This window comes from Stigmatopora nigra, chromosome 7, assembly GCF_051989575.1.
Source record: "Stigmatopora nigra isolate UIUO_SnigA chromosome 7, RoL_Snig_1.1, whole genome shotgun sequence".
Classification (NCBI taxonomy): Eukaryota; Metazoa; Chordata; class Actinopteri; order Syngnathiformes; family Syngnathidae; genus Stigmatopora; species Stigmatopora nigra.
Genome location: NC_135514.1, coordinates 13,793,003 through 13,922,005, shown reverse-complemented (window position 1 = coordinate 13,922,005; position 129,003 = coordinate 13,793,003). Strand labels below are relative to the sequence as shown.

Sequence of the window (129,003 nt, the reverse complement as noted above, 5' to 3'; positions counted from 1 at the left end):
CCGATGTCATTCATTTGAATCACGGGTGTCAAACTCGTCTTTGTCATGGGGAGGGAATGGAATTATAGTTTCCATCTAGGGAAAGGGTGTCAGTAAGACTCAGGTTGGTTCAACTTGATTTTATGTGGGCTGGACCATTTTAGATATAATATTTAGATTTTTTTTGTATAAATGGATTAAAAGAAGTGGATTAAAAGACCGGAATATTCAGTTATTTATAGATATAAAGTAATGTTGAGTTTAGATTTTTTTAAAATATATTTTTAGATTTTACAAAAATATTTTTGAACTAAAAAGACAGAAAAAATGGATTAAAAAAATGACAATTATTGATTTAAAAGGGGGAAAATTAGGAAATTTAATATACATCTATACTCTTCATTTTAATTTGATCCTAAAACAGAAAACCGGCACTTATTTACTCTCTTGGGCCATACAAAATGATGGGTGGGACCAAATTTGGCCCCCGGGCCGCCACTTTGACACTGGTTCTAGATGTTGGTATGTTTATGGATAGCGAAATTCATTCAGAAAGCTAATGTGGGTTATGCTACTTTATGTATTTTGTTTAAATTGAACAATGGCTTAAAGAGGGCAAAGGTCAGAGGTCATTTTTGAATAATTCACCTACTAAATAACAACAAATCTAATTGTAGTTAGTGAAAAATTACTGTATTTTTTGCACTATAAATTACACCTGAGATTAAAATATATACAATATATTACATTGAAGTAAATAGAGAACAACATTAAAAATAAGGATTTGTTATTATAACATATTAACAACTATATTAACAACATATCAAGCTAATTAAGCTGCCAAAATATGAAAAAAACTGCATTTTATAGTCCATAAAATACAGTAAGATCGATTACGGCATATACAACAAAAACAAACGCCTTCCGAAATTGTCAAAATTCACCACAAAATTCCAAATCCGAACAAATTCCAACATTTGAACTTCTGGCTTGCCGAAATGTGACAGGATGCTAATTAGCAATTAGCATCAGTTTTATTTATCTTGTTTTATGCAGAATCGTGTGTTTTTTTTGGTCTATTTTCCTGGTAGCCACACATATAGCGGCCCCTCCAATTATTTTCATTTTTAACCACCATTTTAGAAGCCCGCTAGGTTCTTTCTTTCAACAATCCGTAATTTTCCATCATCAGCTGTGTTTACGGGGAAACGTTACGGCAATGTGGGAAAGATTTACGACTTATTTACACGCACAAGCTTTTGTTGCCCTGATCACTTTTGCGCCAGACCGCTAACAATCCCCCACAATGCTTTGCGTTGAGGGTGAGTCGGCGTTTAATCATTTTCTTGTTTGTGGAGCACTTTGTTAGCGGAGAAAATGGAGCAATTAGCATTGATCGATGAGCGACAAGCTACGTCTTTGTTGCTTTTGGAAATCAAGATGCAAAAACTTGGTCATTGTTGGGCTCTTTTTTTGTGTTTTGGGGCATTTTGGAGTGTAATGGATTGTATAAACAGATTTTGCGCCAAAATTTTGTCCTGAGGTGACCCTATGCTAGATAATGCTAGCAATATTAGCATTGTGAGAAAAATTCAGCCACTACAAAATATATAATTATTATCTAAAACATTTTTGTGTATAATCAAATTTTGAGGGAAAAAAATCAGTCAGTTGAAGCTGTTTTTGCTGATTATTTTCAAGCTAGCTCATGCTAGTCATTGAAAATCATTTTTTCAAGCTAGCTCATGCTAGTCATTGAAAATCGTTTTTTCTCTTCTAGCCTGATTTTTTTTTGGTCAAAAAAGTACAACAGCTGTAGTTTTATTTGGATATTGTTATATTTTGAGATGTGAAGTGAAGTTTTGTCTTTTTGGAGTATTTTTTATTCATTTAACATCATAAACCAGGCTTTTGACGTCATGGTAGCTAACATAGATATTTATTTAGCAGTCTATAGCCATTTTTATTTTATCATTTCATATTTGGTTTATTCTAGTATACATATTTTTTGCTATTTTTGTTGTTACACTTTTGTTGCTGCAGATTTTTTACAAAATCTAGCTTATTTTTGTTACAAAAACTTCTGGGATGTACATAATGATTATCGCCATGTATATATAATTACACTCTTAGTGTTCAATAATACCCTTATTTATATTTACATGCGTTTTTAAAGACCCAAACAAAAGTGCAAGTGCCGTAAACGCTCTAAAAGCATAGTCCGTTTAGTCGTCTTGTTTCCCAATAGGAAGTCCCGCCCCCTCCCTTTGTTTTAATGAAGCCCACGGGAGGTTCTGGAAAGCCCTGGAACCAAACTCGGCCCATCCCGTCCGTCCAAACCGCCTCCACGTTCCCAAACGGACCCTCCCTGCATACCCGCTTCATTGCGAGTACGGTTGCCGGGGGTGATAGCGTGCGGCTGGAAACCGCCACTTCCGCAACTCGCGATCAAACGGGCCAAAAAACAGATGACCCAACTTTTTAGGGCTTCCATCAACACCAATAGACATCCAATATTTACATACCGTATTTTCACGACTATAATGCGCACCGCATTATAATGCTCACCCTCAATGAATGATTTTTTTTTACATATATAAGGCGCACTGTATTATAAGGCGCACTGTCTATTTTGGAGAAAATTTAAGACTTAAGTGCGCCTTATAGTGGCGAAAATACGGTAATTGCTATTGACTTCCAGGTATGAAGCACTCACTCACTACATCACAGTCACCTCTAGAGCCAGCCATTGTTGATGTTTTGGATTTTTTGGTATCAAATCTTGCCGTGGGGGAGGAGCTATATGATGGAAGATGTTGTAAACTAAGATGGCATCTGCATATTTAACAGTATTGTTTCAGTTCAGGCGTTTGTGTTTTTTTAATATCCAAAAGTGGTGGTTTTTCGTTTTTGGTTTTCCGTTTTTTCCATATATAAGGCGCACTGGATTATAAGGCGCACTGTCAATTTTGGAGAAAATTTAAGACTTTTAAGTGCGCCTTATAGTCGTGAAAATACGGTATTTTAAATACCACACCATGTCTTATTTACCCTTTGGTTGCCATGACGACAGCAGGTTCTCGTATCCTGCCTTTGTTATAGACGTACGTCTGTTAATTGGCCGATGACGTGGATTTTTTTTTGGATGGAAGCTTGATGAGGGAGGCGGGAAATGCTTGGGAAAGACGGCGGTCCCATGTGACTCGGGGGTGTTCCGACAAGTAAATCTGACTGACAACTAACAACAATAACCTTTGACCTTGTCTTCCCAATGGGGTGTGGTACTGTTTATTTGCGAGCGGATAAATGTCAAGCAAACATTTATTCTTGGCAAATCGGGGGGGATTGTGAAGAATGGCGGTTGCTCGGATGTAAAAAAAAATAGAAGATTGTTTTGGAAACAGATTGGGAATTGAATTTGAGGAATAGAAATATACAAGCTACAGGTGTACATGATTTAATGTGATGATGGTAGAAGTACATTTGAAGGGATCAGTGCTAATCTTAGCATAGTTCATTGTCCGTCAAAGTGTTCATGGCTAGCCCAAATTCATTAAAAAAACAACAATTTATAATGACAAATAATATATATTAAATGGAGCCCTTTTTCTCATAAAATTAAAATACTCTTAAAGTACAGAAGCCGATGAAATTTAAGGTTCAGTGCTAATATTAGCATAGCGGCTTGGCCTTGCCATGCTAATTGTCCTCCATATTGAAGTCTGTCAACGTTTTAATGGTTAGCACAAACTAATTCAAAATATACAATTTATTTTAAATAAGGAACATTAAATGGAGACTTTTTTGCCCATAAAATCATAATACTGTTAAAGTATAGATTAATGAATTTTAAGGGGTCAGCGCTAATCTTGGCTTGGCTTTACTATGCTAATTGTCCGCCATTTTGAAGTCTGTCCAAGTGTTAACGACTAGCCAAAATGTATTCAAAAGACACAATTTAATAATGAGAAATATTAAACATTAAATGGAGCCTTTTTCCCCATTAAAATAAAAATGACATCACCTACTAGCAAGCTAGCATAGCACATCGATAGCAAACTCCAGCTAACACTTTATTTTAATTTTTTTGATTTTTAATTTGTCCCCATTGTTAGCATCTGTTCTTGAAAACACAAAAGCTACAAATATAGCAACAAAGCTAAAGGCGCATTACAAAGTTAGCATGTACGGCTAACTTGAAAGCTAACAGTTATTCAGCTGTTCTCTGTTAGACGTATCCATGCCGATTTTATAATTTGAGTGATAGTTGATTTAATCATTTTGTAGGTTAATATTTTGATATTTTCCTTGTTTATTTTGGTCCAAAATACCAACATGGATGGAAAACATTGCTTTTCTTCTAAAAATCTCATATTTTAGAAACACTCTTTGAGCAGAATAGCGCCCTTTTTATGAAAACCTTAATAGAACAAACTTCAAAAGCAAACCAAACCATTAAAAACTGAAAACGATGACATCACTTTAGCTTAGCGGACCTCCGAGGGGACAAAGCGACTTAACGCGGCTCCAATAGGAAGTGCGGCGCTTTCGGTTAGCCCCTTTCAACCACATAAAAGCCACATCGGTCCAATTTCTCTTTTTTTTGGACGTGTCAAGTGTTTCCCCACCTGGCGCTAGCTTGGCGAGACGCCGACCGTTTTAGCCCGGCCGGAAATGGGCTCTACGACGCCGGCACCCCCGCCGTCCTTTCCCCTATTCCCTTGTGGTTTTGGCACTAGCGGACTAGTCCAGTCGGTATTTAAATAAAAGGCGCCATACTTGAGAATATGACCTCATATCTAATAGAAACGAGTCAGCTAGCTCAATGCTAACCTACCGTATTTTCACGACTATAAGGCGCACCGCATTAAAAGGCGCACCCTCAATGAATGACATTTTTCCATATATAAGGCGCACTGTATTATAAGGCGCACTGTCTATTTTGGAGAAAATTTAAGACTTTTAAGTGCGCCTTATAGTGGTGCAAATACGGTAATTGCTATTGACTTCCAGGTATGAAGCACTCACTACTTTACAGTCACCTCTAGAGCCAGCCATTGTTGATGCTTTGGATTTTTTGGTATAAAATCTTGCAGTGTGGGAGGAGCTATATGATGGAAGATTTTGTAAACTAAGATGGCACCTGCATATTTAACAGTATTGTTTCACTTCAGGCGTTTGTGTTTTTTTTAAATATCCGACAGTGGTGGTTTTTCATTTTTGGTTTTCTGTATTTTCCATATATAAGGCGCACTATATTATAAGTCGCACTGTCTATTTTGGAGAAAATTTCAGACTTTTAAGTGCGCATTATAGTGGTGAAAATACGCTACTTTGCACAATTCCATAAAGACGCGGAAATTAGCGGTCGGTAAAACACGGATAAATGAACGCAATGCTAGCATTGACATTGACACATGATTTGTAAATATGCACTAATGTGGGAATGACGGAATGCTAGCTTAAATCTGCGCGATATGGCGGATAATAAATGGCGTGTATGTATTTTGACGATAAAGACCAACATATGGCGTTGAGCTGACAACGATGATAAATTCACTCAGCTGGAGATGAGAAGAAGAAAGAGTTGAGCCATGAATGGCGACATTGAAAACACGTGTGTTGAACCTGTTCCCCCGCTAACTTGCTAATAGCCTCCATTTGTAAGATAAACACTGGAGAATTTTGACATTCGCTCCCACAAGTACAAACGTTGACATTTCAATGGAATTACAGAAAGAAAGACTTTAAATAGGAATTAAAGTGAATGAAAAACATTTCCTGTCCATATTTTAGTTGGAAACTGCTTAATAATGAACAATGAAAAGTCATTGTTGCTAGCATAGCATGAGCTATGTTGTTTTTGTTTATGTATAGGCTGTTTAATCATAAACATTTAGTTGTAATTGCAGTTTTAAGAGCATTCTATGTCACATAAATGGATTTAATGTATTTTATATGTTAAAAGTTGACTTCATTTTGAAAGAAAATGAGAAAAAGTAAAGAAAAGTATGTTACTGTTTAGTGTCGAGGCAGGTGGAAAGTTTTCCTTTGATAGAAATATCATCGTTGCTTGCTTAGCATATTTTACATGTGAAAAGTTGATTTTTAAGAAAGAAATTAGAAAAAATAGAAAAGTAAGTCACAAAGTATGTCAATGTTTAGCTTTGGTAATTGGAAAATGTATCAATGTGGATGGAAAGTTTTCATTTGACAGAAATGTCATTGTTGCTAGCTTAGCATAAGCTAAGTTGATGTTTTCCTTTATGTATATGCGATATAATCATGAATATTTACTTGTATGTGCAGTTTTAAGGGCATTTTATATCAGATAATACATGTGCTGTATTTTACATGTGAAAATTTGACTTTATTTTGACAGAAAATTTGAAAAAATGGAAAAAGAAATCACCAAAGTATGTAAATGTTTAAATCGTTGCTAGCTTAGCATAAGCTAAGTTATTTTTATTTATTTATAGGCTACATAATCATTAATATTTAATTTTAATTGCAATTTTAAGAGCATTTTATGTCCCATAAACACACTTGCTGTGAAAAGTTGACTTTATTTTGAAAGAAAATGAGAAAAAATAGAAAATATAATCACAATAGCATGTCAATGTTTAGCTTTATGACTTTAAAAAGTATTAATGCGGATGGAAAGTTTTCATTTGACAGAAATGACATCATTGCTACCTTAGCATAAGCTACATTGTTTTTTATTTATTTATAGACTATATAATGCTTACTATTTACTTGTAATTGCAGTTTTAAGGGCATTCTTTATCATATAAACATGTGTCCAGTATTTTACATGTGAAAAAATGACTATTTAGAAAGAAAATGAGAAAAAAATAGAAAAGAAAATCACACAAATACGTCAATGTTTAGCTTTGGTACTTGAAAAAGTATCAATGCAGGTGAATAGTTTTCATTTGACAGGAATAAAATGCAGATAGTATGATTTTTTTAAGGAATTAATAGTAAATATTTGCCATTTTCTTCTTGGAAAAATGACTTTATAGTATAAAAAGCTTTCTATTAAAGCAACCCCTTACCTGAGTTACCTTCTTGTGGTTCCTCTTTGACATTCTAGCTCTTGTGGCGTTCGAGGCTTTGGCTTGTTTCCACCCACTCGCTGCCTTCTGCAAAAGTCATTTTCTTGCTCAAAAAGAGGAATTAATTTCCTCTCTCTGCCCCCCCCCCCATCCCAAAGAGCGCAGACATTAGCAGTTACCGTGACGACCAAAAAAAAGTCCACATTAGTTTTATTGTTGTTGTGGTCATGCCAAACATATCTAAACAGGAAAAACTACATTTTTATTTTTTCTAATGTTTTGGACGTCTATTGGAGTCAATGGGATGGAATTTTTTAGTGTTTTGATGGCATCTAATGAGAGAATTGAAAGCAGATTGCCCTTTGTTTGTCAACAGAGGACGTTGGGACCAATCGCTCCACAGGAAGAAACCAGAATGACGTCAAGGGTCTTCCTGTGGGGAGATCGCGGATGAAGCACCCCCCCCAGCCCCCGTCATGAGTTATTACACGTGGAAATATCAAAAATGTACTGGTGAGTCAATTTTATATATTTTTTTCAAAATTACGTTGAAAAATGAGCTTAAAATGGCAGTTTCAAACTCAAGAGAAAGCCTTGATAGGCCTTTTTGTGGGCGGGGCTTCTTATGAATGTTGTGGGTGTGGCTTTGCAAGATTTTTTTGACTTGCTATTAGAGACATGCCAACAAAAAGTTTATGGTGATTTTCTTAGGCATTTTAAGGTTGCCTGGAAATTACCTGGAATAGTTTTGGAAATTATACTCATGAGAGAGAGTTTAATATCTAAGAGAGAGAGTTTAATATCTAAGTACTGGTTCATATCTAAGTACATTTGACCAGCGACCAAACGTCCGACGACCAAACGTCTGGCGACCAAACGACCGACGACCAAACGTCCGGGGCGACCAAACGTCCGGGGCGACCAAACGTCCGGGGCGACCAAACGTCCGGGGCGACCAAACGTCCGGGGCGACCAAACGTCCGGGGCGACCAAACGTCCGGGGCGACCAAACGTCCCGGGACGACCAAACGTCCGGTCACAGCCTCCTTCTTTATTGATCTCCCTGTCCAAGCTAACTTGCTAAATTCCCCAAATGTTCCTCTCTTGCACTCATCACCTGCGACAACGTGTTGACTTTCTTGACGGATTCAACTTGGGGTGTAATAACCATGAAGCAAAGCGAGCGCCCCCCCAACCACACCCCCCCCCCCCCCCAAAAATCCCTCCTTCCTTTCCCCTCGGCTGCCGGCAGATTTACGGCAGCGTTCCCTTTTCACATTGCACCCCCCCCCTCCCATTCCCCCTCCAACGAGCCCGGCCTCCCCTCTCACATTACAGCCTATTTATAACGGCCCCTGGCCAGGCTCCCTGACTTCCCCGAGACCTCCTACCAGCCCGCACGCTCCCCCCCTCCCACCACCACCACCACCACCACCCCGACAGTCCCGGACCCGGCCCCCTTCACCCCGGCACTTCATCCCGAGCGGATTACCCCGAGAACGGACGTCGGAAACGACCACGGTGGAACTTTTCGGAACTTTTCGGAACTCCCGGATATGCGTCGCCGTTGGTTTTAAGGAGTTTCTTCCCCCCTCGGCCCCCCAAATTTTCTGGCCATGGACCCCACGCTTTTCGGCTGCCTGCGGAGCCCCCACGCCCCGACCCAGGGTCTCCACCCGGCCGCCTTCGCCCCGTCCCCGTTGACCCTCCACGGACGCTCGGACCACGTCTCCTACCCGGAGTTGGCCTCGCCCCCGGCCGGCGTTGTGTCCAACTACGCATCCGAGGACGGGCTCTATCACCCCCGGCAGCAGCACCCGCATCTGCAACAGGCTCACCATCACCGGGGGGTTCCAAACCACCACCATCATCATCATCATCCTCATCAGCAGCAACAACATGCGGCATGGCACGTCCAGCAGATGTCGCCCGGGGGGGCCCGTGCCCCTCTTTGCCACCCTCATGCCCGCCTGTCCCACGACGGGGGGCCGACACCACCCCAGGACTCGGCTCACGTTGCCGCCCCGCCGGGGGGGTCCTCGGACTTTGCCATGTCGCCCGCCGAGGCGGAAAAGCGGAACGCCAAGAGGAAGAGTGACAGCTCAGGTACAAATTGAACATTTTATTGTGAAAAGTTGTCAGGATTGGCCTACAAAAAATGTCTAAAATATGGATATAATATGCGTGTAGGATGGTAGATTTGAGTTATTTAAATGGGAAATAGGAACAAATCATGAGTAACAAGAAAATGGAAGCAAATAAATGGATTTTATTGTTCAGATCACGATTTTCGCATTAAAAATGTGTTAAAATTTGACTTAAATTCTATAATCATACAAGTTGACACATAGTTCAGTAAAATTACAAAAATGTAATTGTTATATATTTGGCAGCAGTCTTTTTTAAATATATATATTTTTTGGGGACCAATTTTAGAGAGTAAATTGAGTAAAATACAAATTGAAAAATGTATACATTTTGACACAGAAAACGAAACAAAACCCGTTGTTTTCAGGGAAAGTTTTTGAGTCAAAGAAACTATTTTTTGGCTAAAATTTAAATTCAGGGGTAACATGTAAATATAAAATTTAATTTTTAAAAAAAATGGCTGGACATACATTTTTATTTTTTTGGTCAAATTTGGCTGAAAAATTTAGGATGAAAACTGACTTTACCCCAAAAATGCTTTTTTTTAAAGTCCAAAATTAAAAGCATACACATTTCAATATGGTCTTGAAAAAAATACATAAAAAACAAAAAAAAATATTATATATAAAAAATATTAGCTGTTTTTGGCAAAAATCAGTTAAATTACCTTAAATAATTGGTAATTTTTTCTTCAAGACAATTCCATTTATTTTTTCTTTTATAAGCATTTTTTGTGAAAAAATATACAAAATTAGGATGAACGGAATTAATTTTGAATGGATACCTGCCAACCCTCCAAATGCAAACAGATTGGTCGCCTCCTTCTGCCATTGACAGCGATAGATGTCCAATCTGTTTAAACTAAAAGGGCAGGCAGTAGATTATCGTGTCTGGATTGGACATCTATTTGCAAAAAAACTCATTTAAAGTCGCAGCAGAAGGTTTTTAAAGAGCCACCTGATTGGACGTCTGTGAGGGTCAATGGCAGCTATTAAATGTAACGTGGCCACAAATGAACTGATCTGAATGTTCCGCTTTAAAAAACCTGACTGCGCGCCATTGGAGATCTTTTCCCGGCGGCCATCCATCAGCAGCGTCGTCGCCGGCAACGTGATCTGTCCAAGCAATTTTTTTTTTTGTCGCGCTGGCCCTTTAAAGGAGCACTAATGGGCTCTGCTGTCTTTTGGGTTGGACACCATTATACTATAAATATCATTAAATGAGTTGACCGAATTGATTTAAAATTCAAATTTTTAATTTTTTTAAGGTGACATTTAAATTTGAACTATGGAATTTCCCGAATATGAGATGAATAAAGTTATCCATCCATCAAAAAAATAATAATAATAATAATTGAGGCTTGATTTTCTTGAATAATTTGCGGTTGCTATAAAAAATGTTGTCTTTTTTAAAAAAGGAAGTTGATAAGGAGGTTTAATAAGGGAAGAAAAAGAGGCGTTTAGATGACATTTTATAGTGGAGTGGTGTATTTGTATTTGGTCTTTCTTGAATATTTTGTGGTTGCTATAAAAAATGTCGTCTCTTTTTAAAAAAGGAAGTCGATATGGAGGTTTAATAAGGAAGAAAAAGAGGCGTTTGGATGACATTTTATAGTGGAGTGGGGTATTTGTATTTGGTTTTAGTGGGATTAAGAAAATTAATAAAAGTAAACAGAAAAGGGCAACCAATTTTTAGCGTTTTAAGTTTTTATTAGGGAAGACATTGTGTAACAGAGCTGAGTTAATGGAGAGGACGTCTATTGCCGTCAATGGCACTGAAACGTGATCATTTTTTTTGGAAGTCCCACATAACTCCTGTTAGCACACTGATTAGCACTTAGCCTGCTGACTCAATCAGCTGTCCAAATAGCAGATGGACTATGGCTCCAGTTTCACCATTTGGTTGAAATCCCTTAAAAAAACAACAAAAAAGCCAGCGACACCTTGTGAAAAAACAATATCACGTCTCAATGGTCCTTTTTCAATTTTTTAATAATAAAAATCTCAATTCACGTTTTACTTGCAAAATCTTATTTAAAAAAAATATATAATTATGTAAAAACCTTATTTGAAAGTTTATAAGTGTGCAGTATATTCATATTTGGAAGGATTTATGTGAAATTAAAAGTATATAACATATTTTGAAAGATTTTGATTAAATCCATAATTCATTTTAAATGAACAAAATAAATGTATTGCATCCTTTCATATTAAAGCATATTTTTATGCCGCTTATAGATATTCTTAACTATTAATATAACTACTTATTTACATATTTATCTGTGTGTATATGTGGGCATGTGTATATATAAATTACATGTCCATATACATGTGTATGTGTATATATATACACGTGTATCAGTGTATGTGTATACATGTATATAAATGTGTATACGTGTGTATATAAATGTGTATATGTGTGTATATACATGTGTATATACGTGTGTATATACATGTGTATATACGTGTGTATATACATGTGTATATACGTGTGTATACATATGTATGTGTGTGTGTATATACATGTGTATATATAAACGTGAGTTTGTCTGTGTATGATTAAAAAACAAAAAAAAAATCGGCGCGGTGGAGTAAGTGGTTAGCATGTCCGCCTCGCAGTATTTCGATCTAGGGTTCAAACCCCAAATGCCTTCCAACGTTGCTCTGTGAAGTTTGCATGTAAGACCAATTTAAAAACAAAGTTAACAATAAATCATGTGATTGTTTGAGATGGGATTTATTTTATTTTATGATTGTATTTTAAAAATAACGTTTTGGATTGTTTCAGAGTCAACGGATGTTTTGAGTGGCAAAGCACGTAAAGAGAGGACGGCGTTCACCAAGGAACAAATCCGAGAGCTGGAAGCCGAGTTTGCGCACCACAACTACTTGACCCGACTTCGCCGCTACGAGATCGCCGTCAACCTCGACCTCACCGAGAGACAAGTAAGGCCCACAACCACCAAAATATACACTTTAGATATATTTGACACTGAAAATCACACATTTTAAAATGCTAACATCATCGTAATTTACTACTGTGATTGGATGTCAATTGGCGTAGTGTTTAGCGTGTGTGCCTCGCAGTTCTGGGTTCGAACCCAATTCGGTCCTCAATGTGTGGAGCTAGCATGTTCTCCTGGGTTTATGTGGGTTTTCTTCGGGTACTCCGATTTCCCCAAAAACATGCATGTTAAGCTAGCTGGCTAACAAGTTTGAAAAAAAAAATTTTTTAAAAAGGTTTTTTTTTGCGTTTTTTTGTTTATTGGGGCCATGTTTGTTCTTATTTTTGATTCATTTTCTCTCCCAAAAAATCTAAAATGTTAATCTGTGTAAAGAATTATTTTACCCTGTCAAACTCCAACTTTATTCCCATGATATTAGCTTTTTATAAAAAAATAAAAATAAAAAAAATCTTTAAAAAAAATAAAAAAATGAACAAAAACTTCACAAATCAAAATGTTAATTTGTAAAAATAATAATTTTATCTTGTCAAACTCCAACTTTATTCCCACCATATTAGCCTTTTATAAAAAAAAATCAATAAAAAAATCAAATCTTTAAAAAAGAAAAATTTAACAAAAACTTCACAAATCAAAATGTTAATTTGTAAAAATAATAATTTTACCCTGTCAAACTCCAACTTTATCCCCACCATATCAGCCTTTTATAAAAAATCAATAAAAAAAATCTAATCTTTAAAAAAAAAATCACCAAAAACTTTGCGAAACATCCTAATTTTTTCCAAATAATCCCATTTCTTTTGCGCAATTAACCCGAATAACATCCCATCCCCTCCGCTCACTAAACTCCGCCTCTTGGCTGCGTTTGTGCAGGTGAAGGTTTGGTTCCAGAACCGGCGAATGAAGTGGAAGCGCGTAAAGGGCGGCCAGCAGGGGGCGGCGGCTCGGGAAAAAGAACTGGTCAACGTGAAAAAGGGAACTCTGCTACCGTCCGATTTGGCCGTCATGGCGCCCTCGCGCCGTTCCGCGGACTCGTTGGCAAACGACGACAGTCATGACAGCGACCAGAGTGACGAGCACGCCATTTTATGACCTTTTTACTTCCTGAAAAAAACAAACGCCGGTACAGCGAAACCCCCTTTTAAACTTTTCAGTTAGCTTTAGCATTAGCATCAACCAAAGTGCCAAATCTGGCGCTCAATTCGACGTAAACATTCCACGTTTAATTTGCACTGTTGGACTCGGCGGACCTTTTTTGACGCAAAAAAAACATTTTGACGGACGTCCTAAGCGGACAGAGTTGTTGCAGTACCGCTTGGAAACTGAGGGGGCAGCAATGAGCAAATTTAGCAAAATCCTGGAGGAATTTATCGTCATTGCTTTTCGTTCTTTTTCTTCATTTTTAATGCATTAGCGCTCCAATGCAAACGCGTTAGCGCCGGCCTCTGTATTTTGTCATCAGTCTCCCTTTTTAAAAAGAATTGGTGGGAGGACTTTAAATTTTGAAGCAAATGAAGATACTCGATGATGTGTAGATAAATAAACAGCATTCTTATACGTTTGTACCCGCAGTTGTCGGCTTGTACCCTAATAAACAATGACTGACAACCTTTGGGACTTTTTTGTATTGTTCCTCATATAACTATATATATAACTACTACTACTGCTACTACTACCACTACTACTACTACTACCACTACTACTACTACTACCACCACTACTACTACTACTACAACCACCACTACTACTACTACTACTACCACTACTACTACTACTACTAAGAGATGTCTCGTTATAGATAACTACTACTACTACAACTTCTTCTACTACTAAGAGATGACTCGTAGATAACTACTACTACCATTACTACTACTACTGAGAGATCATTCATTATAGATTACTAAGACCACTACTACTACTACTACTACTACTACTAAAAGATGACTTGTTATAGATTACTACTTCTAAAATATGACTTGTTATAGATTACTACTACTTAAATATGACTTGTTATAGATTACTACTACTAAAATATGACTTGTTATAGATTACTACTACTAAAATATGACTTGTTATAGATTACTACTACTACTACTAAAAGATGACTTGTTATAGATTACTACTACTACTAGGAGATGACTCGTTATAGTTTACTACTACTACTACTACTAAGAGATGACTTGTTATAGATAACTACTACTACTACTACCAAGATTACTCGTTATATACTAGTACTACTATTAAGAGGACTCGTTATAGATTACTACTACTAACATATAAATAGCTTCACTGCAATAGTTCTCATTGAAATTGTTGTAAATCATAACAGGACTTCTAGATAAAAATCATGATATAATGTGCTATTTATTTCCCATTGAATTCTAACTTTTCTAACAATTTAATTTTCAGGTAAAAAAAATCTTACATCAGCTTGCAAATTCCCGCGTGTCGAGTCCCGCCTCTTGGCAGCGGCCATTGAAAGATCATTAACGTGAAAATGATGATGATTTCCCAGCGTGACCGCGGTCGCGGTCGCGAGCAACTGACCTATTTTCCCAGCCCATAAGAAGACACGGTGTCCTGCCGTCCGGATCTTCTCGTTTTGACCGCTAACCCCTTAGCGAGTGGACATCATGGCGGACGGGGGCCTTTTGGGAGCGCTTCCATCCAGGTTCCGGGCCATGCTGTACTTGCTCAGCCCCAACGAGTCGTCCTTCCCACGGGTAGAAGACGTCCCCGCTTATGTCCACCAGGTTAGTTCTCAAATTGCATGCTAACTGTTTACATTGGACGCTATTGACATTGATGGATTACTGATACATCTGTTATTATTATTGTTATTATTATTACTTTTTAATGATTGTTTGAAAGAAGAGAAGCTTGTAAAGTGACATATTTTTACTTTTGGTTTTGGTTGGATTAGAATGTTTAAGTACTATAGTAAAAATACATATTTGAGTGAAAAGTTAGTTACTTTATAACAACAGTAGTTCAATATTAATGTTGGTTAGTGATATTTTCCATTTTCTCAGTAACTGATACCCGCAAAAAAATATTTCTTGGGCAAAAAACTTTACTTGCAAAAAATATTTTTCTGCAAAAAAAAAAAAAATTCTGCAAAAAAAAATTTTTGGGCAAAAAAAAAATACTTTTCATACAATACATTATAAAGTTTTCTGGGATAGGCTCCAGCACCCCCGCTCTGGCCAAAAACATACACAAAAAGTCTCACTGGTGTAGAAGTTGCATTTTTGTAAGGGAATCATTTTTTATTTGATCAAAAACCAAGAACAAACATATGTTAAAGTAAAAATCGTAAAATGGAGAACAACAGGCTAAATAAGCATCTGTTAAGAATTTTCCAGATAAAAATATTGTAAAAAAAACAAATTAATAAAAACCATAACAGGCTGTCGGTGACCAGTCAGAAAAATAACAAGTCACAATTGAATAGTATTCGCAAATTATGTAAAAAAATGCAGTTTATAGTCCATAAAATGCAGTACATTTTCTGAACTCTTCCATTTTATTTGTCAAAAAAATCAAAATCACGAATCATAACTTTTAACAACAGCACAACTTTTTTGCTGTTTTGGATAGCGATAGACGTCCAATCCTTTTTTACAAAAGCCTTTCCCAGTCCAACTGGATTGGACGTCTATCGCCGTGAATATCAGCGATTAGTAAACAGCATTGTGATGACGTAGGAGCGTTTCTTGATTAGTTTTTCTGATTTTGCGCTTGTGCTCTTCTCGTGGTACGTTTTGGCCTCCATTGTTGTTCTCAAACAATAAGAGTACTGTTGTGAGTCTGCGTCATGTGAAGGCTGCAATCTTTATTTTTTTCATGCTTGCATTACCTTCCGATCTTTGGCCGATTGCCGTGAGAAAACCGAATCGGATGGTAAAGATGGACCGGGAGAGAGATACTCGATTGGTTCTCATTCGGGGAAATTTGTCGATTTGAGATTGGGGCGATTCACAGTCAGGAAGAGGACAAATCGCTATGTTGAAACAAAATGGAGGAATTCTTGAGCAGTTTTTTGGGTTTGAGGGGGAATTTTTGGAAGGTTTTTTTCTAAAAATTGAGTGAATGGAAAGTTATGTTTTTAGAGGAAAAGTCATAATTTAGGAAAGGATTGAGTGTATATCTATTTTTTAATAAAGAAGGTAAGACTAAAGTGTCAAATTGGACCAAGACAAGTTAAATTACAAGAAAATGTCAAAAAATGTAAAAAAAAATCGAATGTATTGGGTATTTGGGTATTTGGGTTTTTGGGTATTTGGGTTTTTGGGTTTTGGGTATTTGGGATTTTGGGTATTGGGTTCTGGGTCTTGGGTATTTGGGTATTTGGGTATTTGGGTATTTGGGTATTTGGGTATTTGGGTATTTGGGTATTTGGGTATTTGGGTATTTGGGTATTTGGAAATTTGGGTATTGTGTATTTGGGTATTTGGGTATTTGATTATTTGGGTATTTGATTATTTGGGTATTTGGGTATTTGGGTATTGGGTATTGGGTATTTGGGTATTGGGTATTTGGGTATTGGGTATTGGGTCTAGGTATTGGGTCTAGGTATTGGGTCTAGGTATTGGGTCTAGGTATAGGGTTCTGGGTCTTGGATCTTGGGTCTTGGGTATTGGGTATTGGGTCTTGGATCTTGGGTCTTGGATCTTGGGTATTGGGTCTTGGGTCTTGGGTCTTGGGTTGTGGGTTGTGGGTTGTGGGTCTTGGGTATTGGGTCTTGGGTATTGGGTCTTGGGTCTTGGGTCTTGGGTCTTGGGTCTAGGTATTGGGTCCTGGGTCTAGGTATTGAGTCTAGGTATTGGGTCTAGGTATTGGGTCTTGGTATTGGGTCTTGGTATTGGGTCTTGGTATTGGGTTCTGGGTCCTGGGAATATTCAAATATAGTTAGTCAATTAAATTACACGACATTTAGGTAATTTTAAAAGAATACAAAAACATAAAATGACAGGTATTTAAAAAAATATTCTATTTTGAGAGAAAATCAATGTTTCATAACATAGAGCAGCAATTAACCAGAATGTCAGTTGTGAGCGTGAACATAAATTGTAATTATCTCATCCTCGAAAGACTCCATAAAATAGCCAATGTGATTTAATACATTTGTTGGCTGTGCAGCTCAATTAGTGACTCAGCGATGTTTATGTGTTTTTTAAATGAGTTTACACACCAAAAAAAAAGGGCCCTCCTTTTAACAAGCCGACCGCTTTGGATTTACGGCCTTTTAGCCACAGTGAAAGCGAGGATAAAAGTGTCTTGTCAGCCGCCATGTTTTATGTCAAGCGTGACCTCGGCCAGACGTATGAATGAAGGCAAAACGCGCCCACATCTGCTCCACAAATGTTGCACGCCAAAAAACAAATTAGCCCTGACAAAAACCCGGCGGAAAGGTTATAGAAGTGCAACCCGTGTGGATAGCCTCAAGTTGAAAACGCCATTATCTCACTTTAGCTTAGCGTTTATCCCATGATTTCATCTTTTGTTTCATTATATTTTTGCGGTTAAAATGGCTTTTTTAGCATTATACTCTTTTTTTTTTTTTTTGTATCTAAAATTATCTTAGTTATTTGTTAGCGTATTTTGTTCTTTTTGACTTTAGCTTGGCTTTTCCTGTGGACTTTAGCTTATCAGTTAGCATGGATTTTGTTATCATTACCATTTAGCTTTGCATTTTCGATTATACAGTACAGGTTTCTCTTGGGTTTAGCATTTAGCATCTATCAAATAATATCTTTAAATTAGTAGTTAGCAATTTAGCTTAGCTTTTACCGCATGTTTCTTTTTGCCCTAGCAGTTAAATGGCTTTTTTAGCATTATACTCTTTTTTTTTTTGTATCTAAAATTATCTTAGTTATTTGTTAGCGTATTTTGTTCTTTTTGACTTTAGCTTGACTTTTCCTGTTTACATTAGCTTAGCAGTTAGCATGGATTTTGTTACCATTACCATTTTTAGCATAGCATTCCTGCTTATATAATACGACTTTCTCTTGGGTTTACCATTTAGCATAGTTTCTCCATTTTATGTAATATATAAACAATATCTTTAAATTAGTAGTTAGCACTTTAGCTTAGCCTTTACTTCATGTTTCTCTGTCTTTTGTTTCATTATATTTTAGCGGCTAACATGGCTTTTTAGCATTATACATTTGTTGTAGCTCAAATTCTCTTAGTTATTTGTTAGCATATTTTGTTCTTTGACTTTTCTGTTTACTCTAACTTTAGCTTAGCAGTTAGCATGTTTAGCATTTATCTTGGTTTCTCCATTTTATGATATCTATCAAACAATATCTTTAAATTAGTAGTTAGCACTTTAGCTTAGCTTTTACCTCATGTTTCTGTCTTTTGTTTCATTATATCTTAGCGGCTAACATGGCTTTTTAGCTTTATACTCTTTTTTTGTAGCTCAAATTATCTGAGTTATTTGTTAGCGTATTTTGTTTTATTTGACATTAGCTTGACTTTTCCTGTTTACTTTAACTTTAGCTTAGCTTTTAGCATGTCTTCTGTTCTCATTACCATTTAGCTTAGCATTTTCACTTATACAATACGACTTTGTTTTTGCGGTTAGCATGGTTTCTCCATCTTATGAGATCTATCAAACAATATCTTTAAATTAGCAGTCAACATAACTTTTCCACCCTAAGGACCAGATTTGGCCCTTGGGCCGCCACTTTGACAGCAGTCCGTTAAAACATTGTGAAGTGAATTTTACTACTCGGGAGGAAACGGGACTTTTGCATACCTGTCAACTGGTACGTTCTCGCCGTAATTGGTACAACTGAAAGCCCATTTTTATATTGGTACGCTGTACACATGAAAATGGTACGCTAAACGGTGATTTTGAGAAAAAAAAATAAATTAAGGCACTTTCTAGCCATTTTTCACCATCCGCCATTGTTTCTTCCCGGAAACGCATGTCTGCCAAGTGATATATGTACCGGCGCCTCTGATTGGCTAAAAAAAAAAGATCATGATAAACATTTCGTTTTGTAACACTTTCACCATGTGATTTCCGTTTCCTGTTCCCTTGTTTATGTTTACTTTCATTTTCACTTGTTGTTCGTGATTTTTTACAAAAAAGTAAAGTGGTAAGATTTTCCATGTATTTATACATATATGTAAGGGCGAAAACAAAAATTGGTAAGATCACAAATGGTTCGAGGTTGACAGGTATGCTTTTGACTTTGACGTGTTGGTAGCAGTCGACGAGCAGATGTTGGAATTTTAGCGAGCACTTTCTCCAGATAAAGTTGAGCGGCAGTAATGAGATCCATGTTGGACTGCCGTTAAAATTCTTTTTTAGTACAAAAACACGCTACATATACATGAAATAACACAATTTGTAACTTTTTAGCTAAATGCAGATTTTTTTACACATTAAATTTGAACTAAATGATCTATTTGTGAAGTATATCTTGTGTATTAGGCTAAAAATGTTGTTGTTGATTAATCCAATGCAGATAAATCCGAGGTTTTCATATTTTTCTTCCATAATCAAGTTAATATTTCAAAATATGCACTTAATTATTATTACACACACATTTATTTATTAACTTAATTATTACCTATTTATTTATGTTTAAAATGTATTTTGCTGTGTCTGTATTCTCATTTTCTTGCTAATGTGACAATGAAATTTCCCGAATATGAGATTAATAACATTATCTGATCTAATCTAATCTAAACTAATTAGTTTTGGCAATTTCTGATATTTTTTTCAAAATTAAACCTGTTTAAAATAATACTTCCAATACATTAAAATGAATTGGAATGTGCTTAGCTATTAGCTTGCTATTTTAGCCAATACAGGATGAATAAAGTTACCTAATCTAATATAATCTAACCTAATTAGACAAATTATTCTTTAGCCATTTCTATTAATAGATTTTTTTTCCAAAATTTAACCTGTTTAAAATAATGCTGCTAATTCATAAACAAATTGAATGGGAATATGCTAACATATTAGCTTGCTAGCATAGCCTAATAAGTTTAACTTGGAAAAAAACATTTGATACCTTTTTAACAAGATTAAGAATATAATATATTACAATTACATGTGTAAGGACCAATAAATGTACATGCTGTATTTCTGTAACAAAAATCACATATAGGAGATAAAAGTTTAAATTACTATGTAAATATAGTAATAGTTTTTATTGTCTGGTGATGTGCTAAATGTTGATGTGGTATATTTTTTGGCTCGGTTTCCTCCGGCAAACATCACGGATGAGCACACTTGAAAGTCGTCTTTTTTAGCCAAAGTAAATAGTCCCGCTAAAAAATAAAAGCAAGACATGTCCATGTCCTTTTTTAAGGGATGCTGACATGGTGCTGAGTCATGATTTTGTGTATTTGTGTGTGTGTTTTTGTAGGCTAATCCATGGTTCTTAGGTCTGGTGGTTCTGGAGATGCTGCTAGCCTCGCTAATGTCCGACGCCAAATTTTACAACGTTGCGGACAGCGTGGTCTCCGTGTCCCTCGGAATGATGTCACGACTGCCACTGTGAGTCTTTCTTAATGTCAAATGAGTTTGTGAACTCCAGAAAATATAACATAATAATATAGTATAATATATATAATATTTCCAAGATCTCAAGGGAGATGCAGCTCGTATCTCAAGACAAATATTTGCTCGGAATTTTACTCTTATCTTAAATCGCTCGCTGTTGGTACTCATATGTCAAGGTATTACTCTACTTATTTCTATTAAAACTGTTTGTGTACAATAATCCTTCAAGGCAAATATTTGCTTCAAATTTGACTCTTATCTCAAATCACTCGCTGTTGGAGCACTCATATGTCAAGGTATTATTATACTTATTTTTACTGCAACTGTTTAAAGTGTACAGTAATACCTCAAGGCAAATATTTGCTTGGAATTTTGCTCTTATCTCAAATCGCTTGTCTGTTGGGGCACTCATATGTCAAGGTATTATTATACTTATTTTTATTGCGACTGTTTAAGTGTACAGTAATTCCTCAAGGCATATATTTGCTCGGAATTTTACTCTTATCTCAAATTGCTCATCTGTTGGCACTCATATGTCAAGGTGTTACTGTACTTATTTTTATTGCAACAGTTTAAGTGTACAGTAATCCCTCAAGGCAAATATCTGCATGGAATTTTACTCTTATCTCAAATCGCTCATCTGTTGGCACTCGTATGTCAAGGTATTACTGTACTTATTTCTTTTAAAACTGTTTAAGTGTACTATAATCCTCCATTATCGGGGTCAATTGAAAAATCGCAAAGTAGGGTCACCCCGATTTTAAAAAAAAATAAATAAATAAATAAAATACACTTCAGTGCTGATATATAGTACATTTCCAAGATCCAAAGTGCACCTCAATTGGCATGTACAGTAATGGCGAATGTGGAGTTTATTAGGTGAAAGTTCTCCCTCTAAACTGTATGCCGGATCTCCCTTCAAGGCTGCTGATGCGAGGTCTGGAACTGTCGGCCTACGTGTTGGTGTGGGAGCGCTACCGCCTGCTGGAGCTGCCGTGGGATTCGGCCTGGACCTGGTGGTTCTCCTTCCTGGCCGTGGACTTTTGCTACTACTGGTTCCATCGTTTCGCTCACGGTCAGTGCTTGGATTTTTCAAAAATACATTCAAAACAATGTTTCAAAGAAGTGAAATTAGTTGAAATTTATATAGGAATCGCACCATTCATTGAAATTTCTTATAAGGAATTTCTACAAATGTACATTGAATACAGCACAGGTGTCAAAGTGGCGGTCCGGGGGCCAAATCTGGCCCAACCCATCATTTTGTGTGGCCCGGGAAAGTAAATCCTCAATTAAATAATTTTTTTATATGATTTCATCACGTGGCATTCCAAATTTTGCAAACGTGACTTTGCTAACAACAAAGCACAAATTCGCATACTTGGAAAAACCGAAGATTTGCCTTTTACGTCAAAGACGTAAACGAGTGCATTTAGTCAAACCGCCGCCGCCCGCTAAAAGCGGCGTAGACGAGCCGATTGTCTCCCCGGTAATCAAAGGCGGGGTCGCATTTGGACGGAGAGCTGCCATTAGTGGCGCTGCAGAGTAAACAACGGACGCGGCTGTCAACAACGATGGCGCCCAAAAGCGTCCGTGGCCTTCGCTATTCTGCCGACGGCATCGGATGACTTAGTGGATGCGGTGGCGACTTAAGTAAAGGTCACGTCTCCTTTCTGTCAAATACGTCTAATTTAGGCTCTGTCCCAACAAAATCAGCACGTTTTTTTTCTACCTTTAATTTTCCCTCTTTCAAAAATATTCGTTTTTTTGTATATTATATTGTTTTTTTAGTCATTATGACCTTTGCACAAAGGTCAAAATAATGAATTATGTACAGACACTCCCCTAATTATGACGAGTTATGTTCCGAGTGCTTGTTCATAAGTTGAAAAGGTTCATAAATTGAAAAGGTTCATAAGTTGAAAAGGTTCATAAGTTGAAATGGTTCATAAGTTGAAATTGTTCATAAGTTGAAATTGTTCATAAGTTGAAATTGTTCATAAGTTGAAGTTGTTCATAAGTTGAGATTGTTCACAAGTTGAAATTCTTTATAAGTGGAAATTGTTCATAAGTGGAAATTGTTCATAAGTGGAAATTGTTCATAAGTGGAAATTGTTCATAAGTGGAAATTGTTCATAAGTGGAAATTGTTCATAAGTGGAAATTGTTCATAAGTTGAAATTGTTCATAAGTGGGAAGTTTTCATAAGTGGGAAGTTTTCATAAGTGGGAAGTTTTCATAAGTGGGAAGTTTTCATAAGTGGGAAGTTTTCATAAGTGGGAAGTTTTCATAAGTGGGAAGTTTTCATAAGTGGGAAGTGTTCATAAGTTGAAAGTGTTCATAAGTTGAAAGTGTTCATAAGTTGAAAGTGTTCATAAGTGGAAAGTGTTCATAAGTGGAAATGGTTCATAAATTGAGATTGTTCATAAATTGAGATTGTTCATAAGTTGAGATTGTTCATAGGTGGAAATAGTTCATTAGTTGAAATAGTTCACAAGTTGAAATTGTTCACAAGTTGAAATTGTTCACTAGTTGAAATTGTTCACTAGTTGAAATTGTTCACTAGTTGAAATTGTTCACTAGTTGAAATTGTTCACTAGTTGAAATTGTTCACTAGTTGAAATTGTTCACTAGTTGAAATTGTTCACAAGTTGAAATAGTTCACAAGTTGAAATAGTTCACAAGTTGAAATTGTCCATAAATTGAAATTGTCCATAAGTTGAAATTGTCCATAAGTTGAAATTGTTCAAATTGAAGTTGATTCAGTGCTATATTTTGCAGACTTGTTCGTATGTACCGCTTGTTCGTAAGTTGAATGTTTGTAAGTAGGGGAGCCTCTGTACAAGTTACAAAAAAGGCAATAATATCTGGCTGGGCACTTTTCCGTCAAGGGAGAATCCTAATGCTGCAAAGTCTCCGGAGTAATGAAGACATCAGCGTCTGCGCGTTTCCACGCAATGACGCTGCGGTGGCGCTTTCATGTGGTTTTTAGTCGACTTTTTACACGCCGCCTAATAGCAGCCTCGCGTCGTCTCAATTGGAGTCTCTCCAAAATGCAAAATACTAACATTTATCACCCCCATCTTTCCACATGGCCAACTATAGAATGATACATTTCTCATTTGAATCATTCAAATTTAATCCAAAAAAGGAATGTTTATATAATGTACCGCCTTTCAATGTACAGTAATCCCTCGAATACCGTGGCTTCATGACATCACGTTTTTTTTTTCCGGGGGAATTTTTGAGGGTATTTTTTTTGCAAGTTCATAAATAAAAAAAATACATATATAGCATTCAAACATGATTGTTAAATGGGATAGGCTCCAGCACCCCTGCAAACCTCCATACAATGCAGTAGTTGAATGAATATATCTTAAAGAAAAAACTGCATTACAATGATTTTAACATATTATACATTAAGAAAACAAATATAAAACGATTTTATTAATTAAAAAATGACTTTTTCATCTAAAATAAAAAATTTTAGTTCATATTTTTTAAAGTTTTTAAAAAGAAATATATATATATATATATTTCTGCAATTTGGATTTTAAAAAACTATAATCTATATTTAAACTCTTGCTATTCTTATTTTCTAAATTGATTATACATATTTTTCCATTTAAGACTGTTAAATTGGATCAGCTCCAGCACCCCCGCAAACCTCCATGTATTGCAGTAGTTGAATGAATATATCTGAAAGAAAAAACTGCATTTCCTGAACTGACAATTGAATGATTTTAATGATCCACATTTCTTGTTTTAGAATAATAGCTTTTTTAGCCTATTTCTAATTTCCTGTTTGTTTTCTTTCAAAAAAACGCAAATAGCTATCAAGGGTGAGCCCCAAAAAACACTCCTATAACATCCCCCATAAAAATCACGGCAAATATTCCGAAGATATTTGCGTGGAGGCGGCTAGGGTCTACTTTATTCATCAAAAAAACACAAAAAAAACATTTTTTTCAGCGTTTTTTAAGCTTGTTCTTCCCAAACGCCGCCGGCCAAACTATGTGGCGTCCCGTAGCGATCACAGACGAAAACGTGGGTTTTTTTCAGTCAAGCTTAGCGCTTCCCACTTCCTAGCGGTGACAAGGCGCATCAATCTTCGTTACCGTTGCGTAAAAAGGAAAAAAAAGGGGGTAACGGAAGAGAAGTTAGCGTCAAAGTAAACACTTTTTTGCTTTATTCCTTAGTAATGAGCACTTGGCTAGAAATCAACACTTGCTAGCACTTAGCCGCTATGCTAAGCGTGAATTGGGTTTTTTTGGGTCGTGGGTAGGAAGACTTGACGGAGTTTACGTTGTGGGAGTGGAATTTAAACGTGTCTGGGGAGCAAGATATGAAAGAAAAGGAAAATAATAGTGAAAATAAATGTTATGTTGTGAGAGAAAATGTTTAAAAAGTGATTACAGTAATACCTCACCACTTCACTACATTGCGGTTTAGCTGCACTGAATCAATACGAAAGGTTTGTAGTGGAGGAATAATAATAGTACAGCAATGAAATGTGTGTGTGTGTGGGTGTTTGGACGTTTGGTCGCCGGTCTTTTGGTCGCCAGTCAAATGGTGACAAGGAGTTTATATTTGAAACCAGCTCTCAAAATTATATTCATGAGAGAGAGTTTAATATCTAAGTACTGTTTCATATCTAAGTACTGTTTCATAGCTAAGTACTGTTGAATATTTAAGTACTGTTTAATATCTAAGTACTGTTGAAAACAGTATATTTAGATATATTAAACTCTCTCTCATGGATATTATTTTGAGAGATGGTTTCAACAGTACTTAGATATTAAACAGTACTTAGATATTAAACAGTACTTGGATATTAAACAGTACTTGGATATTAAACAGTGCTCAGATATTAAACAGTACTTAGATATTAAACAGTACTTAGATTTTAAACAGTACATAGATATTAAACCGTACATAGATATTAAACAGTACTTAGATATTAAATAGTACTTAGATATTAAACAGTACATAGATATTAAACCGTACATAGATATTAAACAGTACTTAGATATGAAACAGTACTTAGATATGAAACAGTACTTGGATATTAAACAGTACTTGGATATTAAACAGTACTTGGATATTAAACCATACTTAGATATTAAACAGTACTTAGATATTAAACAGTATTTAGATATTAAACAGTACTTGGATATTAAACAGTACTTGGATATTAAACAGTACTTTGATATTAAACAGTACTTAGAAATTAAACAGTACTTACATATTAAACGCTACTAAGATATTTAACAGTACTTAGATATTAAGCAGTACTTAGATATTAAACAGTATTTAATATCTTATATCATAGAAATTGTCAAATTCAACCATTTTAAGGGCGCGGCTTATATACAGAGGCGGCTAATATGCAAAAAAATACGGTACCCCTAAAAAGGATGTCAGTCCATTAAAAAAAGATATAAAATTTGACATTATCATGCTCTCTAGACAGGATTTAAATTGACCATTCGGATGGTGATTCCTTTTTTTTAATGAGTTATGGCCATTTTCTGAACAAAATGTTAGACAAATTGCCATAATGTAAGCACATATTTATAGTATTGATTACAAAATGTCCCCGGAGTCCACCACAGCTGTCTTGTCCACAATTGGAGGCTTCAAGACGCTGGTTGAAATCCTTCTGGTTTCTGGTCCTAATCCCCAAAGCCGTCATTTGTACTTGGAGCGTGTCATTTCCTTCAAACTCCTCGGGAATTCTTCGGGGGTTTCCCCCTTTTTTTCTCGGCTGATTGGAGTTTGGAACGCTCTGGCGCTTCCCAACAACGTGTTTGTTCAGGTGTGAGAGGATTAATTTCGCTTTATGATATTATTGGATGGTGTCAAAGTGGTTGAGGTGGTCCGGAAACATCTAGTTGATGCTGTAAAAGTTAACTAGCTTGTTAAAATGAAGTTTAATGTTGCTAAACGCTAGAAGAATCATAACTAAATCCCCTAATTTATTAAAAAAAAATAAAACTGAGGTACAAGAATTCTTTTATTGTCAGGAAAAAAACATGTTTTTGACATTGATGCTAATATAATGTAGCATGAACATCGCTGTTGATATGTAGATAAATGATAGCTACCAAAACAATTAGCTTGATTGCTACATTTATAATTTAAACGTAAAATAAAAACTGAGGTACAACGATTCTTTTATTTTCAGAAAAAAACATGTTTTTGATGTTACTAATCCATGATGCTAATATAATGTAGCATGAGCATAGCCGTAGATATGTAGATAAATAATAGCTACCAAAATAGTTAGCTTGATTGCTACATTTGTAATACACAACATTGAATACCCTGAATAAAAATTGGCTTATTTTTAACAAACTGACTATTTAAAATCCACACAATAAAGTGAGCCTGGTACAATAACCCTCAAAAAGTATCCTTTATCTTGACTCCTTAGCTAACACTGGTTAGCCCCTGGTTAAATCACTCAAAGCTAGCATTAGCCTGTTATTTTCTAGTGGCTATTCAAGGCTAGCAAGGTGCTAGCATAAATTTTTCGTCAAAATAAACTATTTCCAGTAATCCCTCGATTATTGCGGTCAATGAAACGATACACGTAATAAACAAAAAAAAACGACAACATGCTTGTAACATAACATAAACAAATTGAAATGAACTTGGATTCCGATTACAAAACTTGAACATATAGTCAGGCTTTTTTTGTTCGTAAAATTGTATAGCTTTTTTTGTTCAAAAGATGGTATAATGTTTTTGTTCCAAAAAAAATGTATAGCTTTTTTTGTTCAAAAATTGGATGGCTTTTTTCTTCTAAAAAATTGTATAGCTCCGCACTTCGCACTGACTAACAAGAAAAAAACACTCAAAAAATACAATACTCCGCCCAGTGCTCTAAAAATCGTCATTTAACTGAATTGCTTTTGACTTCTTCTGTCTTTTTGTGTTTTCCGTTTGTGTAGAAGTAGCCTTCTTATGGGCGTCTCACCAGGTCCATCACAGTTCCGAGTACTACAACTTCAGTACGGCCCTGCGACAACCACTCACGCAGCAGCTAACTTCATGGGTGTGTTCCTACGGGCCCCCCAGTCGTCCTAAAAGACCATCACCAGTTGTATTTTTTTGTCTTTTGCAGATTTTCTACGTTCCCATGGCCTTGGCCGTGCCTCCGTCAAACTTCGCCGTCCACATCCAGCTCAATTTACTCTTCCAGTTTTGGTTGCACACCGAGGTAAATATCCGGTTCCTCTTTTTGTCCATTTGCAGTGAATTCCCCTGATTTGGTCAATATCAGTTTTTTAAATATAATTCAGTATTTTTTTGCATATAGGCCGTATTTGTCGCTAAAAAAAAGATGACTGAATCGAGAGTACGGCTTATATGCGCATAAATTAGACTTGACATGCCCGAAACGACCTAAACCCAAAATAATGTGGCCGATACGGTGATTTATTTCAAAATAAAAGAAAAAATAACCGTCTATGAATGAAATTCAAGAAAAAAATTAACTGTATTTTGCAAAAAACATGAAAAAACTTGTTCAGAGTGCCGCCATCTTACCTAGGGATGACAAACTTCACCACTATGGACATACTTCCTAGTTGTACTGCTCTCATGACTTACTTTTTGAATATGTACAATCCACCAATCGATACAGAATCTCAAAAATACCACGTGCGATGATTTTTCTTAAATTTTTTCTTCAAAGTAACACATTTGTACTTCCAATTAAAACCATGAATCTGGAGGTGAAAATTGTGAATCGGGGGGCGGCTTATACGAGAGAAATTGTGAAATTCAATGATTTTCAAGGCAATTTTAAGGCTTATACGCGAATGCGGCTAATATGCGAGAAAATACGGGAATATTGATTCTTGGCAAGGGCGTATTGGGATACATAGTATTGTGATATATCGTAACACCCGTTTTTTACACGTTTAATGGCTTTTCTCATCATTTTTTGTAGATAATCCGAGATTTAGGACCCCTGGAATGGATCTTCAACACTCCAAAGCACCATCGAGTTCATCACGGTGACGATTGTAGTTGTTTTTACATTAAATCGAAACAGAGTTTCATGATAAACCGTCCCAATAGGAAGAAACCAGTACTGCATTGACAAGAATTACGGAGGCATTTTCATTGTCTGGGATCGATTGTTTGGTAAGCAAGTTTTTTGCAGGCCATTTGCGGACTCGAAGGTCGCAAACACCATTAATGTTTGCTGTTTTTTTTAGGTACGTTCTCCCCAGAAAAGGACAAAGTGGTTTACGGTTTAGTTTACCCCAGCAACTCTTTTGAAATCATGACAAGTCAAGTGAGTACTATATATAAAAATGGAAATACTTGAAATATGTACACACTGAAAATAGGACCTCTCCACTTTATAGAAATTTCCCCCAAAACAGGTTAATGGGAATTTTAGTGTGTATATTTGTAATTGTGTAGTACGTGTGTAGTATGTGTATATTGTATATATGTGTATATTGTGTATATGTATATTGTGGAAATGTATATGTGTATATGTGTATATGTGTAATTGTGTAGTATGTGTTTATTGTGTAGTATGTGTGTAGTATGTGTAGAATGTGTGTAGAATGTGTGTAGTATGTGTGTGTAGTATGTGTAGTATGTGTAGAATGTGTGTAGTATGTGTTTATTGTGTAGTGTGTGTAGTATGTGTTTATTGTGTATATGTGTATAAATTATCTGTTTATATATATGTATATCTGTATATGTATATATGTATATCTGTATCTGTTTATATATATGTATATCTGTATATATATGTCTATATATGTCTATATATGTATATGTGTATATGTGTATATGTGTATATGTGTATATGTGTATATGTGTATATGTGTATATGTGTATATGTGTATATGTGTATATGTGTATATGTGTATATGTGTATATGTGTATATGTGTATATGTGTATATGTGTATATGTGTATATGTGTATATGTGTATATGTGTATATGTGTATATGTGTATGTGTAATGTGTATGTGTTAATGTGTATATGTAAAAAAAACACAGAAGTCCTTGCCTTTTATTTTGAAATGACCCTTTCAGAGCCCTAGAAGTTTTCTACAAAAGCTACCAAATCAAAACGGGCAACCTTAAATTATAATAATTGACGTCATGGTGTGCGGGTGAGGTTTGACGACTCACCATTAAAAAAAAAAAAAAACTCATTCTAACTCTGTTTATCCATTTAGTTCCACTATTATTCGTCTTTATGGAGAAAATCAACCACCTACTCCAGCCTGACCGACAAACTATCGACCTTTATCAAAGGTCCCAGCTGGACCCCCGGAGCCCCTCGATTGGGCAACTACGATCACGTTCCCAAGGTGGGTTCGAGTCAACCTGCCCGAAACATTTAAAAACTGAATTTATCACTTGAACCACATCAAAAAAGCCTTTGTAGACTAAGTACAATGCCGTATTTTCATGACTATAAGGCGCACCGCATTATAAGGCGCACCCTCAATGAATGACATTTTTTCCATATATATGGCGCACTGTATTATAAGGCGCACTGTCTATTTTGGAGAAAATGTAAGACTTTTAAGTGTGCCGTATAGTTGTGAAAATATGGTAATTGCTATTGACTTCGAGGTATGAAGCACTCACTCACTACTTTACAGTCACCTCTAGAGCCAGCCATTGTTGATGTTTTGAATTTTTTGTATAAAATCTTGCAATGGGGGAGGAGCTATATAATGGAAGATGTTGTAAACTAAGATGGCATCTGCATATTTAACAGTATTGTTTCAGTTCAGGCGTTTGTGTTTTTTTTTTATATCCGACAGTGGTGGTTTTTCGTTTTTGGTTTTCTGTTTTTTCCATATATAAGGCGCACTGGATTATAAGGCGATCTGTCTATTTTGGAGAAAATTTAAGACTTTTAAGTGCGCCTTATAGTCGTGAAAATACGGTAAATCCATTTTCACCGTCTTTGGGATTAAAACCGCATGTGGCTACACAGTGGAAATATGTGTGTGTGTGTGTATGTGTGCATAAATGTGTGTCTGTGTGTTTAAAAATCTCCAAATGGAAGGAGCCGGTGGTTAGCTTTGAAATAACGTTGATGGTGGCACTTTTTTAGTTCCCTCATGCGTGACTTTTGGGGGAAAAAAATGTTTACGATTGAGTCGGCGTCTTAAAGGCAGTTTTGAAAGAGCCAAAATGGCGGCGTTCGCTAGTTTAAGCGCCAAACAACGGTGGTGGGGAGGGTCGGCGTGGATAGGTAGGGAAACCCTGCTTGTTTTTGATTGGTTGGTTTTTATTTTTAGGGTTTTTGTTGAATTTTTTTTAATGACAAAAAAGAGGTCGGATGAGTCAGCAAATTCCAGAACAACGACTCATGGGTTCCAGTAAAAAAAATCCCAGATGACTTAATGAGCTCATTTTAAAAAAAAATCTCGGTGGAATGGTTAAAAAATAAATCGATTCCGGAAATTAGTTGAGTTGAAAATAATTTGGGAGGGTTTGACCAAGTCTTAACCACAAATTGTAAAAATTAATAACCATATTAAAGTGATTGTAATTGAGTTGAATGTAAGAAATGTTGGTTAAGACGGCTATTTTTGTATGAATGGAGTTCTAAAATTCATTCAAATTTTGTTTTAAGATGCCACAAGGAAGAAAAATTGCTAGAAATGGAAAAAAATATATATTAAAAAAAATTGTGTTGTGGATCGTATGTTAGAGGGCAAATTGTTAAAGATACACACAACTTAATAATAAAAAAAAGATTTAAAAAAGTATTTTTTATCCTTATGTTAGTAAAAAAATGCAATGTGTCAAAAAAAAAATCATAAAAATATTTAAAAGTGAAAAATACGAAATGCGCAACCCAGATTAGTGGGACATTTTTTTATATTTTAACTTTTTTTTAAATACATTTTTAGATTTTACAAAAGGATTTTTTAAACTAAAAACACAGAAAAATGGATTAAAAAATGACAATTATTGATTTAAAACTGGAAAATGAGGAAATTTAATATAAATCTATAGCCTTCACTTGAATTTGATCCTAAAACAGAAAGTCAGCACTCATCATTTACTTTCCCGGGCCACACAAAATGATTTGACGGGCCAGATTTGGCCCGCGGGCCGCCACTTTGACACCTGTGCTCTAAATGGTCCAGTTTCTGGGTCAATCTGCCCAGTTCCATTTGGCAACGACAATCCTTATGCGGTTGCGGCTTGGTGGTTTCATACCTTGCCTTTTTCCCTTCTTTTTTTTTTAGTTTTTTTTTCTTCATTTTTTTATTTTTTTGTTAATTTTTTTGTTCCTTTTCCACTGGCAGGTGACCGGAGAAGAGAAGCCTCACAATCCCAGCTGTTCTCAACCCTTACAAATTTACGTGGTGACACATTTCCTGCTTCTGCTGTACACATACCACCAACTTTTTGAAAACCAGCCGGTACGTATTTAATCCCCCCAAAAAATCCAATTTCTTCACAATTTACAACTTTCATTTTGAAAAACAACCACTTCAAATGTACCCTAACCCTAATTAAAGACCCTAACCCAGTAAACTCATTGCAAAATGACATAGAACTAACAATAAGCCCACTTTTTTCCTTTGTATTAGTCACTAATACTAATAATTAGTGCAAAAAATGAGTCAAATATCAAAATATTTATTAACAGAATTTTCCGTTTACATTATGAACAATATATTATGAACAAGAGAATAACATAACAACATAAATAAATGTCTATTCATGTTGTCTGCACGTACTAAAACACTGCGCCCCTAGCGGAAAATACAAGAACTACACATTTTAAAGAAAATTCATATTTTTTTTATACAATACAGCTTTCTTCCCCGGGCCGTACCAAACCACCAGATGGGCCGGATCCAGCCCGCGGGCCGTATGTTTGACACCCCTGGCCTAACCCTTCCACTAACATGATTGAACTAATGACAGTTTTTTTTTTTTTGCGGTATCGGTTATTTTTCAACTTTTCCTCCAAAAAAACAACGAAAAACGATCCGAGTCTTGCACGGTGACAGAATGACTGATGGGCCTTCCCCTTCGGAGGAACTTTTGTCTATTATTTTCCACTCTCCGGAGCCAAAAAAGACCCCCTTTCCCTTCCTCCTCCGTCAAAAAAAATAAAGCATCGGGTCTCCTCGGCAGTTATCTTTGGACGGCTTTTTTTTTTCCCCCTCGGGCATAGTTTTGGTTAGCCTAGAAGTGCCGTCACGCCCAAACTCCTTCCAAACTCCCCAAATAAAATTGCCCGTCTTTTTCTTAGTTGTGGCATCGCACGCAAAGCACACCTCCGGGTCTCCAAAATGGCAGCCGGTGGTCACAAATTGTGTATTGGAGTCTTTCCCAAGAAAAATAGCCTTCAGGATGCGGCAATCAAGACTTTGGCGAAGGAAAATAACAACGGGAGCGTCAATGCCTCTCGCAATAAATCATGGAGAGCGTTTGTGTTGATGGATTCGGCGGCTAATGGGATGCTATGGCTAGTAATAATGCTAACTTACGGCTAATGGGAGTGATTGATTCACTGACTTAGCAGGTCTAGGAATGTGTAAATGACTAAAAATTACAAAGCAATAGACTGGTTCATACAGTGTGTTTGTGATCGTGACCGGACGTTTGGTCGCCCGGACGTTTGGTCGCCCGGATGTTTGGTCGCCCGGATGTTTGGTCGCCCGGACGTTTGGTCGCCCGGACGTTTGGTCGCCCGGACGTTTGGTTGCCCCGACGTTTGGTTGCCCCGACGTTTGGTTGCCCGGACGTTTGGTCGCTCGTCTTTTGGTCGCCGGTCAAATGGTGACAAAGGTTTTACTGTTGAAACCAGCTCTCCAAATTATATTCATGAGAGAGAGTTTTTATATCTAAGTACTGTTTAATATATAGGTACTGTTTAATATATTAAACAGTACTTAGATATTGAACAGTACTTAGATATTAGACAGTACTTGGATATTAAACAGTACTTGGACATTAAACAGTACTTACATATTAAACAGTACTTAGATATTAAACAGTACTTAGATATTAAACAGTACTTGGATATTAAACTCCCTCTCTTAGATATTATACCAGCGACCAAAAGACCGGCGACCAAAAGACCGGCGACCAAAAGACTGGCGACCAAAAGACCGGCGACCATGATTGACAGACTCATCATCTGACTATTTAAACATGTGACTAGTTGAAACCAATTCATCGGAAGTGTTGCCATATTTGATGCCGTATTTGTCTCCTAGATGCTGAGCCAGATGTCCATGCTGGGGATGAGCGCCTACATTCTCCTCACGCTAACCTCGCTGGGATTCATCATCGACTGCAGGTAACTCACTCTCATTGGCCGACAGCGACAGACATCGTCCGTTTCTCCTCACAGCTCTTGACTTCTGTTTTTTTTTCACCCAGGCCAAAAGCTTCCATTTTAGAGATGCTACGTTGCATCGCTATGGCAACCTTGCTGGAGTACCATTACCTGAGCGCCCCCAATTCAGCTTTGACTGCACCCACACAAGTAAGACGTTTTTTTATGTTATTATCAAAACCAAGGGTGTAAAGGGGAAAATCAGGAAATTTAACATACATCTATACTCTTCATTTGAATTTGATCCTAAAACAGAAAGTCGGCACTCATGATTGACTTTCCCGGGCCACACAAAATGATTCAGCGGGCCAGATTTGGCCCCCGAGCCGCCATTTTGACACATGATCTAAACACACAGTTTTTGGTTGCTGATCGTAGTCGCTAAAGTAGGCTCCAGCACCCTTGACTATTGTGAGAATAAATGGGTAATGCATGATGACAATAACAATAATATATATTTCTATATATTTTTAAATACACACCTAAAAAATGATTCGCGTCCCAGAAACTGAAATTCCGTTCCCGTTAAATAATGAAGTCAGACTTTTTCTCGGCGAATGCGGCGTCTTTCGCGTGAAAAGTCCGCAAATTGGCGAGCCTGGCTGGCGCTGGATTGTACGTGGCGGTTGACCCCTCATTACGAGCACCCCCTCTCCACAACCGCCCCCTTTGTCAAGTGTCTGGAAACAATTAGCGGCGTCTGCCGCTAATTTGAACCGGCTGAGGGGATTTGCACGTGTCCCCTCCGCAAACTTCACATCTGGGGCGCTCAGGTGCGATCCATCGAGAGAAAATACACAATTTTTTCCCCCATTTTGAAAATTTTAAATACAGTACATCAACAAGCTTTCAGACGGATAAATTATGGTGTTTAGCTAGCATGCTAACGGCTAATCCACTCTTGAAAAGGTTGTATTAAAGTGACCGTTGGTTGAATTTGTTTTTTTCTTTTGTTTTTAACTTAGTTTATCTAAAAATTATTTGAAATTATTTTATTATTTAAAAAAAAACATTTTTATTTGATCAGGCGGACAAATGATTGTGGTTAGCTAGCATGCTAACGGCTAATCCACTCTTGAAAAGGTTCTTTTAAGATAACAGTTTGTTGAATTTGTTTTCTTCTTTTCTTTTTCTTAGTTTATTTAAAAATATAATTGAAATTATTTATATAAATAAAACAACTTTTTATTTGGTGTATTAAATCTCATAATTTAGCAACATCAAATCTAGTGGATTTCATACATGTATGTATACGTGTATACATGTATATATGTATACGTGTATATGTGTATACGTGTATACGTGTATACGTGTATACGTGTATACGTGTATACGTGTATATGTGTATATATATGTATGTGTATGTACAAAAATGTTAACTCATTGGACGACTAAAGAACAAAAACTAAAGCTTTATTGCGCCTATCCTTGTATATTGCCATATATTTATCCCTTATATTAAAAAATAAGAACTTAAAAGTTTGTTTTTGATATTTACCATAATCGGCAACCCCCCCCTCCAATACTTTTAAAATGACGGTTACACCCAAATGTAACCACAAGCACTTTTTTTTACACGCCATTAGAGCCGCCAGTGGTGGCAGGTGCTCAAACGCCACAAAATGGCGGCTAACGCGAACTTTTAACGATGCGGCGCTGACGTGTTTGCGGGCGGCGCTCCATCAATGAAGTCAATTGATATTTAATTGGGCCGGGGCCCCCGCCGACTGGACGTTTGGGCACAAAAAAGGCCCGCCGCGTGATATATGGCGCCCTTGAGCGCTCGCCGCTATTTTACGGCCTTCAACGTCGAATGGCTGGCCAGACAGGAAGGGGGCGGGGCTTGTACCGACACGAAACGCTAGAAATGCTTCATAAGGCGGACAATTAGCGTTTCGGCATCGTTGATGTTGTCACTATTGATTTGTTTCATTCTTAATGTTTATTTATAATGACTATTTTTATTGACTCTGTGACGTGTACATGTATACATGTATACATATATACATGTATACATGTATTCATGTATACATATATACATATACTTTTATACTTATATACTTGTATACATGTATACATGTATACATATATACTTTTATACTTTTATACTTATATACTTGTATACATGTATACATGTAAACATATATACATTTATTCGTATATACACATATATACACACATATACACATATATACACACATACACACATATACACATATATACACATATACACATATATACACATATATACACATATATACACATATATACACGTATATACACGTATATACACGTATATACACATATATACACATATATACACATATACACACACATATTTACACACATTTACACACATATATACACATATATACATATATATACACATATATACACATATATACACATATATACACATATATACATATATACACATATATACACATATATACATATATACATACATTGATTTGTTTATTTTTGAAGTTTCAAGTTCTAACGCGATCAATTAAAATCAACTACCTGGAAAAAAATCATGTTTTTACAATATAAATTTCAAGTTTCCAATACAGATGCCTTTTTTCACTAACTAATTGTGATAAAATTCAATTTCTCATGTTACACTGTGATGAATATTAATGTAAAATGTTCACCAGGCGATACATTTCACCACAATTTGGCTTTAGGGCGCGATAAATGTTCCACTTAACGCCATGAAAAGCCTCGAATCCCTTCAAAACATTGAAAAGTTCTCACATGGAGGATTTTTTTTTGACCGATTACACGATTGGATGTTTTTCTTTGCACCCCACGTGTGTCAGTGAAGTTTGACGAGCGGCTATAAAAGAGGAAGGCAATCAGTCAAGGTACGGCACCCTCGACCGCGAGCTCATTTGTGCTTGTCCGCCGCCAGAGCGCCGAAAGACAAACGTCCAGGTCACGTCAATATTATGCAGTTCAAATCCGGCACGAAGCGGCCAGGATGGCCCGTTGCGCCTCTCCTTTTCCCGTGGCGAGGGGTCGTCTCAAAAAAAATATTCAAAAAATATAAGTATATATATAAATATTTTCCCAAAAAAGCTGGCGTCTGGGTGGGAAAACCTGCCGTGGCTTTTGTTTGGGGCGCTGGAAATGGTGACATCATGCCAGCAGGCACAACTGGGAATGGAAAGTAGGCGGGGTTAGCGTGGTCACTGATTGGCTGTTACTTGAGCTATGCTAATGCTAACTTTTGAATAATGCCTACTTTAGCAATGGAGTAATAATACATACTTGCGATTGAGTGGTTAAAGTTTTTTAGCTTCTGTTAGCATCTGTTAGCATTCGTTACCGTCTGTTAGCATATGTAAGCGTCCGTGAGCAGGCCGTTAGCGTGTTGACCTCACAGTTCCAAGGTCGAGGGTTCGATCCCAGGTTGGTTCTCATTGTGTGGAGTTGGTTTGTTCACTCCGAGCTTGCGTGGGTTTTCTACGGGTACTCCGGTTTTCTCCCACATTCCAAAAACATGCATGCTAGGCTAGCTGTAGCTAGCTAAAAGTCTAAATCAAGGGTGTCAAACTCTTGGTTGGCGGGCTGCATTAATGTCAACTTGATTTCATGTGGGCCGGACCATTTTAGATATAATATTTAGATTTTTTTTATATAAATGGATTAAAAGAAGTGGATTAAAAGCCCTGAATATTCAGTTTTTGATAGATCTAAAACAATGTCTATTTTAGCTTTTTTAAAATATATTTTTAGACTTTACAAAAATGATTTTTTGAACTAAAAACACAGAAAAATGGATTAAAAAATGACAATTATTGATTTAAAAGGGGGAAATCAGGAATTTTAATATACATCTATACTCTTCATTTTAATTTCATCCTAAAACAGAAAGTCAGCACTCATGATTTACTTTTTTGGGCCGCACAAAATGATATGGCGGGCCACATTTGGCCCCCGGGCCTCTACTTTGACACCTGTGGTCTAAATTGTCCCTAGTTATGAATTGTTGTCCTTTATCTCCTTGCCTTGCGATTGGCTGGCCACCGCCTGCTGCTCGTTAGTTAGCCGGGATAAGCGCCGGCACCCCCGCGAACCTCGTGTGGATAAATGAATGGGACGAATGAAAGCGAATGGAATTTAAAGTTGTGTAGTTTCCACCTAACGAGATGCTTGATCAAATATGAAGGTTTTAAACCCGCGTTTAAATATTAAGTGGGTGTCCGTTCCCTCCGGGAAAGTTTTTTTCTCAGATCGACTCCCAAAATCGTTCCAAACTCATAACACGGGACATTCATAGCGTTCCGCCATAAAAACTGCAAAAAAAACGTCTTATTTTTACAGGAAAGTGTTCCATGGCGCCGTATCATTTAGAAGCTTAAAAAGACTCGCTTTTATTAAAACCCAAAACGGCTCTTGGCATCGAATCCAAATCTTTTAGCGTCGCCGCCACTTTGTCGGTCCGTCCATTTTTTTTTTTTTTACGGCGTCGTCTAGCGTCCGCCCTGGTCGGGACGCGACGTCCTTGAGTCGTCGAAGCTGGCGAAGGCCGTCCAAGTTGGCCGTCGGCGAAGCGTGACGCGGCGGAAAATGCGAGGCCGCTCGCGACGAAGTTTGGAAGGAGCGTCGGAAAAGACGTGGCGTGCCAAAGACCGGCTTTTTCATTTCATTGGGGAAACTGACTTTTGGGAAACCTAGTGTGCTGTTATTCCTTGGGTTGATATTTGTCTTTTAATGTAATAATTGATTGGATTGGATAACTTTATTCATCCCGTATTTGGGAAATTTGGTTGTCACAGTAGCAAGAGGGTGAGAATACAGACACAGAAAAAGACATTTTAGATGTAAATAGATAGTTAATAAGTAAGTTAATTAAAAATATAAATAAATACATAAATAAATACACGAATAAATGTGTATATAAATAAGCGTGTTTCTGAAATATATATGTATATAGATATACATTTACATACATATACAAAAGCACAAATATACATATATATAAGCACATATATACATATATGTAAGCACCTATATACATGTACATATATATAAGCACATGTCTACATTTACATATATATAAGCACATATATACATATATGTAAGCACATATACATATATGTAAGCACATATATACATATATGTAAGCACATATATACATATCTAAGCACATATATACATGTACATATATAAGCACATGTCTACATATACATGTATATAAGCACATATATACATATACATATATAAGTACATGTCTACATATACATATATATAAGTACATATTTACATATACATATATAAGCACATATACGTATACATATACATATATAAGCACATATATACATATATACACATATATTATATATACATATATCTAAGCACATATATACATATATACACATATATTATATATACATATATCTAAGCACATACAGACATATACTATATATGTCTATATGACTTTCTTGGGCCACACAAAATGATGCAGCGGGCCACATTTGGCCCCCGGACCGCCACTTTGACATCAGTGTTTTAAATTATACTATTGAACATTGTTAAACAGCCATTTTGTTGCTAGGTAGTTCTATTTTTTTATATTTTACTTTGAAAACAGACATTTTATTGACATTAATTCATCCAAATCTAATGTACATAACTGTTTTAGGTCTATTTTTAAATATTTTATTTTGAAACTTACCTTTTATTGACATTATTTCACCCAAATCTCAAGTACATAATTGTTATAATTCTATTTTTTTCATATTTTACTTTGAAACTTAACTTTTATTGACATTATTTCACCAAAATCTCAAGTACATAAATGTTATAGCTCCATTTTTTTATATTTTACTTTGAAACTTACCTTTTATTGACATTAATTCACCCAAATCTCAAGTAAATAAATGTTATAGTTCATTTTTTTAATATTTCACTTTGAAACTTAACTTTTATTGACATTAATTCACTAAAATCTCAAGTACATAAATGTTATAGCTCAATTTTTTTATATTTTACTTTGAAACTTACCTTTTATTGACATTATTTCACCAAAATCTCAAGTACATAAAATGTTATAGTTCAAATTTTTTATATTTTACTTTGAAACTTACCTTTTATTGTCATTAATTCACCCAAATCTCAAGTACATAAATGTTATAGCTCAATTTTTTTATATTTTACTTTGAAACTTACCTTTTATTGACATTATTTCACCAAAATCTCAAGTACATAAAATGTTATAGTTCAAATTTTTTATATTTTACTTTGAAACTTACCTTTTATTGACATTAATTCACCCAAATCTCAAGTACTTTACTGTTTTAGGTCTATTTTTTTAATATTTAGCTTTGAAATACTCATTTTATTGCCATTAATTCATCCCTATCTCAAATCCATTACTCTTGTAGGTCCATTTTTTATTTTTTTTAAACATTTTTTTTACTGCCATATTTTTTTTCTCAGCCTCGTAATTTCCAGCAAAGTCCGCAGCGGGAGCGTCCAAGCGGGAGTGTCATAACTCTTGTAAATATCAGTGGGCGGATGGAAGGAGTCAAGGGGGCCATTAACCCCTTGGCCCCCCCACCCCAGAGACTCATTTGTCTTTGCTGAGGAATCCCCTTGAACCCGTTCAAAAAAAAAAAGGGCCAACCACGTTTATTCTCTTCATTCTGTGAAAATAGGAACACACCCTTTATTTCCACCAATGAAAATCAAGCAGAAAATTAGCTTCATTTCTTAATGAGATTTTTCTAGAAATGATCATGTGATCATTTTGGGAATAATTAAAGTTAAAATAGGTCGTAAAATAATTTAACAAGGCTGATTATGTTGAGTATTGATTAATTGATGTTTTTTATAAATATTTGTTTAATTTTAGGAAAGGTTTTTGTGATGGAAAAAATTCATTGTATTTTTTTTATTTAATTTTATAATTGAATTTACGCATTTTTAATTGAAATAACATTTTTTTTAAAGAAAAGGAACTTGGAACGGTAATTAGATTTTAAGGACAGCTTTTGATTATATTCATAATTAATTAATGGTTAGACTTTTGCTTTATAGAGAGATTATTTGGAACATTTATATATTATTTCATTATTTTTTAAAGGCAAATGATGAACAAAATTTGAAAAAAAACCTAATCATTACAAAATAAATTATTTTAAAAATTCTTTAAAAATATGTATATAACTTTAAAACTGTATTATGATTAATTTTCAATAATATAATATTACATTTCACCCAAAAAAATTAAAAATATTACACTTTTGCTTTACAGATGTTATTTTTTCGTGATTATTTGAAAGATTAATTCGAATATTGATATTATATTTCCTCTTTTTTAAAGGCAAATGAACTAAATTTGAAAATAAAATAAACAAATCGCTACAAAATAAGTTATTTTAAAAATTCTTAAACTACAATACTACACTTCATTTTTAAAAAAGCCTATATGGAAATAAAAAACATGGACGTGGTCATTTAGTTGAATTATCTTTTGAAGTCGACGTGTAAAAGCAAATGTTTGAAATGCAAATTTTTCTCCGGGGAAGAATCGTAAAAGCGCTGACTAGTGCCTCGTTTTACAAGTTGTAAAAAAAAAAGACTCGCTATGATAATTCAACTCAAGGGAAGGACCCTAAAACATAAGTTTGTACCCCTGAACTGATCTTTTCCCCCTCTGCTACTTTTATCTGGTCCTCTCTGGAGAAGTGTCTGACTTTTAACCCAACCAGTACCAAAAAAAATCGCCATTATTGGTAAAGTACAAAGTAAAGTACAAAATAAAGTACAAAGTCAAGTACAAAGTCAAGTACAAAGTACAAAGTACAAAGTACAAAGTACAAAGTACAAAGTACAAAGTACAAAGTACAAAGTACAAAGTACAAAGTACAAAGTACAAAGTACAAAGTACAAAGTACAAAGTACAAAGTACAAAGTACAAAGTACAAAGTACAAAGTACAAAGTACAAAGTACAAAGTACAAAGTACAAAGTACAAAGTACAAAGTACAAAGTACAAAGTACAAAGTACAAAGTACAAAGTACAAAGTACAAAGTACAAAGTACAAAGTAAAGTACAAAGTACAAAGTAAAGTACAAAGTACAAAGTAAAGTAAAAAGTACAAAGTAAAGTAAAAAGTACAAAGTAAAGTAAAAAGTATAAATTATAAAGTACAAAGTCCAAAGTTCTAACCCGGCGGGCCGGATTAAAAAGCCTAAAGGGCCGTATGTGGCCTGCGGGCCGTAGTTTACCCATGTCTGGACTATGATCATATACTGTATTCGCAGTAAACAACTTTGGGATAATGCGTAAGTGAAATGAGAATGTCTTCCGAAGACAAAGCGTCTGAACGTGGACGTTCCACCGCGTTGATGTACGAGCCGCCACGGGGTTTTACGGCGCGCCGTAAAATGATTCCCGGCGTCTTGGCAGGAGGCGACGGCGTCCTCGCGTCGCGCTTTCCAGAAAAATCTGTCCGCGTGCTTTGATCCAGGTGAAAAATGGACGGTACAGTAGACAGTAAAAAAAAGATAGGTAGTAAAATTGAAAATTTAACGTTAGTCTATTTCATGTGGTGGCACGGTGGAGTAGTGGATTGCGGTCTGACTCGCACTTGTGAGATCTAAGGTTCGATGCCAGATTTTCATGTGCTCCCCTCGATTCAGTAATCATTATTTTTTTAGGTACAAATACGGCTTAAATTCCGACACAATAAGGTCATTTTATTTCTCAACACTGAGAATATCAATTGTAAAAACAATTACACTGCTGCACTATTGCCAGCAGATGGCAGCAAGGCAACTTTCCGAACAAGATCAACTCTTAGGAAGTTTTTAGGAAGTATTTCGGTCATTTTGTTGTATTTCTTCTCATTAAAAACTCAAATCTCTCTTTTATTTTGCAAAATGGAAACATGCATTGCTCCAATACTTTCAAATACTTCAAATTACTTCAATTTGTGATTCCCGGCCTTCAAAAATGCATAAAATAGGAGATTTTCAGTGTCCACTAAGTGGTCCAATAGTCTTAAGAAAATTCCTGTCTTCTGTTTAGTTGCACTTTCATCGTGCAGCAACTGCTGTTTCACATGTGTTCAGTCTGCCGTGTGCGTGTGTCGTTTTGTGTCTTTTGTGTGTGCGTGTTTGAAGGAAATATTTCTCATGGCTGCGCTCCAGAGTCTCTGGTGGGACGTTAAGCTGCCCAACGTATCCTTCCTGAGTTTTGAGCTCTCTTAAGAGTAGACAGGAAGCGATGCTAGTACTGTACGACTTTGTATACGTGTGTGTGTGTTGTCATTTTAACAAAAAAGTATATATATATATATATATATATATATATATATATATATATATATATATATATATATATATATATATATATATATATATAAATATATATATATATATATAAATATATATAAATATATATAAATATATATATATATATATATATATATATATATATATATATATATATATATATATATATATATATATATATATATATATATATATATATATATATATATATATATATATATATATATATATATATATATATATATATATATATATATATATATATATATATATATATATATATATATATATATATATATATATATATATATATATATATATATATATATATATATATATATATATATATATATATATATATATATATATAAACTTTTTAATATATATATACTTTTTTGTTAAAATGACAACACACATACAAAGTCGTACAGTACTATATATATACATATACATGTATGTGTACATGTATATGTATATGAATGTGTATGTGTATATGTGTGTGTGTATGTGTGTGTGTATATGTGTATATGTGTGTGTATATGTGTGTAGGTGTGTATATGTGTGTATATGTGTGTTTATATATGTGTGTATATGTGTGTATATGTGTGTATATGAGTGTATGTATATGTGTGTATATGTGTGTATATGAGTGTATGTATATGTGTGTATATGTGTGTATAAACGTGTATATTTACAAACAACCATTCACACTATCAATCTAGCCCTCAATTAGCTTAGCATGGATGCTAATACATTTAATTATATTTATTTTTTCTTTAAATATACTGTGTTTATATTTATATTTTATCTTACATTGTTTTCCACTTCCATTTTCTGTGTTTAGTTGGTTTGAATATGTCTTATAAAGTTGACTTTTTCTTATAATACATTTCAAGTGTGAGTGATGGATGAAGCTAGATTTTTGATATATTATGAGAGATGGGTGTGGTTGACTGTATTTTCCCAAGAGTATAAATCTAGTCATTGTCAGTTACAGTGTGCAGTCTTAATGTGGTTCTGGTTCTACATGCTTTCAGCATGTGTTCCGCTTGTTTTGGGCTTTCACTTGTGTAATGATGTGTTCGCATGTGTCGGCCATGTGTCCTGTCTCAAAGGTCACGTGATTAATTGACATTGACGGCGATAAACGATATTTCGATCGCTGCCAATCCTTCTCTGTTCAAATGGATTGGACGTCCATTTCCTGATATAAACTGTATTACTACTGCTGAATGTTTTGTTGTTGTTTGTTTCCCCCTGTTGGCCGTATAATGTAATGCAACTCCAGTCACCCTTATACATATTTTTGTATGGGTTTGTGTTTTGTAGGTGTTGGTGTACCTCAGTATACTGTACTGGGCAATGCAGAGTATCACGAGTGTACTCGTCAAGATCAAGTTCGACTGAGAGAGCAGATTGATGCTACTGTCGCGCCCCCTGCTGACCAACACTGAATTAACAACAACAAAAGCCTTTCATTCATTTCACACTGAATTTATTGTATTTTCATGTTTTCCTGCATTTATTTTCATCTGGAATTATTAATTTTCAGTTTATTATGACATTACTAACAACTTTTTCATTTATTTTTATGGTAAATAGATCATATTTGAATTCTAATTCACCAAAATAAATTGACAAATACTATTTTTTTCTTTATTTTCTTTTTCAAACCTATTTTGATATCAAATTATCTTTAGAGGTTATTTTGGAGCATCACTGGGTAAACTTTTATTGTAATATATATTTTTTGTATTTACATACTCGCTCTCTTCCCACAAATGGTTAATCAAAATTTCCGGTCCGGTGTGTACCTGACCCCTGCACAATGTTCACTTCCGGGTCAGCAAGAAACCACCGCAACACGTGCAACAAAACTCCAATCCCTCAGTAAACATTCCCGTAGTTATACTAACGCCATGAACGAAAAGAAAAGGCCGAAAATGACCTTAGGTAAGGACACATTTTCATTTTGTTCCCAGTAATCCTTGCTACCGCCGAGTTGTTTAGGTGCTAGCGAAAAAGAGTGCGTGATTTAAGTCATATTTAGCATGGCGTTTCCTCAAATAGTAGATTGCGTAAATTGTATAGAGCTAAAGTCGCAATAACTTTTGTCAAGTAGTGCCCTGGACACGTAAATCGACAAGTTGTTGCGACTTTGGACACGGTGTCAAATATATTTTTATTTTTATTAGCGACGGTACCTCGATACTTGGTACTACTTTATTGCGCATGCGTAACACTCATTTCTTCTCGAGCCGTGAAGGCACTATAGGTTCCCTAATAGAAATACATTACTGAATGTTTTTATTGTCATTATGCATCTTATTATTCACCGGCACGCCACGAAAGGCACACCTGAATCCGTATGTCTATATTTTTCGTCACTACTGGATTCTTTCAATCAGGTAGTGAGAGTACAGTTCACGCTTTTGTGTAGACGTGGTTTGTTCGCTCAGCTAGCAATGGCGCATCATGATGACATCATATTACTCACGACATGAGGAGAATGGCTAGCGGTGATCATAGTAAAATAAGCAGATAGAATGAAGGGCTGGAAGGTAGAATGTTTTGTTTTAATATAAACATTTTACTGAGGCCAAAGTAACAAATAAGATGTGGCCAAGGAAGTTTATTATTGTGTTTTGTATATTTCGTTATATTACAGTAAAACATACCAGTCTTAGTTGGTTAGCATGTGGGCTAGCTTGCATAGATAACAACGGTATTACACTTGTTATTCTGGTTGGATTCTGTTTTTTTTTTTTTGCTTTTTGTGTGAAAATGTTCTGACCAGACTCTTATTTCGTGACAGGATGCTTGAAAACTGTCGTGCAAAGATAATTAGCGGCGACAGCGGGGCCTCGCAGCGACATTGGAGCTCCTGGTCCTGAGGGAGGGAATCAGGCGTGAAGGAAAACCTCACCCGAGGTGATCCCCGCAGACTTACGTAATCGGGCCCATTCAGGAAGACCCGTTGCTATATTTAGCCTTTGCAGAAGCAATGATGGAGTTTGAAAAGAGGTCCTTTTTGCTCTTATGTTCTCCCAACATGCTTTCAGAAACTAGACTTCTCGCAAATCGACCACACAGACTTAATTTGAATATACAGGTCGCCATGGCGACGGCTAGCTTTTCACCAAATGAGATGAGGGTGCTGGTAATGCTCTGTTGCCATTTAACTGTGTGGCTTAATGGACCTTGCAAATAGGCTGCTTTTAATGTCAAGCACCATTTGCAGTGCACCTCTGTGACAATGACTCAGCGTCTTTTCTGACATCACCATTTCAGTAGATAGTGGATACAAAAAGTGTACACACCCTTAAGGAAAAGACCAGATTTTGCCAACAAATCATATTTCATACTCAAGTTTTAAACAAATTTCCCTTCAAAGTAACACATTAGTACTCCCTATAAAAACATTAACATGGAGGTGAAAATTGCTAATCAGTGGGCGTCTTATACAAGAAAAATTTAAAATTGTAACAATTTTAAGGGCACGGTTCATATCAGGGATGGGCAAACTACGGCCCGCGGGCCATATACGGGCCCGTTAGGCTTTTTAATCCGGCCCGCCAACGTTGTCCCAATTTATACACTTTTTTTTACCCCAAGATAGCGCCGTCATGCGGAAGCCACTGGCAGTAGCTCTGTCCACTCTTATTTGTTTTTCGTGTTTTAATATTTCTTTATATATTCCTGTTTACTTTACTTAGTACTTTGTACTTTTTACTTGAATGATAAGTGATGAGTATGTTTATACTTTAGTCCATTTTTTCTCTTTATATTTCATATGTACTGTTAACGGATGCACTTTTTTATATATATCCTATCTTGTCGTGACCTGGCCCATCTGTCAAATTTCTAAACCCAATATGGCCCCCGGGACCAAAAGTTTGCCCACCCCTTGTCTTATACTATGCGAGAAAATACACTAATATATACCACAAATAACAAAAAAAATACTCTGCCTTATATCCACTCACTGGATTTCCCACTGGCTCACTAAAATTGCAATAATAAAAAACCAAAACAAACACTTGTCAGGGCGCACTGGATCACTGCCATCTCATTAAAAAAACAACAACAACAACAACACTCCTCAGTGGTCGAAACCTCCACTGGTTCGCCACCACCATTTCTCCACACTCCTCATCCAATTCCAATCCAAAGACTCTCGCCTCAGCAGCCATCAAGATCCCCCCTCTGACAGACCCCCCCCCCCCCCCCCTCTCCCTACGCTCTCAATGACAAACGCTCGCACTCCTCGTCCTCGCCACCCCCCCCCCCCCCCGACCGGACCTTCCATCGGAGCGTACGGAGGATCCTCCAGGAATGCCGTCCGCTCCCTGAACTCTGCGGCAGGTGAGAAACGGCGCCACACGCTGACATATGCATGCGCGTCGCATTTTTTTTGTATGTTTTTTGCATGCATGCATTCACGGAGGCGTTCTCCGTCTACCGACGCGGCACGTGAGGCGGCTGCTAATCCAACGCGCCTTGGAATGACGATATAAACCAGTTTACCGTGTCGGGAAGACTCGGTAAGATCTCCATAGTTGACGTTTTGAGGGATTGGCACATTTGGCGTGCTGTTGTAGCGACACACACATACACATACAGGCGATAGTGTAACATAATGATGCGTAGCCTCCATAGATGAGTTGCATGTCTCTAATGGATAGTGCATCATTTAGCTTCAAAACAGCTGCAGCAAAAGCCATGAATGCGGGCAGTGGGAACGTTGGTCTCATTAAGAGTCGGTGGGGCTGCTCACGCCGTCATCATAGCAACGGCTCGCTAGGATGAAGCCCGTTAGATGCAGCCCGGAATGCGCCAAAAGAGGAAGAAAAAGGTCCCTGACAGGCACTTGTTGCACTTCCAAGACCTCACGCTTAATATTTTAGTTAATTATTTTCTGACCAAAGAATGACTAGCATGTGCAGACCTTCCTGTGTGGAGTTAGCATTTTCTCCTTGGGCTTGCGTGGGTTTTCTTCGGATAGTCCGATTTCCCTCCCGCATACCCCAAAACAGGCATGCTAGGCTAGCTAGTTGAACACTATAAATTACCCTAAGGCATGAGTATGAGCATGAATGGTTGTCTTCTTGTGCTCTGCTGCTATTGGCTGGAAATCAATTCGGGGTGTATTCCGCTTGTTGCCCATAGTTAACATGGATATGCTCCAGCACCCCTGGCATCCTTGCGAGGTTAGCTGGTACAGATAATGAATGAATATTTAGATTTTCTTTTCATTCTTTCATTTTCTGAACTGCTTTATCCTCATTAGGGTCGCAGGGGGTGCTGGAGCCTATCTCAGCTGACACCCTGAATTGGTAGCCAGCCAATCACAACCATTTATACTCTCATTCATACCTAGGGGCGATTTAAAGTGTCCAATTAACCTACCATGCATGTTATGGGGGGGAAACTGGAGTACCCCGAGAAAACCCACACAGGCCTGGGAAGAACATGCAAACTCCACATAGGTCGACCAACCTGGGATTTGAACCCGGTTCCCCAACTGTGAGGCTGACACATTAACAATATTAAATATGGCATATTAGCATAAATATGGCAATATATTCCTGTTAAAACCAAATAGGTGGACATGTCCATCATGGCGATATGTCCCCCAAATGTCTTCACGTTGACATATTCCAATTAGTAAATGGCTCCAAATGATTACATGTCTCGAATGGCAGATTCTTGACAAATGACTGATGCAAAATGGCTAAGTTTTTTTTTCGTTGTTTCCGCACTCTAATGTGGGCGGAGCTTGGCGCCAAGGTCTGATTTGAGTGTGACACCTTCCTGTTTTTCTTGGCAGACAGTGCGCATTGAGACCACCGCCCGGTTTGGCTTCCACGTGGCAAAAAAAAATGCTCTTCGCCCAGGCCTGAAAAAACCATGACGAGTGGTCAAGATGCTTGGGTCACGTTGACCCCTGCAGAATTCGCCCTCTTGCAAGAATACACTCAATGTGAGTATTATCATTTATCTGCCCCCAATGGGTACCGTATTTTCACGACTATAAGGCGCACTTAAAAGTCTTAAATTTTCTCCAAAATAGACAGTGCGCCTTATAATCCAGTGTGCCTTATATGTTATACTGTTCCCCCACTGCAAGATTTTATACAAAAAAAATCCAAAACATCAACAATGGCTGGCTCTAGAGGTGACTGTGTAGTAGTGAGTGCTTCATACCTGGAAGTCAATAGCAATTACCGTATTTTCACCACTATAAGGCGCACTTAAAAGTCTTCAATTTTCTCCAAAATAGACAGTGCGCCTTATAATAGAGCCAGCTATTGTTGATGTTTTGGATTTTTTTGTATAAAATCTTGCTGTGTGGGAGGCGCATTATGATGGAAGATTTTGTAAACTAAGATGGCACCTGCATGTTTAACAGTATTGTTTCAGTTCAGGCGTTTGTGTTTTTTTTTATTTCCGTCAGTGGTGTTTTTTTTGTATTTAGGTTTTCTTTTTTTTCCATATATAAGGCGCACTGGATTATAAGGCGCACTGTCTATTTTGGAGAAAATTTAAGACTTTTAAGTGCGCCTTATAGTCGTGAAAATACGGTATATATCTATCTATCTGGGTTGCCAGTTTTGAGTTATTATTGTATCTGCCTTATAGCCTTTTTCCAGAACTAAGTTTCTTCTGAATGACTATAAACCTCCGCAAGGCCAGCACAATTCAATTGAACGACGCCGTTGTTTCCAATCTCCCGCACTAATGATGCGTGCCACCGCGCTCTTGATTTTGGCGCCTAGTAGGGGATGCCAAACCGTTTTAAAATAGGAGGGCCGTCGCCGGTGATTCATCACGCCGCTTGCCATGCCCGCGGTTTACGTTCCCCTCCGAAATGTTGACGCGTAGCAAGACGTAGTGTGGAAAGTATGAGGGGGAGCTCGGCGGGACGTCTGGTGCTACACACGCGTCCTTCCAAACAAACTTTTAAAGTCTGCGAGGCGGGCAAAGTGTTCCAAACAATGAGCGTGACGGCGATATAAATTGCCATCGTCAAAGTAAAAGTGCCCAAATCTATTTTTGGGAGCATACGTTACAATTAAATTTCTGTTAGTTCTGTCAGGATATACTACAAGTGGCGTCAGATGCTAACATTTCAAAAACAGAACCCCAATTATATCTCTGAGAGACACCACTATTATTTTGTTTTAAAAAAATGGAAGACTACTGTTAAAAACATTGTTATAGTCTAGTGGTAAGCTGTTAACCGCTAGTGCGCTAACACAATTGTCATTGTCTGTGTTAGCACGCTATTACAAACAATGCTAATACAAACAACGCCAATTCAAACAACGCCAATACAAACAACGCCAATACAAACAACGCCAATACAAACAAGGCTAACACAAACAAGGCTAACACAAACAAGGCTAACACAAACAAGGCTAACACAACAAGGCTAACACAAACAAGGCTAACACAAACAAGGCTAACACAAACAAGGCTAACACAAACAAGGCTAACACAAACAAGGCTAACACAAACAAGGCTAACACAAACAAGGCTAACACAAACAAGGCTAACACAAACAAGGTTATCACAAACAAGGCTATCACAAACAACGGTAATACAAACAAGGCTAACAAAAAAACGTTAACACAAACAATGCTTACACACAAAATGCTAATGCAGGCAATGCTAACACAAACAGCGCTAACACCAACAACGTTAATACAACTAATAACGCTTAAACTCAACCAATTCTTCTTTAACAAAAAAATGAACTAGTAGATGTTGAGGCAAACATAATCCACAAATAAAGTGCCATAATACAAGTGGAAGTGTTACAAATGAAAGAAATAAAAAAGCATCGACTCATCAACCAAATAATACAATATTACTTGAGGCGGAGCTACTGCTCTCTCTGGGACATTAAAATGTCAAATCATCCATGTTTTTGCTTCAATAAATACCCTCAAAAGGCGGATTTTGCTGAAACACAAACAGCGAGGCCACATTTGTATCATTGTTTTCCTGCAGTGGCTTCTAGAAAATTCTCTGATTGTCGAGGGTACACACAATAACGCCGCTCGACAAATACTTTATGCGGCCTAAGTGCTGCTTCACTGCAACACAATCGTTTTAATACGATCCGCAGAACGGGACACGAGCACGTACACATGCCTCTATTATGGGTCGTGTTGCCATGGCGTTCAGGAATGATGACAAGTGCTTTAGTTTATTGCGTTCAATGTCTCACGTTGGACGCGTACGCTGAACCGTTGTGTATGTGTGTGTTTTTTGTCAGACTCCAGCAAGAAGCTAAAAGATGTGCTGCAGGAGTTTCATGGCGATGGCGTGCTGGCAAAATACAATCCAGAGGAGGTTTGTGCAATTTATGATACACTATATTAATGCATTTATACTTGTATTGACTGTAGTAGGTGTCCAATCTATTTGGATAGGGCGGATGTGTATGTGTGTATATGTGTGTATGTGTGTGTGTATATGTGTGTATATGTGTGTATATGTGTGTATGTGTGTGTGTGTGTATGTGTGTGTATGTGTGTATATGTGTGTGTATGTGTGTGTATGTGTGTATGTGTGTGTATATGTGTGTATATGTGTGTATATGTGTGTATATGTGTGTGTGTGTATGTATGTGTGTGTGTATATGTGTGTGTATGTGTGTGTATGTGTGTGTGTGTATGTGTGTGTATATGTGTGTGTATATGTGTGTGTGTATGTGTGTGTATATGTGTGTGTATATGTGTGTGTATGTGTGTGTATGTGTGTGTGTGTGTGTGTATGTGTGTGTGTGTGTGTCTATGTGTGTGTGTATGTATGTGTGTGTGTATGTGTGTGTGTGTATGTGTGTGTGTGTATGTGTGTACAAATATTGAACAATTGTACAAAGAAAACTGATTTTTTTACCATTTTTCAAAATAAAAAAAATTAAGAAAGAAAATACATTAAAGTTGATTCAAAAACTACATTTTTTAAATATCTAAGATGAAATGATTAATTAATTACTAACAAATTACAATCTGAGTGGAAAAATGAGTCATAAAAAGTCATTAAATATATTGATATGCTTTTATTTTTCTGAATACAATAACGCAAGTTAATTAACTGATGGGAAAAGCTATAAATTACCCAACTTTTTTTAAGTTAATATGTCAATAAGGTAGATGTGTGCTTATAAGGTAACCATCAATATTACCTAATGAGCTCACCGTTATTATATTTTATTATTGTTCTTAATGTTGACATTTAATTATGAATTAAAAGTTCTCCTACTTTTAGTATTTGCTCTAAAAAACTTGCAACAAGTGTCAACATTCCCATTTTACTACATTATATCTTGAAGTTTTTCTTAAATGCACATTTTGGGGCTGCCTGTGTACCCCATCCCCTAAAACTATGTAACCCACCAAAATCCTCTCCTCTACTCTCTCCTTTTTCACAGAAACAGGAAATCCTCAACCAGGTGAGCGTGACTTTCCCCCCCGCGGGCTTTCCGAAACATCAACTCGTTTCAAACGCTTTGAAACCGCGTGTGGTCGAACAGGAAATCGACTTTGAAGGATTCAAAGTCTTCATGCAGACGTTCCTGGAAAGTGAGTTGCCGCCAGAGTTCTGCCAGCATCTCTTCATGTCCTTCAGTAACAAGGACCGGGACAGCCCGTCTTCGTCCTCCGACAAGCCCAAAGTGTCTGGTAACTTGACTGCAAATACATTGGAATTGGATTTGTTGTGTTACTGACTAACATGAGGGATGTTCATAGTTGAGTTTTGACCTTTAGTGCCCTCTTCCCGCAGGGCTAAAGCTCATCAAAAGCAACTCTGCTACTCCGTTAAAGACCAGCAACATGCCGGAAAGTCCAAACTCGGTGCAGCTCAAGGACATTGTGTGTTACCTTTCGCTTTTGGAAGGAGGCAGGCCTGAGGACAAGTTGGAATGTGAGTGACAATCCTTAAGATTCGAGGCCGAAGTGTTCATTTAGAAGGTTTTTGAATGAATAGAGACACGGTAGATGTTGGTTTTGAATATTTAAGGGTGTCAGACCATTTTAGATATAATATTTAGATTTTTTCTTTTAAATGAATTAATAGAATTTGATTAAAAGCCCTGAATATTCAGTTTTTTATAGATCTAAAACAATTTAACTTTTTTAGATATATTTTTAGATTTTACAAAAGCATTTTTGAACTAAAAACACAGAAAATTGGATTAAAAATGACAATTATTGATTTAAAAGGGGGAAATCAGAACATTTAATATACATCTATACTCTTAATTTTAATTTGATCCTAAAACAGAAAGTTTGCACTTATTTACTTTCTTGGGCCGCACAAAATGATGCAGTGAGCCAGGTTTGGCCCCGGGACCGCAACTTTGACGCATGCGAGTTAGACTTTTTCTTGGTTTATCCTCTTTTAGTAAACTGACTAGCTGAATTAGGAGCCGAGCTATAAATATAATAAGTATTTATAAGCTATGTGGCTAGAATTATTGTATCCAGTTTAGGTGGGTCAATGGCGCTCTCTGCTGGCTAAATTAAAATCAGCAGTTCTTTCAAGCTATTTGATTGAGTTTCATTTTTGTTTTTTATCATAAAAATTAACATTTGCTGTTTTATTTATTTGAGTTAGTTTGACTTAATATGCAATGTCGTTAATATTTTATTCATAGCAATTACATAAAACGTCTTAATATTAAACTACTAGACATTTATTTGGCCTTTGGCTATTCTTCAATAAGCTAGTTGTTTGTTTACTTTCTGTTCCAGCGCTTTTTTGTGACGTCATACCCCTAGTACCGTCGCCCTTTTATTATTATTATTATTTTTAGTATTTTTGTGCTTATTTGTGATGTAGCCCTATCTAAAAAAGTTAGCATCCTCATTTTTGATCACATTTATTCATGTATTTTTGGATATTCCCTCCCTTTTTTCAAGGTAAGTTTTATTTAAGGGTCATTTAATATGGTCAATACAAATAATTATTGTATTGATGTGAATTGTTCTTGTGTAATATTGGGGTGCTGAATCTAAATCAAATGTGACCTGATGTGGTTTCAAATGTGACCTGATGGTATCTGGTGGTATCTTTCCTAAACAATCACTTGTACGTGTCCACACCATCCCAAGAAAGAAACCATTGTCTCTCTAACACGGCACATTTGCGACCTCATGATGTCGACCGTGTCGGCTTACGTAATTCCTCATGATGTGAAAGCTTCCTACTGTGTTGGGGTGCTCGTGTCGTTTTTATTTTGGGTGTCGTCAGCCGCAACGCTATTCGCAAATGCTGTATTTTTTTTTTTTACATATTTTTATGAGGATAGGAGACCACATGATGTTTTTAATAACTTTTTTCAACTCTTCTCTTTTCACACAGTTATGTTTCGACTCTACGACACGGATGGGAATGGATCTTTGGATAGCTCGGTAAATATTTGTTTTCATTTTTTATTTCAAATGTTTATGGCTAATTTATTACTTTTTGGGTGAACTTTAATAATATACTATAAATGTACTGATGAGTTGATCTAAAGCCAGATTTTTATTTGATTTAAATGGGTTTGATGGACTTTTTTATAGAGTAATTAAATATAATTTAAGAGGGGATTTAAGTACTTTCTGAACTCACTGCCATCCCTCCCACTTTAAATATATTTGGACATCTATTGCTGTCAACTGTGGTGAATGAGTTAATTTTTAACCAAAATATAGTGGTGCTGCAACTTATTTTATCTAATTATTTAATCCCAGAAGATGTTTTGTAACTAGTAATTTTCAGAACCTGAGACACGTTTTATATTGAAATAGCAGAATTTTGTCCACAATCTTTAATTCTACCCCTAAACCAAACTACGGCCCGTGTGCCATATATGGGCCCATTAAGCTTTTTAATCCGGCCCGTTGACATTGTCCTTATGTTTTTATTTATTTATTTATTTATTTATTTTTACCCAAGATGGCGTTGTCACATGGAAGCCAGTGGCAGTAGCTCTGTCCACTCTTATTGGTTTTTCGTGTTTTACAGCTCTATTTTTTTTAAATGACGTTTTAATATTTCTTAATACATTCCTTTCTACTTGACTTTGTACTTTATACTTTTTACTTTAATGATGAGTGATGAGTATGTTAATACTTGAGTCCTTTTTTTCTGTTTATGTTTGGATTGGATTGGATTGGATAACTTTATTCATCCCGTATTCGGGAAATTACATTGTGAAATTCATATGTACTATTAACGTATGCACTTTTTTATATGTATCATATCTTTAGCTATCGACAGATTTATTTTATTTTATCGTGACAACAATTTTAGTATTGGTCCATATATAAAGCGCACTGGATTATAAGTCGCCCTGTCTATATTAGAGAAAATTTAAGACTTAAGTGCGCCTTATAGTCGTGAAAATACGGTAATCCTTTGTCGCAGCCTTAATTTGAACTGTATCCAGTCCATTCAAGCCTTACTATTCCTAGAATGTGTTTTTTTTTAAAGGAAAACAACAAATAACCCAACCCAATGGCTGACATGAATGAACCCAAGTTAGATGGCAAGTGCATGTGAATTTATGGGCAGCAGTTGTGCGCATCCCATCATTAGCTTGGCATTATTAGCATCATCACAAGAGAGTCACTGATGCACTTTGTAATAATGTCAGCTGCTCTGCTCCTCCCTCGGGGGAGAAAAAAACCCAGAACAAAATACTGTAATTACACCACAGAGCTCTTCGAACCGACCCCCCCTGACATCCTCAACCCATTATTACACAACCCCCAGCAGGACATTTAGCGGCAAAAATACCGTCTTTTTGTGCAACATGTCCAAATGACGTGTTTTGTTTTTTTTGTAGGAGCTGGAGCACATTATCTCGCAGATGATGCACGTGGCCGAGTACCTGGAATGGGATGTGACCGAGCTTAAACCTGTAAGGAGAAAAGCAACAACTAATCCATTTTCATCCTTTTGAGGCTTGCCATTGACGACAATGGTCGTCCAAATGGACATTATCAGTTGACGTGAATGAGTACTGTATTTTCACGCCTATAAGGCGCACCCTCAATGAATGACATTTTTTCCATATATAAGGCGCACTGTATTATAAGGCGCACTGTCTATTTTGGAGAAAATGTAAGACTTTAAGTGCGCCTTATAGTGGTGAAAATACGGTAATTGCTATTGACTTCCAGGTATGAAGCACTCACTACTTTACAGTCACCTCTAGAGCCAGCCATTGTTAATGTTTTTTTGTATAAAATTTTGCAGTGGGGGAGGAGCTATATGATGGAAGATTTTGAAAACTAAGATGGCATCTGCATATTTAACAGTATTGTTTCAGTTCAGGCGTTTTTTTAATATCCGACAGTGGTGGTTTTTCGTTTTTGGTTTTCTGTTTTTTTTTTCATATATAAGGCGCACTGGATTATAAGGCGTACTGTCTATTTTGGAGAAAATTTAAGACTTTTACATGCGCCTTATAGTGGTGAAAATACGGTAATTGCTATTGACTTCCAGGTATGACATTTTCATCAGACATTTTGTCCACTTTTTGCACCTAATTTTTTTCTTTTATTATTTATTTAATGACTAGATCCTACAAGAAATGATGCAAGAAATTGACTACGACCACGACGGTACCGTGTCCCTCGAGGAGTGGATCCAAGGAGGAATGACAACCATCCCACTTTTGGTTCTCTTGGGTCTCGAAACCGTGAGTACACAAATGCAGCTCCAATCAAAACCCCTAGATGGAGCCATTTGACAAACATCCTCTATAACTCCAAGAATCTCTCCATCAATCAACAACTTTAAAAAGATATTTTTTTTAAATCGTGCATTCACCCTGTTTATTGACTGTGTAAATTTTCTGCATCATTGACCTTAATTGTGTTTTGACAGCCTTACCTGGAAGGCCATAAAAGTCCAATAAAAACCCTGCTTATCTGTTAAACAAACTTTTTTGGTTGTTTGCAGAACGTAAAAGATGATGGTCAGCACGTGTGGCGTCTGAAACATTTCAACAAGCCGGCTTATTGTAATCTTTGCCTCAATATGCTCATCGGGCTCGGCAAACAGGGACTCTGCTGCTCATGTAAGTGACACCAAAAATTCAGCAAAAACCTTTTTTTGGGGTGGTATATTGCATTAATATGTTTTTTTTCTATGGATACTTTATTTACCGTATTTTCACGACTATAAGGCGCACTTAAAAGTCTTAAATTTTCTCCAAAATAGACAGTGCGCCTTATATATGGAAAAAATGGAAACTTGAAATTTAAATAACCTTAAAAAAACAATAACTCCCAAATAATGACATTGCACCCAAAATTAAATACGTTAGGCAATGAAACAGCTGTAAACATAAATGGAATATTATCAGATATCATGTAAAAAATACCCAAATTATTCCACATCAAAATGTAAAAAAATCACCAATAAAACTGACTATACAATAACGACAAATTTCCTCCCAAAAATCTGCTTATCAAAGAAAAAAAAAGGTAACAGCTGTAAAACATAAATGGAGTATTATCAGAGTATTTATCACCATGTAAAAAATACCCAAAATTATTCCACATCCAAATGGAAAAAAACAACCCAAAAAACAGTGACACAATGCAATAACGACAAATTTCCCCCAAAAAATCTCTGCTCATCAAAGAAAAAAAACAATGAAACAGCCGTAAAACACAAATAGAGTATTATCGGAGTATTTATCACCATGTAAAAAAATACCCAAATTATTCCACATCTAAATGTAAAAAAAACAAAAACAAAAAACTGACACTATGCAATAATAACAAATTTCCCCCAAAAAATCTCTGCTTATCAAAGAAAACAACAACAACAACAGCTCTAAAACATTAATGGAGTATTATCAGAGTATTTATCACCATATATAAAATACCCTAATTATTCCACATGTAAAAGTAAAAAAAAAAAACAACCAAAAAAACAGTGACACTATACAATAGCAACAAATTTCCCCCAAAAATCTCTGCTTATCATACAAAAAAACCTGCTAATTTCCCTTTTCCAAATTGTAATCATGGTGTATTTTTTTGTATCCTCCAGTCTGCAAGTACACCGTTCACGAGCGCTGCGTGTCCCGCGCGCCGCCCTCTTGCATCAAAACCTACGTCAAGTCCAAGAAAAACACAGAGGTGCGTCCAATTCAAGTGTCGCGCACTCACCGGCAAACTAGCGTTCTTCAAGCTCTCTTAGCGCTTGCTTAGCATTGCTAATTAGCCTCGGGGAAAAAAAATCATCCCCAGAAACGTTTGTTTTTCCTATTCCTTTGTTCAATTTATGTTTTTTTTTTCTTAATCCGCAGCTCATGCACCACTTCTGGGTAGAAGGGAATTGCCCCAGCAAATGTGACAAGTGCCACAAAACCATTAAGTGTTACCAAGGCCTGACTGGTCTCCATTGCGTGTGGTGTCAAATTACGGTGAGAAATGAGGGTACTTTTGTTTTTGGTGCTTATTGTTGTTGTTGTTATTGTTGTTCGACAGAGTTAGCAGTTTTTTTTATTTTTATTTTTTAATTTAACACCTGCTTTGCCAATTTACACTCACACCAAAGGCAACACGTTGTGGGAGGGGGAGGGGGGTATATGCAAATAAGACACATTTGCAGTACACTTACGTGTTGTCTCGGGTGAAAATTGGCGTCATTAAGAAATATATGCTAACATTTTCAAGTCTTTCATTTTTTTATACATATTTAGATGTGATAAGTGCGGAAAATAATATTAGGGACGTCCCAGATCGTATGGTGGGTCGGAATTTATTGGAAATTGGAGCAGATTGGGTAGGTTTTGCATTTTTTAGGGTTTAATTTATTAACTAAAATGTCCAATTCATTTTGATTGGGTGAAATTGGAATGGAAGTCAAGGGAGTGAAATATGATCAATTGTTATGGAACTCTTAATATGTTAAAATAACAGGTAACAAAATTGAATTTTGACTTGAATGGTATTCGGACGTTTGGTCGTCAGGGACGTTTGGTCGCCGGGGACGTTTGGTCGCCGGGGACGTTTGGTCGCCGGGGACGTTTGGTCGCCCGGGGACGTTTGGTCGCCCGGACGTTTGGTCGCCCGGACGTATGGTCGCCCGGGCGTATGGTCGTCCCGGACGTTTGGTCGCACGGACTTTTGGTCCCCGTTTTTTTGGTTGCCAGTCAAATGGTGACAGAGTAAGTACTGTTGAAAACAGCTGTCAACCAAAACGTCCGGCGACCAAACATCTGGCGACCAAACGTCCGGCCAGAGACTTGAATACAAAAATGTATTGACATTTTCAAGTTACAAAAAAAGGTTTAAAACCAATTAATTTCGTAAGTAGAGGTACAACTCAATATATATATATATATTTTATTTTTATGTTATTTATTTTAATGTTTTTTTATTTTTTTTAAATGAAATGGTTACTAACTACCACAAAAAAATCTCTTGACAGCTCCATAATAAGTGTGCCTCCCACGTGAAGCCCGAATGTGACTGTGGACCTCTTAAGGATCACATCTTGCCGCCCAACTCCATCTGCCCTGTTGTTCTGGTAAGATTTTTTTTTCTGTCTTATCTTATTCTGGACTTCCGCTAGCTGCCTGCTAACACACAATACACATCACCTGATCAAGCTAACATGTCTTTGGAAAAACCTTTGTTTGAATGAAAACACTTCCTGCAGGTGGAACATCATTCATATATTCTTTATCCTCTTCACAGGAAAGGCAGTCGACGTTGAGGAAAGACTCTCGCTGCAGCCAATCAAGTCGGGGGAAAGTGCAACGGGCTAACTCGGTTACCGTGGACGGGCAAGGCCTTCAGGTACTGTATTTTTGGTGTTTTACAGCCCCTCTATCTTTTTAAAATATTTTTAATACATTACTTTTTACTTTGTACTTTATACTTTTGACTTGAATGATGAATGATGAGTATGTTAATACTTAAGTCCTTTTTTCTGTTTATGTTTCATATGTACTGTTAACGGATGCACTTTTTTATATGTATCCTATCTTGTGCTGACCCGGCCCATCAATCAAATGTTTAAAGTCAATATGGCCCCCCGGGCGCAAATGTTTGCCCACCCCTGGGCTAATATGTGAGAAAATACCTCCCTATTACAGTACATAACATAGTCAAATTTCATATTTCACACTTTTTTCATAGTTTTTGCCTAATTTTGTTTTGCCGTTTTGGAATCCAAATTTACTCTAAAATGCGAATTCTCTTTGACTTTTGAGCTTCCTTCTATCCCGTCGCCGAGCCTCCCTCTCGATATCCGTCAGCCATTACGGCGTCCGTGGCGACGGCTCGTCTAGCGACGGCGATGATGAATGGCGTCCCGCGCCACATCCGTCTCTGCCTCTCGCCGGCTAACCAGCGTAATAATCAAGATTATTATTTATAATTACAGGAAGTAATGGATCACTCCGGTGGCTGGACGGGGCGCTCGTTAATTCCCCCCCTCGGCCTGCTGGGATAGCTGGCGAGGGAGGGAGGGTTAAGCGCTTCGTCTGTGTCAAGGAGGGAGAAAGGGGGAGGGGGGTGATGGCGCAGGGTCCCATTCGAACCAGGGCTAGCGGATTGGAGATTGTTTGGGTTGGCGCGATTGGCAGCTTCGGCCCGCGGCGCTCTCCCTGTTCTGGGAATCCGTTCGCGGTCGCAGCGGACCGAGCCGCTGCCAATTAGTACGCGCTGACTCATCAGTTTTGGTGAAGAGTCGGTGCTTGTGATTCGCGGGGGTGAGATTCCGCGGGAAAAAAATGGAGGTATTCTTTCAGGGTCCTTGGCAAGGATAAAGGACTGCAAGCTGTGGCTCTAGAGACACATTTGGCTCATTTTTAGACATCAATTCTAGTATAACTGGTTTAGTAAGGGTCAGTATCGCCTCATTTCAAATTGATTATGATTCTAAAGTTAGTGATCTTTGTGTAAATCGCAATGGAAAAAAACCCTTATCAAAATGCATATTTTTTTATATATTTCTGAAACTGGTTTTTAGTTTTTAGTGCAGACTGGCTTTAGACCACACCTGCTTAAATTCAGGATTGGAAACATGAAAAGGACGCAAATAGCTAAATAGCACTCATTATGGACCAAGCGTCCGGGGGACCAAGCGTCCAGGGGACCAAGCGTCCGGGTACCGTCTACTTCTACCAAAATAACACATGTAAAGATTGATACAGACATATTTTGAATCAATACTAGAATGTAATTTTGCAATATCTGGCCCAATCAGTTTTTTTAACACTATTCCTGACTTAGAATGAGTTCATTTAATAATTAACCTAAAAGCGCTAAAACGTTGCTAGCTCCAATCCAAATGAATTAGACGTCTAGCACCGTCAGTGGCAGCGAAACACGAGTTTTTTTGGCGGTAGCTGCGCCGCGTTTTTGTGTGTGTGTGTGTGTGTTGAATAGTTGAGGGATGCGTGTTGAAAGCGCATTCCCGCCAAGCTTCCTGCCGTCTCCAAACACCGACGTTTTGTTTTGACATCTCCCGTTCAGATCACGACAATCGAGGGCACTCATCCGCTGCTGGTGTTTGTCAATCCGAAGAGTGGCGGCAAACAGGGAGAAAGGTCAGTACAACATTTTTGCCCTCCATTTTCCTTTTTTCTTTCTTAAATTCTCACCCCCAATTTTACTTGAAGTGCTATTACTGGATTAATGTGTTGCTCACTAAATTTAGCATGAGCACTTTTACTGGCTCTGATCACTAGTTTATCACTTGTAAATGTCCAATCCATTTGAAGTGAGAGGGTGGCAGCGGGTGGATGTTTGTTTGCTTCCTGCCAGGCCTCCCCCTTCAAATCGATTGGACACCAAGTGCTGTCAATGTTCGGTGGAGAGCTAGCTGTCACATTAGCACATTGACTTTAAAAAATTTGACAGATGGGCGGGGTCAGCAGAAGATACGATACAAATAAAAAAGTGCATCCGTTAACAGTACATATGAAAAATAAATGTAAAAAGGACTAAAGTATTCACATACTCATCACTCATCATCCGCGTGACGGCGCCATCTTGGGGAAAAAATATTTAGAAAAAAAATATTTAAAAAGATAAAAAAAATATATATATTTGGACAACGTTGGCGGGCCGGATGTGGCCCGCGAGCCGTAGTTTGCGAATAAATTAGGGATGCCTCGAACTGATCATGTGATTGGAAATCACGGTATTTTCAAAAGATCGGAATTGGATGACCCAAAAAAATTAAAGATCGGACTTTAAAAATGTATTTTTTGACATTTTTTTTAGTATCTTAGTCTTTAGCTTTGATTGACAGCCAGAGACGTACCGTCCGATTTTAACTTTTAATTGGCTACTATTAATGTCCAGTCTATTTTTTTACATCCAGTTGAAATGGATTGGACGTCTATGAGTGTCAGTGGCTGAGTCAAAGCGACCCATGCTAACAAGCAAGCACCCGGGCCAGGGCCGGGCCCTCTTTGTAGCTCCGAGCTAATTGGGTTATTACTGAAACATCATCACTCGCTCTTTATTACGCCGACTCTCCTCCATTTGTTTAAATTATGAGATCAAAATACGACTTCAGCCAGTTGACATAATGAAATTGGAATTCAAATGAATTAGTCTTGGTAATGACTTCTGTTCAAAGGGCTCTCCGTCCGTGTACGTCTCGCCCCGCCGCCGGCCAGTCCATCTCGCCGTGTCACGCTTACCAAGCAATGGCGGCGGCGGCCATGGATCTTGCTTAAATTTGACACTTTGGAATACACAGGAAATTTAATGGCCATGTTTTTGACTTTTTAGAAAAATTTTTAATTTAGAAACATTGTTGCTATGGATTGATAGATGTATTCTCATTATAAAATAATTTACAAGATGAAATTTGGACCAAATATACACAATTGAAAATGGGGATTTCACATTATAATTAATGAAGTCCATTTTTTTAACCACAATTGTAAATGTCATGTTTATTTAGTTTGTTTAATTTACTATACTTTGTGTTATTGTTTCATCAATGGGAAAAAATGAGGGGGGAAAACTATTTTTTACAATAAGGTCAATAAATATTTTTCATAGTCCGTTTTTTTCTTTAAAAAAATAAATATTAAATGCTTATCAAAAACATCAATTGCAGCAGTTTGAGCTATTTACAATTTTAACAAGACTTTCTGTTTGCCCTAAAAAAAACTACAGGATCTACAGGAAGTTCCAATACCTTCTAAACCCAAGACAAGTGTACAACCTAGCGAAGAATGGACCCATGCCAGGGTAAGTCGTACCTGTCCAAACTTAGTTTGTTAGCATGTTAGCATACCACTAAAAGTGAATAGAAATTAGAGGCGGAAATTAAGTGGGAGGGACTTAGTTGTAGGACGTGGTTGGGTGAGTGTAGAGTATAAAACAACGTAAAATGATATGTAGAGCAATAACCTCCGGGCGACAAAACATCTGGGGCGACCAAACGTCCGGGGCGACCAAACGTCCGGGGAGACCAAACGTCCGTGGAGACCAAACGTCCGGGGCAACCAAAAAACGTCCGGGGCGACCAAAAAACGTCAGGGCGACCAAAAACGTCCGGGGCGACCAAAAACGTCCGGGGCGACCAAAAACGTCCGGGGCGACCAAAAACGTCCGGGACGACCAAAAACGTCCGGGGCGACCAAAAACGTCCGGGGCGACCAAAAAACGTCCGGGGCGACCAAAAAACGTCCGGGCGACCAGAAACGTCCGGGGCGACCAAACGTCCGGGGGCGATCAAACGTCCTTTGCGACCAAACGTCCCTTGCGACCAAACGTCCTTTGCGACCAAACGTCCTTTGCGACCAAACGTCCTTTGCGACCAAACGTCCTTTGCGACCAAACGTCCGGGCCACGCGAGAAATTGTAAAATTCAACTTTTTAAAGCAATTTTAAGGATGTGGCTAATATAGGGGAAAATCTGATACTTTAAAAACTATTTAAAAAAGAACATGTTGACCCATGAAGCATATTTTACTTTGAAAACTTCACCCAAGTCACTCAAGGCAAAAATAGGAAGGCACCACCACGCAAATTTCATCTGCTTATGTTTTGCCCAGAAATGCACTAACATTTTTGCATTGTTAGCGCGTAATAGCTAGCATTGCATGCGGCAGAATCCTTCACCGACACGTGACGGCGCATACGGACAAACGCTCCCCTTTCCTAGACGGCGAGATCCCACTGATTAAGACCACCAATGTTTGATTTCCACGCGTCGGCTTTCCCGCCTTGGCCTCCGACACCCTCTGTCGTGCCGCCGTCTTGTTTGGCTCGGATTAGCGAGGCCTTTTTATGAGGAATAATTCAGGGCGGCACACGCCTCTTCCTTCATCTAAAAAAACTTCCCAGTGACCTGGAAAGCGCCGCATCCTGGTTAATATTTTCTCCGGCGCATTAGCGTAGCGGACGTCGCGGGCCGCGGGCGCGCGCACACCCCGTTGCTGTCAATTAGCTCGAAGGCTAACGCAATAAGCGTAAATGAAGTGTTTGCTTCTTGCTCTTTAAATGGGTCCAAAGTTGCCTTTCATGTGCGCGGCCGTCTGTTTGCTAGCTTAATGCGGTTTAGCCGTCCCGGCCCGGGTCTAATTGAGCGAGTCATTTAGCCGCCATGCGGGCCTTTCATTCAGTTAGCGCTTGCTTATTGTGAAGGAACGGAAGACGTTCGACTGAACATGGCCGCCGTGATCTGATTAAACCCGCACCAGGCAGCAGATGAGTGATCGGCAATTTTATTATTATTATTATTAGAAGGGGCCAAGTGGCGTGAGGAGGGATCGTCTGCGTCTTAATTCCTGGCCCCAAAAACATCTTAAAGCGTCTTAAAATGCTAGCAAGTATGCGTTAATTAAGTGACAAAACTACTACTATGAAGACCCGAATAATAGTAGGCACTGGAATAATAGTAGAGAGTGGAAAATTCCAAATGAATTAATAATAGTAGGCACCGGAATAATAGTAGGCAGTGGAAAATTCCAAAAATAATGAATATTAGTAGTAGTAGTAGTAGTAGTAGTAGTAGTAATAGTAGTAGTAGTAATAGTAGTAGTTGTAGTAATAGTAGTAGTAGTAGTAGTAATAGTAGTAGTAGTAGTAGTAGTAGTAATAGTAGTAGTAGTAATAGTAGTAATAGTAGTAGTAGTAATAGTAGTAATAGTAGTAGTAGTAATAGTAGTGGTAGTAGTAATAGTAGTAGTAGTAATAGTAGTAATAGTAGTAGTAGTAATAGTAGTAATAGTAGTAGTAGTAATAGTAGTAGTAGTAGTAGTAGTAGTAATAGTAGTAGTAGTAATAGTAGTAGTAGTAGTAGTAGTAATAGTAGTAGTAGTAGTAGTAGTAGTAGTAATAGTAGTAGTAGTAGTAGTAGTAGTAGTAGTAATAGTAGTAGTAGTAGTAGTAATAGTAGTAGTAGTAGTAGTAGTAGTAGTAGTAGTAGTAGTAGTAGTAGTAGTAGTAGTAGTAGTAATAGTAGTAGTAGTAGTAATAGTAGTAGTAGTAGTAGTAATAGTAGTAGTAGTAATAGTAGTAGTAGTACTAGTAATAGTAGTAGTAATAGTAATAGTAGTACTAGTAGTACTATTATTCCGGTACCTACTATTATTAATTCATTTGGAATTTTCCACTCCCTACTATTGTTCCAGTGCCTACTATTATTCGGGTCTTCATAGTAAGTGAATATGTTTGGGTAGTCAGTTACACTTGAAAATCAGTTTTTGGTAGTATTTGGCTTATGAAAGGCGGGTCTAAATGTTGGAAAACGTGTTTAAAGTGTTTAATTTTTTTTTTAACTCTAGATTAACACTCTTTTATGACAAAAGGGTTAGCTCAGGAGTGTCAAACTCCCTTTGATCTGCGGGCCGAATCCAGATTAATTTGAGATCAAGCGGGCCGGACCAGTAAACTCATTGCAAAATGACATCGAACTAACAATAAGCCAACTTTTTTTCCTTTGTATTTGTCAGTAATACTAATAATTAGTGCAAAGAATGAGTAAATTATCCAAATGTTTATTAACAGAATTTCCCTTTTACATTATAAACAATATATTATGAACAAGAGAATAACATAAGAACATAAATAAAGTATGTGTGTTGCTTTCATGTTGTCTATACATACTAAAACAATGCGCCCCCAGCGGATAATACAAGAACTACAAATTTTAAAGAAAATTCCCGGCCCGCGGGTGTATGTTTGACACCCCTGGTTTAGTCAATGTATTGTCTTTTTACACTCATTTTATTCCAAAAAAAACCTAAAAAAAAAAAAAAAACACTTTGCTGTTCCCTCACAGGTTGAATTTCTTCCGTGAAGTCCCCGATTTCCGGGTGCTGGCGTGCGGAGGGGACGGCACGGTGGGCTGGATTCTGGACTTTATTGGTACAAAAAAATGTCTTTTTTTTCCCTCCCAACTGCATTTACACTCGGTTTGGTCACGTCAACAACTTTAACGACCCCATTACTTTTTCAGAAAGCGAAATATAATTGTTTCCAAGCGTCAAAGCTCACATTGTGATTGACGCCCAAGTAGAATCACATTTGGAGTCTATGTAAACACTTTCATTACAAGCCAGTCTGTGCGTTCAGGGGTGGTAAAATGGGGTGATTTGAAACAACATATTAGTCATCTTTTTTGACCATTGGAAACCAATCGTTCACTCGTCTTTATTTGGCCGCTACGTCTCAGGTTGTACGGGTTGCGGAGAAGAAAAAAAATTGCCTCAATTTTTATCAATCAAAGCAATAGACAAGTAATAAGAGGGAATGGTTGTCGGGCAAAACGTGCCCCTGGAAATAGATCGCCATGTTGTTTGCTTTAACTAGCACTACAGAGAAGTACTTCAAAATTGTGTATGTTTGTTCACCTTTCTTTCATTTTGGTTTTTTCTTCTCGTTTTTTTACAGATAAAGCCAACTTGGAACGGAACCCACCCGTGTGTGTACTTCCTTTAGGGACGGGAAATGACTTGGCCAGATGTCTTCGCTGGGGAGGAGGTACTGGGACACATTTTTGGTCTTGACCGATATGTTAGGAAACTGAATGTTTGCGCTAAATAATGCTAAAGTACCGTATTTTCACGACTATAAGGCGCACACTCAATGAATGACATTTTTCCATATAAAAGGCGCACTGTATTATAAGGCGCACTGTATTATAAGGCGCACTGTATTATACTGCGCACTGTATTATAAGGCGCACTGTCTATTTTGGAGAAAATTTAAGACTTGGTGAAAATACGGTAATTGCTATTGACTTCCAGGTATGAAACACTCACTCACTACTTTACAGTCACCTCTAGAGCCAGCCATTGTTGATGTTTAGGATTTTTTTGTATAAAATCTTGCAGTGGGGGAGGAGTTATATGATGGAAGATGTTGTAAACTAAGATGGCATCTGCATATTTAACAGTATTGTTTCACTTCAGGCGTTTGTGGGTTTTTTAAATATCCGACAGTGGTGGTTTTTCATTTTTGGTGTTCTGTTTTTTCCATATATAAGGCGCACTGGATTGTAAGGCGCCCTTGCCTATTTTGGAGAAAATGTAAGACTTTTAAGTGTGCCTTATAGTTGTGAAAATATGGTATGTTTCACGTATGGTGGATAAAAAAACTGGGTAGGTTTGATTGAAGCTTATTGGTAGACACCCGCATAAGGAGCAGGCTAGCATGGTGCTCGGACGTTTGGTCACCCGGACGTTTGGTGGCCCGTACGTTTGGTCGCCCGGATGTTTGGTCGCCAAAATGTGCTTGTTTAGGCTAACTTATTTTTGTACATAATGATGTTGACTTCATAATTTCTGTAGAGATCATAATACAATGTAAATATCAAGTTTAAAAATAATCGAGTTTATCATGAACATTATGAGAGCATTTGTAATAACAGGTCATAGTCACCTATGCAGAAATCTTGACATAATCCTTTTGGTAAATCATTAACCGCTACTCTATTCTTTGCTTTATTTTGAAGGCTACGAAGGCGAGAGCCTGCTCAAGATCTTGCGTGACATTGAAAACAGCAACGAGGTGATGCTTGACCGTTGGAAAATTGACGTCACGGCCAATGACAAGGACGAGCGCGGCGACCCCGTGCCCTACAGCATTGTCAACAACTACTTCTCCATCGGAGTGGTGAGTCAAAAACCCAGACGCCATCTTGTTGATGATTCTTTTGCTTCCATCACAACATCAAATTATGGCCAGATGTCAGTGTTAGGAAAAATTATATGCAATTTATGGTGGGATTTATTTTTAATTTTTATTGCAATTTGCCCACAGGGTGCATTCATTTAAGGTTGATATCATTTTCCATAATTATTTCAAATATCAAAGATTTGTAGGTAATTGTAATGTAGTGCAAATTAGGCTTGGGTCATTATGGACAAATATCGCGAGGAAATATGGTCGTTAACATTTGCTGGTTAAAGTGTAATGTGAATTGTATATTAGGTATAAAGTCAGAGTAGGAGTATTAGAAAAAGATCTAAAGAAGCTGTGGAAGGAAGACACGGGAAGTCGGCCATTTTGGGGCTATTCCAGGGGTTTGGTGAAAGTTTATTGGACCGTAACATTTTGCATTTGTTGTTATTGAATCATATTCATTACAGGGAATAGAGAATACTTAACTGCGATTTATTTATTTCGGTTTTTACATATGGTGGAAGCATAACTGCAAAGTTTTATGGAATTTTACTTTCTTCATAAAATGCATGGTTAACCGTTAAAGTACTGTATTTTTTCGCATATTAGCCGCCTCTACGTATAAGCCATTCCCTTAAAATTACCTTAAAATCATTGAATTTTACAATTTCTCGCGTTTAAGCCGCCCCCTGATTCACAATTTTCACCACCGTATTCCTGGTTTAAATAGGGAGTACAAATATGTTACAATTACTATGGATAATATGAAATTTGCTCTCTATTTCAAGATTGGTAGACCCACAAAAAAGCCTGCTTGACAAGATGCAGAAGGTCAATTTGGCAAAAAACTAAACCTTTGCAGAATATTACATCCCCAAATCAATCACCATCTGTTTGTATTGTGCATATAATGCTACAAATAATGCTAATGATTTGTTCCGGTATATGATTTGGCAGCTATAGTCATTATGAAATGCGCAGGATTAGCTAGTGGGAATGATGATAACAAATGAAGTTGTTTTGTGGGGATTAAGACTTTGAGCTCTCTATAGATTTGAGTGTCATTTCATATTTTCTGACACATTTTACATCACTTTCCACTGTAAAGATTAGGTGACAAGTCAAGCTAATAATTACCTTAGAGATTATGCTGATGAGGAGTAGATTGTTTCTATAATGACACGGCCCTAAATCAAAAGATCAGCAGTCGCTAGTGCTAACGATGTAGTGTAGCTTGATGACTTTATACAAAAGTTTCTCTGGAAATTCAAGGGCGTTTCAGCAATTGTTTATTTTATCACTAAATACTTCACACATTTTCTAATCAGTCTTTGAAACTTATTTTTCGATCGCTGCCAGCCTCCCAGTTTAAATGGATTGGACCTTTTGTCGTTAGCAATGGCAGAAAATGACTTCATACGTACAAAATACCCGTCAATTTGGCTACCTGGACATTTCGTCCCCGGACATTTCGGCGAACGGACATTTCGGCAAACGGACATTTCGTCGAACGGACATTTCGGCAAACAGACATTTCGGCGAACGGACATTTCGGCGAACAGGCATTTCGGCGAACGGACATTTCAGCGAACGGACATTTCGGCGAACGGACATTTTGGCGAACGGACATTTCGTCAAACGGACATTTTCGTCCCCGGACATTTTCTTCCCCGGACATTTTCTTGCCCGGACATTTTCGTCCCCGGACATTTTCGTCCCCGGACATTTTCGTCCCCGGACATTTTCGTCCCCGGACATTTTCGTCCCCGGACATTTTCGTCCCCGGACATTTTCGTCCCCGGACATTTTCGTCCCCGGACATTTTCGTCCCCGGACATTTTCGTCCCCGGACATTTTCGTCCCCGGACATTTTCGTCCCCGGACATTTTCGTCCCCGGACATTTTTGTCCCCGGACATTTCGTCACCGGACATTTCGTCCCGGACGGTCAACTTTTTTCCTGTATTTTATACATTTTTTGATCATTTGAAATTGTGTATGCCGTTTAACAACTTTTGTAGGGGATTTGTTTGTTTTGTTTTCAAGTATCTTTTTTGTCAACTGGGCTCGTTTTTAGCCATTTTGGCTCTAATCTGAAAACCCTGTCCACTTTGGAGAACATTTTAGACTTAAGTACACCCTTTGTGAGTAAATTATTATTATTTTTTTATCGTTTAATAAGGAGAATTCCAATCATTAATAAGGGAAACAATTGACAGGTATGCGTAAAATACTTTTTCAAACCCATTATTTAGAAAAAAAATGTTTTGACTAAATTCCGATCATCTACATGACAAATAAAAGTAAAAACACTTTTTAAAGTGGCCCTTAGAGATTTAAAAAAAAAAAAGTTTGGACATCCCTACACTAAAAAAAGACACACCGATATGTGTCTTTTCTACACACATGCATTAAAAAAGCCAATTTTTTTTCTATCCCCAAATTCAACATGACATGTAATGATCTCAATCAAGCCTGAGAGACAGAACTAATCAGGGTGTGCTCTTCGCTAGCATAATGCAGTCAGTCGGCATAATGACCGTGCCACGTTCCTGTCGGCGGACATTACTCTCCGACGTGAAAGCGCCACAGCCTCCTTCCTAATTGGACTAAACTTTGAGCTATGAGAGGACATTACACATGTCCCGCATTAATTCCCCTGCCACGTTTTTACATTGGTAATTATTTGAACGTCCTTAGCCGCAGACTTGGAAGGAAGATCAGGTGGCTGCTGGGATATTTTAGTTCCAGTTACACTTGTCTCCATTTACTACATTTTTGAGAAACATGTACTTTTATGTTTGTTTTTGCGGTTTTTTTCTTGGTATTAAAGTCGGACAATCACCTGAGGGGACACTGTGTTGCTTTGATAGATTGGATTTTGTTGAGCCTCTAACCAGAGTTTTTTTTTTTTGTAAAATAAACACAAAAAGTGGTTTAAAAAATAGGTTTAATCCCATTTTGCTACTGGGGTATGTCATAGGTGGATGGTTGGCTTCTTCTTCTTTGCACAGTGTCCTCTTCTGTTAATTTTCATTAATATGACGAGCAGCATTGGAGTTTGTGGGGGCAACATTGAGTTTAAAAATTTGACAGATGGGCCAGGTCAGCACAAGATAGGATACATATAAAAAAGTGCATCCGTTAACAGTACATATGAAACAGAAACAGAAAACAAGGACTCAAGTATTAACATACTCACCATTGAAGTAAAAAGTATAAAGTACAAAGGAATGTATTAGAAAAATTAAAATGTCATTTAAAAAAAAGATAGAGGGGCTGTAAAACTACGGCCCGCGGGCCACTTCCGGCCCGCTAGGCCTTTTAATCCCGCCCGCCGATGTTGTCCAAATGTTTTTTTTTTTAATCTTTTTTTATTTTTTTTAACTAAGATGGCGCCATCACGCGGAAGCCAGTGACAGTAGGTCTGGCCACTTTTATTTGTTTTTAATGTTTTACAGCCCTTTTTATCATTTTTTTTAAATTACATTTTAATATTTGTTAATACATTCCTTTTACTTAACTTTGTACTTTTTACTTTCATAATGAGTATGTTAATACTTGATTCCTTTTTTTTTGTTTATGTTTCATATGTACTGTTAACGGATGCACTTTTTTTCGTGTTTTACAGCCCCTCTATCATTTTTTAAATGACATTTTAATATTTCTTAATACATTCCTTTTACTTGACTTTGTACTTTATACTTTTTACTTGAATGATGAGAGATGAGTATTTTCACACTTTAGTCCTTTTTTCTATTTATGTTTCATATGTACTGTTAACGGATGCACTTTTTTATATGTATCAAATCTTGTGCTGACCCCGCCCATCTGTCAAATTTTTAAAGTCAATGTGGTCCCTAGGCCCAAAAGTTACTTAAAAAGATTAATTTCTGCCTAAATTTTTCATGTAGTCCAAACACAATAGACCTTCTTAAGTTTCTCATCCCCTTGCATCAAAAAAATAAAGTTTCCCCCGCAACAAATGGCCGCCACGACCGAGCAGCTTGACCTCTTTAAGTCGCCGCTGTGAAGCTTTTGGTGTTGCTTGTCAACAACTCAACTCAAAAGGGAGACAACTAACTAGCTAACTAACTCCCTCCCGGCTTATAGCTCTTGTAATGTTTGTTAAGAGAATGAACTTTTCTCAGATACGTCCATCATCTCACTTGGCCCGTCCGTCTGCAGGGGATCAACCAAAAAAAAACCCCAAAAAAACACTTCTTTTGGTCTTCTTCAGTAGAGATCAAGAAAAGAGCCATTGATTTTTTTTTTGTTCGTTTTTTTTGTTATTCTTACCTTGTTGTTTGCCTTCCTCTTTTGGCTTCAGCTACATTTGCGCGCTAGCAGGGGGTCCTCCATGTTTTTCAGTACTGCCAATCAAAAAGGGGGTGGATCAAAACACATTTTTTGGAAGGAGGCCAGGGAGGAACAAGCTTTGGAACAAAAAAAAATGATAATAACCAAAAGTTTGCGGTCACTAGCTTTGCCGTATCGTTTTCAATTTTTTTATCGAGTCAGACAAGTTTGCTGAGTTCAGCCATTTTTTTTTATGTTATCCCCTAAAGGCCTTGCCAGCATTTTGTGATTGATACTTAGAAGTGTGAATTAAAGGAAATGCCGTTTGATTAGTTGAAGCTTGAAGGCGCACATCTAGCTTTACATTAAACACCTTATACGCGCTAAAAACACAGTGTGAATAGTAAACAACTAGCGTTACTTGATAGTGCGTCAAGTTAAATATTTACTGTATTTTTTTGCATGTACAGTAATCCCTCAAATAGTGCGGTTTTACGACATCAGATTTTTTTTTTGGTAGAATTTTTTTTTTTTTGTTAATTTTTTTTTCTCAATTCCTAAAAGTGAAAATTCACTCTGAAACTCAAAAGTGAAGCCACTCCCCTGTCCTCCGCTTGCTAGTAGGACTCAGCAATGAAATAAAAAAATATATATATATTTAATTTTTTTTTAAATATGGTTGACTTTACTTTGCGTTTTTTTTGGCCTAAATTAAATGCGATAATCAAGGGATAAATGTACACCAAGGGTGGCAACTTTAATTTCAACTCGATTTTGTGGGCCAGACTATTTTAGATAATATTTATATATATATTTTTTTAAATGGATTAAAAGAACTAGAATAAAATCCCTCAATATTCAGTTTTTTAATAGATCTAAAACTGTTTATTTTAGCTTTTTTTAAAATATATTTTTAGATTTTACCAAATGATTTTTGAACTAAAAACACAGAAACAAATTGATAAAAAAATGAGAATTATTAAATTATTATTTGCATTTTTTTTTGTTAATTTTCTGATCTACATTAACTGCGATAATCAAGGGATTACTGTAGTCAGACTCGAGTTGGTTCATGGGCTGCATTAGCGTCAACTCGATTTTTTTGTGGGCCGGACCATTTTAGATATAATATTTAGATTTTTTTATTTATAAATGGGTTAAAAGAACTAGATTAAAAGCCCTGAATATTCAGTTTTTTTATAGATCTAAAACAATGTTTATTTGAGCTTTTTTAAAATATAATTTTAGATTTTACAAAATGATTTTTGAACTAAAAACAGAAAAAAATGAATAAAAAATACAATTATTGATTTAAAAAGGGGAAAATCAGGAAATTTAATATACATCTATACTCTTCATTTTAATTTGATCCTAAAACAGAAAGTCTGCACTTTTGATTTACTTTCCGGGCCATACAAAATAATTTCGGTGGGCCAGATTTGGCCCGCGGGCCACCACTTTGACACCATATTTGTCACTTAAATAATTATGATTGAATTGAGCATATATTAGCATAAATTAAAGAAAAAGACCAAACACCTTTTAGCAAGACAATGCAGCCTTTTGTTCATCAAAAACAGATTTTTAAGGATTGTTTTACTGAAAGCTAAAAAGTCATATTTTCTATCAAATTCGGGAGGCTATATTTGTTGTAGAATTTAATCTAAAGTCCAAACCAAACTTTTTTTCCTCATTTAGGATGCCTAAATAGTCCGAGGAGACGGCAAAGTATTAGCATGCCTGCTAAGCGTCAGTGTTAAGTCACGCTTCTCTAGCATGTGCTACTTTAGCTAACGTTCACACTTCTCTTCTGACCTGGGGAGGGGGCGCCGAAGAGGGTGTAAAGGCGGTCAAGAGTGTCGGAGTTTGCTTTTCCCATGGCGTCCGCTGCCGTTCATTAGCGACGCCGCACGTTAGCTTAATTCGACGCAACCGCGTCGAAAGCTGCGACTTCGGGTTGCTTCTAATGCTAAGGTGTTAGCGCATGGCGTGTGGCGCTCTTAATGAGTTCGAATTTGACTTAAAATTCACAATGATGAGCTTTCTGATCATATAACCGTTTGAATACGTCCCATTTTTTGAACAGTAGTCGTTTTGTGTTAGGTTTTGATAATAAAAAGCGTCTTAATTATATATTTTCCTTGTTTTTGTAGGATGCCTCCATTGCACATCGCTTCCATGTGATGAGAGAGAAGCACCCTGAGAAATTCAACAGCAGGTAGGTTAAGTTAAATGAACCTTTTAAAATGTCTACTTTTTATGTGATTAATGTGTTTTCTTTCACATATACTGTATTTGTCGTTAAAAAAAATGATGACTGAATTGAGGGTATGGTTCATATATGTACTAATTAGACTTGACATACACAAAACGCCATAACACATTTGTACTGTATTACAAATATGAATATGGAGATGAAAATTGTGAATCAGGGGGCGACTTATACGCGAGAAATTGTAAAATTCAACTATATTTAGGTAATTTTAAGGTGTGGCCTATTTGTGGAGGCGGCTTATACGTGAGAAATTTTAAAATTTAACAGTTTTAAGGGTGTGGCTTATACGTGGGGGTGGCTAATATGCGAGAAATTGTAAAATTCAGCAAGTTTAGGGGTGTGGCTTATACGCGGAGCTGGCTTATACGCGAGAAATTGTAAATTTGAGCAATTTTTAGGGTATTGCTTATACGTGGAGGCGGCTTATACGTGAGAAATTGTAAAATTCAACAATTTTTAGGGTATTGCTTATACGTGGAGGCGGCTTATACGCGAGAAATTATAAATTTCAACAATTTTAAGGGTGTGGCTTATACGTGGGAAATTGTAAAATACAACAATTTTTCTGGTATTGCTTATACGTGGAGGCGGCTTATATGCGACAAATTATAAATTTCAACAATTTTAAGGGTGTGGCTTATACCTGGAGGCGGCTTATACGTGAGAAATTGTAAAATTCAACTATTTTAAGGGTGTGGCTTATAAGTGAAGGCGGCTAATATGCGAGAAAATATGCTACTGTACTTTCCTAGACTTTCTTTGCTCCATTTTTGACCCTGGGTTTAATTTATGGATTTTTAAGGCCTAACTAGCATCATGCTAGCTTGTTAGAACAATGGGGGTTCATTTAGCTTAGCATCATGATAACATTGCCACTTAAACCTCCTGATAACTACTTAAATATTTATAATATGTTATATTTCGTATTATTTAACTCATAATAGACGTAGCAATTCATGTGAATTGTAATTATACATTTCCAAGCAGAAATGACCAAAAAATTTTGAGTTTTGTTTTTCTCAACTGGTGGCCAAAGGACAAAAACCATGTCTTAAATTCGAGTAGGCGGAGCCTGTCCGAAGGGAACATCATTAAAGCAGCGTCTCGTCTCGGCGCCGTTTAGCGTGGCGTCCTATGACGAATGGACGCTCCTCATATTTAGCCTTTGTGATGAGCCGCGGGAGACGTGTTCACCTTTGGCACGCGGACAAATGTGGCATCTCCACTATGTTTCCATCAATATTTAACGTGCGCCCATACATCTCCACTAGCGGCGGGGAGTCATCCAGGGCCTAATTGAATTGGCTTGGCTAGTTTGACATGGCGGATCAGTCAGAGCCATGACACGCCGCCTCCTAATAATCCCATTTGCGCTCGTTAACATATGTTAGCCTGATCACGCTCCGCCATTTAGCCACGCCACATCCTCCTGACGCACATGGCGGCCTAATGTCAAGTCAACGTTCCAAATGGCATTTTGGAGAAAACATGGCGGATGTTTATGCCTTTTCAGGCTTATTAAATTTTTTTTCTCATTGGCTGCCATAGATTGGGATAGACAGTAATTTTTGTCTTTTAATCGGGGTTTAAAAAACATTTTTTTGTTTTTAAAACATGGGTTAAAAACCATTTTTGGGGGTTTTTAAAAGTGGTTTAAAAATATTTTTGGTTTTATTAATGGTTTAGAAAATATTTTTGGTTTTAAAAATGGTTTAAAAATATTTTTGGTTTTTAAACATGTTTAAAAAGTGTTTTTGGTGTTTAAACATTGTTTAAAAATATTTTTTATTGATTAAACATGGTTTAAAAATCTTTTTGGTTTTTAAACACGCTTTAAAAACATTTTTGGTTTTAAAAAATGGTTTAAAAACATTTTTGGTTTTTAAACATTGTTTTAAAAGTATTTTTGGTGATTAAACATGGTTTAAAAACTATGTTTGGGTTTTAAACATGGTTTAAAAATATTTTTGTGTTTTAAACATGGTTTAAAAACATGTTTGGTTTTTAAACATTGTTTAAAAATATTTTTTGTGATTAAACATGGTTTAAAAATATTTTTGGTTTTTAAACATGGTTTAAAAATATTTTTGGTTTTTAAACATGGTTTAAAAACATTTTTGGATTTTCAGAATGGTTTAAAACATTTTTGGTTTTTAAACATTGTTTAAAAAATCTTTTTGGTGATTAAACATGGTTTAAAAATATTTTTGGGGTTTAAACAAGGTTCAAAAACATTTTTGGTTTTTAAACATGGTTTATAAAACATTTTTGGTTTTTAAACATGGTTTAAAAAACATTTTGGGTTTATAAACATGATTTAAATAAAAAGCCTTTTATAAAACAAGTGCACATTCCGTCCCGTTTTACACCAGCCGCCATTTTTTTTTTGGTAGCACAATGATAAGTCGCGTCGTTTCCAACGGTCACGAAGCCCGTGGATAAATCCAACAAAAATGTGGGCTACCTTGTGAAACTATCAGCATGCATTATTGAAGTGGCAAGGATAGTGTGTAATAGAGAGATCCTAAAGCCATTCGCCGCCGTGAATTATTAACAGGATTCAAATAACAGACAGAATCATTTTCTTAAAATACCTCAATCATTTTTCAAGGAAGCCTGGCAAAAATGGCCAGGAAACAACGGAAAATGCCCCGTGTTGACATCCCATGACGTTAAAAAAAGGGACAAAACGATACAATCTTTCAGAAACAGTGAACAGCTATTTATAAGTTGACCTTCAGCCTTTACAGACTTTTTGTCTTTTAAAAGAAACATAAATATTAGGTATTATTGCTATTCTTATAAAAAATATTTTAAATATGATTAATGACATAAATACATATACATATATACACCCACACACATACACAAACATATATATAAATACATATATACATATATTCACGTACATATACACACATATACATATATACACGTATACATATATACACGTATACATATATACACGTATACATATATACACGTATACATATATACACGTATACATATATACACGTATACATATATACACGTATACATATATACACGTATACATATATACACGTATACATATATACACATTTACGTATATACACATATACATATATACACACATATATACACATACACATACATATATACATAAATACACACATATACACATATACATATATTCACACATATACACATATATACATATATACAAATGTACATATATACATATATACACATATACATATATACACACATACACATACCTATATACACATACACATATATACATATATACAAATATACAAATATACATATATACACATATACATATATACATATATACACACATACACATACATATATACATAAATACACACATATACATATATTCACACATATACACACACAACAATATATGTGTGTATATATGTATGTGTATTTATGTATATATATATATATATATATATATATATATATATATATATATAGATATATATAGATATATATATATATATATATATATATATATATATATATATATATATATATATATATATATATATATATATATATATATATATATATATATATATATATATATATATATATATATATATATATATATATATATATATATATATATATATATATATATATATATATATACATATATACATACATATATACACACATATACATGGACACACATTTTTTAGAATTAAAACAAATATTCCAAGTAACTTCAAATCATAACTTTGATGTTCAATCGCGATTTGAAAGAAATAGACCATCAAACCCATCTTGAATTGCCCAACACAATACACGTATACATATATACACGTATACATATATACACATTTACGTATATACACATATACATATATACACACATATATACACATACACATACATATATACATAAATACACACATATACACATATACATATATTCACACATATACACATATATACATATATACAAATGTACATATATACATATATACACATATACATATATACACACATACACATACCTATATACACATACACATATATACATATATACAAATATACAAATATACATATATACACATATACATATATACATATATACACACATACACATACATATATACATAAATACACACATATACATATATTCACACATATACACACACAACAATATATGTGTGTATATATGTATGTGTATTTATGTATATATATATATATATATATATATATATATATATATATAGATATATATATATATATATATATATATATATATATATATATATATATATATATATATATATATATATATATATATATATATATATATATATATATATATATATATATATATATATATATATATATATATATATATATATATATATATATATATATATATATATATATATACATATATACATACATATATACACACATATACATGGACACACATTTTTTAGAATTAAAACAAATATTCCAAGTAACTTCAAATCATAACTTTGATGTTCAATCGCGATTTGAAAGAAATAGACCATCAAACCCATCTTGAATTGCCCAACACAATTGCCTTAATTGTAAAGGCAGTAGATATCAGGTTGATGGAATGTGGGGGGTCTCGCACCGCTAGCCGCCGACCCCCCTTCCCCCCTTTCCCTTGGCACCTCGTGTCCTATCCATCTTGTATAGTATTTGCACCTTGGGGTGATTACCAGGGCCAAGGTGTGAAGATTTGACACTCGGCAGATAGATTCATTTACTACCGCCACTGCCGGACCTGGAGGTGATAATGAGGTCGAGGATTAAAAGTAGGCAATCAGCCGGCCCGTGACCGCTTCTTCTTCTTCGTTAACAAAAAAAAAATAGTACCCCCCATCCCCCAAACCCCCACTACGCCATCAACTGGTATTTTTTTTGCTGATCTCGTTCTCTCATGTAATTACGTGTTAATCTGTGACTCGGAGGGAGAAAGGAAGGATGGCGGTAGAATAACGACATCGGCAGGTTTTTGGGGGAAAGTTTAGTCCTTCGGGTCGATTCCGAGCGTCATTAGTAATTTATCCAGGTTTTTGTTTATTATAGCAGGGGTGTCAAACGTTGGTCTGCGGGCCGAATACTGTTTAATTTGAGATCAAGCGGGCCGGACCAGTAAACTCATTGCAAAATGACATAAAACTAACAATAAGCCCACTTTTTTCTTTTGTATTAGTCACTAATACTAATAATTAGTGCAAAAAATAAGTAAATTATCAAAATGTTTAGTAAAATAATTTTCCTTTTACATTATGAACAATATATTATGAACAAGAGAATAACATAAGGACATAAATAAATGTCAATTAATGTTGTCTGCACGTACTAAAACACTGCGCCCCTAGCGGATAATACAAGAACTACAAATTTTAAAGAAAATTCATATTTTTTTTATACAATGCAGCTATCTTCCACGGGCCGTACCAAACCACCAGACAGGCCGGATCCGGCCCGCGGGCCGTATGTTTGACGGTTTATAGTTTGCTATTTAACGTTAGCGGAATGTCCTAAAAATAACTACATTTTAAGACTCTTACTTTTAAGATCTTCTGTTCTTCTGAAAATGTCCTGATCTGGAATGACCTCAGATCACATGATCAAGTCGTAGTCATCCCAAACCCATTTTTTTTTTGGTTGAAAACCAGTCGTTTCAATAAGCACTTTCCTAGAAGCCCAATTTTCGGGTTTCTTTCCTCTTGTTACATTGCTGTGGACTGTAAAATACTTTTTTTCCCACTTAACAACAGTGTCCTACACTGTAACACGCCAGGTGTTGAATTTCTAGGGTGTCTAAGGTGTTTTAAGGTGACCAAAAATTTGGCCAGATAACAATCGCCTTAAAAAAAACAGCAACAGATAACAACATAACAGGCTGTAAGTAACTGTGCCAGCTCAAATTTTCAGTGGACCTCGCATTTTGGTCAAGAAAAGACAAAAAAATCGATTGGCTGACTTTGGGTATCATTGAGGTCGTGACCGGACGTTTGGTCCCTTTTGGTCAAATGTACTTAGATATTAAACTCTCTCTCTTAGATATTAAACTCTCTCTCTTAGATATTAAACTCTCTCTTAGATATTAAACTCTTTCTTAGATATGAAACTTAGATATTAAACTCTTAGATATTAAATTCTTAGATATTATACTCTTAGATATTAAACTCTTAGATATTAAACTCATAGATATTAAACTCTTAGATATTAAACTCTTAGATATTTTTCTCTTAGATATTAAACTTAGATATTAAACTCTTAGATAATAAACTCTTAGATATGAAACTCTTAGATATTAAACTCTTAGATAATAAACTCTTAGATAATAAACTCTTAGATGTTAAACTCTTAGATATTAGACTCTTAGATATTAAACTCTTAGATATTTTTATCTTAGATATTTTTATCTTAGATATCAAACTCTTAGATATTAAACTGTTAGATATTAAACTCTTAGATATTAAACTATTAGATATTAAACTCTTAGATATTAAATTCTTAGATTTTAAACTCTTAGATATTTTTCTCTTAGATATGAAACTCTTAGATATGAAACTCTTAGATATTAAACTCTCTTAGATATGAAACTCTTAGATAATAAACTCTTAGATATTAAACTCTCTTAGATATTAAACTCTCTTAGATATTAAACTTTCTTAGATATTAAACTCTCTCTTAGATATTAAGCTCTCTCTCTTAGATATTAAACTCTCTTAGATATTAAACTCTCTCTTAGATATTAAACTTTCTCTCTTACATATTAAACTCTTAGATATTAAACTCTCTTAGATATTAAACTCTCTCTCTCTCATAAATATAATTTTTAGAGTTGTTTTCAACAATAAACTCTGTCACCATTTGACTGGCGACCAAACGTCCGGCAACCAAACCTCCGAGCACCATTGAGGTTTTTGAACTCAAGACCAAAACTGCAAAAAAGTCTAGATCATAGCCCAAAGACCAAAACCCTACCTTCAAAAATTCTCCTAAACACCTGAAAACCATTCACTCTAGCATCCAACCCTAATTGGACCCCCCCCCCCCCCAAACCCCACCAACCAATCCCATCCCACCCCCTAAAAACCCTCTACTCCCAAAATAAGCTCCAAACCAGTCAATTTCTTTCTGTCCTTGGCCACACCTTGATGTCCTCTTGATATTTGGCCTTCTATTTAAGGTCTTCTAACATCTAACGGCTTCAGCGCGCCCCTCCCGGGACGCCCCCGCCCTTAACGGGGGCCCCCGCGGACCCCCAGGCTCCGACTGTGCTGTGTAACCATCCCGAGTTAACCTTTCCCGAAGGCGCAGGGAAGCCCGGGCATGCGGCGCTCTTTAGCATAATGAGCCATGTTCATCAAAGCGCCGCCGCCGCGTGCTGGATGGGGCGACGCCACAATGTGTGCGTTTCTCTGCGCCGGTTGTTGGAAATGACACCCCCGCACACACACACTCACACACACACACACACACTAGGCCGCCCTCGGACCTCATTTGAGGATGAAATCGTTTATGCGACCAAAGTGTCATCTATAATTAATGAGCACTTGTGTGTAATTTAGAAGGAGCTCACCTGTGGCCTCCCGTCCCACAGCTCACACACACTCGGGCGCTTACACACTTAACCTCACCTAAAGTCACTTGACTCGGACTAGGCAGCTTCGTTTCAATGCCTGTTGAGTTTTGTGGGTTTTTTGCATGGCAACGCGTTGGTAACATAACATAAAGAAATTGAAATGAACTTGGGTTATGATGCTGGAACACTCAAAAATAAGTTTACTGTATTTTCACGACTATAAGGCGCACTTAAAGGTCTTAAATTTTCTCCGAAATAGATAGTGCGCCTTGTAATCCAGTGCGCCTTATATATGGAAAAAACAGAAAACGAAAAACCACCACTGTCGGATATTAAAAAAACACAAACACCTGAACTGAAACAATACTGTTAAATATGCAGATCAGCCATCTTAGTTTACAAAATCTTCCATCATATAGCTCCTCCCCCACTGCAAGATTTTATACAAAAAAAGTCCAAAACATTAACAATGGCTGGCTCTAGAGGTGACTGTGTAGCGTGTGATTTATACCTGGAAGTCAATAGCAATTGCCGTATTTTCACCACTATAAGGCGCACTTAAAAGTCTTACATTTTCTCCAAAATAGACAGTGCGCCTTATAATACAGTGCGCCTTATAATACAGTGCGCCTTATAATACAGTGCGCCTTATAATACAGTACGCCTTATATATGGAAAAAAATGTCATTCCTTGAGCGTGCGCCTTAAAATGCGGTGCACCTTATAGTCGTGAAAATACGGAAATCTAACCTTACACTAATCTTAAATCTAATTTTGTTTACAATTTTGATACCTTTCTTGGCTCTATTGGCCCCACCTCCACCCTAACTTTCAGATGCAACCTATCGAGGGTTGTTTGCTTTTGTCTCCCCTTCAAAATATTCCCAAAATGATGCATTCAAATGTCCTCACAATAGTATAACGCACCAACAAAAAGTAGTAAATACTCTTCTCGTATTAGCGAACAAGCTCCGCCATTTACACTGACTAACAGTAAAAAAAAAACACTGACAAAAATGTAAAGCTCCGCCCAGTGCTCGTACAGTGGATATTCATGCTAAATAAATTAGCTATTGCTTCAAAGATACTTTCTAGTGAAGTACTTTTTTTTATATATAAAATGTGATTTTTGAACACTGTTTACTTCACAATAGCAGACTTGAGAATTTTTTGAGATTTTTGGGGGAATTTTTAATGATTAAAATGTCCATTACTAAACTGTTGACCAAGTTGAATCATGCTTACATATTTCCTTTTGTCTTTCAAAAAATGATACATTGAATTAATTATTAGTCCCATGATTAACAAAAAAAAACAGTGGCAGTGATTACATTGGTCAAAAAACTTGAACATAATTCACCATCTCTCCTTCAAAATATCGAACCTACAAAGCAACATCTTTAATGGCATTTTTTTTAAATCCTGCTTTACAAAGTCTCCAAAAATTGGCTACTTTTTCAAACAAAAGTCGACTTACGAAGCGGCTCGGGTCGTTCCTCAAACTGCCAAAGGCGAATCCGTCCGCTACAGGCGGCGTGTTGCTAAAACACCACGACGCGGCGCATTGATGCGGCGAGCCATCTTGGTTATGGCAATGTGATATTTATCACCTCTGATCAAGAAGAAATTAGTGGTAGAATAAGGTCGTAGATCACTATGAGATAGATGAAGTGTCAGTGCTGCAGAAAAATCAATGGAAGCCATGTTGTGTTAAGTGCGAGGCAACGTGCCTTAGGGCGCCCGTCTTCGCCACGGCGTCTGTTCGGATGAGCGAGCAGCCAAGTGATATTCCAAGACAAAACCCTCTTAAAGTCAAGAAAGTACAGTGACAGAGACTTGACCACTGCAAATCTTCTACTTCTACTGATTGATTTTTCAGTGACATTGATGATCTAATTCGCCAAATGTCTCCTGGAAATGCTTTAAACCAACTTAAGGTCACCTGGAAATGGCTTAAACCAACAAGAGGGTACCCTGAAATACCCTAAATCAACAGCAAGTCACCTGGAAATGCCCTAAACCAACTTAAGGTCACCTGGAAATTCCCTAAGCCAACTTAAAGTCACCTGGAAAAGCCCTAAACCAACTTAAGGTCACCTGGAAATGCCCTAAATCATTTTAAGGTCACCTGGAAATGCCCTAAACCAACAACAAGTCAACTAGAAATACCCTAAAAACAAGCAAGTCGCCTGGAGATGCCATAAACCAACAGGAGGTCACCTGGAAATGCCCTAAACCAACTTAAGGTCACCTGGAAATGCCCTAAATCATTTTAAGGTCACCTGGAAATGCCCTAAACCAACTTAAGGTCACCTGGAAATGCCCAAAACCATTTTAAGGTCACCTGGAAATGCTCTAAACCATTTTAAGATCACCTGGAAATGCCCTATCCGACTTAAGGTCACCTGGAAATTCCCTAAACCATTTTAAGGTCACCTGGAAATGCCTTAAACCAATTTAAGGTCACCTGGAAATGCCTTAAACCAATTTAAGGTCACCTGGAAATGCCCTACACCAACAGCAAGTAACCTGGAAAGGTCCTAAAACAACAGAAAGTCAACTGGAAATACACTAAACCAACAGCAAGTAGCCTGGAGATGCCTTAAACCAACTTAAGGTCACCTGGAAATGCCCTAAACCGACTTAAGGTCACCTGGAAATCCCATAAACTAACTTAAGGTCACCTGGAAATGCCATAAACTGACTTAAGGTCACCTGGAAATACCCTAAACCAACTTAATGTCACCTGTAAATGCCCTAAACCATTTTAAGGTCACCTGGAAATGCCCTAAACCAACAGCAAGTTAACAAGAAATACCCTAAAAACAAGTGCAAATGCAAGTAGCCTGGAGATGCCCTAAACCAACTTAAGGTCACCTGTAAATGCCCTGAACCAACTGGAAGTCACCTGGTAATGCCCTAAACCAACAGCACGTAACCTGGAAAGGTCCTAAACCAACAGAAAGTCAACTGGAAATACCCTCAACCAACAGCAAATAACCTGGAAATGCTCCAAACCAACAGTCAATGACCTGGAAATGCCCCAAACCAAGAAGAAGTCACTGGGAAATGCATCCTTGAAAGTCCCTCAAAATCAATAGCAAATGATCTTAAACATTTCTAACCGCACCAGATCAAATATATATTTTGGTATGGACCAAATAAAGCCAAATATGGACTTTCCTAGCGTGGATACGCCTTAAGGTCCACTTGCTGCTTATTTCGAAGGGCGGTAATGAGAGCGGCGGTCATTAGCGTAGGAACAACAAGCCCACCGCCGGCCGTTGACGTCCTCCACGGATCTCGTGTTTGGCGTCAGTCGTCAAGGAGCAAATGACAATCCCATCCAGCTGCTAATTATCTAATGAACAGGGAAGCCGGGTGATTTGTTGCCATGGTGTTAGCTTGTTAGCTTAAGTGGTGACAATCGACAAGACCACATGCTCGCTCTTCTACTGACGTTGCTTGTTTGTACATTTAAAAAAAGAATGGTGATCAATAACGGGGTCGCATTGGAATAAAAATGTAAATTAATGCTATTTGATGGCCTTGGTTAACATTTCAATAACGATGAAGGAATCTTTATTAGTGTTAATTGTGCAAGAGCACATTTTCTGACTACAGTTCATGCTAAATTTTTCTGGTAACCTGATTTTAAATTAAAATGTATTGGATGTCTGGCATTGCTGGTGCTAAAATGTGAGTGTTAATATATATTTTTTTGATTTCTTGATTTTTGTTCTGTATTTTGTTGCATATACGCCGTATTTTTAGCAAAAAAATGACTGAATCAAGGGTACGGCTTATATGTGCATAAATTAGACTTGACATGCAAAAGAAACGGCATAACGCAAAACAATGCAAAATAGAGAAAAGATAAACGGATAAAACTTATTTAAAAAATATATTTTGACGGATGAATGAAATTCAATAAAAAAAATAAAACGTATCTTGCATAAAACATTAAAAAAATCACTTGTGGAATGCACTGTGAATCATGGGGCGGCTTATACGCGAGAAATTGTTAAATTCATTTTTTAAGCCAATTTTAAGGCAAAAAAATATGGTAGGTAAAATTCTGCATTTTTTGGTCATTTTGTTTGGGTTCTTATTTTCAATATAATGCAGTAACCTAATCATTAAATTATGATCAAATTTGAATATGTTTGTAATATGAAACGGGAAAAAAATATTGGGCTATTTATGTCAAATTTGCAAAATTGGTAATAGAAGAAATGGTCAAAAGTCACAAAGGTTAAAAATAGGTGGTCTAGTTGCTCTATTTTTCCATTTTTTTATCCAATTTTTCTCTTTAATATCACAATTTTATGATTATTTTTCTCACTTATTTTGTCAATATTTTCATATGAAATTTCCATGCCACTTCTAATAATTTAAGGACCATTTAAAACTGATATCTTTCATTCCCAGCCCTCCCAGTTCAAATAAATCGGACATTTCTTCCCATCTATAGTGATGATAACTTCAATAGTCTTCAATTGTATGGGTTTTTTCCCTTAACAAAATATTTACTCAATTTTAACAAGTAACAATTTCACTTAAAAATATTTGACTTAACTTCTCAGTTCCCAAAATATGGGCGTCGACTTGTTAAATAGCATTTATGGCAGCTGGCGCGTGGTCAATTTGCCCGCCAAATCCACAACCACCACTTTTAAATACGGCACCCTTATTTGTTTACAGCCAAACGCCACGAATGCGGCGCCCATCGACCGCCAGATAGTAAATCAGCGGCGAGTGAACCTGATGAAAGGCCATCTATAAAGTGGCTAAATGGTCCTGACAAAAGTCCTAATGAGACAATCCATAATTCAGTGATTGTTCCTTTGCTTATACTAATACGTCCACCATCATTCTTTACAATGGTCCGCTTATGTGTGTCAGCATTGTTGTTGTTGTTGTTTTTGGGGGGAGTAAGTGTCATGGCGCCCCAAGATAAATGGCGTTCTGTTTGTTTGGCGCCTTGGGGGAAGATGTGGGGAATTAGAATTCCTAGATGGGTTTAGTGCGGGTGTAGACATCGATTGGGGTTCCGCAAGGCTCGCTGTTTGGACCGTTGTTGTTTTGGATTTTTTGTGATCTTGCTGGATTGGAGTGATTGATTTTGATTGGTTGTTTTATCTGATGTAGTTGAATTTTTTTGAGGGATTGGATTTAAATGTGAATGGACTGGAGAGTTTAATTATAATTTAAATTTGGGCGTTCATTTCTATAGTTGGTGACAGTTTATATTCATTTTTTGGTTGTTAAAAAACTCTGTTTTCAAGGAAAAAACTTTTTGTTTGGTTTTTGGTTTGTCATCATTTTGTGCGTGACCGGACGTTTGGTCGCCGGTCTTTTGGTCAATTTTGGTCGCCGGTCAAATGTACTCAGATATTAAACAGTACTTAGATACTAAACTCTCTCTAATGAATATAATTTAAGAGCTGGTTTCAACAGTAAACTCTCTGTCACCATTTGACCGGCGACCAAACGTCCGGCGACCAAACGTCCAGCGACCAAACGTCCGGCGACCAAACGTCCGGCGACCAAACGTCCGGCGACCAAACGTCCGGCGACCAAACGTCCGGCGACCAAACGTCCGGCGACCAAACGTCCAGCGACCAAACGTCCGGCGACCAAACGTCCGGCGACCAAACGTCCGGCGACCAAACGTCCGGCGACCAAACGTCCGGCGACCAAACGTCCGGCGACCAAACACACGGCGACCAAACACACGGCGACCAAACGTCCGAGCACCATTTTCTGTTGCTTGGGCAAGCTGAGTTTATCTAAAAATTGGGTTATTTTAAAATTTTCACATTTTTCATGCTAGTTTCATAAGCTATGCTACGTATAAAATAGGGAGGAAGATTTACTGATAAATATGAACGCATTATTAAGTTCAATAGAGAAATTAGAGATGTTTAATGAGTGAATATTGAACATTTTGCTCACAAAACATTTTAAAAAGTCAATGTAAATGACTGAAACTAGGAAAAATATCAAAATATGCATTTTTATAGTGTAATGCTTGATTTCTTACCCTATTAAATCAACACTAATTAATTCAAGATATATTAGATATAATATTTAACATATTTGACACATTTCATAATAACCTAGCCCAAATGTCACTTTTTAAATGACTTAATCATGTTTTTAATAGTAAAAATGCACTTTGTGCAGTAGCACCAACAATATATTACATATTATTATTATTATACACAGCTGTATATAATGACAATACAGGCTTTTGATTTGATATTGTAGTATTTCACACAAAAGCCCCTCCCCCTCCCATACTCTCATATACAGTTACGAGAGAGTATAGGCAGGTAGTTAGATCATTGATCCTCACTTTGTCCCTTTTTTTTTTCAACCCTCTTCGTAAGCCATCCCTCAATTTATGACCAACGATGCGCATATTATTTTCCCGTCAAGATTAATAACTTGCAAGTGGCGGCAATGTATTTCCTTTCCGGTCTTAAGGAAATCCCTTTTTCCGCCTTTTATAGATACTATTACCCTTACCCTTGTCACCAAATTGATGTTTTTTTTCCTTCCTTCTCCTTTTAGGACAAAAAACAAGCTGTGGTACTTTGAGTTTGGAACTTCCGAGACCTTTTCGGCTACTTGCAAGAAACTACATGATTTCCTGGAAGTGGAGGTGAGACTAATATTATCATAATTTGTCGTTATGATCGGTATTTTGGTCGGTGTCTATTCTATAAAATGGGCAGGGTGGAATTGGGTAAAAACATGGCTGCAATGTTTTGACTAAGAAATTTTGACCACATCCCGTAATGCAAAACTCGCATACATTTTTGTTTTTGTGGTTAAGTGTGGGTGAAGAAACATGGTGGGTTTGTATTACAAAGCAACCATTTTTTTTCTCGGAAGCGACATAGCCTCAACAAGAGTCGTGGGGGGTGCTGGAGCTTGAATAGTAGTCACACTCATAGTTTGGGGGAATTTAGCTAGCTTTTTTAGCTAGCCTAACATGCATTTTTTTCGGAATGGGGAAGGAAACCGGAGTACCCGGAGAAAACACATGCAACCCCATGAAGATAACATGCATTTTTTACACTGGTTGACCAACCTGGATTCAAACCCAGAACCAGAAAGTTGTGAGGCAGGTTCCCTAACCACTTTACAAACGGGCCGCCATAATTTTTTTGTGGGGGGAATTTTTCAAATAGTTTATTCATTTCCCGCCATTGACTGATTAGACTATGAATTATGAAATATCAACCCCCCAAAAAAACATTTAGCTTCTTTAAGGTATTAGCTCACTGTCCATTTTTTTTCAAAAATAGCTTAAAATTATACTAATTTCACTCCTCCAAAAACATATAAGCGAAGGGCCTTGTCAATTACCTCCCACTAGACTGGACATGCATATTTGACAACCTGGATTCGAACCCCGGGCCCCAAAGTTGTGAGGCAGAACTCCTAAACACTCTACCACCGTGCTGCCACCATCATTTTTTTTTTGTGTGTGTGTATTTTTCCAAACTATTTATTCCTTTCCCACCATTTACGAATAAGAGGATGAATTATGAAATATATTATATATCATATTAGCTCACCAGCCATTTTTTTCTCCAAAAATAGCTAAAAAAATTATACTAATTTCACTCCTCCAAAAACGTCTAAGCAAAAGGCCTTGTCACATACTTCCCACTGGATTAGGTTGCCAAACAAAGGTAATTAACCCTTTTCCGACCTTGTATTGTTCGTTAATGAAGTTGCGAGTTCAATTTTTCCTCTCAAAAAGTGACTTATTAATTAAAAAAGCAAAATTATGGCACGTTTTGCTTACTTTTTACAGTGTGATGGCGTCAATCTTGACCTGAGCGCCGTTTCCCTGGAAGGCATCGCCATTCTCAACATTCCCAGCATGCACGGCGGCTCCAACCTGTGGGGCGAGAGCAAAAAGAGGCGGGGTCACCATCGCAAAGCGGCTAAGAAAGGTCCTGATAGACGGACGCCGTTAACTGACCCCAAAGAACTCATGTTCGCGGTTCAAGGTGAGAGCGACGACAGGCTTAACTTAAAAAAAGACAAACTTTTCAACGGGCGCATGAATATTTCACGTTAATGACAAGGCGAATCACGGCCAGCCGCTTTTGGTTTTTCGCCACGCAGGGAAAACCATGTGGCCGTTTGGAACTGTCACTTGCGTATTAATGGCGGGTGAGCTGGGTTAATCGGAGTCGACGCCCCCCGACTCCATTTACGTCAAAAGTAGGATCGTCATGTGGGAAATGTGTGAATGGGTGAAAATTTTAAAGCTAAAATGGCCGCTTGGTATTCTGTAACATCCATTCAAGGAAATGTGCAATCAAAACATTGAATAGTTAAATCAGGGGTAGGAAACCTATGGCTCGGGAGTTGTATTTGGCTTTTTTAATGGGTGTATATGGCTATAAGTTGGGCGAACTTTTTGACCTGGGGGCTATATTGACTTTAAAAATTTGACAGATGGGCGGGGTCAGCACAAGATAGGATACATATAAAAAAGTGCATCCGTTAACAGTACATATGAAACATAAACAGAAAAAAAGGACTAAAGTATTCACATACTTATCACTCCTCATTCAAGTAAAAAGTATAAAGTACAAAGTTATGTAAAAGGAATGTATTAAGAAATATTAAAATGTCATTTAAAAAAAGATAGAAGGGCTGTAAAACGCGAAAAACAAATAAGAGTGGACACAGTAAATTAATAATCAATAAATAAGTAATATGTAAATTAGTAGTCAACATAAGAAAAAGTAGTACAGTTATCCCTCGAATATTACAGCTTCACAACATCACTGTTTTATTTCTGGGGGAATTTTTATATATTTGTATAATTTTTGTTGTTGTAAATTCATAAAAATGAAAATCCATGCCAAAATTCACGGAAGCCACTCCCCTTTTTCTGCTTGCTAGTAGAACTGAAGTTAAAAAGTATATATATATATATATTTTAAATAGTGGTGACTAATTCATATTTTTTTGGTTTATGTCGGGAATTTCTGGTCTAAATTAACCGCGATAATCGAGGGATTACTGAAGTCTTTCTACATAGTACTTTACCCCTATCTACCCCAATAAAAAGGGGCATTTAGTGGTAAACACTAATACATTAGCCAGAGGGGGCGCAGTTGAGCATGGTGTACATATTGAACTATTGGTGGTTTTTAGTGTGTGTGAGTTTGTGTGTGTGTGTTTGTGTGACCTTTCTGGAGCTGTTAAATCATCCTGCTGGTGACGCCAGGAGACAAGCCCCTCAGGTGGAAGGGAATGGCTGCGGAGTGAATTATTTACAATGAGAGTGAGTGGGTGGGTGGGTGGGTGGTTTGGGTGGGCTGTGTTGTTTGGGGACTTGATGCCCCGCGACAACCTCCGCGTGAGGCGCTCATTGGAGGGGAGGAGGACAGGTCGCCACTGAAATCTTTCTGCCGTTGAGGTTTGCTTTTGTTGGAGTTGAAAGGGCCTGAGGGCAGGGTTGGGTTTTTTGGAGATACTCGACAATTGGTCAAGTTACTTTTTGGGGGGGTCTACGTTTAAGCAATTGTGACATTTATAGGTTTTTGTAGCGCTTTTCAACTTGTCTTGGTACTCGCGTATAAGTGGTTATTGAATTTGAAATGCTTTGTTTTAGGACGAGAAAGTTAGCGTTAGCATTTTTTTGTTTTGAATTATTTTTTTTAAACAAAAACGGAGTTGTTTTATGGCTTCTAAAGTTTAACTAGTTGAGATTTCTGTTGGAGTATTTTTTTGTTTAATGTGTGATTGCCTGGCCACATATTTGGGGTATCTGTAATTGATTGGGATAGGCTCCGGCACCCCCATGACATTTTAAAATCAGCTTAAAAGAAAACTGTTTGCAACACAGTACATTTTGTTAACCAAAATCAGAATATACTTCTGCTTGCATTATTATTATAATTTTATTTTTGCATTTTTGATTTTTTTTGTTTATTTTTCTGCCTTTTTTGTTGCCCTTTTTTGCATTTTTTGTTATCCTTTTTGCATTTTTTGTTGACCTTTTTTGCAATTTTTGTTGACCTTTTTTGTTGCCTTTTTGTTGCCCTTTTTAGCATTTTTTTGCTGCCCTATTTTGCATTTTTGCTGCCATTTTTGCATTTTTTGTTGCCCTTTTTTGCCTTTTATTGTTGCCCTTTTTTGCATTTTTTTGGTTGCCTTTTTGTTGCCCTATTTTGCATTTCTTTTGTTGCCATTTTTTAATATATTGTTTTTAAATGTCAAAAAAAAAATAACCCATCGGATTCAACCAAAAAATATGAAAAAAAATCTATACCGGTTATCCATACAACTAACTACATATTTTTTAAAAGAATTATCTTCAATTGACAGCAACAAACATAGTTTATGCTCAAAATAGTCATCAAAATCAAAAAACAAAACCAGCACTAACATAGAATAACATTTTAGTTCCATTGACAGACTTATGAATGAACTGATGTACAAAATCCAACCCAATAGTGACAAATCTACAAAATATTTCCACTTCTCCGTCCTCCCTCGCGTGCGAAACTAGCCGGCGGCCGTAAAAAAGAACCCTGGCCATGTTGACACCTGCGCCAAAGCGTTTGCACTCGGGTGAGATAACGGGGGAGGGGGCGAGGCCTCGTGTCAGCCATGTATGTAAACACACATGGCGACCCTGAAAAGCAGCTAGATAGAGAGCGACGCCTGTCCATCACCATGGCGACAACAACAACGACAAGAGGCCACGGAAAAGCGGACGCGACAGGTTTGGCCGTCCTGGCACGCAAAAAAAAAAAAAATGGAGGATTCTGACTTTCAATTAATGTGAAGGCGCTACCCCGACAGCTTCTTAATTCAAGGAGGGTTGAAGCAGATGGGACCCCGCGTGACACCCAGCTACCCACAGGGCCAAAATCAATACACATCAGTGCAAATTAATAATGATATGATCACAAGATTGCTTGGCATTGACACTGCAATCTAATTAATTGACGCGCTGCTGTTTTTTTAAAGTGACGCTTACGTGTTTCTGATGCAGATAAGCAGAATTTTATTGTTTGGTATATGGTTTTTTTGTAGGGTTGTGGTGAAGTGGTCGGACTAAAATTTGTTCATGATGTGAATTGAGGTTTTGGTGTAATTTTGTTGCTAATTCAAGTAATGGGTGTTTTTTTTTTTTGGTAGATAGTGAAAAATGGATGTGTTGGGTTATAAAATAGTGTCTACATAATTGTGTTGTTGGGCCTTAAGTATAATGTTATACAAAGTGTAGAGTATGGGTGTCAAAGTGGCGGCCCGGGGGCCAAATGTGGTCCGCCGGGTCATTTTTTTGTGGCCCGGGAAAGTTAATCATGAGACTTTCTGTTTTAGGATTAAATTTAAATTAAGAGTATAGGTGAATATTAAATTTCCTGATTTTCCCACTTTTAAATAAATAATTGGAATTTTTTAATATTTTTTTTCTGTGTTTTTAGTTCAAAAATTATTTTGTAAAATCTAAAAATATATTTTTAAAAAGCTAAAATAAACATTGTTTTAGATCTATAAAAAACTGAATATTCCGGGATTTTAATCCAGTTCTTTTAATCAATTTTTTAAAAAAATCTAAAAAAATATTTTAAAAAAAGCTAAAATAAACATTGTTTTAGATCTATAAAAAAACTGAATATTCAGGCCTTATAATCCAGTTCTTTTTATCCATTTATAAAAATAAAAACATCGAAATATTATATCTAAAATGTTTCAGCCACATAAATTCATATGCTAAGTTGGCAAAGCTAACATACAAAAGCCTGCCCTCAATCAATTAATCAATCCCAATATTAAAAAAAATGTCTCCAAGGATCCAAAGATACCAACACCTGCTACATAGCTAAGAAATTTCAACACAATCGGTTCTCATTTAACAGATTTGTAAGACTTTAAGCTCGTGTACACAAGAACAACAACAGCCTGAATTGTGTCTTTTTGTGCATTTCAGACCTGTCTGATCAGCTTCTGGAAGTGGTGGGCCTAGAGGGCGCTATGGAGATGGGGCAGATCTACACGGGCCTGAAAAGTGCCGGAAGACGCCTGGCGCAGTGCTCCTCCGTCACCATCAGGTTCCAAAATCTTTTTTTCATACATCATCTCATTTCTTGTTAGTAGGCATCTAATTTCGAATCACCGTTCCAAGGATTGGTCGTCCAGTTAAAGGTTTGTGTAGTGGATTGATACATTTAATTGCTGACTTGCAGAACCAGTAAATCCCTCCCCATGCAGATTGACGGGGAACCTTGGATGCAGACTCCTTGTACTGTAAGTTACCCGCACATTTTTTGCCGGGAAATTAAGTCGGACCTTTGCCCAAGTCAGAAATTATACGAACAATTTTGAGAAACATACCGTATTTTCATGACTATAAGGCGCACCCTCAATGAATGACATTTTTTTCCATGTATAAGGCGCACTGGATTATAAGGCGCACTGTCTATTTTGGAGAAAATTTAAGACTTTTAAGTGCGCCTTATAGTTTGAAAATACGGTAATTGCTATTGACTTCCAGGTATGAAGCACTCACTACACCACAGTCACCTCTAGAGCCAGCCATTGTTGATATTTTGGATTTTTTTGTTTAAAATCTTGCAGTGGAGCTATATGATGGAAGTATTTGTAAACTAAGATGGCTGATCTGCATATTTACCAGTATTGTTTCACTTCAGGCGTTTGTGTTTTTTTAATATCCGACAGTGGTGGTTTTTCGTAGTCTGTTTTTTCCATATAAAAGGCGCACTGGATTATAAGGCGCACTGTCGATTTTGGAGAAAATTTAAGACTTTTAAGTGCGCCTTATAGTCGTGAAAATACTCTACTCACAGTGAAAATAATTCCTCTCCACTTGATATAAATCCCCCCAAAAACAGGTTAATGCAAATTTTAGTCCAAGTCCTCTACCTTCTTGTGTCTATTGGTCCTTTGTCAGCGATATTCGAGGGATCACTGTAGTTAACATCTTGGATTATAAATTACAATTTTCAGACAAAATATATTACTTCACGAAAAAACAAAATCATGATTTTCAAGCTCCACTTACTTTTTGATGACTTTTCCCCCAACTTGCTCCTCCCACTCCAACTTTTATCCTCAAGTCAACTTTAAAACAACTCCAACTTTTCAAGGTAATTCGTTTTATAATGTGCGGCAATTTATGTTGCTCGTTTGGCAAAAGCTAACGAATAATTAGCCTCTATTAGCGCAATCACACATGAAAAGAACGTAACATCTCGCAACCTGTTCATCAAAGCAAAAGAAAACATGTCAGACATGGCTCACAAATGCAAATCATCTGACAGACACTCGTCAATATGTTTATTCATGACACATTTGCATACCCCTTGTTAATAATTAGCAAGCTAACGTCACATTTGGACGCTAACGGCTTATTTTTTTGCGCTGGCGTTTAACAACAAAAACGAAAAGTGAAGTTGTCGCCGTGCAAATCGTCGAGAGCCCTCGGCGCCGATGGAAACGGGCGCCGTCGCCGCGCTACAAAGCTGAGAGGACCGTCGTAATTAAAGACAAAATCAAACCCGCGTTTTATTGTCGAAGATGAAAACACTTGTTGGGAAACAGATGGGAGAAAATTGTATTTTAACGAGTGTAGTTAGAAGTTAAAAGTTGATGGATGGATGCTTGAGGGTGACCTAGATTTTTTTGAGGAATTGCACCTAAAATTCAAGCGTTATAGAGCGTCTTTTAAAGGAAAATTGTATAAAAAATGGTTGCCGGTCGTGTAGTGTTATAGAAAATGTTTGCAGTTTCCGTGCGCTGGAAATTACTATTTTTTTTTGACTATAGGAAAACATGTTCATTCATTCTTTGGAACTGCTTTATTGTCATGAGGTTTGCGGGGGTGCTAGAACGTATCCTAGCTAAATACGGGCACTATGTGTTGAATTGGTGGTTGGATAATTGCAGGGCTAAGGGTAATTTAGACTGTTTAATCAGTTAGCCTAGCCTAGCGAGTTTGTTTTAATTTTATTATTTTGGGATGTGGGAGGAAATAAGAGTACATGGAGAACATGCACATTCCATACTGTGAGGACCGACTCGGGATTGAACCCCGACCCCAGAACTGCGAGCCCTCATGTGCTAACCACTTAAACACCGGGCTGCCCTCAATTGGTCGACTATGACAAAAGAACCCCCGTGTTTCATTGTGAAAAGACAAAAACACTTGTTGGGAAACAACACATGGAGAACATGCAAACTTCATACAGTGAAGACCAGCCCGGGATTGAACCCCGACCCCAGAACTGCGAGGCCTCAATTTCCAACCACTTACATACCGCACTGCCCTCGATTCGTCAACTAGGGAAATCATATTTGGCGTTAAAGTAGTCGCTTTGAACATACAAACGCCATACAATGAGGACCAACTCAGGATTAAACCCCCGACCCCAGAACTGCGAGCCCTCATGCACTAACCACTTAACCACTGGGCTGCCCTCAATTCGCCGACTAAGAAAATAGTATTTGGCGTTAAATTATCCGAATTACCAACGCCGATCGCATTCTTGCAAGACTTGAGTTGTTAGCCCGTTGCTATTTTTCGTGTTTGGAACTTGTCATTTTTCGCTCATTACTCAATTCCGATCTTTTCCACAGATTGAGATCGTCCACAAAAACCAAGCTCCCATGTTGATGGGACCTCAACCCAGTCGAAGCTTCTTCTCGTCTTTGGTTCGGCGACGGCGGGCGGAGAGCAAAGACTGACGTTTCCCACTTCTTCTTCTTGTCTGAGCTCCGAACCATTAGAAATGCGCCGAGACAGCGCCCCTGCTGGCTGGCTAGCTGCATGTGCAGTAGCAAAAGTCCTAGGTGAGGCCAGGTGGGTGAAAGTGCCGATTGATTGGATGGATTAGAAGCTGGACTAAAATGGTGGTTGTTTTGTTTAAAAAAATAAGAATAATATTTGTTTTTATTTTTATTGTTGTGCAATTCCACAGGAATGTTTTGTTATGCGTAATTAATTATTCATAGCTTGACTTAATTATTCATACACGGGTAGTTTGAGTTCAGCTACGTTAATAGAATCATTCAAAAAAAAAATTATCCGATTTATTCCTAAATTAAAGAAAAATATTTTTGTTTTTATATATTTTCATTTTATTTATTTATAGTTATGGTCTCCTCGTACCCTGTGATTGGCAGGTCACCAATTCAGGGTGTCCACCTAGTTGACTGGGATAGTCTCCAGAACCCCTTGCGAACCTTATGAATGAATTTGTCGTTAAGAATTTAATTTTTAGCTTTTTTTGTTGTGATCTAGTCTGTAAATTCATTGTGGGAAAAAATCATGCAATTTTGAATTTTTCGTAGCATGAATTTGAGTTAAGAGCTGGATCGTGGAACAAACTTAACTTGTAAGTCAAAGCGCTACTGTATTTATTTAAAATTCTTTATCCTATTACTGTTTTTTGCGCAATTGACGTGATTTTTCAGCGATTGGTGGTCACCTGGCATGTGTTGCTTTTTTTTCAAGCTCACTAACGTTTGTCGTTCAAAATTGTTCAAAAAAAAATAGAAATGCATGACACTTTTTTACAGGAATGGACGACTTTGTTTAAACCTGATTTTCGTGTTTTGTACAAGTGGAAAAAAGCAACCCGTGAATTTCCCGTGCAGATGTTTCAGTGAGGTAAAAAAAAAAAGCCTGCATTTTTGTGTTTTTTTTGGGGGGATTTTTTTGTTGAATTTATTCACACGTAAAAAATAACATGATTATTGTCACTTGTACGGAAATTTGGTTAACAGGGAATGATTTAATGCGTAGGTTGTACTGTTAAAAATTGCGGTAAATTCTCCTAAATCGTGACAAAGAAAAATAGATAAAGACAAAATAATTATGCCAAAATGATAGTGTAGTGGTTCTTTGGCCTAACGGGCAGCTTAGGTTCGATTCCCACTCGACTAAGGTGTGATTGGTCTGTCTATCTTTGCCCTATGATTAACTGGTGAGCCATGTTTAAAAAATAATGGTTAAAAAACAGATAATAGTATTTTTATGGTTGTCTGGGGCTGCTTTCTCCAACAATAACTGGACGACATATTCTTTAATTTATGAAAATTTCATTGCAAAATGTCAAACAATTTTAAACATAAATCTTTCAGTAGGGTTTAATTATTTATTATAATTATTTCCTTTCTGCGAATGTAGAGCAAAATTGCGTAAACTATAAATTAAAAAAATATATACATATACATATACTTATACATATACATACATATAACCGTGTAAAATCAAAATACAGACAAATATTGGACAAATTTAAGTGTTTCCATAACATCCATTTTGTATTTTTAGGAGTTTAAAACAGTACTGCTTTTTCCAATAGAATATTTTTTAATACAAAGTATAAATGCTGAAACATTTCTTTTTAGCAAAGTAAAGTACTCATGACCTTTTTATGAAATTCAAGAAAAAATACCCATACAAAATGTTGACTTAAATGAATGATTTGTGCCTCAATAACCATTATTTTAGTCAGTTAAAAAACTACTAAAAAGTACTTTTTCCTCTAATTGACGCCTCACAATATGAAAAAAAAAACAACAACAGGTAATCCGCGTAATTACAATTTTACGTACGTTGATCAGTTAAATGTCGTGTTTGCGTACTGCATGAAGTATTTTTTTTTGCTTCGCTATTTTCAAGCTTTTTTGGTCACTCTGGAAACTACTGCCACGTCTTGCTCCGCCCCCTTAGGCGGGAAAAAAATGCCTGTTGATGTCAAATGAGATGATTAAATTCTCAAAAATGAAGACAAAAAATACCACTTGCTCGACACCATACCTTGAGTATTTTTTTTGTTCCCCCTCCGTGTCGCTGTTGACCGTCTCGGTGTCAGATGGCGTTGGAACCGGCGCGCCTGAGCCTTCAAGTCGCGTCGGCGTCACCCGCGAATGTAAAAGCGTCCGGATCCGAGATGGAGCGCTTCCGACGCGTCCGCCTTTCAGGTGGAGTGTTAAACGTACAGATGGGATCCGGCCCGTCTTGGCTTGTGTGAACGGAGAAAGTTTTACGCTGTCTTTGGTCATGGCCATAACACTTTTGAGCCAATAACTAGAGGGTTTTCGACCCCGCCCCAAAAAAGACTTGGCAAGAGCAAATTCAACCCTAAACATTACCAGCGCCACTATACCACTAATTCTACAACTCCATCTAATGGATGTATGACACAACCCCTACTACTACTACTGTTCCATCTTGTGGATATATAACAACCCATTAGTACTACCACAGCTCCATCTAGTTAATGTGTCAATGGATATACAACACATTTCAGACTCCTACTACAACTTTACAACCTCCAGCACTACTACTAAAACCACTATCACCACCACAACCATTACTACTACTACTACTACTACTAAAACCACTATCACCACCACAACCATTACTACTACTACAACACCTTCCACTACTACTATAACCCTTATCACCACCCCATTCACTACTACTACGACAACCCCTATCACCACCCCATTCACTACTACTACGACAACCCCTATCACCACCCCATTCACTACTACTACAACCCCTACCACCACCACTACTACTACAACCCCTATCACCACCCCATTTGCTACTACTACTACAACCCCTATCACCACCCCATTCACTACTACTACTACAACCCCTACCACCACTACTACTACAACCCCTACTACCATTACTACCCCTACCACCACCCCCACTACTACTACTACAACCACCACCCCCAATACTACTACTACGACCCTGCCACCACCACTACTACTACTACGACCCTGCCACCACCACTACTACTACAACCCCTACCACCACCACCACTACTACTACTACTACAAACCCTACCACCACCACTACTACTACTACAACCCCTACCACCACTACTACTACTACAACAACCCCTACCACCACCACCACTACTACCACATCTCATAAACCGATGTGTCTAATATGTGAAACAAATTTCAAGATGAACCATTCGTTGCTGCGGCATCAGGAGCATTCATTGGCTCGTGCGGATGTGTGGAAAACATATGCTCTGTCATTTTAAAAGTCACCCGCTGTAGTATTTCATTGCATTTTTAAGTTGAGCTCAATGCCAAGTACGTCGGGTAGAAGCGATGGACTGAATGTCACTGCATGTGTTGGAGTTGGCGAGGATGGTAGGGCAGGTCGGCAGGGTGGGGGGACGGCTGAGTCCGCAACAGGAGGCCGCGCGGAGGCGACACCAGGCGGCCAAGCCAGCGTTATCAATGTGTGCCGGGAGCAGGACCCTCAAGCTGTTCTCCACACCCCCAAAACTGTAAGTACTACTTTACTCGTGACGTTTAAGCTCATACGCCGATTGGACATTGTTTTAAAGTACTTTTGTATTACAATCTAATTTGCCTCAGTATTTTTATGACATCCATTGAAAACCCAGGTCTCCACCTCGCAGCCCGGGGGCCAATTCCGGCCCCTGGGGATCATATTTTGCGGCCCTCCTTTGACATAAACTTGTACTATTGGTGCTGTATACCTGAATTTTGCATGCATATTTACTCTGTGATTAAGATTGAAATTTAACATATATTTTTGAACTGCATATTGACAGCCATGAGTACTGCAAGATGGCGACCAAATACACAGTGAGTTCAGCCAATGACCGCCGTTTTTGAAAGTGTTACCCAAGTCTCATTTTGTGTGTTTTTTTCTCCACTTTCTAAAAAAAAAAAAAAAAACCCTGACAGGTACTCAACGGAAAAACCACATGACCAGCGGACGCCTCCTTCTTTGACCAAAGTAAGTCTTTTCTATAAAAAACACAAGTATAAATATCAATAATTGCGAACAATAATCAACGGGGGAAGCAAAGTGTTGACGCTGAAACTGGTTAAGTTCACTAACACAATCGATTTCTGTCAACCAAGCGAGAATTTGCGAGAGGTCATCAAACGACAGTTGATTAAGTCCGACCCGACCGTGGACGCCCGAGCTCATTTCACGCCCGCTAAACATTTTAGCTCCAATCCAATTCTTGTTGTTGTTCTATTTTTTTTGGGGCCGTCTCCATCTTGGCCACTTTTGTAACGAACCTACTTAGAAAGAAAATAACACAGATTTCAATAGGATTTGAAAGCGAAGTCCAAATGTCTAGTTTTGATTACAATTTTGTCTTATAGAAGTCAACTTTTTTCATATTTTGGCTGAGCCTGTGACTTATTAAGTTATGTTTAGTATAGTAGTATAGTTATCACTGCACCTTGTGTTTTAAAGTATGGTTGTTTCTGATAAAAATAATTGAAATCCCCTAAAATGCAACCTATACTCTAGTAAAACATATATACATATAGATATATACACATATATGTACATATATGTACATATATGTACATATATATACATATATGTACATAGATATACATACATATATGTACATATATATACATATATATCCATATAGGTACATGTATATATATACATATGTATGTATGTGTATATATATATACATATGTATGTATGTGTATATATATATATATATATATATATATATATATATATATATATATATATATATATATATATATATATATATATATATATATATATATATATATATATATATATATATATATATATATATATATATATATATATATATATATATATATATATATATATATATATATATATATATATATATATATATATATATATATATATATATATGTATATATATATATATGTACATGTGTGTGTGTATATATATATATATATATATATACATACATATACATATATATACATATTTATATACATATATACATATATCTGTATTATGTATTACGTACTGGGATGTATATATATGTATACAAACATTTTAAAAAAAAACATATATATTTATATTGGTCCAAAAAATATGATACTTTAAAACTTTTACTTTAATATAAAATAAAATGAACCCATAATTGCCCAAAAAGCAACCAAATTTCCCCCAATGAACAACAACAACCAATCAATAACAAATAATCTATAAAAAAAAATCCCCAAAATGACCTGTAAAGTCCCCCAAAAAAACTAACTCCACAAAACTAACTCCGCCTCCCACTGACAATAATCAATAACCAATTCACTTCACCTGCCTTTCCATGCTCATTTTTCACTGCCATTGACCACACTCAACATCCCATCCATTTTAACCTAAAGACTCAATGAACAAACATTCAATTGTACATCCAAAACTCAACTTTTTCCCAAAAAACCAGTCCATCCCACGCCAACTTAACTCACCAACCCATCAGAGTTTAACACCCCCCAATTTAAAACAATCACCACCCATTTAAAACCTCCCCTTAGAATATACCACAAAACCCATACATGGGGGAGGGTTTTTCTCCCAACATGGCGCCCTCCAATTACGAAGAAGCACCTGCATATATTAGAGCACTCTCGTTTCTTGCGCTAGCTTGTCGCTGGGGAGTGTCATGGCAAATTAGCCGCGTGGCGTTCAATGTCTGTTCGGCTTTTTTGGCGGGAGCCACACACAGTACCTCCCTCCCTCTCTCTCTCTCCCTCCCTTTCTCTCTCTTTCTCTCTTTCTCTTCTCCATCATCTCCAGCTGCACTATCACCTTGTCTGCTTCAATTCCTCCTGCTCGTCTTCACCCGCACAAAAACAATAAAAAACCAAGAATGGATCTACCTGTGTTTTTACTGATGAGAAAATAGACTTTTTATAGTGTTGGTGGTGCGTTCAAGTGTTCTTTTTAAGCACTTTTTTTTCTAAATTTTTTTTTTTTTTTTTTTTTAGATATGTTTTTCCTCTCATGGCAAGACCGGCTCAACGCGCTCTAAGTGAGACGGGATGCTTCAGGATTTAAGCGCCAGCGTCCTCTTTCCGCCGTGTTTGCAGCACGCAACTTTTGGTAAGTAGGATTTTTTTGTTTTATTAAGATGTGAGGGTTGTGTATGGGGTTTTTAAGTTGTTTGAATTAGAGGGAATTGTTTTTTTTTAAGGGGAAGGACTGTTTTTTTTTTGTTTTTGGTTGTTTTGGAAGGACATATTAATTTTTTTTAAATTATTTGTGTGGAAAATTAATGTGATAGTTGTTTTTTTAAAGGGACAGGACTGTTTTTGGTTGTTTTGGAAGGAAATATTGATTTTTTTTTAAATTAATTGGGTGGAAAATTAATGTGATAGTTGTTTTTTTTAAAGGGACAGGACTGTTTTTTTTTTGTTTTTGGTTGTTTTGGAAGGAAAAATTGATGTTTTTTTTTCAATTAATTGGGTGGAAAATTAATGTGATAGTTGTTGTTGTTTTTTAAAGGGACAGGACTGTTTTTGGTTGTTTTGGAAGGAAATATTGATTTTTTGAAAATTAATTGGGTGGAAAATTAATGTGATTGTTGCTTTTTTTGGGTGAATTTCAAAAATTCGATTAGGAAATGATAGGATAAAGTAATAATAGGAAAATGAATGCATAGAAAATATTGGGGATTTTTTAGTATTGATTTTATTTAATTTGGTTTAATGGTTGTAATTTGATTGGAAAGAAAATTTTTCATTATTTCAATTAATAGTTGAGTTTTGAATTGGATGAAAGAAATAGATATTTAAAACAATTAAGCTATTTTTATGCATGTCAACATGAAAAAAGGCAAATTCTCAATGTTTTTATTTAATAACAAAAGGCTATATATACATTTCTTTTAATTTAAAATAAGTGGAAACAAATGTTTATTCATTGAGTTCTACTTAATTTTTGACCCCCAAAGTTCTTTAATTGCGATAAAAAAAAAGAATAAACTTAACATACATTCGTCTGATTGGACAAAATCAACATTAGTATAAAACCTTCAAAGTAAAAGAAAGTTTTACCTATCACAAACTGCTTGTTTTATTTTATTCTGTCTATTTGAAGTCTTTGACAGTACACAAAAAAATATTAAATACAGAAGTCATATTTCATCCGACGGGTCTTTAACTTCTTATCAGTTAAAAATGGAGATTTATATCATAAAATATTATTATTTTCTTATTTAGTTAGTATAACATCATCCGTCTTAAAATCCCAGGAAAAAAAATCTTAATATTTAAAGATTAAAATCAATATAATGAGTAAAAAATCTGAATTTGACAATCTTAAAATTGAAATATGAAATATGTTTTGTAGTCTTATAAGATAAAAACTCATTATATTATGAGAATAAAGTCATTTTTGTGCTTATTTTGATCAAACGTGAACCAAAAATGTGCTTGTTTTGCGACATAAGGCACAAAACTACTTTTTTAAACGTAATATTAGGACATTAAAGTCATATTTAAATTAAAAGTAAAGATTAAAATTAGAAACTTCAACTTTTGGCGACACTTTACTGTCAAAAATACAATTTTAAAATCCTTTTTAGGGGTATTTATTTGATTCCTGTTGATAAAACTTTGAAGACAATACAACAATACATTGTTTTAAATGGGAAGATTTGTACACTGTAAAAAGTGTGCCACGGCGCCAAAAAATAATACAAAAAAAATGTTGGAAAGCAGTCTTTTCTTTGGTTTCCGCTTTCCTTCCTGTGTCCGTTTCGCACCCGTGAAAGTGTGCCGCCGCGTGGGGAGCGCCCAGACGTTAGCGCAGGTGTTCACAATTCTACAAAATTGCTGGCCATCTTGTGTCGTCCACGCTTTAAAAGGTCAACACGTCTTAAAGCGTGCTAAGATACCACAATTTAATGATCTATTGTTACAATTGTGACACCAACCGTATTTTTTTAATTATTTTGGAGTATTTTGAAGGCTTAATAACAGGTATTTTTAGATGTTTTTACTTCAAAAGTAGGGAAAATGTTAGTTAATGGCATTTTTTAAAGCGTTTTGGTGGGGGGTGAATTTTTTAAAGTGGAATATATGGCTAAAATATTTACATTTTTATTTTTTTTTTGTAAATATTCAACTGTTCAATTGGAGGTAGAGTAAAAAATGTCGAATTAATAGGAAAACAATTAAAATGCTGTTGCTTTATAGCAAAAATATTCACTTTTATGAAAATGAAGACTAAAAAATGGCAAATATTTTGCTTTTTTGGCAATAAAAAACACCAAAAAGTATTAAATAGAGAGCAAAAATTGTATTTTCCATTTTAAAGTATACCGTATTTTCTATAATATACATAAGTAACACTTATTTTATATTTACAGTTTTATACTTGAACTCATAAGTATTTTATATATGTTATATTGTTTTTTTGGGCTGTAGTCTATCCCCAAATTTTTGTAAAATTATTTTATCATTTTTTTTGTCTGATTAATGAAAAAAAAATGCGCCAAAATGCAACATATTCTTTTTCCTCTGTATTGCGCATTAGTTTCAATGCACAAATTAATCCGAAAAATACGGTCATTCACTTTCCCTTCCAAATTTATGAATAAAAAACATATTTTAACTATAAAACACATTCATAATTTCAAATATCACCCATATTTTATTTACTCAATGAATGAAAACACCATTAAAAAAACGTTAAATGAAGTATTACAATGAATAAATAACAAACTAGCCTATCACTTTAATTATGGCATCATCATCTTCATCAACAACAACAACATCATCATCATCATCGACTGATCCAGAGTGAGAAGTTTAAAAAAAATCGTGTCGAGACGCGTTTTGTTAAAAAAAACTCCGTTAAAAATAGAAGCGTTAATGGCCAAGTGTGAGCTTCATTATTGGACCGTCCGCGTTGGGGAATTTGATATTTTTTGGGAGAAAAGTGACGAGTCGGGGCGAGCGAGTGTACAGGTAAGGGTGGGGGGGCGTCGGCTTAATTAGAAGATGCTAACAATGGGAGGTTGCGGGGTGATAGCCAGGAAGTGCTGGGATTGGTGGAAGGGGGTCACCAGCAACATTTTGGGATTTTTTGGGGGGATTATTTTTGCCCTTGAAAGCGTCCATCTATTGAAAATATATTTATTTGTTTATTAGTCGACTTAAAAAAAACTTGAGTGAAAAATGCATTTTTTTTAGTGGATTTTGGTGGTAAAATGTGTCAAAAATTTGATGTTTTTTTTTGTTGTATTGGGACATGGTTTTGTATTATGAGATTAAATAGGGTTAAATAATTTTTTTTAATGGAAGTTTTTGTAAGATAAATTGTGACTTGGTATTGATATTTTTTAGATTATTTTTTTTTGTGACGTGGTTTTAAAAGGTATGCTATTGGTTTTTTTAATTGGAATTTTGGGATTAATTATATCATTGCTGTTTTTTTTTTAATATCAGTAAACTTATTTTTAAGCAATTATAAGGTTCAACAATGTTAGGATTGGAAAACCAAATTCCCATTTAAAAATATATACTATATATAATATATTTAATGTAAATGAGTACTTGTGTAACAGCTTTAAAATATTCCTTCAAATAAAATCTGATGTAAAAATACACAAAATTCCAGATAAAAAAAACACTTTTATACACACACACATTCAAAAATTCATACAAAAAATTCTGTATTTTCTATGTTTCAATTATAAATATAGTTTTGTCTTCAACAACTTTAATATTTAACAATTTAACAAAATATACATACAAAAAAATGGAGTCTAACAAATCAAAACTAACAAACTAACTGACCATATCCTATTTTTTTTCATTTAGACACTATTACTCCAAAATTTTATACCCCAAAAAAAACAAAAAACAAATCCTGCCTTCCATCCCAGTCCAAATAGCTTTGCCATCTCTCCCCATCAATCATTCCAAAGTCCTATTTTCCAACTTTTTTATTTATTTTTGGTCGCCCTCTATTTTTTTAAATAAGTAAACACCTTCCTTCTTTCACTATGATCAGTATTCTTGTACAAGTCGGGAAAAAAAACAGATTTATCGGCATCTCACAGACAAAAGACGAAAAGACGACAAATCGGGGGGTCCTGAGGGGAGGTTTGGGGACTCGGGGTCAACATCACAAACATCTCAAGGTGTCTCTTGTGTGCTTTGTTTTCTGTTTTCGCAGCTCAAGTTCCCGACAATGACGAGCAGTTTGTCCCAGACTTCCAGACTGAAAACTGTAAGTGCCCATCCTTCTGTGTGTGTGTGTGTGTGTGTGTGTGTGTGTGTGTGTGTGTGTGTTCACTCTTATTTGCATAGGGAGGAATATTGTTTTTTTTTTAAAGGATATTTTTAACATTGAGAAGGGCCACCATGACTGTCACCTGATTTTTTTTATTTTTTATTTAATTTTTTTGGGGCAGTTTGAAGGAAAGGGAGAGGCTGTTTGCTTGTTTTTTTTTTTTAATTTTTTTTTTTGTTTTTTTTTTCAGAATAGAAATGCTCTCATCTGCCAAAACGCCCCCCCTGACCTTTTTTTTTTTTTCGCTAAATTTGGGTTTTTCTTCTCGGATTTTAAAATTATTATTATTATTATTATTTGGGTGGGGATCGCGCCATGGCGGTTATTCGTCGTAATGAAAGCGCCTTTTGCTCGCCGCGTTTCTAAGAATAATTTGGATGGAAATTGAAGGCGATGCGTTAGTGTCACCTGGTTGCTTTGCCATTTGGCAAGTGGGAGGGGTTCCGGGGGTAAGGAAGGCGGGGTTTGGTGGGGACTGCTCGATTGGGCACTTGTTTTTTGGTAAAACCATCTCATATTTCTAATTTTCTGAGCTGATTTATATTCACTAGGGTGGCAGGGGGTGCTGGGGTCCATCTCAGCTGAATTCAGGGTAGAGGCGAGGGAACATGCAAACTTCACACAGGTGGACGGACCTGGATTAGAACCCAGATCCCCCTCCACTGTGAGGCCAACGCGCTAACCGCTCAAACCAGTAAATCAATTTATTTCATCAAAATTTAAGCTGAAGTCGGATTTTTTTCTAATGATGAATACCGTATTTTCACGACTATAAGGCGCACTTAAAAGTCTTAAATTTTCTCCAAAGTAGACAGTGCGCCTTATAATCCAGTGCGCCTTATATATGGAAAAACTGAAAACCAAAAAAACGAAAAAACACCACTGTCGGATATTAAACAAACACAAATGCCCGAAATGAAACAATACTGTTAAATATGCAGATGCCATCTTAGTCTACAAAATCTTCCATCATATAGCTCCTCCCCCACTGCAAGATTTGATACAAAAAAATCCAAAACATCAACAATGGCTGGCTCTAGAGGTGACTGTAAAGTAGTGAGTGCTCATACCTGGAAGTCAATAGCAATTACCGTATTTTCACCACTATAAGGCGCACTTAAAAGTCTTACATTTTCTCCAAAATAGACAGTGCGCCTTATAATACATAGCGCCTTATATATGGAAAAAATGTCATTCATTGAGGGTGCTCCTTATAATACAGTGCGCCTTATAGTCGTGAAAATACGGTAATCGGACTGAACGTCAAAGAAAGTAGTTTTGGGAGAATAGGTTGTCAAATTGGACAAAAATTTGACAGTTTTGGTCGTGGACGGCTATTTTGGGGGAAAATTTAGAGCTTATTTAACGGAAAATAACACCTGATTTACCCGGCGACCCAGAAATTGGTGCATATGTTTATTTTAACAAATAGTACAAAAAACATAAAATGTTGCGGTCATGTTCTTCATCACAGTGTTTTTGCACAACTAAGAACTTATCTGAAGGAACTAAATCATGAATAATCATCGAATTAGTCTTAAATTAGACTAGAGTGCCTTTTAAAAATAAATAAAAAACAACTATCAAGTCTTCAATTGGACTTTATGCCTCTAAATTAGACCGTTTAACTCAAAAAAAAGTCATCTAAATCCAAAAACACTAGGTGGTCTTCTTTTTTTGAATGTTTTTTTTACACATAATATTTTTTTTGACACATCAAGACCTTCAAGTTGATTAAACGGCGAAAAAAACCACCCAAAACATTGTTTTGAAACCACAATTAGCATCCATGACCCGTTTTTTAAAGCCTATTTCCTTCATTTTGATTGATAGCTCAACAAAAAAAATCTTATAAAAACGTATCAAAACATTTCCCATCAATTGGCTTCCACCAAAAAACATGTCCGCCTCCAAAATCATCTGCCAAATCTCCCATTCCAAATTATTAGGCCGTCTATTTGTCCCAAAGACTAAATAGAGAATAGTTTTGAATGAAAATCCCGGCCGAGAGGTCAAGCCTGGCGGTCCTGGTTGTCCTTCAGGAGAGCGGCCATGTTGGCACACTGGTACGCCGCTGACAGATGGCGCCGTGGTTGGGCATCCCAGACGCCACCTTTCCCATATGGGTGGGTTCCTATACCACCAACATGGAGGTCCAAGCAAACCAGGATGATAAATGACACTCGTACATTCACTAAAAAACAAACACACCAAAAATAAAACCTCCGTTCTATTATTTTAATGCGGTTACATTTTTTTTTATCCGTTACTGAAAAAAAAGCTACAGTAAATACTTCAAAAACCACATAATGAAAATAAACTAGCGTACAATGTGTAGACTGTGTTGAGTGACATTTTAGTGAAAGGATGGCTTGTTTAGGGTCTTGTTGTAAAATTGGAAATTCCGCTTTTTTTAGGGTTGGGAAAATCTGCCGGACCTCAAAATGTTTTTTTATATAGTTTTATATGTTATACACACTTTTAGAGACACTTAGTATATTTTAACAAATTTAAATCATTCATAAACACACACAAAAAGAAGCTAGTGTTAGCTATGTTAATGTGTATGCGACTGACAAGCTAAAAATAATTAGTGAACGCTTTACTAGTTTTAGTATATGTTAATTTTTCTAGTGGAAAATATTGACACTTGTGAAGATCAATAACTTATTCTGTTGTGAAATGAAAGCAAAATAATGAGTTTAGCATTAATTTAAATAATAGAAAAATTGAATAGTATTGTGGATAAAGTCTGCTAGCTTAATGCTAATGTTAGAAATGTGATTTTCGGGCAAATTAGACTCCATTGCCAGTCGAAATTTAGAATTAGTGTTTGATTGATTATTAGACGCCACTCGCCCTTTATTACTGCATTGCGCAGAGGTGGCGGCCATCTTGGAGAGGGCAAATAGTGGTTCACAAATAAATCTCAGATTTACAAAGCTTTAGCGCACTATTTTGTGCTTCTTTTTTAGTCCTTTATTGGATTCACTACAACTATTTTTTGTTTTTTTTCATCCAAAAAATAATTTATCCAATTTAATTCCTCTTTTAATTGTAAAATGAATGCAAAAACTCCACTTTCAACTACAAAAATGCTATTAGCCAGAAATTGCTAGCAAGTTAGCATGTTTCATTTAACGTATATTAAAAGAAATCAGGCAAATGATATTTTTTTTTTGTCCCCAAAATAATTCCCTAATTGAAATCCTCTACTTATTGTAAAAAACAAATGCACAACCCCCCCCAAAAAATCCACCAATTGTCATTTTCAACTACAAAAACGCCATTAACCAGCAACCGCTAGCAAGTTAGCATGTTTCATTTAACATATATTAAAAAAAATCAGTCAAATTATTTTGATTTTCAACTTCCACACTGAAATAATATCATTTATTTATCAATTTTCAAGACAATCAGGACCATTTACCCATCTCTCCAAATACATTTTTACCCAAATTTTAATTTTTTTAGGTTAAAACCCAATGAGACTTCCAAAACCAGTCGATAAAATTAGCATAAAATGTGAAGAGCACGACTTTGACTGTTTGTCCAATCTTAGACTTTGACTTGGCGGTCGTCTTCAATGTCACGTCGCCGTGGAAAGAAGGAAGGATGGATGGAAGGATGGAAGGAAGGAAGGAAGCAGCATGGTGGAAATGTGGAGAAGGAAGAATGCTCTTCTTTGTCTCATCTCCACAGATGCTTACCATTAGCATAACTTAGCGGGGAATGGCGGAGGTGTAAAATGAGGCCACACGTTCCGTCTCCGCCGCATTTAACAACGAAGGCCGGCACCTACAGTAGGTGAAAATGGAATAGAAACTCGTTTCACCCTTTGCCAAATTCACTTTTACCCGTTTTTTTGGGTTAAACGAATGAAATGCGAGCAAGTCTGCCAAAAAAAGGGCGGCAAAAACACACCATTCGGACTTGAGAATGTCCAACATGTCACAGCCAGGGACTCGTTAATTAGCAGGTAATGTTTTGGTGGGGTAAATTTATGAATGGATGTTTGGTTTTATGTGGTCGTAGTTCATTTTTAGCTTGATTTTAACTCTTTAAAGGCTATCTGGTGTCTGGACTTGACATTTTTTGGGTCATATTGGCTACAGTTTTAGAGCAAATTTTAATATTGTGGCATAGATAACCTAAAATATGATGTCCACTTGTCTGGATGTTAAGTTTTTTTATAGAAATGTGTCGGAAGTGAGCCAGTTTTTGGTTAATGAGCATTTTGAGAATAATTCCAAGCAATTGGCACCTATATTTTTATTATTTTTTCATTTAAATCCCTCCATTTTCTTTCACTAGCTACATAAATCTAGCTTTCTAGTCCTTGCTTGTAGCTAAATTAAATCTAAAGAAGCCACTATCCCTAATAAAAACAACAAAAAACTACAAAAAAACACACAAAAAACTACAAAAACAGGAAGACTGCCATTTTGGTTTTATCTTATCCCCAAAAATCTATTTGAAAATTCCTTCCCAATAAAAAACAGAAGACTGCCATTTTTTTTTTACCTCGCCTCCAAAAATCTATTAAAAAAATCCTTCCCAACTAAAAAAAAAGAAGACTGCCATTTTGTTTTTACCTCGTCCCCAAAAATCTATTAAAAATTCCTTCCCAAAAAAACAAAAAATAAAGACTTCCATTTTGTTATTTTGTTTTTACCTCATCCCCAAATATTCATTAAAAAATTCCTTCCCAACAGCCAAATTCACCTGCAAAAATAAATATTAGCAGACATGTCTATCACAAATAAATCCACAAAAAACTCTCCAGCAAAACAGGCTTCTACAGAAAACATTAGCGTTCCAGTTGGAGTCTCTAATTGTCTTAATCGCCATTTTAAAAAGACGTCTTACTTCTTAATCAATGTACAGATAATGAGAGCAACACGCCATGACATTTTATCTGCAAAAAAAAGTAAGCGTCTGTCCTCCCTATCGATTAGATCAGCATACTTCGGCACCCCGCCGTCAAAAATCCATTGTGACATTTCAAATGGGACTCGTTTTCCATTCAATATTTTCATTGACGCCACCTGAAAATAGTTGTAATGCGTCTTTTATCGACACGGAAACTGTGATTTCTTTCAAAATAATTTTAGGGAGGCCATGTTGAACATCCAATCCATTTAAAGTGGGAGGAGCTAGTCGCAATTGGTTGATTTTAGACGTCCCGGTTCAAATGGATTAGACGTCGATGGTTAACAAGGTTTGTTCCACGTGGGCGTCGTCAAAGGTCTCCCGGCAGGAAGTGTCTTTTTGACCTCCGATCGATGACCTGGAAAGGGCAGGCCCCCAGCGTGCTTTGTCACGCCCCTCCCACCACCACCCATGCCGACCCTCCCGAGCAATCGTCCGGCTGTGCGTCATGTGACGTGCTGGCAGAGATGCTTGAATTCGGGCTGTCAGTCAAAATGGGGAAAATACTATTGTAGTATTAGATTTTAGATGTTAGGGTTTATATAGAAATTTTGGGGGAAAATTCGTGGCTTGAAAGGATTTGAATTTGTTGAAATTGGTAGGTGTGGAAAAAAAGTAAAAAACTGTATTTAAAAAGAAAGGAAAATGGTGATTTTTGTCTGAAGATGCCATTTTTTTTGGTAGCTTTGCTTGGATTTTTTTGGGGGAAATTCAGACCAAGATTAGTTGAACGTGAAATTTGGTAGTCGTGTCTGTCTTGAGTAGATGTGAAAATATGTGTAAAAAATATATATCTAAAAAGACAGGAAAACTGCCATTTTTGTCTGAAGTTGACATTTTGTTTTGGGTAGTGCTGCTTGGAATATTTTTGGGGAATATTCAGCCCAAGATTAGTTGGATCTAGCTAAATTTGGTAGGCGTGTTTGTCCTGAGTGGATGCAAAAAAGTTTCAAAAACTATATCTAAAAAGACACAGGAAAACTGCCATTTTTCTCTGAAGATGCCATTTTGTTTTGGTAGCATTGCTTGGAATATTTTTCATGAAAATAATTCAGCCCAAGACCAGTTTAACTTAGCAAAATTTGGTAAGTGTGTCATGAGTAGATGCAAAAAAGTCTCAAAAACGATTTCTAAAAAGACAACCATTTTTGATTGAAGTTGCCATTTTTTTGTAGTTTTTTCTCGCGTCAATCACAGAATTTTAAAGAAAAATTCAGCCCCTGAAAGCAGTTCAACTTAGCCGTGTGAAATTTGGTGACCGTGTCTATTTTGAGTAAATGCAAAAAAAAATCTCCCAAAAAATCTTTCAAAAAAAACCCCCAAAAAACAACCACATTTGGTCTTAAGATCCCCTTTTTAGTCCCCATAATTCCCCCAAATCCAGCATCTGAAACCTATCAACCTTTGCCACACAAAATTTTGACCACCCACAAAAACTCTTATATTTTGTTCAAAATCTCCCTTTATCAGCTCCAACTTACCCCCATCTTTTCCCTCCTAACTCAAATTTCCCTTCCCCACAGTGGCTTTCCACGGACTGCAGCTGAAAATCAAACGGGAGCTTCACAGCCCGTGCTCCGAGCTAAGCTCCACCTGCAGCCAAGATCGGCCCTTCAAGCTCCAGTATGGAGAGAAGTGCCTATACAACATCAGGTCAGTGCTCCATCACCCCCACCACCACCACCACAACAACAACAACACACAACAATGTGCCTACCCCTTGTGCCGCAGTGCCTACGAGCAAAAACAGCACGCAGGCATGAAGCCCTCCAGCCCAGTGACGCCCCCCTGTAGCACCCCCGTATCCCCTTTGCATCATGGCGCCCCGACACCCAAACCCGAGCGGACGTACGCCCACGCGCCGCCCTCGATACCCGAAGCCGCCTACGCCATGGATCATAGGTACAGTTTTTAGCATTTATGCTAAGGAAGTTAGCTTGAAACGGTCTATGTTTTTGTAGCAAGTTTTAATTGTGCTGGCTCTTTGTTTACTCTGATTTTTAGTATTTTAGTATAGTCATTTTCTACAAAATAGACAGGGCGCCTTATAATCCAGTGTACTTTATGTATGGGAAAAAATTAAAATGGGTCATTCTTTGAGGGTGCGCCTTTAAATGTGGTGCGCCTTATAGTCGGGAAAATACAGTAATTTTAAATATTTTTATTGGGTGTAATATACTTTTTTGCAAACATTGATTACATTTTTTTTTAAACGGACGCTTTTCACGACCAATATTTTGATATTTGTATAGATTCTATTTTGGGGTATTCTATTTATGTTTCTTGTCTACGATAAACAGAAAATATTATGGCCGACATTGTAACAATACACTTTTTTATAGTTTATTTTTTAATGAAAAATTAAATCAATAGAAAGCATTTGAAAATAAAACAATTCAAAAAAATATTCTTAAATTTATTGTAAGACGTAATATGTAAATAGAAAAAAAATATTTAAAAATGGCGGCCTGGTGGATAAGTGGTTAGTATGTAGGCTTCGCAGTTTTGGGGTTGAGGGTTCGATCCCAGTTCGGTCTTCACCTTTGGAGTTTGCATGTTTCCCCCCCGGCTGATGTGGGTTTTTTCCGGGAACTCCAATTTCCTCCCACATCCCAAAACTCGCATGCTAAGCTAGCTAGCTAACAGTCTAAATTACCCCTAGCTATGATTGGTTATCCTTTCTCTCCTTGAGCCTTGCTATTGGGTATCCCTTTACCTGGTACCCATAATTAGCTTGGATACGCTTTAGCACCCCCAGCAACCCATAAAATATAAATATATCAAATATATATAAAGCGGTTCAGAAAATAAATGAATAAAATGACAAATAATGCACTTTTCAACCCATGTTAAAGACATTTTTAAACATAATGTACTTCAAAATGACTTAATTAAATTCTAGTTGTTATTAATTTTCATATTTTTTTTCAGATTTCGCCGTCAGCTTTCTGAGCCCTGCCACTCCTTCCCGTCCCCGCCAACCGTGTCCCGGGACGCCCGTCCACTGTACCAGCGTCAGATGTCCGAGCCCAGCATCGCGTTCCCCCCACAAGGCTTCAAACAGGAGTACGCCGACCCACTGTTCGAACCCCATCCCGCCATGATGGGCGCTCCGTTACCCCACGTGTACCCCGCCGCCATGATGATCAAGCAGGAGCCCCGGGATTTCAACTACGACTCGGGTGAGGACGACTTAACTACTACTCTGAATGGATGATGGTCGGGGTAGGGAGGGTTTTTTTTTATTGAATTTGACAATTATTAGTCAAAATGGCTTCCGGTGGGGGTCTGCGGTGAGAGTCATTTCCTGCTAATAAGGGAGCGGCTGGAGGTTAAAGCTGGTCAACTATTTATTTTTTTTTAACTGGGAGTACTGGCGGCCATTTTGACTTTATTTTCTGGACTATAAGTCGCACCAGCCAAAAAATACGAAAAAATATTTATAAAAGTTGCACTTTTGGGAGGGTTTTTTTCTAAACGTTATTAGAAACCAAAAACAAAAATAGATTTAAGGATAAATATTAATATTAAGATGGAGAAAAACTGTTTCAGTTTTTTGGATAGGTTTTTATCTAAAATATAGCATAGAATTTTACTTATATGAAGGTTGTTTTTCCTTCTTTTGCATTATTTTCAGTTTTTTTGGGAGATTATTTGTCATCCATATAATACCATTGGCTTTCTGAGATATTTCATATGGGTATCTTGAATATTTTTTTCTAGAAAAATGAAAACTTTTTGCAGTTTAAAAGCCAAAAAAGCCAGTAAAATGTTTTTATTGTATGGTATTATTTTATCAAGCTTACCACTAACAGACTACACCTAACGGACTATAAACATTATTTTTGTACCTTTCTACAGAGTTAGCACGAGTTAGCATGACGCTAACTTAAATTTTTTTGTATTTTTTTTGCTTAAATTTTTTTGTATTTTTTTTTGCTTAAGTTTTTTTTTGTATTTTTTTGCTTCTTTGGTATTTTTTTTGGGACTTTCAGTGCATTTTTTTTCTAATTTGTCCCTTCGTCAGACCATTTAAATGTTTCCCAAATTGTTAAAAAATACTAAAACATGATAATTTTTTGGTGCTTTTTTTTAACACCCATATTTTTCCACAGAGGTTCCCAGTTGCCATTTGCTTTGAGATAATTCATATGGGTATTTTCAGTATTTTTTTCTGGAAAAATGAAAACTTTTGCAGTCTAAAACCCCCCCAAAAAACTGTAAAATGTTTTTTGTCGCTTTGGGGTATTATTTTGTCAAACTGACAACTAACAGACTATAAACATTATTTTTCTATGTATGTTCCCACAGGGTTAGCATAAGTTCAATTTTTTAACAATTTTTTTGCTTCAATTTTTTAAAATATTTTTTTGCTTCAATTTTTTTTGTATTTTTTGGGCCTTCCAGTGCATTTTTGCTAATTAGTCCTGTCTTTAGACCGTTTAAATGTTTCCCAAATTGTGCTTTATGCCATCAAATTGTTAAAAAAATACTAAAACATGATATTTTTTGGTGCTTTTATTTTGACACCCATATTTTTCCACAGAGGTTCCCAGTTGCCATTCAGTATACCTGCGACCAGACGGCTACCTGGCCCACGGCACCCGAACCGAAGGTACCGAGCGGGAACACGGCAGCCCGGATTTCCGTTGCCGTGCCGACGTCAACCTTCCCAACCCCGCTTCTCGTTGTCCAGGTTGCATGTTTGACAAAGTGGCCCGGCACTTTTACGACGACACTTGCGTGGTTCCCGAAAAAACTGAAGGTAAATTCAGTCCTGCGTCTCCGAAAAAAACGACGTTCGAGACCACGAATTTGCTCCTCCCATACAGGTGACATCAAACAGGAGGCGGGGCTATACCGCGAGGGTCCGTCCTATCAACGGCGTGGCTCGCTTCAGCTGTGGCAGTTCTTGGTGGCGCTGTTGGACGATCCCGCTAACTCGCATTTCATCGCCTGGACGGGTCGTGGCATGGAGTTCAAGCTCATTGAACCTGAGGAGGTATGATTAGAAATAATGGCGTTTTTTACAGAAATACAGTGTTCCCTCGGTTATCGCGGTTAATGGGGACCGGGACCACCCGCGATAAGTGAATTTCCGCGAAGTAGGGATTCCCCTTCAAAAATGCTTAATTTGAATTTGATTCAAAATAAAAAATAAAAAAAATTCATTTATTTTTCGCATTTTTATTTATTTTTTTTAAAAAATATTTATTTTTTTTACCCCACTGTATACAGTACACCAAATAGAATACGGGTAGAGAGAGAGTGAAATTCATGTTATAACAAAAAAAACTGTAAAATATGTTGTTTCAATGTAATATTTGTATTTTTTTTATTTATTTTTTCCCCCAAAAAATCTGCGAAACTCTGAGTCCACGGTAGCTGAATCGCAAAGTAGCGAGGGAACACTGTAGTGACATTTTTAACCGTAGGAGCCAATGAGAATCCAAGGAAATATTTTACTTATTATAGTTGCATACCTGGCAACCTCGGCCAATATTTTAGCCTTATTAATGATTGCAGTTCTCCTTATTAAGCGATATTAAACGGTACAAAAACACTTATTTACGCTTTTAGGGTGCACTTAAAAGTCTCAAATTTTCTCCAAAGTGGACTTTAGATTAGATTAAATTAGATAACTTTATTTATTCAATATATTTATCCCGTATTCAGGAAATTTTACTACAGAATACAGACACAGACTTGACTTTTGTGTGCATTAAATTCAAGATTCTGTAGATGTCGCTGAATAACATTAAAAGCTTGATTGTCCAAGTACATTTCTTGCTTATGCGCTATATTTATATAGTGAAAAGGTGGAGAAGTAGCATGACAACATTAGCAGCCGACAATGACGTTTTTGTATTTCACATAAAAACAACACTTTTTTAACAATTATTTTTTAAAACATTATTTTTTTCCCTTTACAAATGATTAAAAAACATAAAATATTATCACATTTTGGTAAAAATTGTAGTTATAGGATTTTTTTGTTAGTTTTTTTCTTCTTTTTTTATTTTTTGCATTTCTTTAAAATTTGACCCTGAAAACTAATTTCATTTTTAAAGATGAAAGTATTTAGACTTGTCCATCATCAGAAGACACACCAACAACATTTTTTTAACAATTTTTTTAACATTTTTTTTAAACATTATTTTTTTTCCCTTACAAAAGTTGTTATACGGCGTATACAATTTAAAATGATTAAAAAAAACATAAAATACGGGTAAAATCGTATAAGTCGTCAGGTACTTTATATTACTAGTAATGTTACAAAAAGTTGAATACAATATGTACGTCTATATGTGAGCTGATAATTGTTTTAAATGTTTTTTGGTGTGTAATTGGATTATTTTGACTTGTACTATTATTCAAGTTGTGTGTTATGATTGGTTAGTGCGTCAGCCTCACATCTCTGGGGTTCTGGGTTCAAATCCAGGTCGATCCACCTATTTGGAGTTAGAGTGTTCTCCCCGGGCCCACGTGGGTTTTCTCCGGGTACTCCAGTTTCCTCCCACATTCCAAAAACATGCATGGCAGACTGATTGGACACTCTAAATTCCCCTTAGCTACGAGTGATTGGTCATATCAGGGTATCCAAAGTCCAAAGTCAGCTGGGATTGGCTCCGGCACCCCCTCACGACCCTAATGATGATAAAGCGGTTAAAAAAAATGAAGGTAAAACTTGTCCCTAGTGGCTAGCAAAATAATCCCCATTTGCAACTCGTATTTTTGTACCTATAAAGTCAATATTTCATGTTGATCCGCCAAATTAGCCACAAAGCTAACCCTGTATTTGCTATTGTTTACTTATGATGGCAATGTGAAAAATGGTGGGTGTCATGCCAGACAGGTGCAACAACATCTGTTTCCTCCTTGGAGTGCGCTAATGAACGCCAAGCACGCCGGTAGCCGCGCTCTAATCAGCGTCGTCGTTAGCATCACGCGGACTGTTGTCGTGGCTTACGATATGCGCGTGCGGTCCACAGGTGGCGCGCCGATGGGGTATTCAGAAGAACCGACCGGCCATGAACTATGACAAGCTGAGCCGATCGCTACGCTACTACTACGAGAAGGGAATCATGCAAAAGGTCAGTTGCTAATTGGAAGGATTGGAAACAATTTTCGGGGTTTGTGTTTATGTTTTTAGCATTTTTTTTGTTATACGGTTTCCCAAAACTATATTATATATACATATAATATCAAGGTTGCTAAGTTCAAAATTTAGCTTTTAATCTGAAGTGTGCTAGTGACAACTAGCTTTTTTTAATAATTTTAAATTTTTCATATTGCTTTGTTTTTCCTAAAAAAATATTTCCCAATGGTGATAAATGTTTATTTACATATTCCTAAAATATTATATTTTTTGCATCGCCCCAATTTTATTCTAATATTCCTCGCTAACATTTATTTTTCTCCATATTTATACTTCCTCAACTCATTTCTTATTTATCTCATTTATATGAATCAAATTTTCATCGCATACTCTCACCCGGACGTTTGGTCGCCCGGGTGAATATAATTTTTCGGAGCTGGTTTAAACAGTAAAATTTAGATATTAAACTCTCATGAATATAATTTTGAGAGCTAATTTAAACAGTAAATTCTGTCATTTTGTCAAACATCCGGCGACCAAACGTCCGGGGGACCAAACGTCCGGGCGACCAAACGTCCGGGCGACCAAACGCCCCGGCGACCAAACGTCCCGGGCGACCAAACGTCCGGGCGACCAAACGTCCCGGGCGACCAAACGTCCCAGGCGACCAAACGTCCCGGGCGACCAAACGTCCCGGGCGACCAAACGTCCCGGGCGACCAAACGTCCCGGCGACCAAACGCCCCGGCGACCAAACGCCCCGGCGACCAAACGTCCTGGGCGACCAAACGTCCCGGGCGACCAAACGTCCCAGGCGACCAAACGTCCCGGGCGACCAAACGTCCGAGTACCCATTCTCTGCAGTGTAGAATTCCCAGATATTTACTTTCCCTAAATGCTAATATATTTAAGTTCCCAAATTATTTTTTGCTAATACATTTTTTTGCATTGCCCCAATTTTATTCAAAAATTCCTCCCTAACATATATTTCCCTCCATACTTATACTTATTCCTCAACCAATTTCTGCTTTAACTGATTTTTATGAATGAAATTTCCATTCCATACTTTACATAATGAGTATATTTTCACTTTTGCCCTAATAATTTTCAATTTTTCTGCCTGCTACATAAATATTATCAAATATTGACTGTCTTTTAAACAACAATATGACACTAATTCCAACATTTACGACAATTTTACCAATTCCGAAAGTTCTCCAATGGATTTAAAGCATTTTTCTTCAACCCGCCCCATTATCTCCATCAACCACAACCACCATCCAAAACTCCTCCCCCTATTTCCTCACCCATCCATTCATCCATCCATCCATTCATCCATTCATAAACGAACTACAGGTGGCGGGCGAGAGATACGTTTACAAATTTGTGTGCGACCCGGAGGCCTTGTTTTCCATGGCCTTCCCCGACAACCAGCGTCCGGTCCTGAAGAGCGACGTGGAACGTCACGTCAACGAAGAGGACACCGTACCCCTGTCGCACTTTGATGAGAGCGCCCCCTATGGCCAGGAGGCGCCCTACTGCCAGCCGCACCCTTACAGCGAGGCTTATGTCTACTAGACGTAGAAGAAGAAGAAAAAAAATAATTTAAAAGATTGCGCTTCTTGACGCAGACATTTTAAGGCTTTTTTTTGCAGAAATCCTTCCAAGACCGATTTTGGAGTTTTTGCTGAATTTGACGCTAATTTATTTTGGGGGTTTTCCTTGAAGATTCGCCTCTTAAAAGGAAGTTTGATTTAGCAACATGAAATTTGGTAGATTTGGTCGATTGTGAGTAGACCCACAAAAAAGTCTGAAGAAGTCAGGCCTGAAAAAGAGACGCCATTTTGTCATTTTGGAAGAAAGTTTTAGAGAGGAGAGGTTTTTTTTTGTGTGTTATTTTAAAAATGGACCACTGAAAAATAGTTTCTTTTTGAAAGATGAAAGTTAGACTTGTCTGTCATCAGAAGATCCACCAAAAAAAATAAGCCATGCCTGAAAAAGATCATTCTGCCATTTTGGGTAAAAATTGGTAGTTTTAGAGAGTAGTTTTTTTTTTTTTGCTTTTTTGCATTACTTTAAAAATTTCCCCTGAAAACTAGTTAATTTGATAGATGAACGTTTTTAGACCTGTCCATCATCAGAAAACCCGCAAAAATAGTCTGCCATTTTGGATAAAAGGGGCGTTTTAGATGATTTTTTTTATTTTAATTTTTATTTTTTTATTGTTGCATTACTTTAAAAAAAGGTTTCTTTTTAAAAGATGAAAGTTGGCAGTCCATCATCGGAAGACCCACAAAAAAGCCATGCCTAAAAAAGATCATTCCGCCATTTTGGATAAAACTGGCTTTTTTAGAGAGAATTAAATAAAGTAGCCCCCCAAATCAATTTTATTTTCCCACATGGCAATTTTAGGCATGTCTGTTTACCTGAAAACCCACAAAAATTCAACCATTTTGTTTTGAAATATGCTCTCATAAGTCCATCCTTAAAAAAAAAGATTATTTTCAGGGCACTGTTAGACTGCCATTAATTCATTCATTAATTTTTTTGTGGGTGAAGCATGAATATTTCTCATCTAACAGCAAACCAACAAACGCTGTATATTTCAACGGTAACAAGATTCATAAGCGCCGCTAATTTTACAGAAATTACTGTTACTAACACCATCAACAAGTGTGGAAACTTTAATTATAGACAATAGTTCCAAGAATCACTCTTTATTCTTCATTCAAAAAGCTATTTCTCTTACTTAAAGACTTTAAATAACCATATTTTCCGGACTATAAGTCGCACTTATTTTATAGATTAGTTGGGCCTACAAATAGTTTCTTTTTTACCCAGTCTGACTGTCTTTTATCATTTTTTTTGTTACAATCTGACCACCAACAACTTGTTATATTCTGCATTTTTGTCTCTAGTTATGAAAAAAAAAAAAATGTAACATTACTAGGTGCTTATTTTTTGTTTTGCCCTATTTTACCAAATCTTTACTTTTCTGATTCTGTAAAAAAAAATGAAAAAAAATTTGTTTTATTGATATTTTCTTCCCCTTTATTTATTTTCGTGGGTGCGACTTATACTCAGGTGCGACTTATAGTCCGAAAAATACAGTTATAGAAAAACTTTTTTAAAGGTTTCATCCACTTTCAACAAAAACAGGTTTGCAGGACCAATATACAGTAAAAAAATACTAATTTTGAGCATTATGCTGAAGTTTATTCCTAATTTTCATCATTTAGTTGACGTGCACTTTAAGGGACCTTAACGGCTCAATAGCATCATTTCTGTTTGTACATGAAGTGTTTTTCCTTAAAAAAAAATGTTCTACGAAACTTTCCGGCATGCGACCACACATTGAGAAAAAAAAATGGAGTCTCCAACAAACAGGACAAACTTTGATTCTGTATTTCGAGGAATTTTACCAAGACTATTTTGAAGAAGGAAGCGACCATTCATGTGGATATTTTCTCCTTTTTTGTTGATTTTAATCAGAAGATGTTCAGGACACAAAAACCGTTGAAAAAGTGGACCGATGAACGTCAATGATTTGACGGAAAACTTGATTAAGAAGCATTTTTCCCTTCCAAAACATGCATCCTACTGTTTCTAATGTATTGACCCTCTCGTGTAGCTTATTATAAATATCTGTCAACCACGATAATAAACATAATGTTCAAGAAATTATTTTTTTTGAGTTGACTATTTTTTCAATGCAAAAAAAAACTATTTTTGGGGGGCATTTTGGGTTTACAGTAATCCCTCAAATATAGCGGCTTCAACTTTTGCGGATTCACGACATCGCAATTTTTTTTGGGCGGAATTTTTTTTTACATTTTTTTATAAGTTCATAAAAATGTGAAAATCCACGCTGAAACTCGCAAATGGAAGCCACTCCCCCCTTTTTTTCCGCTTGCTACTATGACTCAGCACTGAAGTAAAACATTTTTAAATAAATGTTTTGTGTTTTTTTCTGGTCTAAATTAACTTCAATATTTGAGGGATTACTGTATTCTGACATTTTGGTGTTCTACCAATAGATAAGGCGAAATTGTGAGAAATAATTAGGTTGCTCTATAGAATTTATGAAATTAGCATCCAAAAATTTCGCCCAAAAAGTTTTTTTTTACTTGGAAAACTTTAATTTGATGGACATTTTTCCTGTTCACTCCAAAAAAATTGCAAAAAAACAAACAAAGCCAAGTATTTTTAATTTAACTGCCATTTCATCTTTTTTTTTTTTAAATGAATCCGGTAAAAGCAGTTTTAGGACCACAAAAAAAGTCTCAAAAAGTCATTCTTGAAAAACACAAAAATTAAATTCACTATTTTAGTGCGTAAATGTTTGGTAACTTTTCAAAAATGGAGCCCTAAAAGAATTTTTTTGGAGGTCAATATTTCTACCCACATCCAACTTGTACATTTTTTTCCATCAAAAACAAAATGACATAAAATCAACCCTCAGTTAATTAACACCAATTGACATACTAACCTATTTTTAATGGTAGGATCGTCAGTCAACATTTTGCTTCCTGGTAAAAATGGATTGGACTTCGATTTCCGTCACTGGCATAGTCGAAACTGTGTCTTTTTTTGTGTGTCTTTTTTAGTGTGTGTTTGGACAAATAGATTTGACTCTTGTCAATTTCCAGCTGTGTCTCACAAAGTCTTTAACTAAAGTGACACCTGAGTCAAAAAATCAATGGCTAATTTAAGACTCCATTTTTTTTTTTGGTCCGGTTCATCACGTGTTGGAGGATTGCGTTTTTTTTTTGTAGGTTTTTTTTTGGTTTTTTACAATACTGGCCATAATAGAAAAGACACAGTCTGACTTTGAAACTTATTGTTGCCTCCTGTAAAGTGTCACCGTGGCAAAAAAAAAAAAAAATCAATGACTAATTGAAGGAAGCAGCGTTTAATTGCTTTCCGCCGATGGAAAAAAAATGAAAGCGGATGTGTAAGTAATGAAAAAGCAACACTTGCTTTAATTCGTCAGAGCCGTCGGGGCTTTATTTATCGATTGCGTGCAGTCCGCTGGAAGTTAAACTTGAGTGGAGACAGCTGATTGGCTCCTTGACTGACACCATGACTGGTGAATACATGCAACTGTTTATTGGGGGGCGAGATGATTGTTTTGTTTCATCTTTTTGTTTCTCTTGGTTCAATTTCATTGCTTGTTGCCTAGTTGTGTCGGCTTGAGTTTATTTGAAAATTGGATTTTATTTTTTGTGCAGGAAGTCCAGTTTGGTGAATTCAAAAAAACTTTATAGGAGTCGTTATGGTTATTTCTAGGAGTGATTGGATTTTTTAAAAATTCAGCCCCGACAGCCAGTTTTAGTTACCGTCTTGAAATTTGGTAGGTGTGTCGGTGACAGGTAGGCCTACAAAAAAGTCTCAAGTAGCCATATTGGAAATTGCACAGGAAGTTTGCTAGTTTGAATTAAATGAAACTTTACTGGAGTGGTTTTGGCTATATCCAGGGTACTTGGATTTTTTTAAAAATTCAGCCCCAATAGACAGTTTTAGTTACCATCTTAAAATTTGGTAGGCTTGTCGGTAACAGGTAGGCCTACAAAAAAGCTTCAAGAAGCCATACTGGAAAATGCATAGAAAGATCGGTACTTTGACTTAAAAAAAAACTTTACTGAAGCAGTTTTGGCTATTTCGAGGGTACTTGGACTTTTTTAAAAATTCAGCCCCAACAGCCAGTTATAGTTACTATCTTAAAATTTGGTAGGCTTGTCTATAACACTTAGGCCTACAAAAAAGCCTCAAGGAGCCATCCTGGAAAATGCACAGCAAGTTTGCTACTTGGGCTTAAAGCAAACTTCACTTGAGTGGTTTTGGCTATTTTCAAAGTACTTGGACTCTTTTAAAGAAATTCAGCCCCGACCACCAGTTATAGTTACCATCTTAAAATTTGGTAGGCTTGTCCATAACACTTAGGCCTACAAAAAAGCCTCTTGTGACCATACTGGAAAATACACTGGAAATCTGCTTCGTTGAATTAAAAGAGGAGTCGTTTTAGCTATCTTCGAAAATTCATCCCCAACAGCTTTAAACGCAAATTCTCCCTTTCCAAACCTCTACAATCTAAAACAAATCCCCTATCAAAATTCTCTCTACAATTGAAATATTCCCCAACATACAAGGTGTCGCTGATCCACCCGCCAAATCTAGCCAACGCCACGTTTACCATTTACGCCGACATATGGCGGACATCCTGCGCCGCTAATATTTGGTAGCCGCCGCCCTAGCCCCGCCCCCTCTGAACCCCAGCACGGGGTGGGGTTGAGGGGGGGTAAACAGATGGTCGGCGGGTCTCGAGTCATCACAAAGCCATTAACCCAGACGCCGGCCCCCCCTCTTCGACGCCCTCGGCCGCCGGTGTTTGCTCGCGATCTCGACCGCCTTCTCGATATTTGCTCGCTTAAATGGCCCCGTGGAGGCTTTCGATTGGTCGGCGATTGGCCACCAAAGTGCATGTGTTGGCGACAAGTTGGCCGATGATGGTGACAGTGAGTGTTTGTTGACACAGCACAAATTGTATGTGTGTGTGTGTGTGTTTTATGTTGCCAGGTCCAGTCACACAGCATCAATCATTCAACACTAATTTGGTGCAAAAACACAGGAAGGAAAGAGCAAAGTCCAACAGTTCCTATAGCAATAAAAGATTTGATTTTTTTTATTATTATGTGTGGTAAAAACTAAATCATAATAGAATAAAAGATGTTTTTTTGTTTAATGTTGTGTATAGAATGGATGGATAAAGTATTTTTTGGATGTTTTACTTTGTTGTAGTTAATTTCCTTAAAATGAGGCAATAATAAGTTTTTATTGTTAATTATTGTTGTGTATTTTGACTCATTTTTGAGTTAAACTGACTTAAATTAAATTATAGAGTTGGGTGGCTATTTAGGATAAAATTGGAATAAGTGGATTTAGATGAGAAATGAGAAATTAAAACAAATTTAATGTAAGTATTATTCATTCTTTTTAATAAAGTATTGAGTGCAGTATCTTAATACAATAATAGTTAAAATTCAATAACTATACTTTAACTACACAATACACTAAACATGCAAATATAAGTATTGAGAAGTTATAAGATATATCATTGTTATTATAAAAAATATTACAAGGTATTCTTAAAAAATGTATTTTAAAAAAATGGAATGCAAGATCAACATATCAAAAGAAGTCATACTATAATTAGTAAAATAATAAAATTTTAATGTAACTTTTATTTAATGAATGACCAAAATAGAAAATGTCATGATATTTGAAATGTATATTTTCTGTATAAAAATTAATAAAATAGAAAAAGTTATCTTTATGTTTAAGGAAAAATTGTATGCATTGAAATAAAATAACCGTGCCTGGACGTTTGGTCTCCGGTCTTTTGGTCGCCGGTCAAATGTACTGAAATATTAAAGAGTACTTAGATATTAAACAGTACTCAGATATTAAACAGTACTTCGATATTAAACAGTACTTAGATATGAAACAGTACTTAGATATTAAACTGCACTTAAATATTAAACAGCACTTAGATATTAAACAGTACTTCAATATGAAACAGTACTTCGATATTAAACAGTACTTGGATATTAAACAAAATATAATTTTGTGAGCTGCTTTCAACAGTAAACACTTCGTCACCATTTGATTGGCGACCAAAATTGACCAAAAGACTGGCGACCAAATGTCCGAGCACCAAAATAACATAAATAACCAATTTTTTTTGCCCCTTCTTTGACAAAATATCTGATTCTCGTTTCTCCCAGTTTCACCATCATCTTACCATCTCGACTAAGGCAAACCAGTTGAATACCATCAATGGGCAAAGGTGGCGCCGATGACAACGGGCGTCTAATCCATTTGAAGTAGGAGGAGCGGCAACCAACCAAGGTAGGCACTTAAATCAATGTGGTATTGGGAATTCCCATTTTCCCTGTGGCACCTATTTAGCGCGTTTGTTTATCTGTGTGAAAAAGGTTGACGTTTGACGCTTGCATTGTGGTTTCATCAGTGGCTTCATCAAAGCTAATAAAGCGGAAGGAAAAACGCAGCGTGAGGATGATGGCACGCTTACGTGATGTGCCACATACATTTCATTTTGCCGTCTCGGCGGGAAGTACTTTGGCCCGATGCGTCGGGATTTACGATAAATGCTGCGATATTGCTTCCTTGTTTGAGTGAAGTACTCCAATAAGAAGGACTGGCGTACGCTATTTCTTGCGTGTCAACGAAAAGGAAACATAGCTGGACTGTTTGAGGAATTTTTGGTAAAATGTTTTTCAAATGGCTCAAATTAGTTTTTTTTTTGTACTGTGTTTTACGTAGAGTAAAGCGCCCTTGAAATGAAATTTGTTTCATACAAAAAGTGCAGCGGATTACGAGACGTAGTAGTAGTAGTAATTGTGTTAGTTGTAGCAGTTGTTGTAGTTGTAGTAGTACCTGCAGTTGTTGTAGTTGTATTAGTACCTGCAGTTGTTGTAGTAGTAGTACCCACAGTTGTTGTAGTAGCAGTACCCACAGTTGTTGTAGTAGTAGTACCCACAGTTGTTGTAGTAGTAGTAGCTGCAGTAGAAGTTATTGTTGTAGTAGTTGTTGTAGTAGTACCTGCAGTTGTTGTGGTAGTTGTAGTAGTAGCTGCAGTAGAAGTTATTGTTGTAGTAGTTGTTGTAGTAGTACCTGCAGTTGTTGTGGTAGTTGTAGTAGTAGCTGCAGTAGAAGTTATTGTTGTAGTAGTTGTTGTAGTAGTACCTGCAGTTGTTGTGGTAGTTGTAGTAGTAGCTGCAGTAGAAGTTATTGTTGTAGTAGTTGTTGTAGTAGTACCTGCAGTTGTTGTGGTAGTTGTAGTAGTACCTGCAGTTGTTGTGGTAGTTGTAGTAGTACCTGCAGTTGTTGTGGTAGTTGTAGTAGTACCTGCAGTTGTTGTGGTAGTTGTAGTAGTACCTGCAGTTGTTGTGGTAGTCGTAGTAGTACCTGCAGTTGTTGTAGTAGTAGTAGTAGTAGCTGCAGTTGTTGTAGTAGTAGTAGCTGCAGTTGTTGTAGTAGTAGTAGCTGCAGTTGTTGTAGTAGTAGTAGCTGCAGTTGTTGTAGTAGTAGTAGCTGCAGTTGTTGTAGTAGTAGTAGCTGCAGTTGTTGTAGTAGTAGTAGCTGCA

General features: G+C 36.6%; 4 protein-coding genes across 5 annotated transcripts; all 4 read left to right on the top strand.

Moving 5' to 3' along the window:
* Nucleotides 1-8,468: 8,468 nt before the first annotated feature.
* On the top strand, nucleotides 8,469-13,502 carry meox2a (mesenchyme homeobox 2a). Its single transcript, XM_077721109.1, has 3 exons — nucleotides 8,469-9,143; nucleotides 11,973-12,130; nucleotides 13,021-13,502. Exons 1-3 carry the CDS (start codon nucleotides 8,654-8,656, stop codon nucleotides 13,237-13,239), a joined length of 867 nt encoding a protein of 288 aa, XP_077577235.1. The 5' UTR covers nucleotides 8,469-8,653; the 3' UTR covers nucleotides 13,240-13,502.
* Nucleotides 13,503-14,683: 1,181 nt separating this feature from the next.
* Nucleotides 14,684-44,831, top strand: agmo (alkylglycerol monooxygenase). Its single transcript, XM_077721119.1, has 13 exons — nucleotides 14,684-14,900; nucleotides 20,544-20,674; nucleotides 21,604-21,755; nucleotides 27,636-27,739; nucleotides 27,809-27,904; nucleotides 28,640-28,706; nucleotides 28,771-28,836; nucleotides 28,911-28,990; nucleotides 29,897-30,031; nucleotides 31,997-32,113; nucleotides 33,926-34,008; nucleotides 34,092-34,197; nucleotides 44,685-44,831. Exons 1-13 carry the CDS (start codon nucleotides 14,781-14,783, stop codon nucleotides 44,760-44,762), a joined length of 1,335 nt encoding a protein of 444 aa, XP_077577245.1. The 5' UTR covers nucleotides 14,684-14,780; the 3' UTR covers nucleotides 44,763-44,831.
* Nucleotides 44,832-47,605: 2,774 nt separating this feature from the next.
* dgkb (diacylglycerol kinase, beta) lies at nucleotides 47,606-97,721 on the top strand. 2 transcript variants are annotated; one of them, XM_077721291.1, is made up of 25 exons: nucleotides 47,606-47,720; nucleotides 49,186-49,338; nucleotides 51,640-51,716; nucleotides 52,801-52,821; nucleotides 52,903-53,050; nucleotides 53,154-53,294; nucleotides 54,735-54,784; nucleotides 56,206-56,280; nucleotides 56,944-57,063; nucleotides 57,327-57,444; nucleotides 58,428-58,516; nucleotides 58,687-58,803; nucleotides 59,814-59,912; nucleotides 60,083-60,184; nucleotides 61,868-61,941; nucleotides 63,530-63,604; nucleotides 66,645-66,730; nucleotides 67,256-67,345; nucleotides 68,319-68,479; nucleotides 74,940-75,004; nucleotides 89,244-89,334; nucleotides 90,499-90,697; nucleotides 94,651-94,771; nucleotides 94,907-94,967; nucleotides 97,317-97,721. In XM_077721291.1, the coding sequence occupies exons 2-25, from the start codon at nucleotides 49,266-49,268 to the stop codon at nucleotides 97,422-97,424; spliced, it is 2,361 nt and encodes a 786-aa protein (XP_077577417.1). In that variant the 5' UTR covers nucleotides 47,606-47,720; nucleotides 49,186-49,265; the 3' UTR covers nucleotides 97,425-97,721. The 2 variants fall into 2 exon arrangements, with proteins under 2 accessions (XP_077577417.1, XP_077577418.1); XM_077721292.1 differs by having other exon boundaries at nucleotides 47,645-47,899.
* Nucleotides 97,722-103,174: 5,453 nt separating this feature from the next.
* On the top strand, nucleotides 103,175-122,739 carry etv1 (ETS variant transcription factor 1). The gene is made up of 10 exons (XM_077721758.1): nucleotides 103,175-103,606; nucleotides 107,690-107,743; nucleotides 114,262-114,391; nucleotides 114,470-114,640; nucleotides 115,670-115,920; nucleotides 117,285-117,353; nucleotides 117,435-117,503; nucleotides 117,571-117,740; nucleotides 119,731-119,832; nucleotides 121,193-122,739. The coding sequence occupies exons 1-10, from the start codon at nucleotides 103,546-103,548 to the stop codon at nucleotides 121,412-121,414; spliced, it is 1,299 nt and encodes a 432-aa protein (XP_077577884.1). The 5' UTR covers nucleotides 103,175-103,545; the 3' UTR covers nucleotides 121,415-122,739.
* Nucleotides 122,740-129,003: the final 6,264 nt, after the last annotated feature.

Bases quoted from the DNA above. Each gene is read 5' to 3' on its own strand.
- meox2a (XM_077721109.1), top strand. From the start codon at position 8,654: ATGGACCCCACGCTTTTCGGCTGCCTGCGGAGCCCCCACGCCCCGACC. The intron at 9,144-11,972 runs GTACAAATTGAA...GGATTGTTTCAG, and splicing joins GAGGAAGAGTGACAGCTCAG to AGTCAACGGATGTTTTGAGT. The intron at 12,131-13,020 runs GTAAGGCCCACA...GCGTTTGTGCAG, and splicing joins TCGACCTCACCGAGAGACAA to GTGAAGGTTTGGTTCCAGAA.
- dgkb (XM_077721291.1), top strand. From the start codon at position 49,266: ATGACGAGTGGTCAAGATGCTTGGGTCACGTTGACCCCTGCAGAATTC. The intron at 56,281-56,943 runs GTAAGGAGAAAA...TTTAATGACTAG, and splicing joins ATGTGACCGAGCTTAAACCT to ATCCTACAAGAAATGATGCA. The intron at 94,968-97,316 runs GTAAGTTACCCG...TCTTTTCCACAG, and splicing joins GGATGCAGACTCCTTGTACT to ATTGAGATCGTCCACAAAAA.
- agmo (XM_077721119.1), top strand. From the start codon at position 14,781: ATGGCGGACGGGGGCCTTTTGGGAGCGCTTCCATCCAGGTTCCGGGCC. The intron at 20,675-21,603 runs GTGAGTCTTTCT...TCTCCCTTCAAG, and splicing joins ATGATGTCACGACTGCCACT to GCTGCTGATGCGAGGTCTGG. The intron at 21,756-27,635 runs GTCAGTGCTTGG...CCGTTTGTGTAG, and splicing joins GTTCCATCGTTTCGCTCACG to AAGTAGCCTTCTTATGGGCG.
- etv1 (XM_077721758.1), top strand. From the start codon at position 103,546: ATGCTTCAGGATTTAAGCGCCAGCGTCCTCTTTCCGCCGTGTTTGCAG. The intron at 114,392-114,469 runs GTCAGTGCTCCA...CTTGTGCCGCAG, and splicing joins AAGTGCCTATACAACATCAG to TGCCTACGAGCAAAAACAGC. The intron at 117,741-119,730 runs GTATGATTAGAA...TGCGGTCCACAG, and splicing joins AGCTCATTGAACCTGAGGAG to GTGGCGCGCCGATGGGGTAT.